Below are 144,179 nucleotides of genomic sequence, written 5' to 3' on the forward strand. Positions count from 1 at the left end.
CTCTACCCCTGCAGAATTCTGGACGTTTCCTCTGGATTGAGAGTTGACTGGCCCAGCTGAAGGCATGGATACTTTTACCAAAAATAGTTGGGGGCAGGGGATAGAGGACTATATACACACTGAATGATGAATGCGGAAACCCACAGCAAATTCCCAGAGACTCCCAGGCAGGAAACAGGAAAAGTACTCTCTGGGGAATCTGACCAGCTGAAGAGGACAAACCTAAAGATTCCAAAATTGGAAGTCCTCTATACACAGTATATACACAGTGAGATCACTCTTTGGTGAAGCTCAAATTTGACTTCATTCAGAGCTTCCATTCAGCTTTCAATTCTGATTGCTAATCATAAGCAGACATTCAAGGATTAACATATCTGAAGAAAGGATCTAAAGAGAGCTCAAAATAGAAAAAGTTCTTTGGAGGAAACAGAAACAAGAAAGAAAGAGAGGGCTCTAAGGAAAACAATTGGAATGGCTCCTGACGTGAATGGCCTTGTGGAAAAATGTACTGAGAAACTACAGGAAGACATGGGGAATATTAGAAATAGATTAAAAAAAAAAAACCACCAGATGAAAGATCGAGGTATGTTTTATCCCGGGGGAGCAGGGGGAGCAGGGGAGGAGGAAGAGCAGTCTAGTAAGGTTACTGAAAACAAGGAAAGTCTGAGAAACTGTCACAGCCAAGCGAAGCCTAAGATAACATGATTTATAAATATAATGTGGTTCTCTGGATGGGATCCTGGAACAGAAAAAGGACATTAGGTAAAAACTAAGGAAATCTGAGTGAAGTATGGGCTTCAGTTAATAATAATGTGTCAGTATCGGTTCATTAATTGTAACAAATGTACTATACTAATATAAGATTTAATATAGGGGAAATTGGGTGCAGGGTATATGAGAATTCTATAAGCACTACCTTTGCAATTTTTCTGTAAATCTAAAACTAGCATTTAGAAATTGGGAACAGGTGGGGCATAAATATGTTAGCCTTTTCAATGCTAGTTGAGTTTCTTCAACTATGTGTACATATTAGTTTGATGAAATAAACATTAATTAAAAAATCAGAAGATTGAGGTAAATTTTTATGTACTGACATGCAAAAAAGGAGCCCAGGAGATGCAGTGATTAAGCACTCATCTGCTAACCAAAAGCAGCAACTTCGAGGGAGAAACATGTGGCAGTTAGTTTCCATGAAGATTACAGTCTTACAAACCCTCTAAGGCAGTTCTGTCCTGTAAGGGTTGCTATAAGTCGCAATTGACTCTATGGCAATGGGTAGAAAATGCTAGGCAGTTGTTTGCCGTGTTGGTTATTCTTTAAAAAAAAAAAAAAAAGGGTGCCAAGATGACAAATTAGTGTCATCACCTCTGAGTCTTAGGTTGCCTACTCTGGCCACTTAATCCTTTCTCTCTTATGCCCTCATTGCCAGAAAATCTGTTATTACACCTCATCATCATGTCTGAATCTCCTGATTTGTGCTTGTTACTTTTCTCGTCTTTATTTCTCCCAATCCAAACTTACTCTTTGAATCTTTATTTCAACACCTCTTCCTCCTTGACCTTCTCTCACACCCATCAACAATCCCCAATCCTGAATGAATCCAACAATCTGTTTCAGGTCCTGCTTGAGAAAAAAAAAAAAAATTTTGTTTTCTCAAGGCTATAAACACTTCCTTTGGTTGACTTCATTATAAATTTATGGTTTCCAAACTCATTTGAAAATCGGTATTCATCAGTAGCCCTCTTACTCATCTCAATTTCTTTTTTCTAAACTTGTTAGCCTTTTTTGGCCTTCCTGCTGACATCACTCCCTGACGATAGCTTAATTTCCTACTTCACCAACAAAGTAAAAGCTTTCAGAATTGAACTCAATACAACTTTTCTTTTTCATCTCCAAATATACACAACCTCCCCTTTCCTTTTGTTCAAGGGAAGAAACATCACCATTTCTAAGGCTCTTGCCATCTACCTGACTTCTTTCCTCCATTAGGTGAGTCACTGATTTTACCCAGGATTTTGTCCTCAACATTCTGATCCTATTCCATTTGTTCTCTGAGAATGCCTTCATTAATAACCATAGTTTTAATCACCATTTTTAGGTTAATAATGCCCCAATTTCAATATCCACTCCTAAATTCACCTGTTTCATATATGCCTGTGTTGGATGCCCCCAAGAATTCTTCATTTTCCCTCAAGCCTACACCTCCTCTAGCATCCCAGTTAATTGTAGCAGCAGTGTTCTAAGCCATCAAAGTCAGAAATCTGAACATCGCCCTAGACAACTTTCTTGTCCTTTCCTGATACCCAGTTGCTTCAGTGCCTGACACATAGTCAAGGCTGAACAAATACTTATTGAATGAATAAATGAAAGACTGAAATGTACCCATTTTTATCTCCATTTCTCTAAGCTGTCTCCTCTCTTACTTTCATGGCAGTGGTTCAGGTCCTCGCTATCTCTTGGCTGGATTATTGCCATCATGGTCAATTGTTCTCATGATGTTTTTATTCTCCAACTTTTCTCTTCACCTCTAGTTCCCCTTACTCTGCAACACGCGTGGGTCACTTACTTGTGTTGGTGCATGAAAAGAATACTCTTTTCATAAGAAACTGCCACATTTCTATCTCACCCTTCATTCCTTCATCCCCAGGCTTCAAAGTCTCCAGCTTATTTCCTGACTACACCCATCTAACTTCAGTAAATTTGTCTACCTTGGTACTGGGGTTAGTTCTAACTTTCCACTTCTGATTCCCAGCTCCAACTCCAGCCCCGGGGCTCCAAGAACAAGGTCTCAGGGGCAGACTCTGTTCTGGGAGGAACACTTCAAGTAAGCGCATTTAGATCTTAGTTAAGTAAACACCTATTGTTTTGAAGATCCAAAAACTGGTAAAATAATCAAAATGTAGGTGCTTTGTTCAGGCTGAGATGTTAAATATTCAGTAAAAATTTATTTGGTGTATAACTAAAACAAAGTACAAAAACAAAAAACTAAACCTGTTGCCATTAAGTGGGTTATGACTCATGGCGACCCCATGTGTTCCAGAGTAGAACTGCTCCATAGGGTTTTCTTGGGTGTAATCTTTACGGAAGCAGATCACCAGGCCTTTCTCCTGATGGGTGGGTTCAAATAACTAACCCTTAGGTTAGCAGCTGAGCACAAACTGGTAGCTAGTATTTATTAAACACTTGCTATTGCTAGGGAATTCACATCTGTTATCTTCATCCTCTTAAAGAACACATGAACAGGTGCTATTATCACTTTCCATTTTACAGATATGGAAATAAGCTTTAGAGAAGTTGCTCAAGTTAAATAAGTTGTAGGTTCTTGAGCCAGGATTCAGGCTGCATAACTCTGTTCTTAATTGTTCCATTACGCTCCTTCTTGGTTGAACCATCCTAGGTTCTAAAAGAAATACAAGGGCAAAATAATTCCTCAAGAAGCATACAGACTAGTTAAGGCAGTAAGCCCAGGCAACTATAATGCAAGATTGACATCCCAAAGTACAATGTGAAAGATGCAAACTACAAGGGTAAATCAAAAAGTATTGCCACGAAATCATATAAACCTTTATTAAACAAAAATATCGAAATGGGAAGCTGTTGTTTCTCAACATATGCTCCATCCAGATCTACATTTCTGAAGGTAGTGTTTCCATCCTTTCAAACCTTCCCCAGGAAATCCTGGTGGTGTAGTCGTTAAGAGCTACAGCTTCTAACCAAAAGCTTGGCAGTTCAATTCCTCCAGGCACTCCTTGGAAACCGTATGGGACGGTTCCACTCTGGCTTATAGGTTGCTGTGAGTCAATCAACTTGATAGCAACGAGTTAAGCCTTCCCTGAAGAATTCTGCACTCTTCTATTTACATCACGTCAAAGAGTTTTGGCATCCTCCAGGGACTCAAATGGTCTTTTTTGAGCTTTGGGAACAAAAAGAAGTCTGAAGGGACTAGACCAAAGCTGTAAGGTGGATGGGGTAAGGTTTTCCAACGAAATTCTTGTAGACAGTCCTGCTATCCTGAAAGAACGAGCAGGTGCATTGTCATGATGGGAAAAAATTCCTCGGCACAACTTACCTCGACTTTTTCTAATGAGGTTTCAATTTTCTTAAAACTTCTTCATGATAAGGCCCTGTGATCATCCTGTATCCTTTGAGAAAACCTATCAAGATTACCCCTTTGAAATCCCCAAAACAATCGCCATAACCTTCTGAGCGGTCTTCTCTCTCTTGGCTCATCTTTGAGGTCTTCCCAACTTGCTTAAAATGCTTGATTCATCTAAAAACTGTTTTATGTGGGGCAGCATTTCCATAAACTTGTTGCAAAGCTTCAACGATTTGGGAAGATGTTCTTTTGAACTTTGTTAAAAATTTGGTTATTAACCCTGACCTCAAAATCGTTTTATTCCATGGCACAAGGAGTATCCTTTCTTTTGAAAGCATCCTAATAAGATTAAGTGTATTACTGAGTTTGTATACAGCCATCCACTGATCGCAGAGACATGTTTTACACATTTTGTTTGAAATAAACCTGTCCATGTATGAACTGGAACCCTAGCAGCAATACTTTCTGATTTAACGTCATATTAATAAGGCCCTATTGAGAGATCGAGAGATTTCTTCCTTTCTCCTGGCTAGGGTAACTAAAGTGATATGTTGACTTTAAATTTGACATGAGTTTAGAGGATGGGTAGAATTTGAAAATTTGCTGTTAAAGGGAAATATAGCTCAAAGGGCATCACCAATAAAAACACTGAGTCAGGAAGGCACAGAGCATGTTCAGGGAAGGGTCTCATCTGATTTAAGCAAAAGGTTGGTGAAGGTGAGGGGTAAGAATTAAGATAGGAAAAGTAGTTCGAGACCAGATTCTGGAGCATCTTGACCTTATTTGTACTCTGTAGGGAACCTATTAAGATTTCTGCACAGGGTTAGACTATGATAAGAGTTCTTTAGGAAGATTAATTTAGCAGTAGGTTGTAGGGCTAACAGAGTAAGAAGAAACTGTATATTTCATAGCAGACAAATGGTTCTGTTAGTCACAAGGGAAATGAGAAAAAAGATTTCAAACTTTCAGTAGAATCAGTTACCAAGATATTAGCAATGTTAGCTGTGAAACATAAGCATTTGGCTTTATGTCTCAGTTACACAAGGCTGGGAAACACTTCAAAATGAAATTTAGAAACTTGAGTTTGGTTAAAAAACCTACTGTCATGCATGCACACACACAAGTACACACCCATACATACATATATAGTGAGAACATTAGAAATAAGGATACAGAAAATAAGGTACAGGTTAAAATCAAGGTAACTCGAGACGAGTACAGAGCAATCAGCAATTTATTATTTACTGAAATTTTGTCTGATTTTAGTTTCTATTAGTTACATAGAAATTTAAAACAGAACCCTTCCCCCTGCCCCAGGTATTCCCTTAAAACTGCTTACTCCATTACCTGGCCTTGTTAAAAAAGATAATTTTTTGTATATTAACAAGTGGGCAGCTTCACCTTGATTAGCTTTTATTACAAAGTTTCAATTTGACCCAATTAAGAAAAATTATTAATCTTTAGAGAATTAAAGACAAGAAAAAAGAAAATGATCATTTTTAATTTCTTCATATGCATCAAAAAATTAGACTGGAAGCCACAACTTCCCTTTTTCCACAATCTTCTAATCTTAGTAGCTCCTGAAGCAAGTTTCAACAAATACATTCTCTTTATCACAAAGTACTTCCTATATGTTGATTAGAACAAGAATCTTGAAAAGCTTCTTATACCAATCATGCATTTTCAGTGAAGAATATTCACACACAGTAACACAGATTTGAGGAAAAATCTGTCATGATGATTTAAGTTCTGGATCTGCTTATTTATCTGTAAAATGTGGAGGTGTTGCTACAGTCTCTAAGTTTCCTTCTGACAATACAGTGCTATAATTCTATCTGTAGTGTTGAGCACCTACTACTTGCAAAGTGCTATGCTACAAAGTCTTGCACCTAAACTGTAACTGTCCTTCAGGGCAACATCTAGAAGTTTCTTACTCAGCTTCTAACTTTTCATTGGGCTCTGCGCAGCAAATAACGAACGAGCTGTTTGACTTACTCTGCATTCCCATTTCCACGGTCCAATTTTTATCTGCTAGCAACATGTGAAGACTGAGTATATGAAATATGACCAGCCTGAACTGTGATGAGAGTGTAAAATACACACTGGATTTTGAAGACTCCGTATGAAAAACAATATAAAATATCTCAGTATTTTGGATCGACTGGATTAATTTCATATTTTTACTTTTGAAATTTTGGCTATAAAAGATTTAAAATTGTATATGTGGTTCATGTTATATTTCCATTGGTCTAAATTCTAAGTACCTCATCCACAGATTAACCATGACCTCTCCTATTGGTGACCACAAAGGCAAAATAACCAGCAATTGTTCACATCACTCTTCTTTTATTCCTTTTCTTGCTATTTCAGTGTCTAGCCAACCGTCTGTCTTCATTATTACTTCACTAGGAGGATTAGGAATGATACTTATTTTATTCTACATTTTAGATAAGGATGATGATGATTCCACTCGTCTTTTTTCAGAACTTTGAGACAGAGACCATGTTACCCACAGAGATATCATAACACCCATTTCCTGACTAGTGAATACAGAAATGCCTCCGAAGTTCCAAGTCAGTGCTTGACCCTCCTTTTCTCAGATGTTGCCTTCCCTCTTCACTACCAGTGATGCCCCTTCCTTTAAAATACAGCAACTTTTGATCATTTTATCTATAGTTACTGTGATTGAATTTCTGCTGTCTCCCTGACTCAGGTTAATCACATGACTGACCACAAGGGGAGCTACACAAGTGATGCAGCCATTAGCTTTACTAACTAGTCACATGCTTTATTTAAGACAGAAAAATGGAAGCCTTTGTAATTTCCTTAGACAGCAAGAAGCATTTTTTGAAGGAATATAACCTCCCTTCCCTAGGTACTCATCCAACTTCTTCCCTTAAATAAACCTGATTTTGACTTGTGAAAAGGTTTATGTTTAAAAACCATTTATGCAACTATATAGGATTTGGAAACCTTTACTAAATCTGAATAATAATAAAAGTTTAAGGAATAGCAACAGTGAAACAAATATTTTGAGACTAGTATAAACATATATGTATAAAACAAGCTGAATATTTGAAAATAGTTAAGCAAAAAAAAAAAAAATACAACCAAGAAAACTTACTCTTGTATGTGTAAGAAATCGTATTTTTACATACCTTTTGCTCTAGCCTTATTTTACTTTAATAGGCCTTTGATTAGAATTCTAATTCCCCATTACCCCACTGCCATCGAGTCGATTCTGACTCATAGTGATCCTATACAGTACAGTATTAATAAGATATTTATATTGAAGTTTGACATTTTAAATAAAATATTTTAAAGTAGAAAGGCACTTTAGGAGTATTATGCCCTTGTTTTATGAAGACATTAAAGTGGTATGCCCAAACTCACACAGCTACTAAGTGATAGAACCAAGACTTGAACACATGAATACTGGCCAAGTTTAGCTTATTCCACTATATTATGCTCTTTTATTCCTTTAACTTTCACCTGGTTAAATAAAAGAACTATTTATATCCTGACCTATAGAACTGAAAGATTATGTTAGCAGCACTATTAATGAGTTTGTTGTTCTATTTATTTGGAATGAAAGCATTTTAGTAATATAAACAAAAAAAAAATCCGCTGCCATCGAGTCGACTCCAACTCATAGCGACCCTATAGGACAGAGCAGAACTGCCCCATAGGGTTTCCAAGGAGTGCCTGGTGGATTCAAACTGCCAACCTTTTGGTTACCAGCTGTAGCTCTTAACTGGCACGACACCAGCGTTTCCAAATATGAACAGGAGACGTAAGACTGATGGGTGAATTTATTCATCTCTAGGGGAGAATGCTGAAATAATTAAATCTTGTTAATGTTCACAGGTAACATATTTCATATAATTTACTTGAAATTTCTCTCTTTAATAGAGGTGGGTAAGAGGAATGGGGTCTGGTCAGTTACTTTTGTTAAGCTTGATCGAAACAGGAAATATTTATTATTCTATCTGGAGATACTGAATGTGTCAAATGAATATACCACAGCTGAATGGAAGATTTGGGTTTGAATATTAACTTATTAACTATACCTTTGGAAGTAATATAACTATGGGTATACTATGGATATAATACTAGGGCATCATTCTAACTGAATTTTATCCCTGGTAAGTCTATTTTTTGCTCAGTATTAATGGGGCAATAAGGTAGCATCTGATATATATTGGTATGAACTACTCATTTCTGAAAAGTGTTTAAGTTATTCAAGTAGAAGCAACAATAGAACACTGTGCTATTTTTGCTTCAGTTTCTTCTTTGCAAAAGAGCAAACATTGTTCTGCATCTTCCTGGGTTGTTTTCCTTTTCAATTCATCAAGTCTTTATTATTAATCTATTATGTGTCAGAGACTCTGCTAGGTGCTAGGAGTATAAATACAAGTAACATCTATAGTAGACTTAAAATTTCAATTGAAATCAGTGGAAGTAACCACATGGTTAAGATACTCTTAAGATATTAACTGTAGCCAATAAATTGCTAGAGAAGACTCAGTTACACATATTATCTTATTCCTCTGGAAGGGACATATGGTTGTCATGCTTGAGAAGAGTGGTACCTTTAAGAATAAGTTTTATAAAATGAAAATAACTCTGATGCCAGGCACAGCTTAAATTTTCATCAGCATTAAGGTTTAGATAACAGCCATCTAAACAAGACAGATAATGGGTGAGAATGTTGCCAAAAACAAATTTCATTTTACTTCCAATTTGTTTTGGGTTATCCTTGGTTATTTATCAAATCACGGTGCATTTTAGCATGGTACCATTCTTTGTCAATTATGGCCACAGAGAGTCTACTTTTACTTTCAAACAAAAGACAAAGTAAGAAAAGACAAAGAATGAACTGAGTAACTGAGTATATGTGAAGTCTTGGAGTCTGAAGATAACAACAGAAGATGAGCAAAATCCATGAGACTTGTAAAAAAAAAGCACAAAAATAATTTTTTTCCTTCTGAATTCTTAAATTGGGCACTTCTAATGACAGATAAAAATCAAGCAAAGATAATGACTCTCTTCTTTACCCAGGACAAGAGCATTCACAAGAGTTGAAACAAGAGATAAATGTTCTTTGGTTTATGATGGTTTCATAAGAAAATGTAAGCTTCATTTAGTCATTTAATCATTTAAAAGGTCAGCTCTTTCTGTCAATTAAAATAATCAGGGAATCACAGCATTACCTATATATATCTAGGAAAAATTCCTTATTATTAAAAATGCTTTAAAAAGGTTCCTAATGATTACATACCCAAATAATCTGTTACTAAAGCTTCATAAGGAATATCATTTTATTACTATAATCACAAAATCATAATTTCTGTACAGGAATGTATAAGTGAACATTAGTCAATGCACTGATAATTCACTTCATAAGGATCAGATAAACATACTACAGGAACATACTATGAAGGAAAAAAAATATTGTAAAAGTTTCTGGCCTTGCAGTGCACTTTTTAGTGCAAGTATTTAAGACACAATAGTGTTCAATTCAGCAAACTATTGCAGAATGTCATGCCACAGTCCACTTAATTCAAAGAGGGTCAGGACATGCAGCTTGTAATAAAATGTCAGAGTATATATATATATAAAAAACCACATTTAATTCATAAAATATATAGTGGTTTATTTAGATGGTTTTAAATGATTTCATTGTGGAATTCAGCATAATTAGAACAAACATCCAAGGTCATCTTAACAGGAATCATCTTCTTGCTAAGCAATGGCTTTGGCTTCAGGTAGAAATGCCTCCCAGTATTTTATCAGCTGTGGATGACAATAAAAATATATCGTCATTACCTTTTTGTCACTCACATGTATCCTGTATATTTTTAAAAATCTATACAAATAGCTAAAAATGATTAACATTTACTAATGTCTAGTTTTTAAGGGGATCACTTCAAGTTCTTTATCTGAAGTCAGTCAGTAAAATTTACTTAAGAATTATGACTCCTGGCTGGTATCAGTTTTTGATGTAAATTATAAGCACAAAAGAAATAAACTTTAGTTTTTTTTTTTTAAATGCATACTTGTATATCTAGAGTCTGTCACCAAATAAGATTACCTGAAATAATACAACTGTGATCACCTACTCCAATATAAAGTGATATCATCTTCTAAGTCAGAAAATATTCACATTTTATGTTATTGCTGGCCTTGAATGGGGGAAAGTAGAAAATACTGGGCAAGAAAGGGAAAAGGAACTGGCAAGAATTAACTGCTAGTCTCCCCGGACAGTCCAGAGAATAGATTAAAGCATAAACCAAGGTTATGTGTAAAACAAAACAACAGGCTCATATGACTTATTTTCATATTTAAAAAATCTAACTTTATGAACTGTTTAAACAAAAACTAAATATCATCTGAAGACATAAATGTCATCACCTAATTAAAAAATATAATCTATTATATTTTACATGAACGAGTTTTTTGATGCACTTATTTTAAAACTGGAAGACACTGAATGACTATTTAGGACATTAATCTGATAAATTATTCAAATTTATGTTAAAAAATACAGGTGAAAAAAATCCCAACTATTATATTGCTGCAGACTTTTATTTAATGTAACATTAGAACTCATGGTCTTCTCTAGTTAAGGAGACAAATGCCTCCTGTGGCTTGGCGAAAGCCCAAACACAACCACTACAAAAAAAAAAAAAATACAATTTTTTTTTTATACTTAAAAAACAAAACAAAACAAAATTTCATTTTAAGTTCTATCTATATGGAACAAAAGAACTTGCTATAAGAATTTACTCAAACAGGTCTGATCAACAAGGAAATAAAACTAGAAAAGTAGAGAAAGGTTAAAGTTGTCCAGGTTTCTCACAGCTTGAACTTCGGAAAAATTTATCTGTCTAGTGTTTAGAAGTGGTAGAGGCAAAAAGGACCTGGGATAGTTTTCACTATGTTGACTATGTTTTCTTCTTTGCTGTCATTGGCTTTCTCTATTCCATTTCTTTTCCTTCTTAGAGTTTAAAAGCCCGTTTCATTAATCATCTTCTTGAAAACAAAAAAGTATACCAAAAATGAATTCTAGAGGAAGTCTGTAAGTTACACAAAATTAGCTTACCTGTTGTTGTGTTTGTACTAATGATTCTAAGTACTTGATAATAACAGTTTTAAAATCTTTCACTCGTTCTTTCTGTTAAATAAAGTACAATATATGAAAACATGTCCATTAGTAGAAAACTAGACTCAATTTTATCCCCAAATTGCCACAAAATATGACCATGTTGTTAGGAAAAATGCAAAAACTATTATACATGCCTCAAATCTTCCCACTTCTTTTCGAATCGTTTTAGAGATCTGTTCAAAATCTCTTTCTCCTTGTTGCACTTTGGCCTCCCACTAATAAAAACAAACAAAAACGCACAAATATTTCATTCTTGTCTGAGAAAAAATTCTAGTACTAGCTGTCATGACCACTTATTTCTAGTAAAGTTTAACATAATGTCTGAAAACCCTGAGAAAGCCCAATGTCGGCAAAGTCCAACTTAGCATCACCCAAACTTGGACCTAACTTTCTGGTGGTAGAAATGGGTGTCAACTTGATAATTCATTCTTATTAATATTTCACTGCCATATTTACTCAAGATCAGAATATTTCATAACTTGATGAACCACAATGTCCACAGCTTAATTAAATGTAAATAAGATAGAGGAAAATATATTCGATATGAAACTCATTATCAAGTAATTTGGTAGAGTTACAGTGCGCAATTTCCTCATTTCTTTTTTCATCATTAATTATTTAAGACTATGTCAGCAATATCCTGTTAATTTCAAGAATACATGTTCATCACAATTTATATGCTCATGGAAATACTTTAAATTAGGAAAATTATATGACAAATATTTTAAAAACATTTTTGTAATGGTAAAATGATCAGATTTACTAAAAAAAAAAAAAACGTGGAATTATGGTCTACTAAAGACCCATTGGTAAACATTGAATTCAGTACAGAAACAACAAAATATTGTGATTAGTGATCAATGGAAACAACTAAAATAAAATAACTGAAGATTTAAGCAATGAAAATGGTATTTTCCCACTATGTAACCAAAACACTGGTACATACTCTGCAAAGAGCAGGTACATTTATTTTTAGTAACATAAAGGTTAGCCTACCTCTTCAATTTCCTTATTGAAGCATGGCAAAAAAAGTGTATAAATTATAATAAACTTATACAAATTTAAAATACCATATATAAGACATATATATGGGGGATAATGTTGCCTGGATGGCTAAATGTGGGATAAGGCTATCTCTAAAACTATTTTTAGACACAAAATAAGTAATTACTTGAAATCAAATTAACTATCTCAAAAGAAATGTGTACTTATTAAGACAAAGGTTTATTTTAGATCTTTTCCTTGTCTGCTTCTTTACGCATTACATAATCACGTGGAGGTCACAAAGGACTCTGGAAACTTCAATGATGATAAAAATGTTAAAGTAATTCTAACACAGTCATAAAAATATGGAAAAATAGCTAAGTGTTGAATGGTGCAGAAAAAAATCTATGAAAAATTATGCATATATGAATGACTCATGAAAAACTTAAGTGATCAAGTATTTAACATTAATCACCTCTCTTATTTCATTCTTAGCTTGCTGTATTTTATCTGGTTTGTTAGCAACCATCATTTTTGCCTCAGTTTCACGTTTTTTGAGCAAAGTAATTTGAGCATCTTCCCATTTCTGCCAGCACTTCATTCGATGATCAAACACACCCTGTAAGTGAATAATATAATGCTATTAAGTAACATGTGAAATGCTTTCATAAGGCTAGGAGTGCTGTAATATTGAAAACATAAAACCAACATTTAAATGCTATTCTAATATACATACCAACATACTGAATATAAACATGTCAATATAAAAAACAATTCCATATTCATTGCATAAAAACAAAAAACCTTGTATCTGGATGAAAATGAGAGTTCAGAGTCAAGAAAAAAAACTATTAACAAAATCCATTTCACTTGCCTTTAGAGTTTTAAATCTGGCTTATAATAAGATTTCTAAGATATTTTTATACTTTGAAAAAAAGATTAACAGAAAAATGCTGGTAGCATATCTATGTTTGAAGATTTCCTATGAAACAACAGCAAAAGTAGATTTGAGTGTTAAAAATATGTTGGAGATGAGAAAAGAAAATGAGAAGACTCATAAGATAACAGAAGTAAAGTTAAGTAAAAAGTGTAATGGAAGAGAAGAAATTACCAATAGCAAATAAAGGAAAGGAGAAGGAATTAAAAAATAGAGGTATAACAAAATGAAAAATGAGACAGTCCTACGAGGAAAAGGGCAAGAACAATATGTAGATACGCACTATGCAGAACTAATGAAGAAACGGACAAACGACTGTAACAGAACAATTCACCAAGTCTACCATTTCTCTCAAGTGGTCTGGCGGAGCAAGTGAAAGGAGGCAGAAAATGAAATATAGGCATGAGAATAATTAGAAGTCTCAGGAAAGAACTGACAGATAAGATGGGAGAATCCAATGATAATTCCTGTCCTACCTTGACTTTGGGGATACATTAATACTATTTTAGTATTTACTAATCAAATAAATGAAACATGTTAATAAATCAGGTAGAACAGAAAACATTAAACCATAAAACGATTTTAATTTCTTCCAAATAAAACACTTTGAGGATCAAGAAGCAGTAAATACATGTTTCTATAAGGACCTTCTAAAGACAAATATGTACGTAGTATATTGTAAGAAACAATGCAGGATTTGGAATAAATCAACTTTGGATTCTAATACTAGTTTTATCACTGTATGATATTGGGTAAACTTATTTCATTTCTCTAAGCCATAATTCCCCCATATGTAAACAGGGAGAAATGACACTTTGTAGATGAGAAATAACATGAAATGTATATAGCACAAATAATTTAATTTAGTGGATGCTGGATGACACAAATCTTTTGCAGCTGGCTGCTAACCTAAAGGCTGGAGGGTCGAACCCACCTAGTGGCTCAGTGGAAGAAAAGCCCTGGTGATTTGCTTCCTAAAGATTACAGCCAAGAAAACCCTATGGAGTAGTTCTACTCTGTAACACATGGGGTTGCCATGAGTCAAGGGGCCGACTCAGTGGCAGCTAATAACAAAAAACATTATGGATTATTTCTAAGTACCACATATATATAAATTTAGTTGATTAATTCTAGATTTCTATTAAAATGTAAATAATAATTTTGTTATATAAAAAAATAACAATTGAACCACACGTATACAATACACCATATTTCCAAAACATATGCAACAGCATTAAAAAACCCAATCAACCAGAAACCAAAGTATTTTTTTCCCAAAGAGATTGTATACATCTTAAATTAAAAAATGCTCTCTTGATGAGTTCTATGAAATTTGAAAGAATATATAATTTATGACCTCTTCCATTTTTATACTGGTAATACTTTATATTGCTCTCTAAATCCTTTAAAACTCAATCTCTAGAGAAACAGGGCCATATCAGCTCTTAATTTGTAAACTCCTGTTCAGTAACAATTTGTTTACTTAAAACATATACCAATAAAGGGCAAAAGTTACCCAAAAGCCCTTTAATTTCAGTATTTAAGTTCTTCTTAATATGTATCAGCTGATTTTTCATTAATATGCTGAATCTAAACTAATTTGGTCCCTGCACAATTTATTATCTCACAATATTCCAGAACCATCTCATATTTATTGTATACAGATGTAGGAGGTATGGTAAGGGCCAGACTAAGTCAGGTTATTTAACAAAAAAAAAATCAACTCTATACGAATCAACTTTTTACTACCCTTGCAACACAAAAATAGAAAAAAAAAAAAAGGAATCAGAACAGTATTTAAACTCCTAACAAGACTATTAAATCAAGTAAATCCAAAGTTCATGCTTCCCCTTATGTGAAGATGCTAATCCATACCAGTGAGAGGTTTACACTGCTCATCCACTTAGGTCCTTCATCCACTGCCTAAAATTTATGGTACACATTTGTATACAAGTTGTTCTAAGATGAAATTGCAGTTACGGAACAGTTTTCTGAGCCTGGCAGGAAATTTAACCCTGTATCTTTGATTTCATTAATACCATATTCTAATTCAATGAATCTGGAACTATGCTGCCCAGCTTCCTAGGATTTTGAAGGGAATGCTACAATAGTTAGAGCTAAACAATGAAACCGGTAAACTCCTTGAGGAAACCATTTGTTGATTTTTTAAAAAATTGTTTGATATATTTTATAAATTGGGATTCCTGGTGAGAATTCTTGTATGAAAAGTTCTAGTGCTACTAACGGGAGCCCTGGCTGTGCAAAGATTAAACACTCAGCTGCTAACTGAAAGGCTGGTGGTTTGAACACACTCAGTGGCTCTGCAGGCGAAAGACCTGGTGATCTACCTCCAGGAAGATTACAGCCTAGGAAGCCCTATGGGATAGTTCCTCTCTGTCCCACAGGGTCGCTATGAGTCAGAATAGAGGCACACGAAACAAGCGTTCAGAACACTGAATACCATTGTAGTCAATGACTGACACTACTCCAGTGGTTCACAGAAGGCCATTACATAAGAAGGCATATAAAGGGTTGACCACCCAACAGATGTTAGCTTACAGCATTAGCCAAAACGTGGAGTCCTAGATAGATGTCAGATGACACGTACTGTAAAAAAGAGAAAACATGAGTTTTCTGGATATAAGCCCAGGTTTAGGCACTACTTTGAAATGGGTTAAATGTACCTCTTTCTTTCAGGCCCTAATTCCTGATGTTCTTAGGTCCCTACTTTGGCTCTATACTCTAACCCCCAAAGTACTACAAGTTCCAAAATTACCATCAGAAAAGTATTCTCAATATGAATAAAACAAAGGCTCATTAGTATTAAACAGCTATTAGAAATAGGTAAGATAAAAACACAGAAGAAAGCTGGGCAAAGGAGATAAAACAGTTCATTCATAGAAAGAGATGCAAATGGCTTATCATTTTAAAAGATGCCTGCTCCTTAAATCCACATTAAGGATATTAAAACTTATACACAACAATATCTTCATCATTGGTTGGGAGAAGAAGGAACTCATATGTCAGTGGAGTATAAAGAAATATGATCTCTTTACACAGTAATTTACCAATGTTCACTGAAATTTAAAATACATATACCCTTTGGCTAGCAATTCTACTTCTAGGACTTCTATACTCAAAGACTTATCAAGATACTGGATATTCTTTAAGATTAGACTGGTTAAATAATTCAAGGTATAAATACACATACATACACTATATGATGGAAGAAAAAGAAAGAAAATTAGTTTCATATACATGGATAATTCTGTAAAGAGCCACAAAGAAGCTAACTTGACTGACGAGAGAGAGACTAGAGGCCTTAAGCAGAAGGAAAATTTACTTTTTTGGGCTTTGGGCTATTAAATTATTATGTACATGTATTACTTTTTCAAAAAACAAATAAATTAGCTTAAGACAAGGAGCCTGGGTAGCACAATGAATAAGTATTCAGACGCTAACTGAAAGGTTGGCAGTTCGAACTCACCCAGCGGCTCTTCGGGAGAAAGACCTGATGACCTGCTTCTGTAAAGATTACAGCCTGGCAAACCCTATGAGGCAGTTCTACTCTGTCACATGGGGTCACTGTAAGTTGAAAATTGACTTGATGTACCTAACAACAGTTTAAAACAAAAAACCTAACAAAAACCTCACAAAAATTACTTATCAGCCACTTCCATAATTTCTCATTATGACTTGACCATAGCTCTTTAATCCTCTTTTAGTCACTGAATCACTAATTCAGCATTTCCCAAAGTGTGTCCCACAAATGTTAACAGACATTAGTGGAAAAGGATTCTGTTCATATGAATTTGGGAGCCTCTGAATTAAACAGTCAAATGACTTAATTTTTTTTTAAACCCTAGACAGTTCCGAGCATTCTCAATCTCTAAGACAGAGATATTATATATATTATTTCATAAACTTAGCTGCCTGTGGTACATCTTGGTGCCAGTATTCTATAGAGAAAAAAACACATGTCAGGAAATAGGGATATAACTGTAGTAGTAGGCAACGTAAAAATACAGTGAAAAGATTTTGACAATACGAGGGAAGCTGTTTTTGAGGGACCCACACCCATTACACAGGCAGGCCATCCCTGCCAGGCAGTGTTCTCCCAGGTTAGCACTTCTTAGCAGAGACTCCTTCCCATAAACACTTCCCAGCTTCCCTTTTTAAACTTAACAGATTTTTAAAAAGTGTCATATATTTTTGGGGGTCATATTTTTAAGACATCTTTTACACTTGCAGGAGCTCTGGAATGAAGTAAGAGTAGGTGGGGTAGAAACAGGAATCACCACCCATGAGCTGGATTTCCAAATATCACAAGTTGCCTTACATAATGAACTATATTCTCGTACCTACTATCTTTACTACCATCTTTAAATTACTGAAAAGAAAAATTAGCCACCACAGAATATAAAAATTTAAAACGAATATAACAGTATATAAGAGTTGGTAAACTGGTAAATTTACCAAACCTAAGGAAGCACCATTCTTTGGTAATAACTGCCACAGTTAGCATGAGGACAGAATCTTCAATAAATATGCACTGTATTGATGTTCTAATTGTAGGTGAATACTAATTTGATCAAGACTTTAGCTGAAAATTTTGTATAAGAAGTCAAGGAACAAGCTCTCTAACTTTATGTTTGAATTCAAGGTAAAAGGTTAAATACTCAGTTCTCCTCCTACCCCATAATAATGAATATTCAAAAAATTATTTGAAAACACCGTAATATTTTAAAGAATATTCTGAAACGTGATAGATTAAATATACTCGGTTCAGTTTAACTGCCTGGCTATTGGTGATATCTGTAAAATACAAATTTTCATTAGTTAACAGAATTACTTTCTCAATTATTCAGAAACTGAAGACTACCTGGGGTTAAGTATTAGCATTGCTGTTGTTGTTAGGTGCCGTCCAGTCGGTTCTGACTCATAGCAACCCTATACGAAACAGAACGAAACACTGCCCAGTCCTGCGCCATCCTTACAATCGTTATGCTTGAGCTCATTGCTGCAGCCACTGCGTCAATCAACCTCGTTAAGGGTCTTCCTCTTTTCTGCTGACCCTGTACTTTGCCAAGCATGATGTCTTTCTCCAGGGACTGATCCCTCCTGACAACATGTCCAAAGTATGTAAGACACAGTCTCGCCATCCTTGCCTAAGGAGCATTCTGGCCACACTTCTTCCAAGACAGATTTGTTCATTCTTTTATTCTATATCCTTCACCAACACCACAATTCAAGGCGTCAATCCTTCTTCGGTCTTCCTTATTCACTGTCGAGCTTTCACATGCATATGATGTGACTGAAAATACCATGGCTTGGGACAGGCGCACCTTAGTCTTCAGGGTGACATCTTAGCTCTTCAACACTTTAAAGAGGTCCTTTGCAGCAGATTTGCCCAATGCAATGTGTCTTTTGATTTCTTGACTGCTGCTTCCATGGCTTTGATTGTGGATCCAAGTAAAATAAAATCCTTGACAACTTCAATCTTTTCTCCGTTTATCATGATGTTGCTCATGGGTCCAGTTGTGAGGATTTTTGTTTTCTTTATGTGGAGGTGTAATCCATACTGAAGGCTCTGGTCTTTGATCTTCATTAGTAAGTGCTTCAAGTCCTCTTCACTTTCAGCAAGCAAGGTTGTGTCATCTGCATAACAGGTTGTTAATGAGTCTTCCTCCAACCTTGGTGCCCCATTCTTCTTCATATAGTCCAGCTTCTCGTATTGTATGTTCAGTATACAGATTAAATAGGTATGGTGAAAGAATACAACCCGGACGCACACCTTTCCTGACTTTAACCAATCAGTATCCCCTTGTTCTGTCCGAACAACCGCCTCTTGATCTATGTAAATGCTCCTCATGAGCACAAGTGTTCTGGAATTCCCACTCTTCCCAGTGTTATCCACAATTTGTTATGATCCACACAGTCGAATGCCTTTGCTTAGTCAATAAAACACAGGTAAACATCCTTCTGGTATTCTCTGCTTTCAGCCAGGGTCCATCTGACATTAGCAATGATATCCCTGGTTCCACGTCCTCTTCTGAAACCAGCCTGAATTTCTGGCAGTTCCCTGTCAGTATACTGCTGCAGCCGTTTTTGAATGATCTTCAGCAAAATTTTGCTTGTGTGTAATATTAATGATATTGTTCTATAATTTCCACATTCGGTTGGATCACCTGTCTTGGCAATAGACATAAATATGGATCTCTTCCAGTCAGCTGGCCAGGAAGCTGTCCTCCATATTTCTTGGCATAGACGAGTGAGCACCTCCAGCGCTGCATCTGTTTGTTGAAACACTTCAATTGATATTCCATCAGTTCCTGGAGCCTCGTTTTTCACCAATGCCTTCAGAGTAGTTTGGACTTCTTCCTTCAGTACCATCGGTTCTTGATCATATGCTACCTCTTGAAATGGTTGAATATCGACTAATTCTTTTTGGTATAATGACTCTGTGTATTCCTTCCATCTTCTTTTGATGCTTCCTGCGTCGTTTAATATTTTCGCCATGGAATCCTTCACTATTACAACTCGAGGCCTGAAATTTTTCTTCAGTTCTTTCAGCTTAAGAAACGCCGAGCATGCTCTTCCCTTTTGGTTTTCCATCTCCAGCTCTTTGCACATGTCATTATAATACTTTATTTTGTCTTCTCGAGAGCCCTGAAATCTTTACGTCATCAATTCTTCCTTTTGCTTTAGCTGCTCGACGCTCAAGAGCAAGTTTCAGAGTCTTCTCTGACATCCATCTTGGTCTTTTCTTTCTTTCCTGTCTTTTCAGTGATCTCTTGCTTTCTTCATGGATGATGTCCTTGATGTCATTCCACAACTCGTCTGGTCTTCGGTCACTAGTGTTCAATGCGTCAAATCTGTTCTTGAGATGGCCTCTAAATTCAGGTGGGGTATACTCAAGGTCATATTTTGGCTCTTGTGGACTTGCTCTGATTTTCTTCAGTTTCAGGTTGAACTTGCATATGAGCAATTGATGGTCTGTTCCACAGTCGGCCCCTGGCCTTGTTCTGACTGATGATATGGAGCTTTTCCAACGTCTCTTTCCACAGATGTAGTCAATTTGATTTCTGTGTGTTCCATCTGGCGAGGTCCATGTGTAGAGTCGCCATTTATGTTGGTGAAAGAAGGTATCTGTCAGTTTGTCATACTGTGGAGGCTTCTGTGCTGCTGTGATGCTGGAAGCTATGCCACTGGTATTCAGATACCAGCAGGGTCACCCACGGAGGAAAGGTTTCAGCTGAGCTTCCAGACTAAGACAGACTAGGAAGAAGGACCCCGCAGTCTACTTCTGAAAAACATTAGCCAGTGAACACCTTATGAATAGCCGCGGAACACTGTCAGATATAGTGCTGGAAGATGAGCCCCCCAGGTTGGAAGGCACTCAAAAGATGACTGGGGAAGAGCTGCCTCCTCAAAGTAGAGTCGACCTTAATGATGTGGATGGAGTAAGGCTTTCGGGACCTTCATTTGCTCATGCGGCATGACTCAAAATGAGAAGAAACAGCTGCAAACATCCATTAATAATCGGAACCTGGGATGTACGAAGTATGAATCTAGGAAAATTGGAAATCGACAAAAATGAAATGGAACGCATGAACATCGATATCCTAGGCATCAGTGAGCTGAAACAGACTGGTATTGGCCATTTTGAATCGGACAATCACATAGTCTACTATGCTGGGAATGACAACTCGAAGAGGAATGGTGTTGCATTCATCATCAAAAAGAACGTTTCAAGATCTATCCTGAAGTACAACGCTGTCAGTGATAGGATAATATCCATACGCCTATAAGGAAGACCAGTTAATAAGACTATTATTCAAATTTACGCACCAACCACTAGGGCCAAAGATGAAGAAATAGAAGGTTTTTATCAGCTGCTGCAGTCTGAAATTGACTGAACATGCAATCAAGATGCATTGATAACGACTGGCGATTGGAATGGGAAAGTTGGAAACAAAGAAGAAGGTCAGTAGTTGGAAAACGTGGCCTTGGTGATAGAAACAATACCGGAGTATTAGCATTAGATACCCCAATTTATAATTTAATCTAGTCCCATCTTATCAATAAATACATTGTATGTACACATTAGAATATTTGATTATAGTCCAAATTCACGCTAAAGTCACCACTAAACATAGTCACTACAATAATTAGCTCTGGTTTTGTCCTGCTTCTTGTTACAGTCAGCATTATTAATGACAACATAGTCCAGTGGGTACTTTCAGTTGGTGCTACAATGAGTGAACAAATGCTGTTTGTTGCAAACTTTTATATGCAAGATTAAAAGTAAATGTTTAATATTTTTCATCTTATTTGGCATTCCTTAGACATCTTAATTTTGTCTATTGTATTGTCCAAGTCATAGGGGAAGAAATACTAAACTATTAATACTCATCTTGAAGCACAATATGGAATGTACACACTTAAATATGCGCCTAACAGTAAACCAAATTCTTCCTAATGCAAACCATTGTAGTGAAAAAGAAAGACTGCAAAATAGGGCTTACTTTCACTGCAGCAATAAGACGAATGTAGTCACTAAGTAGTTCTGAAAACATATAGAAGTCAGCAAAAGCTTGTTCTTGATGTAACTGGTCTATCTTCTCCTCAACCTCAGCAAGTTGTGACAAAGCTCTAGATAAAGCAGTATGATCCTCAGAATTACCTAACATGGCAGCACTTTTAGCAAAAGCAGCTGTGTTGGCTGAAAGTTCTGAAATAAAAAGTATTCATTTTTAGTGTTCATTAGTAAAGTAAAAAAAAAAAAAAGCATTGATTTTCTACTTTCTAAATTTTATCTATTCACAAATAATATTTTAAAATAATTAATAACCATAAATGTAAGCACTCAAAAAATTACCCAAAATTATGAAGAACCACTGCCCATATTTCCAGAGGCAGAATTATGCTTAAATAATTTAGAATAATAATCTGCCTCCCCTTTCTCTCCAAAAGTGCTCGCTCTTTTCTCTGTCCATTCGTAAAAAAGATAAGAAATGTATTTTTAATTATAGAGAGCACTGGGGACACTCAACAATTAATTTATACCACATACTTTGGTCTTTAAACATTTGTCAGTGAAGACAATGTCCACAGTTTTTAAGGACAAAACTAACAGGAGAAAGGAAAGGTAAAATTGTATAAACAATTCCAATAAATCTTATTCTTTTTTCTTTGTTGTACAACAATGCTCAGTGGAGTATTAAAATTTCAAAAACCATTTTTGGACATAACCATTACAGATATTCTAAACAGAGAAAAACATATTTACAGACTAGCAATGGTCAATGACTAACAACCACATTGCCTGGGAGTTGCTCTGCATTATATAAAGTTCTTGAAAAGAACAATAAAGTCCATTCCCTAAGAGATATAACTCATATGCCAAAGCTGTTAAAAAATACAACAGTAAATGCACTAGTAGGTTTCTGTGATTATTTTAAGAAAATGCATTTCTTACAATGGCACATATCAAATTTATTTATTAAATATTTTAGAAAGCTGACATTAAAAGCCTAACTTGTATTCTTTGAAGAAAAAGAAAGGACGAAACCACTATGGTTTAATAAAATTACAACTCAAAATTTCTATGAACTTAGACAAACCCAGATTTTCAAATATCCCCATGTTGAAAAATTAATACTTCAAAGGATTTTCCATGAAATACAGGTAGATCAAATAGATATTTTCAACAAAATCTTCAAATACCAGTTTTAAAATCTCAAATTTTTAATTATAATCAAAGTTACTAATAAGGTATCTTTATTCATTGAATTGTAAATACATTTAACAAAGAGTTAATCAAGTGAACAACAGTTTTAATTCAGAGTTCAAGACACGCTTTTATAAGCTCAGGATTTTTCTACTTCTAAACTGGAAGCTAGGTTAAAACAGAACAAAAAAATTTAAATAACAGTTCAAACAGAAAAACATTCCCTTTAGTTATTGTTTTCTGTCTTCCATAATAACCTCAGAATATTCTTTTTAATACAACTTAAATGAAATATTTTAATTAGCTTTATGGTAAAAAAAAAAAAACAAACACATAAATAACAAGGCAAACAAACCTTTTCGATGACAGACCAAGGCTTCAACGCTGGCATGAAGTTTCTTAAGTTGCTGATCCAGATTCTCAAATTGCTGCTGCTTTTCTTCAAACCACTAAGAAAAAAATGAAAAATGGAGCTAATTTAGCAAAAACAAACCACTGTAAATTAGGTTACCAATAGCAAGCTACATTCCTTGTTTTAAAACAACAAATTAACCGTGTATAACCATGGTAGTCAACTGATGTGGTTGAGAAAACTAAATTCAATAAGCAAATTAATATCCTATTTTCTACTTGTACAGCTTTAAAATGCAATTGTTGGGCTCATTAATTCATCTCATTATTCAAGTCGAAAAATCAGTTCTTACTGCATCCGATTCATTCATCTTGATTGTCATTTTGTTGACAGCGTCGGCGGCCTTGTTCACCATCCTCAATATTCCTGCTCCACTCAGGGCTTGTGTATTAACTGCTCTAGGCAGCTGGAATTGAATGACAAATAAGGGCAAACAAACCGGTTAAAAGCCTGGAGGTTTAACTAGGCACAAAAGGGACCCTCTTCCTCAGGTTAAAAAAAAAAAAAAGGGAAGAAAAGGAGGTTTTATTTTCTTCACTCTCATACATTTCAATAGTAGGACCTAATTTCTCAAATATACTACTTGTACATTCTCAAAGGAAAACTTAAAAAATAGACTTTCCATTTGCTTCTCTTCTGCACGTTTACATTTAGATGGAACAAACACCCTGTTTGTCAAAGTATATTAAGAAATCGTCAAGCACCTTAACACTGGCCACCTGTTTCCTAGCACAAATAAACTGTTCATAAGGAAAGAAAAAGGAATCTTGAGAAAAATCTCTTTATGCTGTTAGGATTATATGGTTGAGTACTTTTAAAATTCTAAGACTCAAATAAAAAATAAAATAAAATAAATAAATGCAAACAGTAGCAATTAGAAATCTATATGTGCCAAACATCCCAAATACAAAGAGTAGCACTATTATAAGTTAATTTAGGCTCTTTCAAGTAAAAAAACCTTAATAAGGATATTAGAAAATATATACAAAAATACATCCAACTACCTCTAAAATGAGATCTGAATAGCTTATTTCAACACAATGCCTAAGCAACAACTTAGGGTATTGAAAGTCTGACTACACATAAACCACTCTCTTAAATCTTCTTTTAAATTTTCAAGAAAGGGGCTGATCATTCTGCAAATATCAGTGCAAAGATATTTTGCTAGTAATTTAGTTAAGTCACTATAAGCCCTAAGTTAAAAAAAAAAGTTCATTAATTATTTGCTGAATATCTAAACTTATACAATTATACTGATGAAAAGAATGAGAATATTTACATATAAACATTTAAAGTAGAAATAATACCTCAGAACTTTCCAAGAACTGCCTTAAATCAGGATCCTGTAGTAAAGTTGGATGCCTTACTGTTCGTTGAAGATACCTAGATTTAAGAATAAAATTGCTTCTTTATTTATCAGTAGCATTCTGTTAAATCTTATTGCAAAAGATTAAGAAGCTAGGTAAAAAAGGTATCTTAGTTTACCTCCTATCAGTCTGTCTTTGCTGTATTTAGAATTTTAGAGCAATTAAATATTAAAAAGCTTTGTGTCCATCTTTTGAAAATTGATGTTATCCCTCACTGCTTGTGTGTTTTTGGTTTCACAATTATATAAAAAAAGAGATGGTGGGGATGAAGGGATGGGAGTGGCTAAATAAATTTATCACTGCAAAGTGTTAGAGTTGTAAAAAGGTGTATGAGCTTGTCCAGTAATTTTATCTTTGAGTAATATCAAAATGTTTCCAGTTATTACTTCAGAGTCCTATGATGTGTATCACTATACATTCCAGTTAACTTTTTTCAATCTTACTGTTAACAAAAATGGGGGGAAACCTACCAATTTTTTTTCCATGTCGGCAGATTTAAATTATCACCATCGGCTTTGGTCTTTATTAGACAAGGACTAAATTTTCTTCAATATTTTTGTTTTAAATAAATGTATTCCTTACTGAAATAATGCATCACATAAAATACAAATGAAAAAGTAAAGGAAAACGCCACTATTAAATCACTATTTGCCCAACTTCAGTCATTTTCCTTTACTAGAAAAGCTCACATTTCTGTTGTCCATAATAAATTATCAGTCACCCTTCCATAAAAGGGAAAAAAAGGCCAACTATTAGATGATTCTTGATTACTTATCTAATCCCAGTTTAAAAATGCTGTCTTTTCCTAGATTAATGATTACATACAGTAACATTTCAAATATGTTAGTTTACCTCACAGTTAATATTATCTTTATTCTCTTTCTCTAGAATAAATGTAGTAATTTCTTCTATCTTTTTACAAGGTAGGCTTTAAATATGCCTGAAATTTAAGCATATCAGATATGCCTAACATTAATAAAGTTTCTGAAAAACAGTGATAATCTTCTCTAAAGTCAAATTCTATGCACTGATCAAAATGACTATTTTATCGATGTTTAAATGTTAACTTCCGTTCTTCAGTATTTAAATAAAACACATACCATATTAAGCTTCATTTTAAATCAGTAGCCCATGTAAGACGCCATTGTAATAAAAATAGATCGTTTAATAGGTACGGGCATACAGTCCACATTGTGGTTTAAAAAACATTTGCTATGGGCGGTGGTTATACACATGATTAATATAATTGATATCACTAAAGTGTATACCTGAAAAAATGCTGAATTGGCAAATGTGTTACACACGGTTTTAAAACGAAAAAATTAAAAAATAAATTACTGCCTATATTATCAAAGCAATAAAAGAGATGCAGCAGGAACACTACTCCTGCAAGTTTAAGAAATGCTTGTATTTTCCGAGTGGAATTTTACTTACAATTTTAACACTGAAATTCTCCCAATACTATTAGGTAAGTTACTGAGCTGCTTAGACTGCTACTGCTTGAAGACATTTTGCGGAACTTGTTCATCTCAGTGTTCACAATAGCTAGTAAATAGCAGGCACTCAGACATTTGTAAAATAAACAAGCAGGAAGGAATATGTAAATCCAACCTTTAAGAAATAGTCTAGTATTTCGAACTGAAATATCAGTTATAAAACAACTTTCCAAAGTGGGCTCTGCAGAATACTAGTCCTTACATTCAAAAAAGTTTGAAATACACTACATACACATCCTTTTCTTCAAGATTTATAATGCACAGCAGCATACCACATATTAATATCCTGAGGAATCAATTTTGGGAAATGACTGTTGAGAAAAACAAAGTAAAACTTTCCTTTCTCCTAAGAGTTACAGGGAAGTAAAAAGCAACCAACTATCTAAAAAAAAAAAAAAAAAAAGGTATTAAGCTTATATAATGTTAAAGTTAAGAACAGAAACATTAAATGGATCTTAGAATAATGAATATCTAATTTTTTTTTTTAATAAATATATACCGATTCAGAATTAGGGTCAGAGAAGTTTGTAGAAATATATAGAAAAGATACAGAACAAAAACAGGAAAAGAATATAGGAAGAAGAAAAGAGGTATGGGGAGAAACAGAAATACAGAAGGAAGACAGAAAGATACAATGAGATTGATGCAAAGTATTCTACCCAACAGGAGGTGGTCAACGGTTGTTCTTCAGCTTCACTCTAGAGAAAGGTTACTGATAGATTTAGTCATGTGGGGCTTTTAAGTTCCTATCTAAGTACCTAAAATACAACAAAATAAAGCAGGTTATATAAAATGATTAAGAGAACAAAGTTAAAAATAATTATCTTGCTTGGAACTCTGACACACATGATAACAATGACAGAATAAAAAAGCAGAAGGCCTGGGTCTTTGATATTAATTTGTTCATTTAACAAATATTTATTGAGCACTTACTAGGTTTCAGGTACTGTTCTGTGTACTTTGGAATGTATCAGTGGACAAAAATGACGAAGATCCCTTCTCTTGTGGGGAGCTTATATTTTAGTAACAGAAGGCAGACAATAGACTATAAAAATAATAAACATATAAATTATATAGTATGTGACAAGCTGAGAAGTGCTGTGGAAAAGAAGGAAGGATAGAACAGTAGGATAAATGGGATCAAGTGTGTGAGATGTGCTTGGTGGTAATTCAAACAGATGGGTCAGAATAAAAACTCATTGCTGTCAAGTCGATTCCAACTCATAGTGACCCAATAGGACAGAGTAGAACTGCCCCACAGGTGTTTCCAAGGAGTGGCTGGTAGATTCAAACTACTGACCTTTTGGTTAGCAGCCAAGCTCTTAACCACTACGCCACCAAGTCAGAATAGGCACCACTGAAAAGGTGATATTTGAACATTTGAACTTGAAAGAGGTAAGGGAGTTAGCCAGGTAGGCATCAGGGAACAAAGAATTCTAGGCAGAGAGAAGAGACAATAAAAAGAATGTAAGGTAGGAAGGAACATGCCTGGGATATTTGAGGAGCAGGAAAAAGGTCAGTGTGGCTAGAGTAGAGTGATCGAGGATTAAAAAAAAAAAAACTTTTTTTTTATGATCGAGGATTATATGAGATCAAATAGGTATCAGAGGTGGGTGGTGCAAGGTCATGTAAGGTCTTGTAGGTCGTTATAAAGACTTCAGGCTTTTATTCTGAGTGAAATGGGGAGTGATGATCTGACTTAGGTTTTAAAAGGATCACTCTAGTTACTGTGTTAAAAACAGAGCAAAGGTGCATGGATGGAAGAAGGGCCACTTAGGAGGCTACTAGAGTTAAGGCATTTGGACCAGGAAAAAAAAAAAAGCCAGACCTGTTGCCATCAAATCAATTCTGACTCATAGTGACCCTATAGGACAGAGCAGACTGCCCCATAGTTTCCAAGAAGTGCCTGGTTGATTCGAACTGCTGACCTTTTGGTTAGCAGCCATAGCAATTAACCACTACACCACCAGGTTTTCCATTTGGACTAGAGCAGTCAGCAAACCGAAAAAACCAAACCCACTGCTGTTGAGTCAATTCCGACTCATACCGACCCCATAAGACAAGGTAAAGTTGCCCAGTAGAGTTTCCAAGGAGTGCCTGGTAGATTTGAACTGCTGACCTTTGGGCTAGCTGCCATAGCTCTTAACCTCTATGCTACCAGGGTAGTCAATAGATGGTGATAGGATTTCTTGATAATTAGATAATCCCAAAAGGCTGTTATCTACCTCCAAACTTCTTGAAAGAGTTGGTTAATTTATCTACATTATCTATTTAGGCCTTGTCAGGTGGGCTTTTAGGTGCTTTAAATAAACATAATCTTAACAGATATACTTCAATTTTAGAGAGAAGGAAGAATGCACTGAAGTTAAGTAACTTGGTGATGGTCACACAGATAGTGTGTAGTAAGAGTGAGGCTTGAACTGACAACTGATTCTAAATCTTGTATTCCTGTACACTGTTATTATCAGGCTATACTGAATTTCTCAGCTTATATTTACAGAAGAGTGTCCTCACACGTAAAATAAAGTCAACAGGACCTTAAGGTAAGACGTGAAACGCTCTCAAGAAAATCAAACGTGCCATCTTAGGGATACTCAATAGGTAGTCTCTGCTTACTTTACTAAGTGTGGCACAGGAGAGCTCTTGAGTACGTTACCACTCCCTTTCTCTTTCTAGGTTTTAATACCAGGCGTTTATCCTTTCCCTTTAAGATGGTCATCTGGATTCTCTAAGTTGAACAAATCAATAAATATGTAAATGATTACCATAGTATTGATAAAGTAATACAAACAGAAACACTTTCCTGACCAGGCTAGGTACCCCAAAAGAACTGTATGTCTGCACTAATGTTTAAATTTTTAGAAATGTCATAGGAAAACCACTTTAGAAAAGTCTGTTATAGGAAAGGTTAAGGAAAATGCGATTTTAAAATCTTATACAGATTCAAAAATAAATGTGCAAAAGTGGCTGGGACAGGGGAATTAGGAGAATTAGGATTACAGTCAAATCATTCCAGTTCCTTTGCTTGTATGCTTTCACATATATACTTTCCTTTGTCATTTTTTCTAATGCAAAAATGAACATTTCCTCACACTGTTCTTTTTTTCACTACTGCAAATTTCACTGAGGTAGCATTTAACAAGTAACATTTTTCTGTAAAGAAATTATCTTCACACACTAGTCAAGTTTCAGCATTTCTGTAAAACTTTCTTCTATGTTTCATACTGCATAAAGGTATGGTTAAATAAACCCGTTGCCGTCCAGTCGATTTCAACCCATAGCGACCCTACAGGACAGAGTAGAACTGCCCCATAGGGCTTCCAAGAGCAGCTGGCGTTTTTGAACTGCCAACTTTTTGGTTAGCAGCCTAGCTCTTAACCACTGTGTCACCAGGGCTCCTTAGTACTATAAAATGCAGTTAAGTTAGATGAAAGGTGAATGAAGAATCAAATTATGTGCCCTTGGTACAATAAATCTTCATTAAGTTACTTATCAAGCGTGCCATCCGAAATAGTTCAAATTTACTCATAGAAAAATAGGACCTGAAAGGTCTCTCAAAGGGTCATGTTTATACTTTGAGAAAGGACTAAGTAAAATCAAGGCACAGCATTATCTACCTTTACTCTTAAAAATATTATCTATGGCCTCTCTCACAACAGAATCAATTCTAATGCCTAACCTAAACTTCTTTTGATGTAATTTAAATTCTTCTCTAGAGTAATTGCTGATTCTCACATCCATAATCCCATCTCTTATGTCTTCTATAATTTTAGATTTTAAAATACATGCTCTTTTGCCTTTTATCTGCAAATTGTTCAAAACTAACTTTACTGTGGCATTTTCTTAAAAATTACACAATTTACTATTATAAACCAGAAATTAAGTTGTCTTAAAAATTGTTCTTAAAAATAATTTACACCCCAGAGATACATATACCATTCTCTAAAACCTGTCGTACCCATCTCAACCACCAATTTTAAGCCAAAAATCAAAACAAAACAAAATCTATGAAACTAGAAAGTATTTCAAGCCTAGGTAACTCCCACTCTATGAACAGACTATGTTCTAAAAGTTGGGCTTTAAAATAGTTTCAAATTCTGTTTTCTCACATTTTTAGCTTAGCAAGGAAGAAGTAAACATTAAGATTCTTGGAATGGAATTCCTCCTACTTCCCTTCTAGTCTGCTGCAATGAAAGCAAGTCTTCAAAGGTATAGGAGATGTGTAAAGTCAAGTATTGTAAGATAAGTACAGCATACACATTAGCCTTTAAGTATACAGTTAGTCAACTGAAGCAAGGGCTAATAATTTTGTATACTTTGGTTAAAATCAATTATACAAAAATAGGGGAGGGGACAAACCCACATTCTTCATGGTATTTAACGATGTTCTTACCAAGTGATAACTCAAAAGGAAAAATTTAGATGAACTATAATTTTTTTTATATATAATTAGTCAAATTATCCAACAGGATACACAGATATGGTATAACTTCCTAAGAACCTAATAATAACAAAGAGGTATTTTTATACCTAGTCCCTGGGTGGTACAAATGGTTAAGTGTTCACCTGCTAACCAAAAGGCTAACTGAAAGATTGGTGGTTCAAGTCTACCCAGAGGTGCTCTGAAACAAAGGGCTGCAATCTACTTCCAAAAAATCTGCCATTAAAAACCCTATGGACGGTGGAGCCAAGATGGCGGACTAGGCAGACACTACCTCGGATCCCTCTTACAACAAAGACACGGAAAAACAAGTGAATTGATCACATACATAACAATCTACGAACCCTGAACAACAAACACAGATTTAGAGACGGAGAACGAACTAATACGGGGAAGCAGCGATTGTTTCCAGAGCCTGGAGCCAGCGTACCAGTCAGGTACGGCACAAGCACAGAGAGCGGCTGCACCCTCCTGAACTAACCCCGGGAGGGGGACAAGCCAGTTCCACGGGTGGCGTGGGACGCAGCCGGTGGGAGAAGTCCCCAGGAGGCAGTGACTGGTCTTGGAGCAGAAAGAGCAGCGTCCGAGCCGGGGAACCGTCCCGCAGGGATTTGGACTGGACGCAGGTAAGGCATAAACACGGACAGTTGCTCCACCCCCTTGAACTAACCCCGGGAAGGGGACCAGCCGGGTCGCGCGGGTGGCGTGGGACGCAGCCGGTAGGAGAAGTCCCTGGGAGGCAGCGACTGGTATTGGAGAGGGGAGAACAGCGTCCCAGCCGGGACACTCGGTCACGGCACAAGCACGGGGACCTGCTCCGCCCATCTGAACTAACCCCGGGAGGAGGCCCAACTGGTTCTCGGGAGCGGCACGGCCACGCGGCTGGAGGGACGAGGATTCCCCGGGAGGCAGCGACTGATTTTGGAGTCAAGAGTGCACCGTCCCAGTAGGGGAGCCTTGACGCTGGGCGTGGGGCTGGAAGAGGAGGATCTGACCGTGACTCCAGCGGGCCAGACCCCCCGGGGGCAATCTCCACACAGCCAGCACACATAGGCGACGCGCCCCCCGGGGAGTCTCAGATATGATAGTCATTCCAAGCAAGACAAGCAACTCTGGCTATATTCTGAGGTGCTACTCTCCTATCTCTCTGTTCCCTCCCCCACCCTCCCCAGGCGGCTTCATTAACATCTGAATAGCCTGAGCCAGAGGGAGAACTCTGATAGGGATCTGACTGCATTTTTTTTTTAGCGGATTTTCTGGAAAAACTAGTTTCCCAGTGATGGCTCGGAGACAACAATCCATATCAAACCACTTAAAGAAGCAGACCATGACAGCTTCTCCAACCTCCCAAACAAAAGAATCAAAATCTTTCCCAAATGAAGATACAATCTTGGAATTATCAGATACAGAATATAAAAAACTAATTTACAGAATGCTTAATGATATCACAAATGAAATTAGGGTAACTGCAGAAAAGGCCAAGGAACACACTGATAAAACTGTTGAAGAACTCAAAAAGATTATTCAAGAACATACTGGAAAAATTAATAAGTTGCAAGAATCCATAGAGAGACAACATGTAGAAATCCAAAAGATTAACAATAAAATAACAGAATTAGACAACACACTAGGAAGTCAGAGGAGCAGACTCAAGCAATTAGAATGCAGACTGGGACATCTGGAGGACCAGGGAATCGACACCAACATAGCTGAAAAAAAATCAGAGAAAAGAATTAAAAAAAATGAAGAAACCCTAAGAATTATGTGGGACTCTATCAAGAAGGATAACCTGTGGGTGATTGGAGTCCCAGAACAGGGAGGGGGGACAGAAAACACGGAGAAAATAGTTGAAGAACTCCTGACACAAAACCTCCCTGACATCATGAAAGACGAAAGGATATCTATCCAAGATGCTCATGGAACCCCATTTAAGATTGATCCAAAAAGAAAAACACCAAGACATATTATCATCACACTCACCAAAACCAAAGATAAACACAAAATTTTAAAAGCAGCCAGGGAGAAAAGAAAGGTTTCCTTCAAGGGAGAATCAATAAGAATATGTTCTGACTACTCAGCAGAAACCATGCAGGCAAGAAGGGAATGGGACAACATATACAGACCACTGAAGGAGAAAAACTGCCAGCCAAGGATCATATATCCAGCAAAACTCTCTCTGAAATATGAAGGCGAAATTAAGATATTTACAGACAAACGCAAGTTTAGAGAATTTGCAAAAACCAAACCAAAGCTACAAGAAATACTAAAGGATATTGTTTGGTCAGAGAACCAATAATATCAGATATCAGCACAACACAAGGTCACAAAACAGAACGTCCTGATATCAACTCAAATAGGGAAATCACAAAAACAAACAAATTAAGATTAATTAAAAAAAAAAATACACATAACAGGGAATCATGGAAGGCAATAGGTAAAAGATCACAATAATCAAAAAGAGGGACTAAATACAGGAGGCATTGAACTGCCAGATGGAGAGTGATACAAGGCGATATAGAATGATACAAGTTAGGTTTTTACTTAGAAAAATAGGGGTAAATAATAAGGTAACCACAAAAAGGTATAACAACTCTGTAACTCAAGATAAAAACCAAGAAAAACGTAACGACTCAACTAACATAAAGTCAAGCACTATGAAAATGAGGATCTCACAATTTACTAAGAAAAACGCCTCAGCACAAAAAAGTATGTGGAAAAATGAAATTGTCAACAACACACATAAAAAGGCATCAAAATGACAGCACTAAAAACTTATTTATCTATAATTACCCCGAATGTAAATGGACTAAATGCACCAATAAAGAGACAGAGAGTCACGGACTGGATAAAGAAACACGATCCATCTATATGCTGCCTACAAGAGACACACCTTAGACTTAGAGACACAAACAAACTAAAACTCAAAGGATGGAAAAAAATATATCAAGCAAACAATAAGCAAAAAAGGAGTAGCAATATTAATTTCTGACAAAATAGACTTTAGACTTAAATCCACCACAAAGGATAAAGAAGGACACTATATAATGATAAAAGGGACAATTGATCAGGAAGACATAACCATATTAAATATTTACGCACCCAATGACAGGGCTACAAGATACATAAATCAAATTTTAACAGAATTGAAAAGCGAGATAGATACCTCCACAATTATAGTAGGAGACTTCAGCACACCACTTTCGGAGAAGGACAGGACATCCAGTAAGAAGCTCAACAGAGACACGGAAGATCTAATTACAACAATCAACCAACTTGACCTCATTGACTTATACAGAACTCTCCACCCAACTGCTGCAAAATATACTTTTTTTTCTAGTGCACATGGAACATTCTCTAGAATAGATCACATATTAGGCCATAAAACAAACCTTTGCAGAGTCCAAAACATCGAAATATTACAAAGCATCTTCTCAGACCACAAGGCAATAAAACTAGAGATCAATAACAGAAAAACTAGGGAAAAGAAATCAAATACTTGGAAAATGAACAATACCCTCCTGAAAAAAGACTGGGTTATAGAAGACATCAAGGAGGAAATAAGGAAATTCATAGAATGCAACGAGAATGAAAATACTTCCTATCAAAACCTCTGGGACACAGCAAAAGCAGTGCTCAGAGGGCAATTTATATCAATAAATGCACACATACAAAAAGAAGAAAGAGACAAAATCAGAGAACTGTTCCGACAACTTGAACAAATAGAAACTGAGCAACAAAAGAATCCATCAGGCACCAGAAGAAAACAAATAATAAAAATTAGGGCTGAACTAAATGAATTAGAGAACAGAAAAACAATTGAAAGAATTAACAAAGCCAAAAGCTGGTTCTTTGAAAAAATTAACAAAATTGATAAACCATTGGCTAGACTGACTAAAGAAATACAGGAAAGGAAACAAATAACCCGAATAAGAAATGAGAAGGACCACATCACAACAGAACCAAATGAAATTAAAAGAATCATTTCAGATTATTATGAAAAATTGTACTCTAACAAATTTGAAAACCTAGAAGAAATGGATGAATTCCTGGAAAAACACTACCTACCTAAACTAACACATTCAGAAGTAGAACAACTAAATAGACCCATAACAAAAAAAGAGATTGAAACGGTAATCAAAAAACTCCCAACAAAAAAAAGCCCTGGCCCGGATGGCTTCACTGCAGAGTTCTACTAAACTTTCAGAGAAGAGTTAACACCACTACTACTAAAGGTATTCCAAAGCATAGAAAATGACGGAATACTACCCAACTCATTCTATGAAGCCACCATCTCCCTGATACCAAAACCAGGTAAAGACATTACAAAAAAAGAAAATTATAGACCTATATCCCTCATGAACATAGATGCAAAAATCCTCAACAAAATTCTAGCCAACAGAATCCAACAACACATCAAAAAAATGATTCACCCTGATCAAGTGGGATTTATATCAGGTATGCAAGGCTGGTTTAATATCAGAAAAACCATTAATGTAATCCATCACATAAATAAAACAAAAGACAAAAACCACATGATCTTATCAATTGATGCAGAAAAGGCATTTGACAAAGTCCAACACCCATTCATGATAAAAACTCTTACCAAAATAGGAATTGAAGGAAAATTCCTCAACATAATAAAGGGCATCTATGCAAAGCCAACAGCCAATATCACTCTAAATGGAGAGAACCTGAAAGCATTTCCCTTGAGAACGGGAACCAGACAAGGATGCCCTTTATCACCGCTCTTATTCAACATCGTACTTGAAGTCCTAGCCAGGGCAATTAGGCTAGACAAAGAAATAAAAGGTATCCGGATTGGCAAGGAAGAAGTAAAGTTATCACTATTTGCAGATGACATGATTATATACACAGAAAACCCTAAGGAATCCTCCAGAAAACTACTGAAACTAATAGAAGAGTTTGGCAGAGTCTCAGGTTATAAAATAAACATACAAAAATCACTTGGATTCCTCTACATCAACAAAAAGAACACTGAAGAGGAAATAACCAAATCAATACCATTCACAGTAGCCCCCAAGAAGATAAGATACTTAGGAATAAATCTTACCAAGGATGTAAAAGACCTATACAAAGAAAACTACAAAGCTCTACTACAAGAAATTCAAAAGGACATACTTAAGTGGAAAAACATACCCTGCTCATGGATAGGAAGACTTAACATAGTAAAAATGTCTATTCTACCAAAAGCCATCTATACATTTAACGCACTTCCGATCCAAATTCCAATGTCATATTTTAAGGGGATAGAGAAACAAATCACCAATTTCATATGGAAGGGAAAGAAGCCCCAGATAAGCAAAGCACTACTGAAAAAGAAGAAGAAAGTGGGAGGCCTCACCTTACCTGACTTCAGAACCTATTATACAGCCACAGTAGTCAAAACAGCCTGGTATTGGTACAACAGACACATAGACCAATGGAACAGAATTGAGAACCCAGACATAGATCCATCCACGTATAAGCAGCTGATATTTGACAAAGGACCAGTGTCAATTAACTGGGGAAAAGATAGCCTTTTTAACAAATGGTGCTGGCATAACTGGATATCCCTTTGCAAAAAAATGAAACAGGACCCATACCTCACACCATGCACAAAAACTAACTCCAAGTGCATCAAAGACCTAAACAGAAAGACTAAAACGATAAAGATCATGGAAGAAAAAATCGGAACAACCCTAGGAGCCCTAATACAAGGTATAAACAGAATACAAAACATTACCAAAAATGATGAAGAGAAACCCGATAACTGGGAGCTCCTAAAAATCAAACACCTATGCTCATCTAAAGACTTCTCCAAAAGAGTAAAAAGACCACCTACAGACTGGGAAAGAATTTTCAGCTATGACATCTCCAACCAGCGCCTGATCTCTAAAATCTACATGATTCTGTCAAAACTCAACCACAAAAAGACAAACACCCAATCAAGAAGTGGGCAAAGGATATGAACACACATTTCACTAAAGAAGATATTCAGGCAGCTAACAGATACATGAGAAAATGCTCTCGATCATTAGCCATTAGAGAAATGCAAATTAAAACTACAATGAGATTCCATCTCACACCAGCAAGGCTGGCATTAATCCAAAAAACACAAAATAATAAATGTTGGAGAGGCTGCGGAGAGATTGGAACTCTCATACACTGCTGGTGGGAATGTCAAATGGTACAACCACTTTGGAAATCTATCTGGCGTTATCTTAAACAGTTAGAAATAAAACTACCATACAACCCAGAAATCCCACTCCTAGGAATATACCCTAGAGATACAAGAGCCTTCACACAAACAGATATATGCACACCCATGTTTATTGCAGCTCTGTTTACAATAGCAAAAAGTTGGAAGCAACCAAGGTGTCCATCAACGGATGAATGGGTAAATAAATTGTGGTATATTCTCACAATGGAATACTACGCATTGATAAAGAACAGTGACGAATCTCTGAAACATTTCATAACATGGAGGAACCTGGAAGGCATTATGCTGAGTGAAATTAGTCAGAGGCAAAAGGACAAATATTGTATAAGACCACTATTATAAGATCTTGAGAAATAGTAAACCTGAGAAGAACACATACTTTTGTGGTTACGAGGCGGGGAGGGAGGGAGGGTGGGAGAGGGTTTTTTATTGATTAATCAGTAGATAAGAACTGCTTTAGGTGAAGGGAAAGACAACACTCAATACATGGAAGGTCAGCTCAATTGGACTGGACGAAAAGCAAAGAAGTTTCCGGGATAAACCGAATACTTCAAAGGTCAGCGGAGCAAGTGCGGGGGTCTGGGGAACATGGTTTGCGGGGACTTCTAAGTCAATTGGCAAAATATTATGAAATCATTCTGCATCCCACTTTGAAATGTGGCGTCTGGGGTCTTAAATGCTAACAAGCGGCCATCTAAGATGCAGCAATTGGTCTCAACCCACCTGGACCAAAGGAAAATGAAGAACACCAAGGCCACACAACAACTAAGAGCCCAAGAGACAGAAAGGGCCACATGAACCAGAGACCTACATCATCCTGAGACCAGAAGAACTAGTTGGTGCCCGGCCACAATCGATGACTGCCCTGACAGGGAGCACAGCAGAGGACCCCTGAGGGAGCAGGAGATCAGTGGGATACAGACCCCAAATTCTCATAAAAAGACCAAACCTAATGGTCTGACTGAGACTGGAGGAATCCCGGCGGCCATGCTCCCCTGACCTTCAGTTGACACAGGACAGGAACCATCCCCGAAGACAACTCATCAGAAATGAAAGGGACTGATCAGCGGGTGGGAGAGAGACGCTGATGAAGAGTGAGCTAATTATATCAGGTGGACACTTGAGATTGTGTTGGCAACTCTTGTCTGGAGGGGGGATGGGAGGGTAGAGAGAGAGGGAAGCCGGCAAAATTGTCAAGAAAGGAGAGACTGAAAGGGCTGACTCAAGAGGGGGAGAGCAAGTGGGAGTGGGGAGTGAGATGTATGTAAACTTATATGTGACAGACTGATTGGATTTGTAAACGTTCACTTGAAGCTTAATAAAAATTATTAAAAAAAAAAAAAGAAAAAAATCCTATGGAGCAGAGTTTGACTCTGACTCATGTAGGGTCACCATGAGTTGGAACTGACTCAACAGCAACTGGTTATTATTGGTTATTTTTATCAAAATATTTTTATCAACCCTTTCCCCCTTTACAACATTTATGTTTTCCTTTTGCACATCTGGCAGTTTCTTACTTCTCTTGCTAACTACAGCTCTGATATAGCAACTCTATTTCCAAATAGTTCACAACCATATATTCTTATTTGTACTACACGATACAAAACAGGTGTTATTTTGTTAGAGACATGACTAATGAGAATTAATAACAACAGAACAAGTACACAGCAGGGTGTTGCTGAAAGAAGCAAATTTCTTTATAAGTTTAAGGCATTCTCAGTAAGAGCTAACAAGTGATACTTTGAAAAAAAATTAATCACTGAAATTTAACTGTCATATAATTAGATTTATATTACTGAAGTAAAAACTAAGAGTAATAAAGTATATTGTCTAGAATTACCTTTCAAGAGCTGCTCTTCGTTTTTCTACGAATTCAGTAGACGATGAATCTTCTTTACCCACTTTGACCTTGGTCATGCCTTTGAAAAAATTCAATGATATTCATTATTCTATATTATTGTGAACCAGTCTTTTATAATTCTTTCTGCATAACTTAAAATAACTTTAAATTTAAACCTGACAAAAACAAAAGCTCCTAAATTGTAACTAGTATCTTAAGGGATTAAAACTTACATGATATACTAACATCTCTACTTGGTAAATGCTTAGGAAAGAACAGATAAAGCTGTGTTTATAGTTTTCTGACCCACAACGGTTCCTTTACGTAAAAGCATAAACCAAAACCAAATCTGTTGCTGCTGAATCAATTCCGACTCATTGTGACCCTGTAGGACAGAGTAGAACTGGCCCACAGGGTTTCCCAGGCTGAATTCTTTATGGAATCAGACTGCCCCATTTTTCTCTCTCAAGCTGGTGGTAGATTCAAACTGACAACTTTTTGGTTACCTAGTGCTTAACCAATTCTCATCTATTGTAGATTTAACTCCTGGTAAATTAAAATGTGTTTGTATCGCAATATGCATACTATAATTTCAAATCAACATTTTTAAGCTCAATTAACATTTTTATTTCTTATGAGTAACAATTAAGGTTTTCTTTTACTACAGGGTCTAGATGAAATATAACCAGAATGCTCCCTAGAAGCAAGGATGGCAAGACTGCATCTTACATATTCTGGACATGTTGTCAGGAGGGATCAGTCCCTGGAGAAGGACATCATGCTTGGCAAAGTACAGGGTCAGTGGAAAAGAGGAAGACCTTCAACGAGGAGAAATGACACAGTGGCTGCAACAATGGGCTCAAGCATAACAACGATTTTAAGGATGGCACAGGACCAGGAAGTGTTTCGTTCTGTTGTACATGGGGTCGCTATGAGTCAGAACCAATTTGACAGCACCTAACAACAATGGGGTCTGGAAAAACAGAAATAAGTATAACTCATGGATTTGCTTAATGTTTTCCCTGCTGCAGATTTTAAGAACATGTTCTTTTTAACTTATCCTTACTGGTTTTATTATAGTTAAAATAACCAGCTCTTTTGCAGGCATTTAGAACATAATTTTAGAATTAAAAATATAAAAATCATGCTGATCATTTCTGTATTGGCAATTCCAATTTTAATACTAACATATGAATGAGATTGCAGATTGTTCTGTTCTTTTTTCTAGTTCTTCCTTTCAAAAATAAATTCTGAAGAAAGAAGTACTGATACATGCTACATCATGGAAGAACCCTGAAAACATTATGCTGAGTAAAAGAAGCCTGTCAGAAAGGATCACACATGATCCATGATATATGATTCTATTTACATGAAATGTCTAGAAAGTAAGAAAATGGCTGCCTAGGACTAGGAGGTATGGAGAGATTGTGGGGGAGGAGTGATGGCTAAGGGATTGTTATGGACTGAATTATGTCCCCCCCAAAAATGTGTATCAACTTGGCTAGGCCATGATTCCCAGTATTCTGTGGTTGTTCACCATTTTATGATCTGATTATCCTATGCGTTGTAAATCCTAACCTAACCCATGTTAACGAGGCAAGGTTAGGTTATGTTAAAGAGGATTAAAGCTGGACACCCTGACTCAGGTCACAGCCCTTATCCTAAGCAAAGTGAGTTTCCCAGGGGTGTGGCCTGCATCACCTTTTATCTTACAACAGATAAAAGGAGACAGAAACAAGCAGAGAGACACCTCATACCACCAAGAAAGAAAAGCCAGGACAGGAGCATGTCCTTTGGACCCCAGGTCCCTGTACTGAGAAGCTCCTAGACCAGGGGAAGATTGATGACAAAGAACTTCCCCCTAGAACTGACAGAGAGAAAGCATTCCCTAGAGCTGGCCCCCGAATTTGGACTTCTAGACTGTGAGAGAATAAATTTGTTTGTTAAAGCCATCCACTTGTGGTATTTCTACTATAACAACAACAAAAAACTCAAACCTGTTGCTGACTCATAGCCATCCTATAGGACAGATTAGAACTGCCCCATAGGGTTTCCAAGGAGCGGCTGATGGATTTGAACTGCCAACCTTTTGGTTAACAGTTGAGCTTTTAACCACTGTGCCACCTGGGCTCAGGACTAGATAACTGAGACGGGGTACTGGGTTTCTCTTGGGGGCAATGAAAGTGCTCTAAAATTGATTGTGGTGATGGATACACAACTCTGTGAATACATTAAAAGCCGTTATACAATTTAAATGGAAAATTTTACAGCATATGAATTATATTTCAATAAAGCTGTTTTAAAAATGGGTATGTAAAGCAAATGTAAAACCATGCAATTATTCTTCAGGTTGGTATATTTAGTGAGTAATTAACATATATCACCAATTAATGTTTTCGTCAACATAATTCCTTTGAAAATACAATGGTTTGAAAAGGAAAACCCAGACTCCTAAAATTACCTCCTCTGATTAGACTACTAGAATTGGAAATGTTATTCTATATATTCTGCTTCCCTGAAATCATCTTAATCACCATATAGCTCTTTCCTTATTCTGTCTTCACTGAAGTCAAGGGTCTTCTGGAAGTATTCATTATGGGCCGCTGTGGGGAAAAAAAATAACTAACCCTAACCAATTAACTCTTATAAGTTTTCAACTCTGTTGTTGCTCTTTTCTAACAGTTTACAGCCATACCTCATTTAATTGCACTACACTTTACTGTGCTTTACAGACATGACACTTTTTTTACAAATCAAAAGTCTGTGGCAACCTTGAGTCGAGCTAATCTATCAGCACCATTTTTCCAACAGCATGTGCTCACTTCCTGTCTCTATGTCACGTTTTGGTAATTCTTACAATATTTCAAACCTTTTCATTATTATTATATTTGTTATAGTGACCTGTGATCAGTGATCTTTGATGTTACCATTATAAATGTTTTAGGTGCCACGAACCACGTCCATATAAGATGGTGAAATTAATCAGTAAATGTTGCATGTGTTTTGACTGCTCCATCAACTGGCCATTTCTCCATCTCCTCAGGCCTCCCTATTTCCTGAGACGGGACAATATTGAAATTAGGACAAGTGTTCAAGTGAAAGGAAGTCACTAGTCTTTCCAAAACTAAAAATGATTAAGCTTAGCAAGGAAGGCATGTCAAAAGCCGAGATAGGCCAAAAGCTAGGCCTCCTGCACCAGTTTGCCAAGTTGTGAACGCAAAGGAAAAGTTCTTGAATGAAATTAAAAGTGTTACTCCAGTGAACACAGGAATGATAAGAAAGAGAAATGACCTTATTGCTGATATGGAGAAAAGTTTTAGTTGTCTGGAGAGATCAAACCAGCCAGAACATTCCCTTAAGCCAAAGCCTAATCTAGAGCAAGGCCCTAACTCTCTTCAATTCTGTGAGGCTGAGAGAAGTGAGGAAGCTGCAGAAGCAAAGTGTGAACTTAGCAGAGGTTGGTTCATGAGGTTTAAGGAAAGCAGCCGTCTCCATAACATAAAGTGCAAGGTGAAGCAGTAAGTGCTGATGCAGAAGCTGCAGCAAGTCATCCAGAAGATCTGGCTGAGATAACTGATGAGCGGGCTACACTAAGCAACAGATTTTCAATGCAGACAAACAGCCTTCCATTGGAAAAGCTGCCGCCTAGGACTTTTATAGCTAGAGAGGAGATATTAACGCCTGGCTTCAAAACAGCTTCAAAGGACAGGCTGACTCTCTTGTCAGGGGCTAGTGCAGTTGAAGCCAATGCACATTTACCATCCTGAAAACCCTAGGGTCCTTAAGAATTATGGTAAATCTACTCTGCCTGTGCTCTATAAATGGAACAACAAAGCCTGGATGACAGCACATCTGTTTACGACATGGTTTACTAAATATTTTAAGCCCATTATTGAGACCTACTGCTCAGAAAAAAAAGATTCCTATTAAAATATTACTGCTCATTGACAAGGCACCTGGTCACCCAAGAGTTCTGATGGAGAGGTACAAGGAGGTTAATATTGTTTTCATGCTGCTAACACAACATCCACTCTGCAGCCCATGGATTAAGGAGTAATTTTGACTTTCAAGTCTTATTCTTTAAGAGATACATTTCATAAAGCTATAGCTGCCAGAGATAGTGATTCTTTTGATGGTTATGGGCAAAGTAAATTGAAAATCTTCTGGAAAGGATTCGCCATTCTAGATGCCATTAAGGACATTCATAATTTATGGGAGGAGGTCAAAGTATCAACATTAACAGGAGTTTGGAAGAAGGTGATTCCAACCCTCATGGATGACTTTGAGGGGTTTAAGACTTCAGTGGAGGAAGTAACTGCAGAGGTAGTGGAAACAACAAGAAAACCAGAATTAAAAGTGGAGCCTGAAGATGTGAATGAATTGCTGCTATCTCATGGTAAAATTTTAACAGACGAAGGGTTACTTCTTACCACTTTCTTGAGATGGAATCTACTCTGAGTGAAAATGCTGTGGGCGTTGCTGAAATGACACAAAGGACTTGGAATGTTATATAAACAGTCAATAAAGCAAGGCCAGGGTTTGAGAGGACTGACTCTAATTTTGAAAGAAGTTCTACTGTAGGTCAAATGCTATCAAACAGCATTGCATGCCACAAACAAATCTTTCAGGAACAGAAGAATCCATCAATGGGGCAAAGTTCACTGTTATCTTATTTTAGGAAATTGCCACAGCCACCCCAATCTTCAGCAACCACCACCCTGATCAGTCAACAGCCATCAACATCCAGCCAAGGCCCTCCACCACTAAAAAGATTACAACTGGCTGATGGGTCACATGATGATTAGTATGTTTTGGCAACAAAGTATTTTTTATTAAGGTATGTATGTTGTTTTTATAGACATAATGCTATTACATACTTAATAGACTACCAAAGCAAACCTGTTTCTGTCAAGTTGATTCTAACTCATAGCAACTACAGTATAGCATAAACCATAAATTTTATGTGGACTGGGAAACCAAAATATTTGTGAAAGTCACTTTATTGTGGTGGTCTGGAATCAAACCCCAAATATATCTGAGGTATGTCTGTACATGAAATAGTGTCTCTAAGTCAACCAAAGCCCTATAAAAGTGGCAACATTTATGTGCTTCTGAAAAGAGTCCTCTTCCTTTAGTGGGAAGTTACAGCTTCCCAGCAAAGGGAAAAAGTTACTACTCTTATTCCACCACCCTGCTGTAAGTGTTCATTACTTGAAAAGCACTATGTCATTAAAACGGACTCTCACTTTTTAAATTTTTTGTAGAAATGTATCCATTTTTATTTAAAAATTTTTTTATGAACATAACTAAACAGCAAGTTAGGTCAAAAAGTGAAGAATGTCATCCTTAAACACTGTGCTCTTTAAAAAAATTATCTATATAAGACCAATGGACAACAGTTACTCTAAAGCACGGATGAGAAGGTGGGGTGGGGAGTAGGCAGTCAGACTAAGTTAATGGGAGTGAAACAACTAGAATAGAAATGAGAATGTTGACACAATGTGAAGAATGTAACCAATGACACAAACATTATGTGTATAGACTGCTGCATGGGAACCTGTTTTGCTGTATTTTCACCAAAAATATTTCTTAAAAAATGTATAAATAATGTGTAATTTTTAAGTGATTGCTGTTGTCACTGGTTGGATACCAGGGGGTTCAGAAATCAATTTGTTACCCACTTTTAATAACTGTTCAAGATTTTATAGCGCATTAGAGAAATGCAAATCAAAACTACAATGAGATACCATCTCACCCCAACAAGGCCAGCATTAATTCAAAAAACACAAAATAATAATTGCTGGAGAGGTTGTGGAGAGACTGGAATACTTATATACTGCTGGTGGGAATGTAACATGGTACAACCATTTTGGAAATCGATTTGGCACTTCCTTAAAAAGCAAGAAATAGAATTACCATACGATCCAGCAATCCCACTCCTTGCAATATATCCTAGAGAAATAAGAGCTGTCGCACAAATAGATATATATGCACACTCATGTTCATTGCAGCACTGTTCACGATAGCAAAAAGATGGAAACAACCTAGATGCCCATCAATGGATGAATGCATAAACAAATTATGGTATATTCACACAATGGAATACTACGCAATGATAAAGAACAATGATGAATCTGTGAAACATCTCATAACATGGATGAACCTGGAAGGCACCATGCTGAGTGAAATTAGTTGTAAAAGGACAAATATTGTATAAGACCACTATTATAAGGACTCAAGAAAAGGTTTAAACACAGAAGAAAACATTCTTTGATGGTTAGGAGGGTGGGGAGGGAGGTAAAGGGGTATTCACCAACTAGATAATAGATAAGAATTATCCTAGGTGAAGGAAAGGACAACACACAATACAGGGGAAGTCAGCACAATTGGACTAAACCAAAAGCTAGTAAGTTTCCTGAACACAACCAAACACTCTGAGGGACAGAGTAGCAGGGGCAGGGGTCTGGGAATCATGGTTTCAGGGAATATCTAGGTCAACTGGCATAACAAAGTTTATTAAGAAAATATTTTGCATCCCACTTTGGTAAGTGCATCTGGGGTCTTAAAAGTTAGCGAGCAGTCATCTAATATACATCAACTGGTCCCCACAGGGAGCAAAGGAGAATGAAGAACACCAAAGACACAAGGAAAATACTGGCCCAAGAGACAGAAAGGGCCACATAAACCAGAGACTCCAACAGCGTGAGACCAGAAGAACTAGATGATGCCTGGCTACCACTAATGACCACCCTGACAAGGAACACAACAGAGTTCCTAATGGAGCAGGAGAAAAGTGGGGTACAGAACCCAAATTCTAGTAAAAAAGACCAGACTTAATGGTCTGACTGAAACTGGAAGAACCCTGGAAGACATGGCCCCTGGACTTTCTGTTAGCCCAGAACTGAAACCATTCCCGAAGCCAACTCTTAGACAAAGATCAGACTGGACTATAGGACATAAAATGATATTTGTGAAGAGAGTGCTTCTTAGCTCAAGTAGATACACTAGACTAAATGGGCAGCTCCTGTCCAGAGGCGAAATGAGAAGGCAGAAAGGGGACAGGTGCTTGTTGAGTGGACACAGGAAACTCGGGGTGGAAAGGAGGAGTATGCTGTCACATTACAGGGAGAGCACCTAGGATTACGTAACAATGTGTGTATAAAGTTTTGTATAAGAAACTAACATGAACTGTAAACTTTCACTTAAAGCACAAAAAAAAAGGTTTTATGGCACATATTTTGAGGAACTTTGAGTTACTTCAAACTTCATCTTACTATTCTGATCACACTGTTTATATATATATGTACTTCTATATTATGTACATTTTTCCAATTGCCTCAATCGTTTTTGGAATGAAGTGGCATACAAATAATTTTAAAACAATTTAAATGTATATTGACAGATAATTCCACAAACATATACCATTATTTTTAAAGACTGAAATGTTTTCTATTTTATGTGAAAAATAAAAACAAACCATAATCATACTAAAAGAAGGCAGAATAGAATAATGGTAATAAGAGTGAGATAGCCTGCATTCAAAACTCAGCTCTGCCACTTAATAGCTGTAATACTTGGGGCATGTTATGTAACTTCGGTGAACCTTAGTTTCCTTCCCTATTAAGTAAGAACAACGATAAATTAATATCATAAAGTTGTTAGGAGGACTGAATGAGAGAATCCAGGTAAAGTACTCAGCACAGTAAGCACTCAATGAATGTTAGTTATGCCTATAATTTAACTGATAGTCTTATAATTGGCTACCCAGTCATGTATCTGGATAACAGGACTGTGCCACTGTCTCTTTTTAACCTGTGAAGGCTATAAGAATCAGTAAGAGGGAAGAATGCACTTAGGATTTAGTTTCTTATTTCTATTTTAAAATTACATGTGCTGTTTGCTATATGGAGACTCTGGTGGTATAGTGCTTAAGAGTTCTGCTGCTAACCAAAAGGCTGGCAGTGCAAACCTATCAGGTGCTCCTTGGAAACCCTACGGGGCAGTTCTACTCTGTCATATTGGGTCGCTATGAGTCGGAATCCACTTGATGGCAATGGGTTTGGATTTTTTTGGTTTTTATTTACTACGTTGCAATAATCTGTCAAAGGTTTAAGACTCAGACAAAAAATTAGATGGAAACACAATGAACTTGACCGTGAGAATTTAGTTCTTATTAAATATTTTTTGGTTAATGTGTCAGGACTAGGCTAGCATGCGTCTAGCCACCAAAATGAGAATAATAATTGATTGCTTTTCCTCTTTCAGTATATAAAAACAGAGGTACGATATAAAGTCACAGAAAGAGGTAAACAGAAGGGTAAGGTCCCTATATAGACAGTAGAATGCCAAAAGATACCCACATAATTGTTTAGAAAAGAGAGAAATAAGATTACTAGCTAGACTGGCAGTTTTCCAAGTGTGGTCTGGGATACAGTGAGGAATACCCATTGCTGTTGAGTCAATTCTGACACACAGCAACCCTACAGGACCAGGTAGAACTGCCAACCTTTTGGTTAGCATCCATGCTCTTAACTACTACACCACCAGGGCTCCTTCATAACAATACTAAATATTATGTCTTTTTTTTTGTGTGTGTGCTTTAAGTGAAAGTTTACAAATCAAGTCAGTCTCTCATACAAAAACTTTATATACACCTTGCTACATCCTCCCAATTGCTCTCCCCCAATGAGACAGCCTGCTCCCTCCCTTCACTCTCTCTCTCTTTACGTGTCCATTTCGCCAGCTGTCTTTTTTTTTTTTTTTACTGTCATTCTCTCATGAGTGTTAAGTGGAATTTTAGAAAGGTTATATGATGTGTTGTATCACAACAGACTGAGTGCTGAAGCAGATAAGAGAGCACAGGTTATCTCCTATTAAGCCAGAAATTAAGAGATTTACAAAATTGTAAAGAAAAAAAAAAGCCACTTATCAAATTTTTTCACAAAAATTGTTTCCTTTTACAAAAAATATTATTTAAAGCATGTAAGGAATCCTTAGAACAAAAAGTTTGAGAACTACTCAACTAAATTTTGAATTAAGAATATAACAAATTTACCAATAAAATTGCTTTTTAAACCAAATGTTTAAAAAGTAAAAATTCATTTTAAACATATTTCCAGAATAATACTTTTAAGTAAAACGAAAAATAAAGGTTAAAAACCCATGGCTGAAAAAAAAAATTCTACAAAATTGTTAAGAGATGATATGTCTTTTAATGATTTTTTTCCTGTTTTGTAATTTCCTGCATTTTCTCAACTAAACTGTTATTACTTGTATGAGTAGAAAATTTTTTTTAATTTAAATTGAGTTAAGAAATAAACTGAGTTTAAAACAGTTCTTATATTAGTGAGGTTAGACCAAATCTTCTTTTTGGATGATGTGTAACCAAGGGCCAAACATCTCCATCCATCAGAAAAATGTGTTATATTAAGTATCCTCTAAGTAAGACTCAGGAGCCCGAGGGGTGCAATGGTTAAGCAACTGGCTGCTAGCAGAAAAGTTGATTTGAACCCACCTGGTGGGTCCAAGGGAGAAAAGACCTGGGGATCTGCTCCCATAAAGATTACATCCTAGGAAACCTTATGGGGCAGTTCTACCCTGTCCCTAGGTTTGCTATGAGTCAGAATCGATTCAACAACACAAAACAAGAAGTATGTCTCAGTAAAATGGCACTCTAATGACCTTAAGTGGTGAAAGTTTCTGGTTGTTTTCAATTTGGCAAATTTTGATCCAATAGTTAACATCATTATATTATATACATCAAAATCCTCAGGTGTTAGAAATAAAACTACCAGCTATATGCTCTTCAACCAGTGAATGATTATCACAAATAGAATATTTCAATTCAGTATCTCCCTCAGACTTTATCAGATGCAATGATTGTGAATGATTATGGAATCCACAAACCTATACAGTTAAAACTGAACTAACAGCAGTAACAAAAACTATTTTTTTTAAGATTCATACTTACCTACTATACTCTTTTCTGGAGCTGGCGGCACAATATAACCAATATGTAAATACTTGCTTGCCAATTTGCTATGCAAGCCAAGAAAGTCACTGAATCTTCTTTTAACTGAAAATTCACTCTTACTGAACATGGAAAGGGAAGTCTATGAATGAAGAAGACGTATTTCAAATTTTGATTATTAAGTAATTATTTAGAAGTTAATATCACACCTAACTGTGAACACACTGGTCTACTTTGCAAAAGAATGCAGAGCAGCTAATATATATAGATTTCTAACAATTAAAAAAACAGAACTTAAGAGTTGTTTTTTTTTTAACAGAAACTTAAGAGGATATAAATACTTGGTTTATTCTATCCTTGACTCATCTCATCCACTCATATTTATGGTAATGATTCTTAAATCTTTATCTCTTGCCCAGTTCATCTTCCGGTCTTTAGTCCTATATATCCAAATGCCTCCACTTAAATCTCACTGGCATCTCAAACTCACCATATTTTCTCCTACTCTAATACAACACTCATAAGAAAAGCACTCGTCTATTATGTTCTACTATATCCCTGTGCTGGGAACAGGGACTGACCCCGTGGGAGGTGTTCAATAAATATCTGTTAGAGGAATTAACAAAATACCATCCCCATCTGTATTGTGTTTTCTCCTGTATTGCCTTTCTTCACAGTACTCCCACAGTCAGGCAGTTCCTCTAGTTAGTAACCTAGGTGTGCCCCTCCTTTCCTACCCCTTACATCCAAGTCCCATTGATTCTACCTCCTAAATAACTCAAGAAACCATATATTTCACTCAGCCCCAGAACCATTTCCTTAGTTTAAACTATTACTTCTCACAGCCGTGACTTGCTACAACAGACTCTCACTTTTAAAGTTTAAAGGACTACAAGCCTTTAATAACTGCAATGGTCTAAGTAGAAACCCTGACCTCTACTTTGCCTCTCCTAATTCATACCGAGGCTAGAAAAATCATTCGAAAACAAAAATCTAATTGTGCCACAACACACTCTCGTTTGAAACTCTTTAATGGCTCTCCATCATGCTCAGGAAGAAGCTCAAACTCCTTAATGTGGCTGTTCATGACTGACAACAATTCCAACACACACCACTTGCAGATCCTGGAAAGCACGATGGTGTCTTGACTTTTGGCTTTCACGTCAGCAAAGAAGGCTCACCTTTGTTGTTACTCTATACGCCATGTAAGCATTCATGCCGTCACCTATAAGCAAAGTCAAACATTATTAAAAATCACGAGTTTAAAAATAAAAAGTGCCATTTTAATACTGTAATGATGCATTTAGCAAACAAAAACAAGAAAATCAATTATCTAAAAAGAAAATAAAAAATAAGTACTGACTCACCAACTTTCTCTGGATCTGATACACCAATTTCTATGTCAAAAATATCTCCATTTGCTGCTTCTTCAATCTAGAAGAGGTAATTTTTTTTTTTTTTTAGTATTAAAATACTTCAATTTATGTTACAGTCGTAACACTAATAACTGCTATCATCTATCTTCTATGAGGGTCATATCACATCAAATAATTTGAAAAAGCCACTCAGCACTCATTTCTGAAAAACAGTAAGAGCTTTCCCATTTTCTAACTGTGTTAAAAAAAAAAGCACAAAGACAGTGGAAAAAGGATTATTTATTTATAGAAGTGACAGACAATTGTTCTTATAACCCCTCAGACACAAGAAAATGTTTTAGTTTTCTTTTTGAACACTGTGGATTTTTTATATTTTATATACTCAATCTCCAGATTCAGATTTTTGAAATAATTCTTATTTTAAATATTTGCTTTTCAAAGTTGTATCACTTCTCTTTAATAACCAGGAGGTAGCCATTACTTTTCCCACTACAATCCCAGACACCTACAGAAATTACATATTATATTTAAAGCAACTTTATCACTATTTCTCCAACCTACCTAATAAACACATTTTCTCTTTCAAATCAATTGTAGTATTATAAAGCTCACTGAAAAAAACAGTAAATGGGAAAAAAGATAATCCTGAGACTACACAGAAGTTACCTTTTAATGATTATAAATAAGTAATCCAAATGGCAGCTCTGCAAGAAACCTTTGTTATTCTCAAGAAGAAAACTCAAAGATTGTCTTGCAAGTTTTTCAAAGGAAAATTAATAGCCTAAAACTATCTAAAGAAAAGTGAATTTTTCTAACCATATATTTTTTAATGGGTTTCCTCTTGCACACATTTTTAAAGAGAAAATCTTAGAATTGCTACATGCATACAGAAAAGTATATAAGTGAGCTCAATAAACTTTCAATGTAAGTTGAAATAAACATAACATAAGGTGAACATATGTTAAACCAGAACCTGTATCAAGAAACAAACACCATCATTACCTCAGAAGGCCCTCTCATGCTTCCCCTCCAGCCACAGCTCATCCTCCAACCCAACAAAGTAACCACTATGCTGACTTTGTTGTTATTGTGTGTCATGGAGTTGATTCCAATACACAGTGACCCTGTAGGACAAAATACATGCCCCATAGGATCATCTAGGCTGTAATCTTTCTGGGAGCAGATCACGAGGTTTTTTCTCCTGAAGAGTAGCTGGAAGGTTTGAACCACCGACCTTTGGTTAGCAGCCGAGTGCTTAACCACTGTACCACCATGACTTCTAATACTGTACATTAGTGTTATCTGTTTTTAAAGTTCATGAAATGGAATTATCCAGGAAATGCTCTTTTACGTCTGGTTTCTTTCCCTTGAAGGAAGTATCCTCTGATCATCCCTTGTGTTTTAGTTTTAGTTTTTTTAACCATGGTTATTTTAATGATTTATTTCTATATAAGTGGCTTTTAAACATATAGTTTTCCCATTTACTCTAATTTCCATACCATGAATTCACCCTATTAAAAACTGATATTTGTGTATCAATGTTCACTGCAGCCTATTCACATAGTCAAGAGGTGGAAACAACCTAAATGTCCACTGACAGATGAATGGATAAGCAAAATGTGGTATATACACATAATGGAATATTATTCAACCATAAAGAGAAATATTAAGTTCTGATACATGCTACAATATGGATTAACCTTGAAAACATTAAGCTGAGTGAAGTAAGCCAGACATCAAAGGACAAATATTGTATGACCCCACTTATATGAACTATGTAAAACACCCATTCCCATCAAGTCGATTCTGACTCATGTCCCACAGGACACAGTAGAATTGCCCCATATGGTTTCCAACGAGCACCTGGTGGATGTGAACTGCTGACCTTTTGGTTAGTAGCCGTTGCTCTTAACCACTATGCCACCAGGGTTTCCATAAACTATGTAGAACAGGTAAATGCACAGAGACAGAAAGTAAATTAGTGGTTACTAGGGGCTGGGCAAGGGGGGAATGTGGAGTTGTTACTTAATGGGTGCAGTTTCTTTTTGGGATAATGAAAAAGTTTTTGAAATAAGTAGTGGTGATGACTGCACAACACTGCAAATATAATTAACGTCACTGAGTTGTACACTTAAAAATGGTTAAAATGACAAACTTTATATCCCATATATTTTAGCATAATAAGAAAAAACAGTAAACAACCTTTATGTACTTTATCAAATGAAATCACTCAAATACCACTTTATTGTGATTAACAGTTTTCAAAGTGCTTTCACACATCGTCTTATTTGACCATCATAAGAACTCAGAGAGCCACAAGTTATCATGTTAAGGTAACAAATGACAAACTTCTTGACTTAAAAAGAAGTGATATACCCAAGGTCACTGGGTTAAAGAGTCGTGGAGATAAAATTAGAAGCCAACTCCTTTAGTTCCACATTCTTTTCCTAAAATATCTGAAAGGCCTTAATTAGGAATAACGTTAATTAGGAAGGGATGTTGGGAAGGAAACAAAAGACTTGTTATTTATACATTAATTTAGAGTAAAAACATTATCACATACCTCCTCTCTGGATCTATCAAAGATCACAGGAGCAGATATACTCTTTGATTCAATTCTGGGTGCAATGAGTGTGGTAGGAGTGACAGGGGTGACTGCAGGAGAAGGTTCTGAAGAGAGGATGGGTTCCCTTTCTGGACTGTCCAAAGAAACTTCTTCTGTGGCTTCTAGACATAAATTAAACAAGTTAGTTAAGGACAGTGGCAACAAACCCACAAAATTCTATATAGCAGTTAATGAATTATGAAAAATATTTTGTATACTACCCACAAATACACAAAGTAACCGTTACAAAGTAATTTTATGAATCCTTCCTTAGTTATTTATCATAACTTTGAAACCAACAATGACTTTGTTGGTTTTAAGAAGAATTCCATTAAGTTGGCTTAATTATCTATACTACTGATAGGGATAAGGCTAGGAAAAAAGCCAATGATGTGGATAATTCCGCATTCATTTGTGTTTGTATGTTACATATCTTATACTTGTGGTAACTTACCTTCCAAATCTTTTATTCGGGCTTACATTATTATTATTTTACACAGATGAACACAAATTTTAGGGCAGATGGCTATCCAAAATTATCCCAACTGGGATTAATAATCTGTAATAATCTGTTATGGATAATCCACAAAGTTAGTAATCTAAAGCGATTAACTGCCAAAGATTACTGAGTATTATATTGAATATTAGTTGAATTGACTAATATGACATAAACAAAATATATGTTTAGGTTTTAATTTAAAATGCTCTCATTCACTTGAAAAATCAAAATTAAACACATTTAAAATCAAACCATACCAATAAATTGAGTGTCTACGAGCTATGTAACATTGTGCTAAGTGCAATGGAGAAACACAAAGAAATGTAAACTATCATACCTGCCCTTGAGGAGCTTATAATCTAGTTGGGAAAACAAGACATAAGCATGTGGAATGTTAAATAATAATAAAAGACATAAATAATAGCCAAGAGAATAAAAAATGAATGTTACAAGACATTTAACTGCTATATGAACTACAGAATAAACTATAAGTTCAGATAGGAGATAATACTTTAGACTGGGGAAAATCAGGAATAGTTTACAAAACTGATCTGAGGAGATTTGGATGGGGTGAGGGATTCCGTGAAAATGGAACAACAAGCAAAAAGCAGAGCCAGGAAGGTGAAAACTACAATCAGTGACAATAATGTAAACCACAGTTCTGGTTTGTAGAACTGATTCCAGGTAAAGAATGGCAGGAATGCGAGGGAAGCACAGAATCAGGCCAGTGGTTTCTAACCTGAGGTTCTTAGGTTCCTAGAGGTTTGGGGAGGTAGCAGTGGTAGTAGTGAGCCATTTTCATACTTCAAAAAATATAGTAATAACAGCATATATACCTCCAATAAAGTTGTACAGGTCAACATTTTATCAAGTTATTCTTACTGGTTACCTCGTGTTGATGAGAATCCTCACTTAGCACAGATCTCTTATAGTTATGTATTTTAAAATAAAATTAACCAAAATCTTTCAAACTATAGTAATCAGAGGAAATGCAACAGGTTACAGATGTTGAAAATAGACTACAGACGACCCTATATAATAAACTAAAAGCTTATGTGCAACTTCTGGCTCTTAAGATTGCTGGTATTTATTTTATTTTTTAAAGATATAAAGTCAACATGAGAAAGTAAAAAGAAACAATATCTCAAAGCTAGGAGGTATGAGGTCTTTAATCTACAAACAATAAGCAGAATAACTAGCATAAAAACAAGCAGCAAACAAACAAAAAAAAACAAAGAGAATCTAAAAGGGGACTGGTACTAGCAACAGAGCCATAGACAACTTCGAAATAGATAATGAATTTATGGCGGTATCAGTACAGATAAAGTTGTTTTAACTTTTCAATCTCACTTTACTTCAATGACACCATGTTTTATGTTCTTTGTACTGACTCTTGACAGGCTGCTTCATAAACAGTAGGAGACCTCAAAACCAGAAAAGCTAACTATGATCTAAGTAGCTAACATGGAAGGGAAAACAGGAAATAAATGGACAGTTAGGTTCCAACTCATAGTGCCCCTGGTGGCGCAATAGTTAAGGGCTCAGCTGCTAACCAAAACATAGGTGGTTTGAACCCACCAGTGGCTCTGCAGGAGAAAAGACTTGGTGATCTGCTGCCATAAAGGTTACAGCTTAGGAAACCCTATGGGGCAGTTCTACTTTGTCCTATAGGGTTGCTATGAGGTTCAACATACTGCTATATAATTTTGCCTTAAACTTTTTTCTCAAGGTTTCTTTTAGCATAGGTGAACTAGCATACTAAAATTAATAAGCTTTAATTTAAATCAGACCTAACGGTTAAGGAAGATGCCCTATAAGTACCACGATTAACTTTTCCTTAGAAACCACAGCTTGAGGACAAGCAGCCATTAATTATGTCAATGTTAACTAAATAATATTTCATTTACAGGACAGATGCCATGGGATTTTTAAAACAAGAGAATATTTATTAAATTTGCAATTGGTATTTGCTTAACAGCATATGTGAAATAAGCTAGTTACTCTGGCAGAAACAAGTTCTCCTCAAAGTCTAGGATAATTTTATTTCTGGCAATTTGTTCACTGTCACTTAGTATGTACAGTACTTTTGGAAACTATGTAACAAATGGTGGATGAGAGGGGCTCCGTAGTTAATCGCATCTGGTGAATACTCTAAATTGTAAATCGTCTGTCATACTTGAACTTATTCTGGCATCACTTCTGACATACAGTACTTGGAATCCTATCCAAAACACATTAACATATGTACCAATATAGTCGTGCTCTCTAAGGCTTTAGAATCAAAATGGCTAGGTCACTGAAGCAGTATCTATATTCTATGCTCTGACAGAGGACAAATCACTAAGTACATGTTCTCATCACTGGACAACAGCTTTTACCATCCATACTCCTCCACAGAAGCAGAAATGGTATACCTGCTAAAATGTGTTATAAGGAAGATACAAACGAAAAAAATCAAACCCGTTGCTGTAGAGTCGATTCCAACGCATAGCAACCCTATGGAACTGCTCCATAGGATTTCCAAGAAGTGGCTGGTGGATTTGAACGGCTAACCTCTTGGTTAGCAGCCATAGCTCTTATCTACTGTGCCTCCAGGGCTCCAAAAGATACAAGTGTAGTGTTAATTCACTTACACAAAAATAATTAGAGTACGTTTTAGGTCGCCTAATGATGTTATTATGAAATGCAGCTGACATTAACGTAAAAGATAAATTGTAGGTTAACAAAGGAAAGAGATGGCTGTTTATTATTCTCTAGTCACTGTTTATTTTTTTAAAAAACAAACACTGACATGGACCACATTTTAATCACAATATTTAGCACAGAATTCTAGGTAAACTAAAAGACTAATTATTTCCTAAGCTAAGTGGGCAAAAATCACTGCATACTCCACTTGACTAACTGTATGACCAGCTGTGCACACAGTAAAACAACCCTCTTTCTTTACACACACACACACACACTCTCTCTCTCTCTTCAGGTGTTAATAGAATTCTGGCTGCCAGGTGAAAAAGTCTTTAATAAAATGGATAATCCAAAACTTCTATATATGCTTCTATACTATTAGAGGAATACATAACAATTTTAGATGGTACCTGCTTAGTAGAGAAAGGATTTATGTCATCTCAGATTAAAACACAAATGCCAGAAAACAATTTTTTAAGGGCTGCCTGGAAAGAAAAGTCCACAGAAGGGAACAAGGAGCATTACAACTCTGGTTAACTGAGATTTGTCTCTAGGTTGTTAGGTAGCTTAAAAAAGAAAAGAAAAAAAGGAAACATTTTAGGTATTTGGTATATTTTCAATTTTCTGACATGATAAAATAAATAAATTTATTTGTGGCGGCAATGTTTCATAGAACTAATCAAACAGAAAGGTATCATGGAGCTTTGTGATGGGGAATTTTATCGTCAAGCGTATTTGTACAAAAAATGCAGAAATACTATTCAGAAATACAGTTTGAATACTGAACCACTATAAAAACCAGTTCAGGTAAGATGTCAAATACACAAAGATTTATTGTTTTATTTTTTCTGTCATTAATTCTAAGAGGTATTTACTTCTTAATATCAAAACAATAAGTTGTCTCTAAATTTTAACCTTAAAAGTAGACAACTGTTTTTGGAGAGTCCAATATACACATATATTTTAAAGTTCACCCAACCCATTTTAAAGTTAGGATGTACTATACCACATTTTTCTCCCTTATCAAAAACAAACTTTTCAAGCATCAATTTACTCACCTAAAAGTCAATCAAAATAGAATAAGTGGTAAACACTACAGCATTTTCGTTAAAAAACAGATTTTGAACATATACAGAATATTAATGAAAGTGATTTTTAAATCTACAGTTTAATTTTGCTTTGTAATTTGTTATGTAATATAAAGAATACAATCTCTGATATTTCTCAAAGAATGATTGTCACACCGTTGTTTTTGAGTCCAAGTTGTAAAAACAAAATAATCAAATTATAATATGTAATTTATTTCCAAATACCTAAAAGCCTAAAACCAGAAAGGGATTCCATTTCTTGTTCTTCTCAACAGTCAACATTTTTCGTAAGTGATTTAGTTGTTAACAAGAAGAGCTACCATTAATACCTTACATAAGATTTCAAATTTGCTTTAGAGGATATTTTTTATCTAACGTGATACATACTACAACTGGCTATTATTAAAAACCAAAGATATTCACAATTACCTGCAAAAAGATCTTCTCTGTCATCATCTAGCACTTCTGTGGGTTTTGGACCATTGGAATTTGTACTAATATCTTCTGCAGGAAGACTAGCTGGTTCTGGAGATGATGGACTTGACTGTTAAATAACAACAACAGTTGGTAAAGAATTGGCATGTTTATCATTGTAACTATATCCTTACATACTACAGAAAAAGAACATTCTCTTGACAAGAACAAAGAACATGAACAGCTACTTATATTTCCTACTCTGAGGACCCACTACCCATCTGTTAGTTTGTCATACTGTGATGGCTTGTATACTGCTATGATTCTGGAGGCTAGGCCATCGGTTTCGCAAAAATACCAGCAAGGTCACCCATGGTAGACAGGTTTTAGCAGAGCTTCCAGACTAAGAAAAGCCTGGCAATCTACTCATGAAATTTAGCCAATGAAAACCTTATGGTTCACAACAGAACACTGTTCACTTGCTTGCTTTCAACACAAGATCGGGAGGGATCAGTTACTAAAGGAGTACCTCATGTGTGGTGAAGCAGAGAGCCAAGCTGGGAGTGCGAGACCCTCAGTGAGATAAAATGGTACAATAGCCACATCAATGGATTCAAACATGCTGGCAACCATGAGGACGACACAGGAACGGGCAAGGATTCGTTCTGTTGTACGTAAGGTTGCCATGAGTCAGAACAGACCTGATAGCAACTAATAACAGTACCTTCTACAGCGTGAGCACATTTCTTTAGAGCTTTCAAAAACAGTTTCAAATTCTGAAAATTTAAAGAAGAGCCTTTCTTTTCTCTCTGGAACTCATTTTTACAGACCCAACCTCTCACGAAGGTGGGCCTCCAATAAACTTACCAATTTCACTTCAAAGAATTTAAGAACGATTAAGCTTATACATTACTTCTTCTGGAAGATATTTCTGATAACCTCAAGCTCGCTTCTAGCTAAGTCTGCATCGGTGCCTGGCCTAGACGGTCCCACAAAATATCCACTTCTCTCATAATTTCTCTTACCCTATATTATAATTATCTGCTTACAGGCTATTAAGGCCTACAAGGAAAGAGGAGTACCTTGTATACTACTTTTTACTCAATGCCTTGCATCAAGTACTCAATGAGTGTCTGTTAATTGAATTCTAAGAAAATAACTATGGATATGCCAAAGATTGAGCCACAAGTTTGTTAATCAGATAATATGAAAAGCTGGAAACAGCCCGTTCATCCACATAAAAATTTAGCAGAGTGGCATTTATTGACCCAGAAAGATGCTTAGAAGCCATTATATGAAAAAGTAGGTACCTAGCACACACGATCCAATTTTTTTATAAAAAGGCTTACCAATATTCATTAAAAATAAATGTTTTGTTCTCCTCACCCTCCTAGAAACTAAGACATACTTGTGTAGACTAAGATACAGCCACTAAGATCCCACATATAACCTATACATTCAGCTTCATTTTAAACAAAGGTTCCTATCTCTGAACTCCCAAACGTTTCCAGGGAATCGGAAGCTCTGCATTCTAGTTCTGGCCTCACACTAACCAACTTCTCTGCTGGTTACATAATGCATCTTCTTGGGTACCAATTTTTACCAGTTTTTATAAAATAACGGGTGCATCAGCTAATTGTTAATACTCTTTTTACCTATCCAATTTATTATTTTGTAATTTCTAAGTCTAGAGAGCTAACCTGATTTCCTTTTGAATTTCCAAAACTTACCTGACACTAACTCTGAAACAAAAACTAATTTTGAAAGAAACAGAATCACAAGTAGCAAAAAATTTTAAATGTAATTTTAAAAACAGTAAACAATTTGTTGCCGTTAATTTAATCCATACATGAATGAGTTTCTTTTGGGTGTTTTGTTAGAGTACCTACGCCATTGCACCAAAGGGACATTCAGTGAAAACAATTCCACAGGGACCAAAATACAGTCTAGATTAACACTATGATTTGATTTAAGTCAAGAGTTGTACTACCTAAAATTAGTCTCTAGCTACATGTGGCTTCTGAATGCTTTAAATGTGCCTAGCCTATATTGAAATCTGCTATAAAAGTAAAATACAGGCTAAATTTTGAAGACTTAGTAAAAAAAAAAAGTAAATATATTAACAATTTTATATTGATTACATATTGAAAGAACATTTTAGATATACTGAATTATATTACTAAAATCAATTTTACCTGTATCGTTAAAACCAAAAATCCTCTACCGTCGAGTCGATTCCGACTCATAGCGGCCCTATAGGACAGAGCAGAACTGCTCCGTAGAGTTTCCAAGGAGTGCCTGGCGGATTAGAACTGCAAACCTCTTGGTTAACAGCCATAGCACTTAACCACTACGCCGCCAGGATTTCCCCTCTATCTTTATATTCTTTTAAATGTGACTACAGAAAGTTGAAAATTAAATTTAAATTATACTAGATAGAACTTGTCTAGAAGTAAATTTTATTGTATTTTAGGAATAAAGGAAATTCTCTTACTTCTTTCAACAGATTTTTAATAGCTACTGGGTGGCAGCAAATTCAAAGGCCTACTCTCTAAAAAGCACCTAAATTTCACCATTTGATATGTGATCTGTTAAATATGGATCTAAAGGAGTCCCAGTGGCACAATGGTTAAAAGCCTGGCCACTCCATGGGAGAAAGACATGGCAGTCTGCTTCCGCATTACCGCCTAGGAAACTCTATGGACAGTTCTACTCTGCCCTATAGGGTTGCTATGAGTCGGAATCTACCCAACGGCACAAATCCACAACAATATACATTTACAAACAACTGTGTATAACAGGCTATAGTGGAAGAACCAGAAATATTTCAATCTGATCACAAGAAAATATACAAATCCAAATTGAGGGACATTCTACGAAATAACTGGCTAGCACCTTTCAAAAGCATCCAAGTCATGAGATACAGACAAAAAACCCATTACAGGGAAAGGAAAAAAAAAATACAATGAAATGCAATATGGGGTTCTGGATTGGATCCTGGACAAGAAAAACCACGTTAGTGGGAAAACTGGTGAAATTTGAATACGGTCTACAGACAGATTTGTTAATAGTAATATCCTGATTTTGACAAATGCTTTATTGTTGTATAACATGTTAACTAGGTAAAGGTATGCAAGAACTCGATATAATATTTTTGTAACTTTTTTGTAAGTCTAAAATCATTTCAAAATAAAAAGTTCAAAAAAAAATTTAAGTGAACATACAGTTGTTTTAAGTTAAATGTTTAAGGTACATATATATGTATAAGCTGCTGTCCAGTGGATTCTGACTCATAGCAACCCTATACGACAACAGAGTAGAACTGCCCCATAGGTTTTCCAAGGAGTGGCTAGTGGATTCGAATGACCATGCCACCAGGGCGAAGTCCTTTCAGCACACTGACGACCACCGCTAAGGCATGAAGCTCGTTCGAGGTGCTTAAAGCAAAAGCAGGACCAGAGACTAATCGAGAGTAGTGCTAGCTCTGGGTGGTTCAAGTGCTTCAAACATTTTTTGATGCATCATGTGAAAGTGAGTGGTGAGTCTGGGAGTGCTGATGTGAAGGCAGAAGAAAAATCTGTTGAAACCTTAAACTAATTGCAGATGGAGGTTATCTGCCCAGCAAATTTTTAACATGGATGAAACATCCTTATTCTGGAAGTGAATTCCTGAAAGGGTCTTCATCCATAAATTGTCAAGTCAATGCCAGGCTTTAAAGCTTCTAAAGACAGAGTGACAGTGTTGTTAAGAGGCAATCTTGTACATAATATGGCGTTTGCACAACGTCTGTTATGGATTGAACTGTGTCCCCCCAAAATGCGTGTCAACTCAGCTAGGCCATGATTCCCAGTACTGTGTAGTTGTCTATGATTTTGTGATACGATTTTCCTATGTGTTGTAAATCCTACCTCTATGATCTTAATGAGGCAGGATTAGAGTCAGTTATGTTAATAAGGCAGGACTCAATTTACAGGATTAAGTTGTATTTTGAGTCAATCTCTTTTGAAATATAAAAGAGAAGCAAGCAGAGATGAGAGGGACATCCTACCACCAAGAAAGCAGAACTGGGAGCAGAGTGTGTCCTTTGGACCTGAGGTCCCTGTGCTGAGAAGCTCCTAGACCAGGAGAAGACTGATGACAAGGACCTTCCCCCAGAGCCAACTGAGACAAAGCATTCCCCTGGAGCAGACACCCTGAATTTGGACTTCTAGCCTCCTAGACTGGGAGAGGATAAATTTTTCTTTGATAAAGCCATCCACTTGAGGTATTTCTGTTATAGCAGAGCACTAGATAGCTAAGACAATGTCCAAATTACAGTGTCCTATTTCACAGAATGTATTCTGGATGTTAAGAAACACATGACGGTGTATGTTTTGTCACTGAACTCTTAAACTTCTTCAGAGTAGAGACATGGCTTTTCATCTTTGTACCTACAGGCTAAAAAAAAAAAAAAAAACCAAACCCGTTGCCGTTGAGTCAATTCAGACTCATAGCAACCCTATATATACTAGATGGTATATACTGCCTGGTGAAGTAAGGTATCATTGTTTATATTTCAAGGTAAGCTCAAAGAAATCTTATTGTCAAAAAAAGTTATTTGGTTTATTAGTTAATCTTGACTGATGACAAATGAATATGAAGTACCTCCTTTAGCTGTGCTGTTTATGGATTAATTGGTGAAAGATGGTATGAATAACAACCAAAGTAGATTTCTGGATTATTTAGGGTAGGTTTGTTTTTCTATTGACTATTGTTCCTGTGTTAGTATTTGTGATCTGACTATGATTAATTGCATGTTTTTTTTTTTAATTGTTCTTTAGGTGAAAGTTTACAGCTTAAGTTAGTTTCTCACAAATTTATACATTTATTACTATGTGACCCTAGTTGCTATTCTTATCATGTGACAGCACACTCCCCCTTTCCACACCAAATTTCCTGTGTCCATTCAACCAGCTCTTATCCCTTTCTGCTTGTTCATCTTGCCTCCAGATAGGAGCTGCCCATTTAGTCTTGTGTATCTATTTGAACTAAGAAGCACACTCTTCTTAAGTATTACTTTATGTTTCATACTCCAGTCTAATCTTTGTCTGAAGAGTTGATTTCGGGAACAGTTTTAGTTTTGGGTTAACAGAGCGCCTGGGGCCATGTTTTCTGGGGTTCCTCTGGTCTCAGTCAGACCATTAAGTCTGGTTTTTTTACGTGAATTTGAGTTCTGCACCCCACTTTTCTCCTGCTCTGTCAGGGACTCTCTGCTGTGCTCCCTGTCAGGGTGGTCATTGGTGGCAGCCAGGCATCATCGAGTTCTTCTGGTCTCAGGCTGATGGAGTCTCTCGTTTCTGTAGCCCTTTTTGTCTCTTGGGCTAATATTTTCCTCGTGTCTTTGGTGTTCTTCACTCTCCTTTGCTCCAGGTGGGTTGGGACCAATTGATGCATCTTAGATGGCCGCTCGCTACCTTTTAAGACCCCAGACACCACTCACCAAAGTGGGAAGCAGAACATTTTCTTAATAAACTTTATTATGCCAATTGACCTAGATGTCCCCTGAAACCATGGCCCCCAGAACCCTGCTCCTGCTACTCTGTCCCTCAAAGTGTTTGGTTGTGTTCAGGAAACTTATTAGCTTTTGGTTTAGTCCACTTGTCCTGACTTCCCCATGTTGTAGGTTGTCCTTCTATTCACCTAATTCTTATCTACTATCTAGTTAGTGAATTCCCCTCTTACTCCGTCCCTACCCTCCTAACCGTCAAAGAATGTTTTCTTCTGTGTGTAGCCCTTTTATTGAGTTCTGATAATAATAGTCTCATACAATATTTATCCTTTTGTGATTGACTAGTTTCACTCAGCATAATGCCTTCCAGATTCATCCATGCTGTAAGATGTTTTGTGGATTCATCGTTGTTCTTTATCATTGCATAGTATTCCATTGTGTGAACATATCGCAATTTGTTTATCCATTCCTCCACTGATGGGCACCTAGGTTTCCTTTTTTTTTTTTTTTATATTAACTTTTATTGAGCTTCAAGTGAACGTTTACAAATCAAGTCAGACTGTCACATATAAGTTTACATACACCTTACTCCGTACTCCCACTTGCTCTCCCCCTAATGAGTCAGCCCTTCCAGTCTCTCCTTTCGTGACAATTTTGCCAGCTTCCAACTCTCTCTATCCTCCCATCCCCCCTCCAGACAGGAGATGCCAACACAGTCTCAAGTGACCACTTGATATAATTAGCTCACTCTTCATCAGCATCTCTCTCCCAACCGCTGACCAGTCCCTTTCATGTCTGATGAGTTGTCTTCGGGGATGGTTCCTGTCCTGTGCCAACAGAAGGTCGGGGGAGCATGGCCGCCGGGATTCCTCTAGTCTCAGTCAGACCATTAAGTATGGTCTTTTTATGAGAATTTGGGGTCTGCATCCCACTGATCTCCTGCTCCCTCAGGGGTTCTCTGTTGTGCTCCCTGTCAGGGCAGTCGTCGATTGCAGACGGGCACCAACTAGTTCTTCTGGTCTCAGGATGATGTAGGTCTCTGGTTCATGTGGCCCTTTCTGTCTCTTGGGCTCTTAGTTGTCCTGTGACCTTGGTGTTCTTCATTTTCCTTTGGTCCAGGTGGGTTGAGACCAATTGATGCATCTTAGATGGCCACTTGTTACATTTAAGACCCCAGACGCCCCATTTCAAAGTGGGATGCAGAATGTTTTCATAATAGAATTATTTTGCCAATTGACTTAAAAGTCCCCTCAAACCATGGTCCCCAAACCCCCGCCCTTGCTCCGCTGACCTTTGAAGCATTCAGTTTATCCCAGAAACTTCTTTGCTTTTGGTGCAGTCCAGTTGAGCTGACGTTCCATGTATTGAGTATTGTCCTTCCCTTCACCTAAAGTAGTTCTTATCTACTAATTAATCAGTAAAAAACCCTCTCCCACCCTCCCTCCCTCCCCCCCTCGTAACCACAAAAGTATGTGTTCTTCTCAGTTTATACTATTTCTCAAGATCTTATAATAGTGGTCTTATACAATATTTGTCCTTTTGCCTCTGACTAATTTCACTCAGCATAATGCCTTCCAGGTTCCTCCATGTTATGAAATGTTTCACAGATTCGTCACTGTTCTTTATCGATGCGTAGTATTCCATTGTGTGAATATACCACAATTTATTTACCCATTCATCCGTTGATGGACACCTTGGTTGCTTCCAACTTTTTGCTATTGTAAACAGAGCTGCAATAAACATGGGTGTGCATATATCTGTTTGTGTGAAGGCTCTTGTATCTCTAGGGTATATTCCGAGGAGTGGGATTTCTGGGTTGTATGGTAGTTCTATTTCTAACTGTTTAAGATAACGCCAGATAGATTTCCAAAGTGGTTGTACCATTTGACATTCCCACCAGCAGTGTATGAGAGTTCCAATCTCTCTGCAGCTTCTCCAACATTTATTATTTTGTGTTTTTTGGATTAATGCCAGTCTTGTTGGAGTGAGATGGAACCTCATCATGGTTTTAATTTGCATTTCTCTAATGGCTAATGATCGAGAGCATTTTCTCATGTATCTGTTAGCTGCCTGAATATCTTCTTTAGTGAAGTGTGTGTTCATATCCTTTGCCCACTTCTTGATTGGGTTGTTTGTCTTTTTGTGGTTGAGTTTTGACAGAATCATGTAGATTTTAGAGATCAGGCGCTGGTCGGAGATGTCATAGCTGAAAATTCTTTCCCAGTCTGTAGGTGGTCTTTTTACTCTTTTGGTGAAGTCTTTAGATGAGCATAGGTGTTTGATTTTTAGGAGCTCCCAGTTAACTGGTTTCTCTTTGCCATTTTTGGTAATGTTTTGTATTCTGTTTATGCCTTATATTAGGGCTCCTAAGGTTGTCCCTATTTTTTCTTCCATGATCTTTATCGTTTTAGTCTTTCTGTTTAGGTCTTTGATCCACTTGGAGTTAGTTTTTGTGCATGGTGTGAGGTATGGGTCCTGTTTCATTTTTTTGCAAATGGATATCCAGTTATGCCAGCACCATTTGTTAAAAAGACTATCTTTTCCCCAATTAACTGACTCTGAGCCTTTGTCAAATATCAGCTGCTCATATGTGGATGGATTTATATCTGGGTTCTCAACTCTGTTCCACTGGTCTATGTGCCTGTTGTTGTACCAATACCAGGCTGTTTTGACTACTGTGGCTGTATAATAGGTTCTGAAATCAGGTAGAGTGAGGCCTCCCACTTTCTTCTTCTTTTTCAGTAATGCTTTGCTTATCCAAGGCTTCTTTCCATTCCATATGAAGTTGGTGATTTGTTTCTCTATCACCTTAAAAAATGGCATTGGAATTTGGATCGGAAGTGCATTGTATGTATAGATGGCTTTTGGTAAAATAGACATTTTTACTATGTTAAGTCTTTCTATCCATGAGCATGGTATGTTTTTCCACTTAAGTACGTCCTTTTTAATTTCTTATAGTAGAGCTTTGTAGTTTTCTTTGTATAGGTCTTTTACATCCTTGGTAAGATTTATTCCTAAGTATTTTATCTTCTTGGGGGCTACTGTGAATGGTATTGATTTGGTTATTTCCTCTTCGATATTCTTTTTGTTGATGTAGAGGAATCCAAGTGATTTTTGCATGTTTATCTTATAACCTGAGACTCTGCCAAACTCTTCTATTAGTTTCAGTAGTTTTCTGGTGGATTCGTTGTAGGTTTCCTTCTTTTTGCTACCGTGAACAGTGCTGCAATGAACATGGATGTGCATGTATCTATTTGTGTGAGGGCTCTTATTTCTCTAGGATATATTCCAAGGAGTGGGATTGCTGGATCCTTTTTAAGGAAGTGCCAAATCGATTTTCAAAGTGGCTGTAAAAACCATTTTACACTCCCACCAACAGTGTTTAAGTGTCCCAGTCTCTCTACAACCTCTCCAACATTTATGATATTGTGTTTTTTGGATTAATGCTAGCCTTGTTGGGGTGAGGTGGTATTTCATGGTATTTTTGATTTGCATTTCTCTAATGGCTAATGATGTTGAGCATTTCCTCACGTATTGTTAGCTGCCTTGAATATGTTTTCTTAACATTCATAAACGAATACTGAAATTTAGATAGTTATAGGCAGAATACTGAACTTTAGTAAACTGTGCCTATGTTGGGGGCAGGGAGAAGTAAGGAGTGGAGTAAAGCATTGTCAGATTGGTCTCACTTGCTTAGAAAAGGTTTTCGGTAAGACTGAACTGTTTAGGTGTTTGGTAAAGTAATGGACAGAGAGGAGAGAGAAGAATAGCTCACGTGGGATGAACATGAACAAAGCCACTCAGGCAGGAATGGCAGTTGTTTAATGGGTGACATATTATATTGGTAAGGGTTTTGGTTGTAAACAACATAAACTGACTTGCTCATTTAAGAACAAAAAGAGTATGTTACAAGAACGTCAGGGAGCTCACAGAATTGGTGAGAAACTTGGAGAATAAGGCACAAAAATCAAGTGAGGTGGTCAAGATCCTGCCATATGAATAATCTGCTCATGTATGCCACTGCTGGTATTGCTATCTCTGGACCCTTGCTTCTGTACTTCTGTCATTCCTGGACACTTGCCTCTCCTATGAATAGTCTCTTGCTAATCCTGCTCTGCTGTCTACTATCTATCTTGAAAGCCCCCAAAATAAGAAAGGTGTTTGGATGCTGGTGATCAAAATGGCAAATAACCACTACACATTTCTTAACTGAGCTAAGGTGGGGTGAGGTATGGCAGTAATGAGACAAAATATTGGTCAAGTGATTGTTGATTAGAACAATGAGCCAAAGGAATGATCAGTAAAGGACCAACTGAGTTCTTTCTTGAATAATACAGATTACCATGGCAGCTGTTTTCCCTCTCTCTCTCTATCGTAGTAAATACATACGTAACAAAACATTTGACATTTCAACAATCTTCACATACACAGCTCAGTGTATGGCAGTTGTTTTTTGAGATGGAATGGCGTGTGGATAAAGGTTTCACAGAGGTCTCTTCTACGTATTTCAGACATGGTGGTGGGGTGGTGGTGTTGTATGCCATCAAGTTGGCTTCAACTCATAGTGACCCTACGTACAACAGAATGAAACACTGCCCAGTTCTGTGCCATCCTCACAACTGCTGTTATGCTTGAGCCCATCACTGCAGCCACTGTGTCAATCTATCTCGTTGAGGGCATTCCTCTTTTTCGCTGACCCTCTATCTTACCAAGCACTTCCTTCTCTAGGGACTGATCCTTCCTGATGACACGCCCAAAGTATGTGAGATGAAGTCTCACCATCCTTGCCTCTGAGGAGACATGGTGTGGGAAGGAGACATGGTGCAGTAAGGCTCAAACAGTGGCCACAGAAACAGAAAGAAAGTAGTGATAACATGAGGCAAGAAGTTTTTTTGTATTTATGACACCATTTAAAACAACGTGAAAAACTCACTGCATGTAAAAGAGAAATTCATTTTAACGATCACAAAAACGTGTAAAACTTAGAAACACACAGAATTCAAGATACAACCAAATCAGCGTGTGATAGCCAGTCTCCAAAATGGCTCCCAATGATCCCTGCTTCCAAGTATTCATACCCTTGCATAGGACCCTCCCACACTGTATCAGACAGAGGCTGGTCTGTGTGACCAAGAGCACAGAGCAGAAATGATGGTAAGTCACTTTTGAGATCAGGTTATAAAAGACTGTGGCTTCCATCTTGGGTAGTCTCTTGCTTGCCCCCTCTCTCTTTCTCTGATCACTCACTCTGGGAGAAACCAGGTGCCAAATCCTGAGCAGTCCTATGGAAAGGCCCATGTAGCAAGGAACTGAAGGTTCCTCTCAGTAGCCAAATGAGTGAGCTTAGAAGTGGATCCTCTTCAGCCTTCAGATCACCACAGCCCTGGCTGACATCTTGATTGCAACCATATCAGAGACCTTGAGTCAGAATGCCCAGCAAAACTGCTTCTAGATTTCCAACACTCGGTCACTGTATGAGATTATTTTAAGTTGCTAAATTTTGGAGTAATTTGTTACAAAGCAATAGATAACTAAAATATGTAGTAAGCCCACTATAGTCTTTCTCACCTGGTGATTACAAAGGAAACCAATAGACAAAATAAAGAAAGCCCAGAAAACATAGCTAATTCTAAAGGGAAAAGACAATCAACAGTTAACGATCACGGGCTAAGCCAAATGTTAGAAGCATTAGCCAAACAACTTTTAAAAGCTCTCCTAACTACGCTCTATGAGGTAAAAGTAAATAAACTGGAACTGAATGAAAAGACACAGTACCCAGCAAAGAAACAAAAGCTATAAAAAACAAATGAAAATTTTAGAACTGAAAAAAAAAAAATTAACTGAACTTAAAACTTTATTCGGTGGGCTCAGTAACAGAATGGAGATGAAAAAGTGCAAGTTGAAAATAAATCAACAGAAAGTATTCAATCTCAATAAAAGAAAAAAAAAGTTGGGGTGGGGCGGGGGGAGAACAAAGCACCAAGAGACCTGCGGGACTACAGCAAAAAGTCTAACATTTATGTTATTGGAATCCCAGGAGAGATGGAAGACTGCTGAAGAAATATTTAAAGAAACAAAGGCTGAAACTTCTCAAATTTGATGGAAGACATGTATTTATAGATATGCACTTGAGGAGAAATCAGTATCTTTAATAAATGTATATTTTCCCCCCACATCATTACCTAGTAGTGTACAGATTATTTTTTATTACAAATTCCAACTCAATCACCAAAAAGGATAAACTCAAAGAAGAGTATACTAAAAATCAAAGACAGAGAAAAAGCAAACATGACAGCATCTAGAAAAAAACAAACTATTTATAGGGGAACACTAACTTGAAAGACTGAATATTTCTCATTAGAAACCACAAAGCCTTCACAACAGCAAAAAGATGGAAAAAACCCAAGTGCCCATCGATGGATTAATGAATAAACAACTTGTGCTACATACATACAATGGAATACTGCACAACTATAAAGGAAACCCTGGTGGCGTAGTGGTTAAGAGCTACGGCTACTAACCAAAGGGTCAGCAGTTCGAATCCACCAGGCACTCCTTGGAAACTCTATGGGGCAGTTCTATTCTGGCCTATAGGGTCGCTATGAGTCGGAATCGACTCAACGGCACTGGTTTTTTTTTGGTATAAAGAATAATGTGTCCACAAAACTTGGATGAATCTGGAGGGCATTAAGCTGAGCGAAATAAGTTAATCACAAAAAGACAAATATTGTATGGTCCCACTAATACAAAAAAGTCAAGAATAGGTATATACACAGAGTAAAGTTCTTTGATGGTTACCAGGGATGGGAGGAGGAATTTCTTTCTAGACATTAGACACTTGCTACTTTTGGTGATGGGAAAAGTAAGACCAAATATGGGTGTAGTCAGCACAACCTGACCAAGGTAAATAAGGACACTAAGAAGTATGTGAGAAGAAGAGAATTTCGGTAAATGTGGCAACATATATGATTTTGCAATCACAGTAAAAACCACCAAAAAAAAAATGTGTGTGGTTACGTAGGTAAATATGGATGCATATATGCGTATGGAAAGGCACACGCAAGTAAACATACATGCATGTACAGGGTTATCCGTAGGCATACATCCATAAATGTTAGTGTGTGCTACATCTTTATCCACATACATAACAAACCACATGGAGGCACAGTTATGGGTTTCCTAGATATAGCCAAACAACTCATGGAATTGGTTTACTGGGTTAAAAGGCTTTGCACCATAGTCTCAGGGGACAACTCTGTCAACTGGCATAACATAGTTTCACAAAGATAATGTTCTACACCCAAGTTTGGTGAGTACTGTCTGGGGTCTTAAAAGCTTACAAGCAGCCATCTAAGATACAACTATTCGTCTGTAATTCTATGGAGCAAAAGAGAATGAAGGAAATCAAAGGCTCAAAAAAGAAACTAGTCCATGGGACTAACAGCCCACACGAACCACAGCCTCTTCTAACCTGAGACCAGAAGAGCTAGATGTTGCCCAGCTATCACTGTCTACCAACTATTAACCGTCCTGACCAGCGACATAATAGTAGGTGCCAAACAGAATGGGAGAAAAACTTAAATTCCTAAAAAAGGCCAGACCTACCAGATCAACAGAGACTAGGGGAACCCCCGAGACTGTCGACCTTAAGATAGCCTTTGAACTTGGAATTGAACCTATTTCTGCAGGTCACTTTTCAGTCAAATAACAGATTGGCTTATAAGCCGTATCAACCATGAGTAATGTGCTCCCTTAAACAATTAACTTTGTGAGACCCAACGGTCAACATTTACCCATAAGCAAAGATGAGAAGGCAAGGACGAGAAGGGAAGCTACATTGATGGAAACAGAACAAACAATGAGAATAATAATGAGAATGCTGACACACTAAAAATTGTTAAAGAGGGACCCAACCTTCTGTGTAAACTTTCACCTAAGACACTGTAAAATACTACCAAAAAAAAAAAAAAAACCCAAAACAAAGAAAGAAGCCACAAAGGTTAGAAAACAGTAGAAGAACACACTGAAAGTGCTGAAAGAAAAGAGCTATTGACTCAAAAATCTACAAACAGCAAAAGTATCCCTCAAGGAGTTGGGGACTATGGTCTCAGGGAACATCTAGCTCAACTCACATAACATAGTTTATAAAGTAAATGTTCTACATCCTACTTTGGTGAGTGAGTAGCATCTGGGGTCTTAAAAGCTTGTGGGTGGCTATCTAAGATGCTCCAGTGGTCTCACCCCGTCGGGAGCCAGAGAGAATGAAAAAAAATAAAAAACACAAGTGAAAGATTAGTCCAATGGAGCACAATTACCAAAAACTCGACCAGATCGAGTCCAGCACAACTAGATGGTGCCCGGCTACCACCAACCACCTCTCTGACAGGGATCACAAAAGAGCTGGAGAAAAATGTAAGAATTCTAATTCACACACACATACAAAAAGACCAGACTTACTGGTCTGATAGAGACTGGAGAAATCCTGAGAGTATGCCCCCCAGACACCCTTTTAACTCAGTACTGAAGTCACTCCTGAGGTTCACCCTTCAGTCAAAGATTAGACAGGCCTATAAAACAAAATCAGACTAAACAGAAAAGAGAACCCAAGGTCAAGAAAGGGAGAGTGTTGATATGTCCTGGGATTGGCAACCAATGTCATATAACAATATATGTATTGTTTAATGAGAAACTAATTTGCTGTGCAAATTTTCATCAAAAGTACAATTAAAAAAAAGAAAAGTATCCCTTAGGAATGAGGTAAAATAAAGAGGTTCAGATGACATACAAGTAAGAAAATTTATCACCAACACATCTGCTCAAAGAAAACTACCAATAGAAGTTCTTTACGCTAAAAAGAAATGATACAGGAGGGAAACTTGGATGAAAAAAGAACAAGAGAAGTGGTAAGCATCTGAGTAATTAAAAGTAACCACTGTCTCTCTCATGTTCTTTAAAACAAATATTCAAAGCAAAAGTTGTAATACAGTATGTAGCTGTAATATATGTGAACTATATACTGTCTATAACTTAGCTTTATCATAACTGAATGTTCATATTATGCTAATATCGCCAATACTTATAGTTCTCTGACACCAAAAGCAGAGCAAGAAAATCTAGCATGTTTATATAACAAAAACTAGTCTTTCGTCTTACAGTTCAGATCAGAGGAGTGCAGTATGGGATGGGAAAGGTGTGATCAGTGGACAATTCTAGTAACAGCTGTGGAGGAAACTCACTAAAGTCTGTCAGGACCCAATTATCTGCCCTTGCCTTTTCATTCCTCTTCTCTTCCAGGATCCCAGGAAGTAGAAGATCTTTTTCAGAGCATGGAAAGGAAACACTGGGTAGTGGCCATGGTGGAAGGGGAGCACTGATGGCTTCTCTGCCCGGGGCACAGGTTCTAGTGGGCTAGAGCAACAGTTCAAGATATGCATTTGAGGTGGCGGGGCCAAGATGGCAGAGTAGTCAGATGCTTCTGGTGATCCCTCTTACAACAAAGACCCGAAAAGACAAGTGAAACGATTATATATACGACAAGCTAGGAGCCCTGAATATCACAGGAAAAGTTTGGAAATCAGACTGAGCAGAAGGAGGAGGGAGAGACAGTTCAGAAGCAGTGAGGAGTTGCAGAGGAGTTGCTGGACCTGACTCAGCAGGAATCCACACCCCTCCGGCACATTCCCCTGTAGCAACCATAGCACCACAGAGGTGGGGCAGCATTCAGGATACCATTTCCTCAGGGAGAAACAGGAGGCCACACAGTCTACTCACACCTCCGAAACCAAAGAACAGCACTCTAATTACCCGCCTCAGCCCTTCCCCCTCAGTCCCCAAGCTGGACTCACTGGCTGTCAATTTCCCTGGGCCTGAGATAGGGTCTGCTGTATGCCCTGAGCCATTTTCCCAGCCCTGGAGAAAGAACAAATTAACAATTGGGGGAAATGATAATCTGCCAGCTCCACTAAGCTAGGGAGCTCAGGACTGAAGCAGCTCCCGTCCAGGCACAAACGGTCCAAAGACTTTGAATACCTTTCACCCCTGCATGGACCTGTGCAGGCCCATTTCAGTAGATTAGGCCCTTGATGGCAGAATACAACGGTGCATATGCTTGGGATCTGACTGCAACTGTTTCAGCTGCAGGGTGGACAGGTGGGTTTTTGATGTTTGACACCACTTTCCCTATTAAATAGGGTCCTCACCTACCCACATCAGGGGCCTGAGGACTGGTGGCTCCACCCAAGTCACCTAGCCATCGCGACAAGGGTCTAAGGATAAGTGGTGCCTCCTAGTCATTACAATCAAAAGCGCTGGGTGCCCATGGTCCAATTGCAGAACCCACCCATCTATACGCTCTAGGGAACAGTGATGTGCTTTCCTCAGAGGCACTCAGGGGACAGTTGTCAGCTCCCCGCCTTGTTTCAAACGTGACCGACCCCCTGCTGCAACCAGATACCTGTGCCCACAAAACAACCCCTGTCCCTCTAAGACTGTAGGGCAGAGCCTCTGCCACACACTTGATGACCAATTACCTGGACACCTGAGCTAAATCCTCAAAAGAAAAGTGAATGGACTCCTAGGCTTTTACCTGGTGACAGCTCTAGCCATCTGGTGACAGGACGTTAGAGCTTCAAAGGTGAAAATAATCAAGCTAGCTCACTCAAGCACCCTATCTGGGCATATCAAAACAAAACAATGTAAGAAGCTTCGATACAGTAAGCAAACATAAGATCAATTAATACAATGATTTACAGATGGCAAGGAGACAACAGTCAGTATCAAATCACATAAGGAAGCAGGCCATGATCACTTCAACAAGCTCTCAAAACAAGGAATCAAAGAATTTTCCAGATGAAGATGTCTTCCTGGAATTACCAGATGCAGAATACAAAAGATTAATATACAGAACACTCCAAGAGATCAAGAAGGAGATAAGACAAAATGAAGAACAAGCCAAGTAACACAAAGATAGAGCAACTGAAGAAATTAAAAAGATTTTTCAGAACATAATGAAAAATTTAATAGGCTGCAAGAATGCACAGAGAGACAGCAATCAGAAATTCAGAGATTAACAATAAAACTACAGAATTAGACGACTCAATAGAAAGTCAGAGGAGAATTGAGGGAATGGAAGGCAGAATTAATAAGACTGAAGATAAAACACTTGGCACCAATATATTTGAAGAAAAATCAGATAAAAGAATTAAAAAAAAAAAAATGAAGAAACCCTAAGAATCATGTGGGACTCTATCAAGAGAAATAACCTACAACTGATTGGAGTACCAGAATAGGGAGGGATAACAGAAAATACAGAGAGAATTGCTGAAGATTTTTTGGCAGAAAACTTCCCTGATATTGTGAAAGATGAGAAGATATCTATCCAAGACGCTCATCAAACCCCACACAAGGTAGATCTCAAAAGAAAGTCACAACGACATATCATAGTCAAAACTGCCAAAGCCAAAGCCAAAGAGAATTTTAAGAGCAGCCAGGGATAATTGAAAAGTCACCTACAAAGGAGAGTCGGTAAGAATAAGCTCAGGCTACCTGGCAGAAAACATGCAAGCAAGAAGGCAATGGGATGACTTACATAAAGCACTGAAGGAAAAAAACTGCCAGCTGAAAATCATATATCCAACAGAACTGTCTCTCAAATATGAAGGCAAATTAGGACATTCCCGATAAACAGAAATTTAGGGAATTTGTAAAAAAACCAAACTAAAACTATAATATTAAAGGGAGTTCTCTCTTTAGACAAAACAGTAATATCAGGTATCAACCCAGGACTAGAACACTGGACAGAGCAACCAGATGTCAACCCAGATAGGGAAATCACAAAAATAAATCAAGTTAAAAAAAAAAAACCAATTAAAACAGGGAAATAGCAATGCCATTACGTAAAAGAAGACAACATTAACACAGTAAAGAGGGACTAAGAAATGCAGTCATATATATTTCCTATGGAGAGGAAGTCAAGGCAATATAAATAACAGGTTTAAACTGAGAAAAATAGGAGTAAATATTAAGGTAACCACAAAGGAGACTAACAATCCTACTCATCAAAATAAAACACAAGAAAAAAATATTCAGCAAAAACAGAATCAACAACAATGAATAAGAGGAAAAGACAATATATAAAGATAAACTACTCTGCACAAAAAATTAAATGAGAAAAAGAAACTGCCAAGAACACACACACACAGAAAAAACACATCAAAACGACAGCACTAAACTCATACCTATCCATAACTACACAGAATGTAAATGCATTAAATGCACCAATAAAGAGACAGAAAGTGGCAGAATGGATTAAAAAAATATGATCTGTCTATATGCTGCCTACAAGAGACACACCTTAGACTTAAAGACACAAACTAAAACTCAAAGGATAGGAAAAAATATATATTAAGCAAATAACAATCAAAAACAGCAGGAGTGGCAATATTAATTTGACAAAATAGATTTTAAAGTTAAACCCACCATAAAGGATAAGGAAGGACTATATAATGATTAAAGAGACAATATGCCAGCAGGATATAACCATATTAAATATTTACACACCCAATGACAGGGCTTCAAGATACGTAAAACAAATTCTACAAGCACTGAAAAGTGACACAGCTCCACCCACAATAATAGGAGGAGGCTTCAACACACCACTTCCGGTGAAGGACAGAACATCCAGAAACAAGCTCAATAAAGACACAGAAGATTTAAATGCCACAATCAAACTTGACCTCACAGACATATACAGAACACTCCACCCAACAGCAGACAAGTATACTTTCTTATCCAACGCACAAGAACATTCTCTAGAATAGACCATGTTTTAGGTCATAAAGCAAGCCTTAAAAGAATCCAAAACATCAAAATATTACAAAGCATCTTCTCTGATCATAAAGCCACAAAAGTAGAAATCAATAACAGAAAAAGCAGGGAAAAGAAATCAAATCCTTGGAAACTGAGCAATACCCTGATCAAAAACGACTGGGTTATAGAAGACATTAATGAGGGAATAAGGAAATCCATAGAGTCCAATGAGAATGAAAACACTTCCTATCAGAACCTTTGGGACACGTGAAAGTAGTTCAGAGATCAATTTACAGCAATAAATGCACACATCCAAAAAAGGGCTAAAATAAAAGAATTATCCCTACAAACTGAACAAATAGGAAGAGAGTAACAAAGGAAACCCTCAGGCACCAGAAGAAAGCAAATAATAAAAATTAGGGCAGAATTAAATGAAATGGAGAGCAGAAAAACAACTGAAAGAATTAACAAGACCAAAAGCTGGTTCTCTGAAAAAATTAACAAAATTGATAAACCATTTGCCAAACTGACAAAAATAAAAAAAACAAAAACAGGAGAGGAAGCAAATAACCCAAATAAGAAATGAGATGAGCGATACCACAACAGACCCAAATGAACTTAAAAGAATCATATCAGATTAGTATGAAAAATTACTCTAACAAATTTGAAAGCCTAGAAGAAATGGATGAATTTCTACAAACACAGTGCCTACCTAAACTAACACAAACAGAGGCAGAACAACTAAATAAACCCATAACAAAAGAAGAGATTGAAAAAGTAATTTAAAAACTCCCAACAAAAAAAAAAGCCCTGGCCTGAAGACTTCAATGGAGAGTTCTACCCAACTTTCAGAGAAGAGTTAACACCACTACTACTAAAGGTATTTCAGTGCATAGAAAAGGATGGAATACTCCCAAACTCATTCTATGAAGCCAGCATATCCCTGAAACCAAAACCAGGTAAGGACCACGCACAGACAGACAAAAGTTACAGACCTATATCCCTTATTAACTTAGATGCAAAAATGCTCAACAAAATTCTAGCCATTAGAATTCAACAACACATCAAAAAAATAATTCACCATGACCAAGTAGGATTCATACTAGGCATGCAGGGATGGTTCAACATTAGAAAAACAATCAATGTAATCCATCATATAAATAAAAGAAAAGAAGCACATGATCTTATCCATGGATGCAGAAAAGGCATTTGACAAAGTTTAACACCCATTCATGAGAGAAACTCTCAGCAAAATTAAGAGTAGAATAAAATTCCTCAACATAATAAAGGGCATTTACACAAAGCCAACAGCAAACATCACCCTAAATGGAGAGAGTACGAAAGCATTACCCTTGAGACGGGGAACCAGACAAGGATGCCCTTTATCACCATTCTTATTCAACATTGTGCTGGAGGTCCTAGCCAAAGCAATTAGACTAGGTAAAGAAATAAAGCGCATCCAGATAGGTAAGGAAGAAGTAAAAGTATCTCTTTGCAGATGACATAATCTTATACTCAGAAAACCCTAAGGAATTCTCAACTACTGAAACTAATAGAAGAGTTGAGCAGAGTTATCAGGATACAAGATAAACACAAAAATCAGTCTGATTCCTCTACACCAACAAACAGAATGTTGAAGAGGAAATCACCAAATCAATACTATTTACAGTAGCCCCCAAGAAGATAAAATACTTCGGAGTAAATCTAACTAGTGATGTAAAAGACCTATACAGAGGAAACTGTAAGACACTACTGCAAGAAACCAAAAGAGACCTACATAAGTGGAAAAACATACCCTGCTCACGGACAGGAAGACTTAAAAATGTCTAGTCTACCAAAAGCGATCTATGGATATGATGCAATTATACAAATTCCAACGACATTTTTTAATGAGATGAAGAAACACAACACCAACAACATACGGAAGGGAAAGAGACTCCATACAAGTAAAGCATTACTGAAAAAGAAGAACAAAGTGGGAGGCCTCACACTACCTGATTTTAGAACCTATTATACTGCCACTGTACTCAAAACAGCCCCATACTGGTATAACAACAGACATCCAGACCAATGGAACAGAATTGGGAATCCAGAGATGAACTCGTCCACACAGGACAGGCTGGTATCTGACAAAGGCCCAAAGTGAGTTAAATGGGGAAAAGACAATCTCTTTAGCCAGAATTAATGGTCTGACTGAGACTAGAGGGATCCTGGTGCTCATCGTCCTCAGACCTTCTGTCAGCCCAAGACAGGAACCATTCTCAAAGCGAACTCTTCAGACAGGGATTGGAATGGACTACAAGACAAAAAATGATACTGGTGAGGACTGGGCTTCTTGGGTGAAGTAGACACATGAGACTATCTGGGCAGCTCCTGTCTGGAGGGGAGATGTGAAGGCCGAGGGGGACAGAAGCTGGCTGAATGGACATGGCAACACAGGGTGGAGGGAAGGAATGTGCTGTCTCATTAGGGGGAGAGTAACTAGGAGTATATAGCAAGGTGTATATAAGGTTTTGTATGAGACACTGATTTGATTTGTAAACTTTCACTTCAAGCACAATAAAAATTAAAAAAAAAAAAAGACAGTCTTTAATAAATGGTGCTGGCACAATTGGATGTCCATCTGCAAAAAAATGAAACAAGACACATACCTCAAACCATGCACAAAAACTAACTCAAAATGGATCAAAGACCTAAATAGAAAAACCTAAAAGAATAAAGATCATGGAAGAAAAAATAGGAACAATGCTAGGAGCCCTAATACATGGCATAAACAGTATATAAAACATTATTAACACTGCACAAACACCAGAAGAGAAACTATACAACTAGGAGTTCCTAAAAATCAAATACCTACACTCATCCAAAGGCTTCACCAAAAGAGGAAAAAGTTACCTACAGACTGGGAAAAAGTTTTTAGCTATGACATTTACAATCCACATCTGATCTCTAAAATCTACATGCTACTGCAAAAACTGAACAACAAAAAGATAAATAACCCAATTAAAAAATGGGCAAAGGAATCCCACTTTGAGTGGCAGGTGTCTGGGGTTTCAAACGCTAGCAAGCAGTCATCTAAGATGCATCAATTGGTCTCAAACCACCTGGAGCAAAGGAGAATGAAGAACACCAAAGATACAAGGAAATTATGAGCCCAAGAGACAGAAACGGCCAAATAAAACAGAAACTGTATCAGCCTAAGACCAGAAGAACTAGATGGTGCTCAGCTACAACTGATGACTGTCCTGACAGTGAACACAACAGAGAATCCCTAACGGAGCAGGAGAACAGTGGGATGCAGACCTCAAGTTCTTGTAAAAAGACCAGACTTAATGGTCTGACTGAGACTTGAGGGACCCTGGAGACCATGGTCCCCATACCTTCTATTGGCTCAAGACTGGAATCATTCCCAAAGCCAACTACTCAGACAGCGGTTGGACTGGACTACGGGATAGAAAATGATACTGGTGAGGAGTAAGCTTCTTGGCTCGAGTAGACACATGAGACTATGTAGGCAGCTCCTCGTCTGGAGGGAAGATGAGAAGACAAAGGGGGACAGAAGCCAGCTAAATGGACACAGAGAATACAGGATGGAGAAAAAGGGTGTACTGTCTGATTAGGAGGAGAGTAACTAGGAGTACATAGCAAGGTGTATATACAGTTTTATATGAGAGGCTGACCTCATTTGTAAACTTGCATGTAAAGCACATTCATAAAAAAAAATACGCATTTGAGGAGATATTAGTATCCTTAATGAAAGTATATTCTTTTTTCCCTCTACATCATCACCTAGGAGTGTGCTGATTATTTTTTATAACAAATTTCAAGGTTGTTGCTAGTATTTCTTCAATTAAAAAGTGGCGCTTTGGATTCCAACAAAGATCAAAGAAGCACAGTACAGCCCCTCTCTCCCACTGATTAACATTAAAAACTATGGATATACCATGAAACATTTCATAACATGAAGAATCTGGAAGACATTATGCTGAGCAAAATTAGTTGCAAAAGGACAAATATTGTATAAAACCAGTATTTTAAGAGCTGCAGAAATAGTTTAAAGAGAGAAGAAAATATTCTTTGATGGTTATTGGAGGGGGGAGGGAGGGAGGGAGGGAGAGGAGTTTTCACTGATTAGATAGTAGATAAGTTTCATTTTAGGTGAAGGGGAAGACAACACACAACACAGGAGAGGGCAACACAACTGGACTAAACCAAAAGCAAAGAAGTTTCCTGAACAAACTGAACACTTCGAAGGCCAGTGTAGCAGGGGCAGGGGTTTGGGGACCATGGTTTCAGTGGACATCTAAGTCAATTGGCATAATAAAATCTATTAAGAAAACATTCTGCATTCCACTTTGGAGAGTGGCGTCTGGGGTCTTAAGCGCTAGCAAGCGGCCATCTAAGATGTATCAATTGGTCTCAACTCACCTAGAGCAAGGAAGAATGAAGAACACCAAAGGCACAAGGTAATTATGAGGCTAAGAGACAGAAAGGACCTCATAAACCAGAGACTACATCATCCTGAAACCAGAAGAACTAGATGGTGCCCAGCCACACTGATGAGTGCCCTGACAGGGAACACAACAGAGAATCCCTGAGGGAGCAGGAGAGCAGTGGGATGCAGACTCTAAATTCTCATAAAAAGACCAGACTTAAAAGTCTGACCGGGACTAAAAGGACCCCGGGGGTCATGGTTCCCAGACCTTCAGTTAGCCTAAGACAGGAACCATTTGCAAAGCCAACTCTTCAGACAGGGATCAGACTGGAATATGGGACGGCAAATGATACTGGTGAAGCAGGGGCTTCTTGGACCAAGTAGACACATAAGGCTCTGTTGGCATCTCCTGTCCAGAGGGGAGATGAGAAGGTAGAGGGGGCCAGAAGCTGCCCAAATGGACGAGAGAAAGTGCAGGGAAGGAGTGTCCTGTCTCATTGGGGGAGAGCAATTAGGAGTGTATAGCAAGGTATGTACAAATTTTTGTATGACAGACTGACTTGATTTGTAAACTTTCACTTAAAGTACAATAAAAATTAGTTACAAAAAATACTATAGATACACTATAAAAGGCAATAACCTAAAAGTAAATAATAGGCAGATCGGGGAGATAGCCAAAACCTGAACAATGACCCTTACAAGTGGATTCCGACCCATGGCCACCCATGTGCTGTAGAACAGGACTATGCTCCATAGAGTTTTTAAGGCTATGATCTTTCAGAATGAGGCCGCCAGGCCTTTCTTCCGAGGTGCTGCTAGGTTGGTTTGAACTACCAACCTTTGGGTTAATAGTGGAGCACTTAGCTGTTTGTACCACCTAAGAACTCCCATTCCAATTAAAATCTCAGTAGAATTTTTCACAGAACTCAACAAGTTGATTCTAAAATTATATAGAAAGGCAAACTAGAATAGTCAAAATACTTTTGAAAAGTACAAGGTTAGAGGACTCACCCTACCTGATTTCAAGACTTAGCTACAGTTAATGAAGACAGTATAGAACTGGCAGAAGAACAGACAATAGATCAATGAAACAGAATAGAGGCCAGAAATAGACCCACACACATATGGTCAACTGTTTTTTGACAAAGTTGCAAAGGCAATCAGTCATGGATTGAACTGTGTCCCCCAAAAATATGTCAACATGGCTGGGCCATGAGTCCTAGTATTGTGTGATTATCCACCATTTTCTGTGATTTCCCTGTGTGTTGTAAATCCTATCACTACGATGAAATGAGATGGATTAGTGACAATTATATTGATGAGATATAAAAAATTAGATAGTGTCTTAAGCCAATCTCTTTGGGATATAAAAGACAGCAACAAGCAGAGAGACAGGGGAACCTCAAAACACCAAGAAAGCAGCGTCAGGAGCAGAGGGCATTCTTTGCACCTGATGTTCTTGCACTGAGATGCTCCCAGGCCAAGAGAGGACTGAGGGTAAGTATCTTCCTCCAGAGCCAACAGAGAGGGAAAGCCTTCCCCTGGAGCTGGCACCCTGAATTTGGACTTTTAGCCTACAGGACTGTGAGAGAATAAACTTCTCTTTGTTAAAGCCATCCACTTGTGGTATTACCGTTACAGCAGTACTAGATGACTAAGACATAATCCAATGGTAGAAGGGCTAGTCTTTCAACAAATGGTGCGGGAATAACTGAACATCTATGTGCAAAAAAATCAATCTTAACCAATACTCATATATTATACAAAAACGAACTCAAAATGAATCATAGGCCTAAATGTAAACCTAAAACTATAAAGCTTCTAGAAGAAAATATGAGCAAAAGCTTTGTGACTCTGGGTTAGCCCAGTGGTTAAGAGCTCAGCTGTTAACGAAAATGCTAGCAGTTTGAACCCACTAGCTACTCCTTGGAAACCCTATGGGGTAGTTCTACTCTGTCTTACAGGGTCACTATGAGTCAGAATCAACATGACAACAATGGCTAAGTGAACTTTATTACATGTAACTTTAACCTCAATTTTAAAAATATCAAAGTGGAAAAATTTCATAGGGAAGTGAGCATCTGCAAAATTGACATTAAAGTCAAATTTCATTTTCTTTAAGAAAAAACTGTGCACACAAAAAAAGTTGAGCATCTCTCCCTCAAGCAACTTTACAGAATATTTTTTTTACAGTCATTAAAAGTAATTCTAAAATTCTTAAATTTAATGGTTTCAAAGGTAAGTTAATTAGAGTTGTACCTCTTCATAAATCTCTTTCTAGCAATTTTCCATGCTTGTTGCTTTTAAATACCTGGTTATAAAATGTTTTTTCTCTGAAACACATAATTAAATTTCCAAAAAATTAATAGATTTAGCTAGTGGCATACCTGAACATTATAATATAAAATTAAGGGAACAAGTTATACACTGTTACTATCTGTTGCACTGGGGCAATAGATAAACTTGTTTTCAGTTCTTTACCAAAAGGGGCTCTTGTCTTACTCCACTTACTCTCCCTTGATGTTGTCACCCACTGCCAACGTTTCAAAGATCATCTCTACGCCATACAATCATGCCTGTCTTCTATGCTACTTCTGACCACGTGCACGTTTTAATTACACATATATCTCTGGGCACTGTAGGTATCTGTTTACATGACTGTATTTATCACATTGTCTTCTGTTAGTCATACACTCCATGAGGGTAAGGGCTAGGTTTTTACACAGAGCTTAGTTCAACATTATTATTCAATAAATTTATGATGACACTTACTCCCAAATGTATATCCCTAGCAGCATTTCTAGTTGATGTTATCTTCATTGGTGTAACTTATCCTCAGACAAAATAACCTTTCATTCCTTCCCCTAAGAAAGGACTAACTTTTAATGTTATCACATCAATTTCCTTTTCTTAATTATTTGCGCTGCCCTTCTTGAGGACTTTAATTTTGGACTGTTAAAATTTAGTCTGCATTTCCTCAAACCTGCCAACAGTACCTCCCACTCAAATTCACCTCTCAGACTGCTATACATTAATCTTCCTAGGTGACCATGTGACTGTCATGCAAATCTTCCTGACTAAATAATAAATTTCAAAGTCCTTCATAATCTCATTACATAGTAAACCTGTTACACATCCTATATTCAGCCATGCAGAACTACTTATCGTTTCCTAAACATGAAAGCTGAATGATGAATAAGGAAGACTGAAGACTTGATGCTTTCGAATTATGTTGACAAAGAATACTGAATATATCATGGGCTGCCAGAAAAACGAATAAATTTGTCTTGGAAGAAGTACAGCCAGAATGTTCTTTAGAAGCGAGGATGGCGAGGCTTTGTCTCACATATTTTGGGCGTGTTATCAGGAGGAACCAGCCCCTGGAGATGAACATCATGCTTGGTAAAATAGAGGGTTAGCAAAAAAGAGGAAGACTGTCAATGAGATGGAGTGACACAGTGGCTGCAACAATGGGCTCAAACATAGCAATGATTGTGAGGATGGCACAGGACTGGGCAGTGTTTCATCCTGTTGTGCACAGGGTCACTATGAGTCGGACCCTACTAGACAGCACCTAACACCACCACCCTAGAATACGGACAGAACCTTATAGGCTCCCTTGCCATTCTCTCCTTTGAAATGTCATCCTACCCTTCAAGGTCTCTCTATAGCTCCAAGAGGACCCTCCATGGGCTTTTAACAGTCAAACAGAATCATTTACTGCTCATCTATGCGTCAGGAACCTTGACAGGAACTAGAATCTCCTTCTTTTGTTCCACTGGTACTTTATGTGTTTTCAGATCATATAATCACAGTTTGTGTGTATTAAAAGAGTCCTCTTTCTTCTCCACTGGAGAGTTTCTGTCCTCCAAGAATTGCAGTATTTTGCTGATCTTTGCATTCCTGTTATCACCTAAACAGTACAGCAGAGAATAAACAGTCAAGCATTCACTGAAGTCAACCAAGCACTGTTATCTGAGGACTTACAGAAAGAGGTTGTATGACGGGAAAGGAACTAAGACCTGTTCATCTCCCATCTGGAAACTCCATTTTAAATGCGCTACAAACACAATCTTATGACAGTGCTGGTGAAACTATGGTCCTCATCTTAACTTTGGCTGGCCCTTAAATATGTGGTTAGTAAAAGAACCAGTTATAAACCCATACATCCAAGGTTAGCTGATTTTTGACATGGGTGCCAAAACCATTCAATGGGAAAATAGCCTTTAGAACAAATGGTGTTGAAACAACGGAATATCTACGTACAAAAAAATGAATCTTAACCCATACCTCATATCTTATATAAATATGAACTCAAAATGAATCATACCCCTGGGATATGGGATAACTGGACATCCATATACAAAAGAATAAAGTTGACCTTTATCTCACACCATATAACAAATTAATTCAAAATGGATCAAAGATAACAACAGAAGAAAAAATAAACTGGACTTTCATCATAACTTAAAACCTTTTTGCTTCAAAAAAAAAGTGAAAAGAACTCACAGAATGGGAGAAAATGTCTGTGAATCATATATCTGATAAAGGACCTATATCTAGATTATATAAAGCGCTCTTATAACTCAATTAGTAAAAAGACAAATAACCCAATTAAAAAATGGGCAAAGGATCTGAATAGACATTGCTCCAAGGAAGAAATCTAAATGGCCAATACATCATTAGTTGTCAGGGAAATGTAAATCATAACCAAAATGAGATACCACTTCACTCCCACTATGGTAACTACAATCAAAAAGTTAGATAATAACAAGTGTTGTCAAGGGTATGGAGAAATCAGGACACTTACACGCTGCTGGCAGGAATGTAAAATGGTGTAGCCACTTTACAAAACTGTCTGGCTGTTCCTCAAACCATTAAACTAGAGTTACAATATGATCCAGCAATTCCATATATATATATATATATACATACACACACACACATATATATACGTATACACATACATATATATATCCAAGAGAAATAAAAACATATCCACAGAAAAACTTCTTGTACACAATGTTTAAATCTGCATTATTCATAACTGCCAAAGATGGAAACAACTCAAATGTTCATCAAGGACCAAATGGATAAACAAAATGTGATATAGCCACACAATGGATTATTATTTGGCCACAAAAAGGCATGAACTACTCATATATATACTACATGAGTGAACATGAATCAATCTTGAATACATGCTAAGTGAAAGAAACCAGTCACAACAGACTACATCTAATTCCATTCACCGATAGGAGCCTTGGTGGCACAGTAGATAAGAGTTCAGCTGCTAACCAAACAGTAGGCAGTTCAAATCTACCAACTGCTCCTTGGAAACCCTATGCGACAGTTCTACTCTGTCCTATAGGGTCACTATAAGTTGGAATTGACTTGACGGCAATGACTTTTATTCATATATAAGTCCACACCCACTGCTGTCAAGTCAATTCTGACATACGTCCAGAATAGGGAAATTTATAGAGAAAGATTCATGATTCCTTAGGGATGGGGGGGGGTTGAAGGGCAGCATGAGAAATATAGGGTGATAGATAAAGGGTACAGGGTTTCTTTCTGAGGTGATGAAAATGTTCTAAAATTGACTGTAGTGATGACTGCACATATCTGTGAATATACTAAAAGCCACTGAATTACACACTTGAAACAAGTGAATTGTATGGTATGTGAATTATATCTCAATAAAGCATAAAAAAAAAGTGTATAAAAGGAAATTTCCTGATTTTTTTTCAGTGTGCTGTCTACTATTCCAGGCTGTTTCTGGGCAAGCACCTTTATGATTAATGGTTGTTTCATTTAAAGAAAAAGTAGTATTCATAAATAATTTACAGTCTTACCTCTGAGGATACCAAAAAAACAAACTTTCGCCAGATTCCTACCCCCTCATTCCCTTCCCTATACTAGTAGTCCACTCTAGTTTCTTATTTAATAATCACAACAGTAGGGTTCTGAAATATGTTTCATTTACTGAATACCTCTTGATATGCCTGTTCTTAATTTTAAAAAGAAAGGAGTTTAATATTGGGTTAAAAAACATACACATTAATTAAACATACATGTAAACTATGTTGTGTAGGCCCTGCAAGCTTAACAATGAAGCCATTCAACTGTCTATAATTTGAGTTTCACTTACGTAGACTTCAATCGCTTTTTTCCCCAAATCAAATACCCTCAGACAAAAATACGTACATGATTGATATAACTTAAAAACTCTGCTTTTCTTTAATTAAAAGAAAAATTATATTTCTTAATTTCAATTAGGTAATAACTATTTAAAGCAGATAACCTGAATCAGAATTATCTAGGGTCTTGCAACTCCAAGTGTTCTCTGTGGACCAAAAGCGTTGCCACGGAGTCTGATTCCGACCCATTGTATGCACAGGAGAATCGCTGTGACCTTTCAGAAGCAGATCACTAGGTCTGTTTTCAGAGGCACCTCCGGTTGGGTTCAAACTGCTAACCTTCAGGCTAGCAGTTGAATGTGCTTAACCATCTGTACCACCCAGGGACTCCCACCCAGGGACTCCCACTACATCAGGAGAGTTTGTTAAAAATACACAATCTTGGGCTCCACCCTAACCCTACAGAATCAGAATTTGGACCTCAACAAGATCCCTAGGTCATTTACGTGCACATTCAAGTTTGAAAACCACTGATCTAGAGAGCTTATTAGAAGCGCAGATTCCAGCAAAGCACAAGCACCTGCATTTTCAACAAGCATTCTATGGATTCTGCAGCACACCAAAGTTTGAAAAGCCGCGTTTAAAAAGAAGTGGAGAAATGGAGCCGTTTTTGGTATACCGAGAGACACTGCTGTATGTCCTTTCCCAAACAGAAAAAAAAGTTCTGAATTTGCAAATCTCAGTTACACTCGCTTCTTAAAATTAATAACCTGAATGAGGCCATGAAAATAGGAGGTGTAGATGAACAATCAAAAACAACTTTATTTACCACTTTCACCGTGCGTTGACCAAGTCAAATTTAAAGTATTTATAATCAAACTTCTGCAGACTTTTACTGAAAAAAATCAAATACCATACTTTTCAAAAAAGCCCCATCCTCACTGAAAAAACAAACTACGGTTATGCAGGTTAACACGTGTTCCTCTTATTCAACTCTAAAAGACCTCAAACAGAAAGCTTAGTGTTCACAGTATTCTAGTGTACCAAAACCAAACCCGTTGTCATCAGGTTGATTCCAACTCACAGTGACCCTACAGGACAGAGCAGAATCGCCCCACAGGGTTTCCAAGGAATGGCTGGTGGATTCGAACTATCAACTTTTGATTAGCAGCCAAGCTCTTAACCGCTGGACCACCTACTAGTTCAATCAAATTTGCTCCAATCCTTGCTGATGAAACCGTTTGCATCTCCCAAAGGGAATACAGATTTTTAGAACCCTAGAGACACTAACTTTCAATACAGGTAGCTATACAGTATATATAAAGAACTAAATGGATACTAACCACAAGAAATACATTCTGCTAGATAATTTTTACTAATTCTTAGATGTTGGTTTTGACAATGCAGCAAACATTAACTAAATCCAAATGTTCAAGATTCTGTGAGAAACACAAAGGTGATCAAGGCACTACCCCTGGCCCCAAGAAGCCTATCTGAGGGGTGGTGGGATTTGGAAGGAAACCTGTACATAGGACTACCAGAATGTGCTCAGTGCCGAAAACGGTTCCGGGAAGTTCCCAGCTACCGGTTAACTGAATTTCAGCCAACAGATATTTTACAGTAATTTCCAACGGATTTGGTCCAGAGTTTAGCAAACCAAGAAAGCTTACTAATAAAGCACTTTATAAGGAGGTACAGTCCAAGGTAAACAACCCTCTGGGAAATTTGCTTACATTTTAATACACATACAGTAAGTAACAATTACTGTGAGGACAGTGCGCTCTCATCGAATGCAGTTCAAAAGTGAAATAAATATACAAAAAAAAAAAAAACTGAATTAATCCGTTCCCGTCGAGTCGATTCCAACTCATTACAGCAACACTATAGGGCAGGGTAGAACTGCCCCATAGGGTTTCCAAGAAGCGGTTGGTGGATTCGAACTGAGGCTTTTTTCGGTTAGCAGCCATAGCTCCTAAGGTCTAACACAGTGAGGTTCATAGAGGGTGCTTCCTTTGACAAAAACAGGAACACTCATTTTGAGAGATCGCTGACCATGCGAGAAGAGAGGAAAAGGGGGTGGGGATCTGTTTTTATTTCTCCCTGGTAACATACAAAAAAAAAAAAAACCCAAGTTTCCAGGAATACGCTCTCCTTCGACTTTATATTTTAAAAACACCATGGCCCCTATAAAGTCTAGGATCTAAAGAAGATGCAAATGGGCAAATACATTTACCTACTTAATAGTCCACAACAGAGGCACCTCCCTTAAGGGGAACTAGCAGTCCTATAGGGTTGCTATGAGTCGACTCGACGGCACTGGGTACTGGGTTAGCAGTCCATGAAGGGCCAAGACTGGGAAAAGTGCATCTATACGCTCTCTACAGATCCTTGGCCATTCAGCGCTCACTTTATTCCTCTCTCCTTTCGGGGGCACCCCCTCCCATGGGAAGGGAAAAGCAAGCACGTCTCCAAAGTGCTGCAGAGGCCCCCGAGGTGCAAGGTGAGGTTTGCTGGGACCCGGGGCAAGATCTCTGCCTGGAAGGAGGTGCAGTGCAAGTGACACAAGAAAGGCCCCTGAGCGGGGAAAGGGCGCTGCGATACAGTCTGGTCCCGGCAGCTCAGAGGATTAGGTCGGGCCCCCCCCCAACCCCCACCCACAGGCTGTTCTCCTGAGGAGGAGTCCTCGCCGTCCCATTCAGCTCCAGCCCACTGACAAGTACCCAACGTGAGGCCCGCGTCACAGGTGTCGCCCGACCAGGTCCGTGCAAACCCGGGGGGTGGGGAGAGACGTCAGGGGAGGGGAAAGGCAACTAAGGGGGGATACACGCGGCAACGGCGGAGCTCAGCACCCACGGTGACGCGCAGTCTCACCTCCAGGGTGGAGACAGTGCTAGTGAACAGGTCCTCTCCGTCGTCCAGCTCTTCAAAGTCCGTGGGCTTCCCGTCCCCCAGCGGAGGAGGCTCCCTCTCCGCCGCCATCTTCGCTAGTCCAGAAGACTGCGCGAGCTGGGCCTCGCGGGCCTGTCACGTGAGCACGCAAGGCTGGCTCGCGCGCGGCCGGCCGGCTCCGCACCTCCCGGGCCCGCCTCTCACGGCCCCTCCCAGCCGCGCTGAGCCCCGCCCCGTCCTCGTGACGGTGCCCGCCCCGACCGCGCCACGCTCGGCCCCGCCCCTTCGCTTTACCTCCACGGTCGACCTCGGTGTCTGGTTCAAGGTCTGTTAAAGTAGGCGGCCCGGGTGGAGCTTCTTTCCTACCGCCAACTTGCCGTACGGACTTTTGTGGGAGAATCTTGCACTTTTATCACCACATCACCTTAGCAGGACTAAGCCAAGCGATTTCTCTTGGCACCAGCAGTTTTAAGATCTCTTTTAGGCAGTGGAGGAGCTTGAGGACCAACAGTTTTGGGGCTTGGGTTATACGTAGCTTGAGGTCAGGATTGAGTATTTGTGGAAGAAAGTTACATACTCTCTTTCAAGTCTCTCCAGCTCTTCAAATAGAACTTTATGTATTGATAGAAATGTTCTATATCTGCGGTGTCCAGTGCAGTAGTCACTGGCCATGTGTGGCCGCTGAGCAGTCGAAATGTGGCTGGTGTGACTGAGGCACTAAGTTTTTAATTTTAATTAAGTTTAAAAAGCTACATGTGGTGAATGGCTACGTATTGGACAGTGCAGTTTAAAAGAACCCTGAATAATTTGTTGTCTGAGGTTTGCTCTGGTTTCATACTGAAACACGTGTTTTTCCTCAATAAGGGTCAGAGAGCCTAGGTAAGCAACAATTAGGAAAACCAGCTGATGACTGGTAAGAGCACTGTGGGAAGGTCCCTTGAAGACGTTGAGCTCCAATAATCACTGCACAGCATTATTGTCAACATGAAATAAAATATGTTAAAGTACTACAAAAGCTAGAAATTGCTATTTATGTTCTTGAAAAAATAAAAGTGGGCATGCAAATAGCAACCTGGGGTTATAATTGTGCTGAAGGTAAAAAAGAAAAAGCCTCACAGGACTTTTTACAAACTGAGTACGAACTGTCAGCCTTCTTTCTCTGGCCTGGGAGCTTTACTGTCTAGTGCAGAACTGCCTCAGCCTCTTTGGAATTAATTAAAAAAAAAAAAAAAGGATTGGAGCAGAAAGTTTCTCTCTTTGCTAGGATTTCTTGAATCCTTAAATTTTTAAGTTTCTATGATTATTATAATCAAGAAGCATCATTGCAAGTAATGTAAAACCAAAAACCAAACCCATTGTCGTTGATTTGATTGTGACTCAGAACACTATAGGATAGAATAGAACTGCCCTATAGGGTTTCCAAGGCTGTAACCTTTACCGGAAGGAGCCCTGGTAGCTGATTTAGAAAATAATAATTGGAATCATTATTCCCTGTTCTTGAGCACAGAGAATATGAGTCAGCTGGAGCTGGTTTCACAGGAGCTCACAAGGACTCACAAGGACACATCAACTGGGCCCTGAGGTGTAAAGACAATAGCTAGGTTAATCTTGGAAAATATCTTTTAGGAAACCTTTCACATAAGCCAATCAACCAGAATACAAAAGACGTTCCACTCTTATTTTTTTCTATTAGCATTTAGTGAGTAGAAAATTTTTGGACCAATGAAGACCTTCCTGACTATCATTACTGAAACCTGTACCAATGATTGTTAAGAAAGACTATTCAAAATGTAGGATCACAGTTTCTAGCCAATCTGTGAAAAGGTGAAGCTTTCAATGGTTTTGCTCATTTGTAACGTTAATATATACTGATGGTTCTATAATGTTTATTGTACTTGGACAGACATGGCTGTGGCAGCATGTTTGTCCGTTTTCCCACTTTTGTCTATTCTGTAACATTTCCTTGGATTTGGGCAGACATTAGCTCTGGCAGTATGCTGTCCACTTCCCACTTTTGACTTTTTGAATATATGCCAAATAAAACTTTCTTTTTGCTTTACTCTGTGACTTTTTTTTCCCTACAGCATAGTCCAGTGGTTAAGCCCTCAGCTGCTAATTGAAGGGTCTGTGGCTTGAACCCCCTAGCAGCTCTGTGGGAGAAAGCTGTGGCAGTCTGTTTCTAAAGATTTATAGCCTCGGAAACCCTGTGGGACAGTTCTACTTTGTCCTATAGGGTCTCTGTGAGTCCAACTCGATGGCAATTTTTTGAAAAAATATTTACAGAAGCAGACTGCCACATCTTTCTCCCTTGGAGCAGCTGGTGGGTTTGAACTGCTGACCTTTTAGTAGCAGTTGAGCATTTAACCATTGCAGCCACCAGGGCTCCTTGCAAGTATGTATACCATGGCTAAAATGTTTGAGTGAGTTTGATGCATGTTCCCATCACTGTTGTTTTCTAGAACCGCTGCTGTCTGCCTGCCTGGAAGAGCTGGCTGTAGAGGCACCTTCCCTGGCCTACTTGCCGTCACCTATGGACAATCTGGAGTCTGTCACTGGTTGGCAATTTTGACCTATTATGAAAGCTCACAACTTGGCTTGAGGTGTCTCTTTTCAATATCATTAATTTTTACCTGTACCTCTGTTTACCACTTACTACTTTCTGTCTTACGCTATGGTTATTTATATTCCCAGCTTATCTTTTTTAGTGAACATCTAAATCAGTTGGAATATAGGTCTTGCTGCTAATAATGGAGACTCACATGAACAGTGGCTTGACAAATGTGGAATTTTAATTATCCCTCATGTAGGACCAGGGCTGATACGAAGTTTCCATGAAATCATCCAGGGTGTTGCTCTGCCCTCCATAGGATGTAGTCTCTTCCTCGTGGTCAAAGTTGGCTCAAAGAAAGGGATATAAAAGGAAATGGAGCAATATCCCCTTCCCTTTAAGGACACAGTTCCAGAAATTGTACATACTCCTTCTGTTCACATCCCATTGACCAAGTCATTAGTCCTTTGGCCATACCTAGCTACAAGAGAGACCAGGATATCTACTTGTTATCCTCCCACCCACCCTACTCCAAAAATTCCCTGGAAGAAGGGAGACAACGGCAGGAGTGGGAGGGAACCAGCGGCCTGTACTATAACATCCATTTACTCTTTGCATACCTGGATTTACTTCCAGGTGACCACTCCTCTCCCACCCTCAGTTGTAAATCTGCTTCAACTCAGAAATGGAGTATGTGACCTAAGCCAAACCAAACACAGCATTGACTCCTTTAGCTCTAGTGATTGTTGGATCAGGAATGCTTGCATTTCACCCTATTAGCAATTTCGGTTGTCTCTTCTTTTCTTACTCAGCCTAAATTTTATGAGCCAGCATCGCAAGAATTGTCTTGTTTTTCTCAGCTTTTCTTCTTTCTTGGCTCATAGCTTCTGTTCCATTTTCTCTGAAATCTCAAACATAATCACAAACTTCTCTAATCCTTTACCCAGATTGATGAGAGCATTTAAAAAATAAGCCCCAACGTCAGATTGAACACACTATAAATCCATGATCTCTAACTCCACGTATATTCTCCACACTGCCTAGAAAGCATTATTTCTTTTCTAACTTTTCAAGTATTCTTTCCAGAAAGGGAGTCTAAAAATTCATTTTCTCCCCAAGTCTCTGTCCTACCATCTCTTGTTCCTCATTTTCATCAAATGACTCAGCCTCCTTGTTCAGCGACAAAATACAATCTGCTGAATGAATCCTTCCAAGTATGACTGAAATTTCTTCTCTCTGTGCTGCCATGATTTGCTGTGCATCCTTCTCGAACACATTTTGTACTGTGATCATGGCTACTTTTATATCACCCCAATGGACTAGAAGATTGTTAAGCTCAGGGACCATTTCTTATTTGACTTTGAATCCTAAGTAGCCCTGTTACTCGTTATCTATTGCTGTGAAACAAATTATCTCTAAGCTTAGTGACTTAAAACCACAAATATTTATTATCAGGAATCCAGGTGCAATTCCGCTGGGTGCCCCTGACTCAGAGTCTCTGACAATGCTGCCATTGAATTATCAATCAAGGCTGCAGTTATCTCAAGACTCAACTGTGGGAGAACCTGCTTGCATTGTCACTCATGTGGCTGCTGGCTAGCCTGAAGTCCTTGATGGTTCTTGGCTGGGGGCATCAGTTCTTACCATATGGGTTTTTCTATAAGGCACTTTTACTCACAACATAGTAGCTTGCTTCCTCCAGAGTGAGGGCTCTGAGAAAACAGTGAGAGAGAACCAAGAATGAATGATAGAGAGTGAACAAGATGGAAGTCAGAGTCTTTTAAAACCTAATCTCAGAAGTGACATCTCATCATTTTTGCTGTATTCTATTCATTAGATGCCTATATTCAAGGGAAGGAATTATAAAAGGGTGTGAATAACAAGAGGGATCATTGGGGGCCATTTTAGAGGCTGCCTACCGAAAGCCCCCATGGTGTTTAACACTCAACAAAGTAGACACCCTATTAATACTCTTAATGAATAAATGAAGCTCAGGAAAGAAGGCTTAATGGAAGACATAGATTTGGTATTTGAAGCCACTGGCACATGACAGCACCGAAGTAAAGTCTGGAAAGCATAACCCCAAGGAACATTTAAGAAACAGGCAACAGAAGGGTACCATAAGGGAAGCTGAAAAAAGGCAGTCAAAAGTAATTTAGGAGAGCTACAAAGAAACTAAAAGGACAAAGAAGAGAATTTTTGTCATTAACAAAATGGGTAGATTAATAAAATAACCAAAAATGGTGAATAGTTAATCAATACAAAAAACGGATATGGCAAGTACAGATTATTCTTTCAAGGAATAGAAATGGAAGGAGTCACAAAACAGATTAGTAACTTGCTAAAGACAAAGGATTATGGGTTTTTTTTGTTTTTTTTTTTAAGGTTGTCGTTGTTGTTAGTTGCCATTGAGCCATTGTGACTCATGGTAACCCCATGTGTACACAGTAGAACTGCTCCATAGGGTTATCAGAGCTGTGACCTTTCGGAAGCAGGTTGCCAGGCCTGTCTTCTGAGGCCACTCTTGATGCATTTGAACGCCAGCCTTTAGGCTGGTAGTCAAGTGCTTAACTATTCGTGCCCCGCAGGGACTCCTATTTAAGGTTAGAAATGTTTGGTTTATAACTTTAATATATTCTTTCACTGCCTAATATTTTGATGGGGAATATGAACTTTTATTTTTAATCCCCAATCTGTAGATGCATGCCAATTTGCATATGGATTTTTTTATTGTGGTAAATATATAGGTTACAAAACATTTTCCATTTCAGCAATCTTTACATGTGCCACCGTGTATTTTAAATTTTTTTTACATGTGTAGTTTAGTTATATAAATATCATTGTGCTGTTCAGCCATCACCATTCCTGAAATTTTCCATCACCCTAAAGAGAAGGTCAGTGTCCCCTAAGTATTTATTTTAATGGGAGAGATTTGAAGGAGGAGCCCTGGTGGCACAATGATTAGAGCACTTGGTTGCCAACCGAAAGATTGGTGGTTTGAACCCATGAGTGGCTCTGTGGGAAAGAGACCTGGTGATCTGCTCCTATAAAGACTACAGTCTAGGAAACCCTATGGGGCAGCTCTACTCTGTCAAAAGAAAGTAAGAGGTTGAAAATACTGTATTAATAAGAAAAACCAAGCCCATTGCTGTTGAGTCAATTCTGACTCATGGTGACTGTACAGGACAGAGTAGAACTGCCCATAGGGTTTCCAAGGCTTTAAATCTTTAAGAAGCAAACTGCCAAATCTTTCTCCCATAGAGTTGCTAGTGGGTTCCATCTACCAACCTTTTGGTTAGTAGCTGAGCACTTACCCACTGCACAATCAAAGAGATGAGATCTGGAAGTATATGGGCAAGAATGGAATAAAAAAAAAAGTGGAGAGATTTGCCCTAAAAAAGAGAAGGGATACTTCTTCCTCTAAGCATAGAAAGATGGGAAGGAGAATTTGTCCTAGCTATTTCTGTATAACAAACCATTCCAAGACTTTGTGGTTAAAAACAACAGTCATTGTTATTTCTCGTGATTCTACAGTTAGGCAGTTCTACTGATCTGGACCAGGTTTGACTAATCTTGTTTTAGAGCTTGCTCATGCATCTGTGGTCAGCTGACATATTGGCTGGGGCTGGCTGGACTTGGATGATTTTGGCTAGGACAGCTCAGCTCCGCTCCATGGGCTCTTATCCTCTAGGAGGCTAGCCTGGGCTTCTTTTCCAGGCCATGGCAGGATTCCAAAAATGAAGGTGGAAACAGGCAAGTACGTTTTCAAGCTTTAGCAGAAGGAAGTCACATGGCCAAGAATGGGAATGGACTACAAAACTCCAGAGTACAGGGCTTGGAAAAAGGGAGGCCATTAATTGAGGAATTAATGCAATCAGTTTAGCACAGGGTGGATGCAATTATAGACTTGTTTGTAAATATATGGACAGGAAATGGAAAATGTCCATACCCAACAGCAGTGTTCTCCCCCCACCTCCTTCCCCCCCTCCCCGCCAGCAGGGGGGAAAGAAAGATTAAGAGAAAAGAGGTCAGTAACAGGGTAGGTGGCATGAGGAGATTAGAGTGTTTTCGGTAGATCTTGTGATGAATTGGAGACAGCATTCGCCAGGGACATAACATCGATTGACAAGTGGCACTGGAGGCTTAAATAAAGTAGAAACCATACATTTTTGGTGACAATAATCCCTGCAATTCTGTGATTTTTCTTCAGCAGCTCAGCAGATTAGGCACAGGAATGGAGGTAGATGATTGGTTTGATATCTTGGTAAAGGGACAAGGGTGTAAGGATATTGAGGTCCCTCAACAGAGAGAAGTGACTAGAAATCTGTGACATTCTAATCATAAGGAGGCATGGCAGGTAGGATGTATCTCAAAGAAGTAGGGTTTTTCTTTTTTTTTTTTTTTAAGGGTATTAAAAAGTGATGCCATAAAAGTGGCATTTGGAATCCAAGATGAATTATATTTTTGGTGAAAAGCAAAGTATTGGTCAAGGCAAGGATGCCAAGGGAACCTTCTGGGAAGAGAGTGATTATCTTAGTTATCTAAAACAAACAAACAAAAAAGCCAAACCCATTGCCTGTGGATTCCTACTCATAGCAGCCCTATAGGACTGAGTAGAACTGCCATATAGGGTTTCTAGGGAGCACCTGGTAGATTTGAACTGCCAACTTTTGGGCTAGCAGCTGAATGCTTAACCAGGGTTTCCTTAGTTACCTGGTGGTGCTATAACAGAAATACTACAAGTGGGTGGCTTTAACAAACAGAAATTGATTTTCTCATAGTTTAGGAGGCTAGAAGTCTGAATTCAGAGTGCCGGCTCTAGGGGAAGTCTTTCTCTCTCTGTCAGCTCTGGAGAAAGATCCTTGCCTCTTCTAAGCTTCTGCTTCTGGGCAGTCTTCAGGTGGCTTGCCATCTCTCTTCCCCCATGTCTTCTCGCCTAATCTGCTCTTTTTTTATCTCTTGTAAGAGACTGACTCAAGTTACGCCCTGCCCTAATCCTGCTTCATTAACATAACAGAAAACTCATTCCCAAATGGTGTTGTAACCACAGGCATAGATGTTAGGATTTACAACACATATTTTTGGGGGATACAATTCAATCCATAAGAGTGATGATGTGAGGACAAGTGTTTGCTTGGTGAAAGGGTAAAGATGGATGGAAAGGTGTGGAAGAGAGGGAAGGGCACATGCCAGGGAGAGCCTCGGGAGCTCTCATCCTTGAACACAGCTTCTGTGAGTGAAGTGGCATAAAGGGTATGATCTTCTTGGGAATTATATTGAGAAAAGCAATTAGTTGGCTGCTTAAATGAGTATGATCTGCTATCATAAAATGAAAATACTTAGGCTTTTTATTAAAAGATGAATGAAGGACTTTATATTCTTTAAGAAAGGAAAGAAGAAGAACAAAGAGAGAGAAATAAAAAAGATTCAGTCATAGTGTTCTCTTCATCACAAGCAATAAATAAAAACAAATGAGCTCTGTTTACAATAGCAAAAAGTTGGAAGCAACCAAGGTGTCCATCAACGGATGAATGGGTAAATAAATTGTGGTATATTCACACAATGGACTACTATGCGTCGATAAAGAACAGTGACGAATCTGTGAAACATTTCATAACATGGAGGAACCTGGAAGGCATTATGCTGAGCGAAATTAGTCAGAGGCAAAAGGACAAATATTGTATAAGACCGCTATTATAAGATCTTGAGAAATAGTAAACCTGAGAAGAACACATACTTTTGTGGTTACGAGGGGGGGAGGGAGGGAGGGTGGGAGAGGGTTTTTTATTGATTAATCAGTAGATAAGAACTGCTTTAGGTGAAGGGAAAGACAACACTCAATACATGGAAGGTCAGCTCAATTGGACTGGACCAAAAGCAAAGAAGTTTCCGGGATAAAATGAATGCTTCAAAGGTCAGCGGAGCAAGCGCGGGGGTCTGGGGAACATGGTTTGCGGGGACTTCTAAGTCAATTGGCAAAATAATTCTATTATGAAATCATTCTGCATCCCACTTTGAAATGTGGCATCTGGGGTCTTAAATGCTAACAAGTGGCCATCTAAGATGCATCAATTGGTCTCAACCCACCTGGAGCAAAGGAAAATGAAGAACACCAAGGCCACACGACAACTAAGAGCCCAAGAGACAGAAAGGGCCACATGAACCAGAGACCTACATCATCCTGAGACCAGAAGAACTAGTTGGTGCCCGTCTGCAATCGACGACTGCCCTGACAGGCAGCACAACAGAGAACCCCTGAGGGAGCAGGAGATCAGTGGGATACAGACCCCAAATTCTCATAAAAAGACCATACTTAATGGTCTGACTGAGACTAGAGGAATCCCGGCGGCCATGGTCCCCAGACCTTCTGCTGGCACAGGACAGGAACCATCCCCGAAGACAACTCATCAGACATGAAAGGGACTGGTCAGCGGGTGGGAGAGAGACGCTGATGAAGAGTGAGCTAATTATATCAGGTGGACACTTGAGATTGTGTTGGCAACTCTTGTCTGGAGGGGGGATGGGAGGATAGAGAGAGAGGGAAGCCGGCAAAATTGTCACGAAAGGAGAGACTGAAAGGGCTGACTCAAGAGGGGGAGAGCAAGTGGGAGTAGGGAGTGAGATGTATGTAAACTTATATGTGACAGACTGATTGGATTTGTAAACATTCACTTGAAGCTTAATAAAAGTTAATAATAAAAAAAAAATGAGTTTAATGACTATTTAAGTGTTAGCCGTCCCCTAAGCAGGGACACTACTAATAGCTGTGAAATGGCTATAGAGTTGTGACCCTCTATACCTGCGTGGAAGCAATAACCCACAGACTACAAAGGCCTTTCAAAATGACTGTCTCTTCATTTTTCTTGAACATCAGAAAGGGGGACATGAATAGCACAGCAACTTAAACTAAAAATCCTTATTGTTCCCCCCAATCTTTTTTTCCCCTCATATTGAAAACTGCTCCTGTGCCTCTCCCACTCCTAAATGCTCCTTGAGAAAACAAAACAAGACACAAACACTTCACCCCATGTTTGGAGCTGTGACATTCTGAGTCATGTTTTCCTGCTGCCTATCTGCTCCTCACCTCCCCTGCCAGAAGTGTCCGTAAGCCCATTACTAAAGCTATGGTGGATTCATGAGTTTATGCCCTGTGCAGTCACACAGAGCCCTATACTTAGAAAGGCTCCATGCTTGGTTTAATGCTCTGCTGCAGTCATCTTGATATTCACAATTTTTGAACAAGGCCCCCCACGTTTTCATTTTATACTGGGCCCCACAAATTTTGTAGCTGGTCTCAACACCAGTCTGCCAGTTGTTATGGCACTAGAGGCTCCAGTGACTCATGCCCCTTGGGCATGGAAGAGTAGTTTGTGTTCCACTCTCACTACTTTCCCAAGAGAAATGACCCACAGCTCTCACCTCTCTGGGGGAAGCCATGGTGAATGTTGTAGACACATATTAATTTTTGTCCCATCACACATCCTTTTGAGGACATTAGCAAGTTCAGACAGACATTATGACGTGTGTATGTATATAATTAACTTTACAAGAATTGGCACAAGTAAAGAAAGGCTTAAAGCAATTTTTCAGGCAAAGAATTAAGAAAGAATATTTAATATTTTAAAGAGATGCATTTTATGAATACAGAATTCTGACGGTGATTTACTTGAGAAATGGAATGGCAACCATCACACATTGAGGAATGACCCAAGGAAATAAAATACAATGTTGGGGATCAGCTAAAGAAACAGAACTGAAAACAAAGTAAGATACAGGCAGTCCCAGACTTATGACCTGTTGGAGTTAGGATGAATGGCTCTTACGAACATCCTTTTTTTTTGTACATCTTGTTGATAGTTATATGTACTACATACAGTGTGGCAGCATGTAATTTGCTGATGTTATCATTCTCATGCCAACCCCCAAAGACAAATAAAGATCAGATTTATAAAAATACTGATAATAAAAGGCAATAATAATGAAAAAAAAAAAAGTTCTACTTAGAACAGACTTAGAACAGAGTTGTCAGAGCGGAATCCTGTAGTAAATCAGGGATTACCTGTACAGCAAAACTAAATATAGTTACTGCAACCTCTTTTTTTTTTTTCAATTCTGGTCATGAACCTTGTCTCTTACATCAAAGACTTCATTGTTCCACTGAAACATTATATCTTTCTGTCCTTCATCGCCTTTGACATGGTGCCTTGCACATTGTAGTCTTCAAATGATGTGTGTTGTCTGAAAATAATAAATCTAAAAAAGAAACAAAGCCAATTCTTCTAGATCAAAGACAACAAATGTCCAGCCTGTGGGCATGCAGATGGGTCTGATTTGTTCCACACCATTAAATTTGTTTTTTATAATTAGCTGGTGTCTTAGTTGTCTAGTGCTGCTGAAACAGAAATACCGCAAGTGGATGGCTTTAACAAAGAGAAGTTTATTCTCTCACAGTCTAGTAGGCCAGAAGTCCAAATTCAGGATGTCAGCTCCAGGAGAAGGCTCTGTCGGCTCTGGAGAAAGGTCCTTGTCATCAATCTTTCCCCGGACTAGGAGTTTCTCAGCACAGGGACCCTGGGTCCAAAGAACACCTTCTTCTCCTGGCACAACTTTCTTGGTGGTATGAGGGTCCCCTGTCTCTCTGCTTGCTTTTCTCTTTTTTATCGCAAAAGGGATTGATTTAAAATACAATCTAATCTTGTAGATTGAATGCTGCCTCATTAACATAACTGCCTCTAATCCTGCCTCATTAACGTCATAGAAGCAGGATATACAACACAAAGGAAAATCACATCAGATGACAAAATGGTAGACAATCACACAACACTGGGAATCATGGTCCAGCCAAGTTGACACACATTTGGTGGGGGGACACAACTCAATCCATGACAGTTGGCAATATTGAAAAAAAAAATCAGGAAATTTCACATAAAAGTCCAGATTTCTGGCTTCTTTCTAAATATGAAAGATCTGGCAACATATAGCCTAGGTCTCTGTATGGTAACATCTGTCTGCCTCTGTGGGTCTCTGTTCTCCAGTCCTCTCTGGTCCCCAAATCACCTTCTTGGTCCCCCCGACATGAATGCAATTTTCCCCTCCTGTGGCAGAGACTGCCAGTTAATCCCCTAAATCCATCTTCACTCCCATTCTTCCTTAATAATAAGCACTCAAATTTAAGTGAGATCATGGCTACCCTGAATAAAGAGAACTTTTCCTGGCCTCCCCGATAGCCAGATGTGATCATGTCACTAAGTTCTTGACACTCATTTAATGTGTAAACAGAAGTAGTATATTGCAACTTCTGGGAAATTGTCTTAAAAGGAGGAGTCATGCCCTTTCCCCAGCTGAAGCAGGCTGAAATTCACATGTAATTGTTGGAGCTCCGGCAGCCATGTAGGACCATAAGGTGAACTTGGGACTGGTGTAGCAATAAAGGAGAGGGAGCCTGAGTCCCTGTCTCTGAGAATCTGACACATTGGCCCTAGTCTAGGCTTTTACATGAGACAGGAGCAAATTTCTATCTTGTTTAAGCCACCATTGTTCGGTGATTTCTGTCACATGCAGTCAAACCTAATCCTAAATAATACAACCACAAATCACTTTGGAGAATCAGGATTCATATTCTTTATCATAAAACCCACAAAAAAAAAAAAAAGCAAACCTGTTGCCATTGAGTCAATTCCTACTCAGAGTAGAACTGCCCCATAGGGTTTCCAAGGTTGTAATCTTTATGGAAGCAGATTACCATATCTTTCTTCGGAGGAGCGGCTGGTGGGTTCACACCTCGACCTTTCTGTTAGTAGCCGAGCAAGTGCTTAACCACTGTAGCACCAGGGCTCCTTTTCTTTATCGTAACCGATAATATTGAAAAGTAAATACTATGACCAATCCTAGTCAGGTTTTATTCATTGGAAAGAAGGATATATGCAGTAGATCCCATAGTTTGGGGGAAGTAGCTGCATAATTCATGAGTGCAAATTGGTTAGGGCTCCTCTCTCTCTGTTAATATTGTGTGGTGGTGATGGATGCAGGCTTTGTGGTTTCTTAATATATTTGTGCCTCAATCTCCTACCCATAAAAAAAGAGGAAGATAGTAACTTCCTTAATGGCTTCTTGGGTAGATTAGATGAGATAATGAACATAGCCAAATAAAAGAATTTCAGTCCTTAAATTTTGGCCAGATGAGACAGAATGGTGGCCTGCAGGTAGTAAGACATTATGGGCTAAAGAGGCACACTTGGTTTCTCACTCTGTTCTTCCTGCTTCACTAAAAAAAAGGGGAAGTAATTGTAAACGGGTTTTCGGCTGACTGTGAAAGAGCTCAGTATGTTGTATTTCAAGCCAAGATATGTATGATCTATATAAAGTTCAGACTAGTAAAGGATCTCAGATTTTACTATTTTTATGTTGTTGTTGTTGTTAGGTGCTGTCCAGTTGGTTCCGACTCATAGCCACCCTGTGTACAACAGAACAAAACACTGCCTGGTCCTGCACCATCCTCACAATCATCATTATGTTTGAGCCCATTGTTGTAGCCACTGTGTCATTTCATCTCGTTGAAGGTCTTCCTCTTTTTGGCTGACACTTAAATCATCTCTAAAAGCTGTGAATCTGATGACATTGGAATGGGAATTATATTTCCTTTCAAAGCACCATTATTATACAAATTCATTCGCAAAAAAGCTCTGATATTACCTAGAAACTTAATTCCTGATATTTGTGTTAGCTCCTAGTTGGAACAGGGCTCAAGAAATAAGAACAACGCACATACAGAACATAGACATTTCTCTTTCTATAAATAGAACAATTTCCATACATTTGCATAACATAATTTTTTGGAAACCAATGTGCCAGCAAACTAGAATCAGACAACTCCATTTAGTAGAGTTTATACAAAATTAAAATTTTTTCCCCCTACGTCTATATCTAACCCTTTTCTAAATCAATCTCTGAAAAAACCTAAAACTTTAAAAATATCTTTAGTTGAAAGTAAATATAGGGCTTAGAAAAAATAAAGACGATTATGTCATTTTAAGAAAGTATTTTTAAAATGGTTTTATCTTGACAAATAGAGTATAAATGGATAATATTTGCATAAATGGAAAAAGAATCTTATACATAGAGCCAATATATTATTTCCATAGAGATACAGTGTGATATTTTTGTTCTTTATGCATAGAGTCCATAGTGAGGATGTCTTATTCTTCAACGCATTTTTATATTAAAGTCATTTTACCAATGAAGAAGCTGTCTTAATATATCATTCTGTTGTTGCCCTCCACATTTAAAGGAATATGCTGATTAAATAACCTTAAACTTTCTTCTTTATATTTAATTATGATACAATGCTTAATGAATAAATTCTACAAAATAGCCCTAAAATAATCTGAGAAACCATATTGTAATTGGTAGGGATTATACTAATAATTTTTTCCCAAAACATTAAAAAAAAAAAAAAAACAACTATCAAGATGCAGCTGTGAGGATATCCTTTTTTTAAAGTTGTCAGTTTGTTTCTGTAGGATAATTGTTTTTCTAGAATAACCCCTGTGGATGAGGCCAGGATCCTCCAGGTGAATAACAATTATGATGAGGCTATCTTTGAATCTATCTTTCTCTCCCTTAAAGTATTTGAAGCCATAGCCTTTAAATGTAGAACAGGCTGATGGAACTTGATTAAATATAGCAGCTTAAGTTTAAAATGTTAGAGTGTGATTGACTTTTGAATCCATGTTTTAAAAAAGACTTGGTGAGTTGGAGTTGCTTTTACCTGACAGCTCCTCCCTGAATGCCTGACTTCCCTTCATGTGACTGGGCAGCCCTACTCCTATTTCCTGCCCTTGTCAATAAAAGACTATATGCTGATAGCCCAGTGGAAGGGAGGGCCCTATGGCCATCTCGCTGGGACAGCATAATGCAATAGAGATCACCCAGTTCATGCTGCCAGTGTCACAGCCACCTGCTAATACCTGCTGACCTGTCTGTTGGAACAAGGGCAAACTCAATTACCCTGAAGACTTGTTTTTGTAGGAATGTCTCCACTTACCTATCTCCTCCTTTTGTCTGGAGTGGTGAGAGAAACTAACTCCTAATCTCCCTCTAGGCTAAAGATTCTCCTCTTTCTCCCCCTTTGAGTCGTAAGAGTAGGAGGAGATGGCAATCAAGTCAGGTAATGCTTTTTTTCCCACACTCATTGGAACAGTGTCAACTTATCTAGAACAAGGATTCTCAATCTTTAGTGTACATCAGAATCCCCTGGAGGACTTGATAAAATGCAGACTTCTGACCTCCACCTCCCAGCATTTCTGATCCAAAAGGATTAGGTAGGGCCAAGAGAATTTGCTTTTTTAAAATGCTATTTATAATGGTGATGATACTGGTGAAGGTGAGGATCCTGTTACCATCAAGTAGGTTCCCACTCATAGTGACCCTATAGACAGAGTAGAACTGCCCCATAGTGTTCCCAGGGAGCGGCTGGTGGATTCAAACTGCTGACTCTTTGGTTAGCAGCTGAATTGGTTAAACCCCTGTGCCACCAGGGGACTGGAGGTGGGAGCAGAGGGAAGTAGAGAAATCCCTCTTTGAGAACTACAGATTTAGGGATACACACACAAAAAAAGAGCCCAGTTTTTAGCTCTGCTTCTAGAACTAGAGAGTTCTTTAACACAGTGTTATTTCTTTGGTTATTTAAAACTCTTTCATGGACCATGGGATACATATGCCCGGATTACATTTTTCTGCCCTTGGAGGTGTATTGGCACGCATTTGAGCCGTTTCAGTACATTCTGGTGTCATGGCAGACACTGGTTCAACTGCCTAAAAAAACAAGGAAGTTGGTCTGAGCCACATTTGAATGTCGAGAGCCATTCGTATGAGGGGATGCTTCCCGGAGGAGTCATTGTGTGAAACTGTTGTGTTTTGGCTTCTATACAGCAAGATAAGGCTTGCAAGTTATGTTTACTATCTTCTTTGTGTTATTGGGAACGTATGGTTCTCGGCGTCCAAAAATACTCAAGTAAATGAATTATTTTGGGGGTAAAAGCAGCTTGCAATGCACTTTCTGGGCCACGGAACTGATATGTCCAATGATTGTGATGTGCTTCATGGAATATGGTACCGATATGGTCCACTCTAAATCAAACCAATAACGATTTTGTGCTGCAAGTGCAATGTTTATTTAGTATTTTGTGTTTATTTTTGCAAAGTTAAGTAACATATTTTATAGCTCAAGTATAACCAGGAAGTGTAATGCGCCAAAGAACTGATATGTCTTGCATGTGTGATGTGCTTCATGGAACATGGGACTGAAACGCCCTGCTTGCAATTTGTACCCCATTTTTTCAAGCAATAAAAAAACTCCCAACAAACAATGATTCAGCATCCATTCCATTAGTGAAAAAACATGCCATCACCAAAAATTAAAAAAAAAAAAAATTCACCCATGAAAATGTTAAGTACCTGTCTTAGTTATCTAGTGCTGCTATAGCAGAAATACTACAAGTGGATGGCTTTAACAAAGAGAAGTTTATTCTGTAAAGTTTGTTGTTGTTTTAGGTGCTGTCAAGACTCTTCCGACTCATAGTGACCCTATGTACAACAGAATGAAGCATAACAATGTCATTTTGTTTGTTGTCATAATATACACTGTATAGATTCTTACTGTGTTACTCAAATAGGTGTTTCTTATGGATTGAATGACCAGAGACCATGGAAAAGTTCAATATCATCAGTCCGCACAAGGCAAGGGGCCAACTGTGGAACAGGCCATTAATTGCCCATATGCAAGTTCAAGTCGAAACTGAAGAAAATTAGAACAAGCCAAATTACGACCTTGGGTATATCCCACCTGAATTTAGAGACCATCTCAAGAATAGATTTGACGCATTGAACACTAATGACCAAAGATCAGATGAGTTGTGGAATGATATCAAGGACATCCTATGTGAGGAAAGCAAGGGGTCATTAAAGAGACAGGAAAAAAAGAAAAGACCAAAATGTATGTCAGAAGGGACTTTGAAAGTCGCTCTCAATCATCGAGTAGGTAAAGCCAAAGGAAGAAATGATGAAGTCAAAGAGCTGAACAGAAGATTTCAAAGGGTGGCTTGAGAAGACAAAATAAAGTATTTTAACGATGTGCAAAGAGCTAGAGATAGAAAACCAATATTGAAGGATTCTATGGGGAAAATATTAAATGACACAGGAAGCATCAAAAGAAGATGGAAGTAATACACAGAGTCACCATACCAAAAAGAATTGGTCGACATTGAACCATTTCAGGAGGTAGCATATGATCAGGGACAGAAGGTACTGAAGGAAGAGGTCCAAGCTGCACTGAAGGCATCAGCAAAAAACAAGGCTCCGGGAATTGATGGAATACCAATTGAGATGTTCTAACAAAGGAATGCAGTGCTGGAAATGCTCACTCGTCTATGTGAAGAAGTTTGGAAGACAGCAGCTACCTGGCCAACCGATTGGAAGAGATCCATATTTATGCCTATTCCCAAAAGAGGTGACTCAACTGAATGCAGAAATTATTGAACAGCATCATTAATACCACACACAAGTAAAATTTTGCTGGAGATCGTTCAAAAACGGCTGCAGCAGTATATTGACAGGGAACTGCCAGAAATTCAAGGCGGATTCAGAAGAGGACGTGGAATGAGGGATATCATTGATGATGTCAGACGGCTCCTGGCTGAAAGCAGAGAATACCAGAAGGATGTTTACCTGTGTTTTATTGACTCTGCAAAGACATTTGACTGTGTGGATCATAACAAATTACGGATAACATCATGGAGAATGGGCATTTCAGAACACTTAATTGTGCTCATGAGGAACCTGTACATAGACAAAGAGGCAGTTGTTCTAACAGAACAAGGGAATACTGCATGGTTTAAAGTCAGGAAAGGTGTGCATCTGGGTTGTAGTCCTCATACGTACACAATCTGTATGCTGAGCAAATAATATGAGAAGCCAAACTATATGAAGAAGAACAGGGCATCAGGATTGGAGGAAGACTCATTAACAACCCGCGTTATGCAGATGACACCACCTTGCTTGCTGAAAGTGAAGAGGACTTGAAGCACTTACTGATGAAGATCAAAGACCACAGCCTTCAGTATGGACTACACCTCAACCTAAAGAAAACAAAAATCCTTACAACTGGACCAATAAGCAACATCATGATAAATGGAGAAAAGATTGAAGTCGTCAAGGATTTCATTTTACTTGGATGCACATTCAACACCCATGGAAGGAGCAGTCAAGAAATCAAAAGACACATTGCATTCGGTAAATCTGCTGCAAAAGACCTCCTTAAAGTGTTGAAGAGCAAAGATGTCACCTTGAAGACTAAGGTGCGCCTGACCCAAGCCAAGCCATGGTGTTTTCAATAGCCTCATATGCATTTGAAAACTGGACAATGAATAAGGAAGAATGAAGAAAACTGATGCCTTTGAATTGTGGTGTTGTCAAAGAATGTTGAATATACCATGGACTGCCAAAAGAATGAACACATCTGTCTTGCAAGAAGTACATCCAGAATACTCCTTAGAAGCAAGGATGGCGAGACTATATCTCACAAACTTTGACATGTTATCAGGAGGGATCAGTCCCTGGAGAAAGACATCATGCTTGATAGAGGGTCAGCAAAAAAGAAGAAGACCCCCAATGAGATGGATTGACATAGAGACTGCAACAATGGGCTTAAGCATAACAATGATTGTTAGGATGGTGCATAACCCGGCAGTGTTTTGTTCCATTGTGCATAGGGTCACTATGAGTTGGAACTGACTCAAGGGCTCCTAAAAACAACATGGGCTGAATTGTGTCCCCCCAAAATATGTGTCAACTTGGCTAGGTCATGATTCCCAGTATTCTGTGGTTGTCTGCCATTTTGTGATGTTGTTGTTGTTGCTAGGTGCCATCAAGTTGGTTCTGACTCATAGTGACCCTATGTACCACAGAACAAAACACTTCCCGGTCTTGCACCATGTTCACAATCATTATGCTTGAGCCCATTGTTGCAGTCACTGTGTCAATCCATTTCTTTGAGGGTCTTCCTCTTTTTCTCTGATCCTCTGCTTTACCAAGCATGATGTCCTTCTCCAGGGACTGATCGCTCCTGACAACATGCCCAAAGTATGTAAGATGCAGTCTTGCCATCCTTGGTTCTAAGGAACATTCTGGAGACTGTGTGAGACAGATAGGGTTAACTGTGCTGGCAGGTGAACAAAAGAGGTGTTAAGAGATTACCAGCTAGAAGTTGGGAAACAGGAACCTATCCCTGTCAACATGAGATAAGATTGAAACAACCCATGAATTACTCCTTCTTAGTGTTTTTCTAGTCCCCTCCTCCTTTACAGGCACAGAAGAACAAAGTGTGACTGCTGTTTAATCTTCCTTAGGCCTCCGAAGATGATGATGTAATGCCGAAGATCAAGTGCGCTTGCGCTATATCCCATAATAAGTATGCCAAGGGCTGCCGAGAGGACTCCACCTTGAATATCAGCAGGTTCCATCTTAGATTCCAGAAGCATACGCAACCTAATTAGCATACACCACCATTCTGAGAGGTATCCTCCCCTTGAAAGAAGCCCACTAAATATTCATCACTCTGTTGTTTCCACCGAACCCATATAAGCCCTAGCCTTACTTCTCTTTTCCAGTCAGTCTTTTGGAGAAGCTTAGATCCCCACTGACTCCTTTTGCTTGACTCAAGCAAAATAAAGCTTGCTGAAGATAAAGTTTGTCTTTCGCATGTATTCTTACTCGGGAAAAGACAACGACTCTTTGTGTCAGACTGGCGATTGGTAACAAGTGGAGGGCCAAATTATTAGCATTCAGGCCAGAAGTAAGCTGACACCAGTTGATCTCAGTAAAGGGGGAAGGCAGAGTTTGGTCAATCATGTTAAGATTAGCCAATGGCTGATCTTATATATTTCTCCCTCCTCTTCTCTTTGTGGAGCCCTGGTGTTGTAGTGGTTAAGATCTCCTCTGTTAACCAAAAAGTTGGCAGTTCAAATTCACCATCCACTCCTTGGAAACTCTATGGGGCAGTTCTACCCTGTCCTATCGGTTGCTATGAGTCAGAATCGACTTTAGGTGGAGGAGAAACATTTCTCTCACTGTAACAGAAAGAAAGGAGGTATGCAGATACAAGTAGATTGTAAAGGGTTTCCTGGTGACTTGAAAGCATAGTCAGATTTCCCTTGCCCGAGGCAACTTCAAAGAAAAAAATGGCGGCAGTGGCTTGGATGGAATTTTATGGATAAACCTAATCAAGAGCCTGGGAGTTATAAATAAACTACAAAAAAAAAAAAAGTGTGTCCTACTCAAACCTGGAGATTAAGCTGGATTTTAAAGTAAGCATTTATTTAGGAATTTAGGATGAGTGAAGCATCTAATGGTATCTAGGGGTTCACATATTTACATATTGCTATGTATTCATGTATAACATTTAAAAATAATTCTATTTTAAAATAATGCTTCATAATTTTAATGAATTTGTGTTAAAATCCCAATTAAATAGAAAAGCATGCTATGTATTTTTACTCAGTTAAGCAGTAGTGTGAGAAATGCCAGTTCCCTGTTCTAGTTCTAACTCCACCCTGTTTGTTCTAAGTAAATGTCATTTGTAAATTGCTTTGTCCCTTCTCAGAAAACAAGGCATTACGCCTCTCCTTACTAACAAGCAACTCAAAAAATTGCTCCAGTCCCTTCTCAGCGGGAATTGAAGCCCCAAGCACTTTGGTTGTGTTGTTGGCTGTCAGTCTTGTTATAAGGCCCCATAAGTACTTCCAGGGAGAAGGCAGGGGGATTGCTTGGCCTATATTTGCCTAGGACTCTACAGCCCTTGTGTTCCTTCTTCACTTTTCCATAAAGAGGAAACTCACCTTGAACCCCCACTAGCCAGTGTTTTGTGTCATTTCCTGCCCACCATTTCCTGAACACTGGGCCCTGATTTACCTACTCCACAGTTTGTTTTTCAACTGACTTTACTCTATGAGAAGCCCTGGTGGCACAGTGGTTAAATCCCTTGGCAGCTAACCAAAAGGTTGGCAGTTGAAACCTACCAGCCACTCCACAGAAGAAAGACATAGCAGTCTGCTTCCATAAAGATTTACGTCCTTGAAACCCTATGAGGCAGGTCTACTGTGGCCTATAGGGTTGTTATTAGTAGGAATCAACTTGATTGCAGTGGGTTTTTGGGGTTTATTCTATGACCTTCCACCATTCCCACTGCAAACCCCTGAAGCTCTGCCTCTTTTCTGATTACTGAAGTTTTTTGGTCAGACCCTCCCCCCCTGCCCTTCCATTAGCTTCCCTCTTACCTTTCTGCCTTGTGATCCCTCCAACCACTCCCAAATACTAAAGGACATTTTGCTGAATGCATCATGAGGTTGTGCCTAAATTGCAGGCCCTTTAGGAAATAAGCCCTGGGACATAAACTTAGAAAGTCAAACCTGCAAAGGAGAGTAAAAACTTGATAAACATGAGACCAAGGAAGTGTCATACCAGAAACAGAAGCCACTGTGGATCAGTGTTGACCAGGGAATCTATTCAAATGTATTGAGAACAGTGCAGTGACACATGAGATAAACAATCTTGACTTGCATCAGAAATAAAGATTAGAATATTTACATTTATATAAAACTCATGATTTAAGTTAATGTTTAAGTGACAAGTGGAAATTTCCAGCTGACTGAGGAAAGTCTGCAACAATAAAATGTACTCACCTGCTTGTGTAACATCCTGTATGCTATGTGAATTCTTTCCGTAGATAACCCACAGAGTTTCCAAGGAGCGCCTGGTGGATAACATCTATATTACTTGTTTATTTGACTTTATAATGACTAGTTTTCAAGTGTAAAATGTGAGAGAACTCCTCACATGACTAAAAAGTCTGAACAGTATATTCTTTAATGCCATTAGATCTGTCACATGCAACAAAAAAAATTCAAAACCAACCAACAGGTATTAATACAAAAAGTAGAACTGGTTTCTTTTTATATATACACCAGCCCTTCAGTAAACAAACTTGTTTATTCTCGAACAAAATATTTATTTTTGACATGAAGAAAGATTGAAAATACCATGATAAATCATTATAATACATATAGTTAATTTTAAATGATATCACCCGTTGCTGTCGGTCGAGTCGCTTCTGACTCATAGCGACCCTACAGGACAGAGTAGAACTGACCCATAGAGTTTCCAAGCAACTCCTGGTGAATTTGAACCGCTGACCTTTTGGTTAGCAGCTGTAGCACTTAACCACTACGCCACCAGAGTTTCCTTAAATGATGTAGATGTAACCAAATATAAATGGCTATTATGAGTTCTATGGATTGACACGGTGGCTGCCAACAATGGGCTCAAACATATCAAAGACTCCGAGGATGGCCCAGGGCCAGACAATCTTTCCTTCTGTTATACATAAGGTTGCTATGAGTCAGTGCTTACTAGATACAGCAACGAACAACCGTGTAGTAGGTACTTGGGATAAGCCAAAAAATACAATACATAGTTCTTGCCCTTAAGGAATTTATAATATGTGAAGATTTAAATGGAAGTAGGAAAATGTTGGAAGTGCTGGGAAGTCAGCTTAATGAGATAAGGGCTTCTCTAGGAAGGTTTTGGGTGGAGGAAGTGGTAGTGGTGGAGTTGGGGGAGGGGCATAGTGGCCTTAGGAGTGACAGAGGGGAGAATGATGGACAGAAACTTGTATTAGCAGTAAAAAGTACTAGATAAGTAGGCAAAAGCAAGTTAATATGTATTTATCTGAGAGTCACAAGGATCCCTGGTGGCCTAGTGGTTAAAGCACTCAGCTGCCAACCCAGAGGTCAGCAGTTGGATCTCACCAGCCCGTCCATGGGAGAAAGATGTGGCAGTCTGCTTCCCTAAAGATTACAGCCTTGGAAACCCTATGGGGCAGTTCTACTCTGTCCTATAGGGTTGCTATGAGTTGGAATTGACTCCGGGCAGTAGGTGGGTAAGAGTCTCAAGGCCCAGAGGTTTATATCTAGGTAAGAACAGAAATTTTGAAAGATCCCAAAGGTCGAGTTATAAGGCCAAAGAAAAGGAACAGCCTTTCTGTGTCATTCTCCAGTATCCAGAGAATGTCACTACTTCATTAAATTCTGTAACCAATTAGATATTAGAGGTACAACTATGACTGATAAGGTTATTCAATCAGAATTGTATAATTGAGACAGATAGGGTTAACTGTGCTAGCGAAAGAAAAGAGCTGTTAAAAGATCACCATCTAGAAGTTGGGTAAGCAGGAACCACACCCTATCAAATGAGATAAGGTTGAAACAACCTGTGAATTACTATCTCCTTAGGGTTTTTCTAGTCCCTTCCTGCTTTACAGGCTCTGCATGCACAGAAGAACAAACTGTGACTGCTCTTTAACCTTCCTTAGCCGTCTGAAGATGGTGATATAGTGCCAAAGATCAGTGAGCTTGCACTATATCCTATAATAAGTGATGCCAAGGGCTGCTGAGAGGACTCCATCTTGAATATCACTGGGCTCCATCTTGGATTCCATCCTGGGAAGTACCCACCCCCCAAAAGAAGCCCACTAAATGTTCATTATTGTCTCCACTGAACCCATATAAGCCCTAGCCTTGCTTCCCTTTTTGAGTCAGCCTTTTGGAGAGGCTTAGTCCCCCGCTGACTCCTTTTGTTTGACTCAAGCAAAATAAAGCTTGCTGAAGATAAAGTTTGTCTTTCACGTGTATTCTTGCTCGGGGGGGGGGGGGGGAACAAGGACACTTTGTGTCAGATTGGCCATTGGTAACATGATTAGGTTGATGGTATTATTTTGGAGTAAAAAAGTTAAGTGCAAGTTTTAGTTAGCAGTCATTTTCCTACAGCATCTCTTGTGGGAAAAAGGAATGGCAAATGGAAACTTTAGCCATCAATATACATACTTCCAAGTAGACCTCTTGTGGAGCATGAAGAAAGGGTAGCAAAATCTTCCTAGATGTTCTCAGTCAAGGAGTAACTGCTGCCTTCTATTCATTGGTTATTGTGTTCCCCTTCACAGATGGAGCTTGGAGTTTGACTCTAACTCGTGTTTTTTCTGCTCCTCGCATACTCCTACTAAAGTTTGAGGAGAGAAGGTTGGAGTGATGCACCCTAATATCCTATTTGCAGTACAAGGCAACTTTCTCTCTTTTAAGGTCAGGGTCAGGGAAAAGTGTCCCATATATGAATATTCTGTAATTGTCCTCACATTCCAGGTTCTTGACCTTGTCAAATTAAATCTGACCTCTTAAGTTGGTGGTTAAGAGCTTGGCTGCTAACAAAAAGTTTGGTAGTTTGAATCCACCAGCCTCTCCTTGGAAACCCACGGGGCAATTTTGCTGTGTCCTGTGGGGTGGCTATGAGTCAGAACCGACTCGACAGCAATGGGTTTGGTTTGGCTTTTGGTTCTCAAGTTGGCAAGGTCAGTATGTGCTTCCAAGGTTGTTCTAGAAGGGGATGACAGTGTGGCGAAAGCACCCAGATATTTGCCAATATCGGTCTACCAATGACATACAGGTGGTCCCCAGATCATGAACAAGTTCTGTTCCTAAGTTTGTCTAAATTGAATTGTACGTAAACCAGAATAGTTAGGTATGGTTTATATCTAACGTCAGTCAAATGTTTGTCTTATTATATATCATATAGTGTACTTTACTATGTTTAAAACATTAAAGAAACACTTCCAGATACACTAAAACATCTTTAACATAATACACTAATAATAATGTTTTGAAGTGTGTTACAAAGTGGTGCTACTTGCGGTTTGTTATTACCAACTGTTGTTTGTAGTTCTCCACAGTTAAAGGGATACTCACAGGGCAAACATTACCCAAAATACTCAGGAGATTCTGTTCTGTAAAATCTTTGAGACCAACTAGATACTTCACTGAACTAAAAAATCTACTTTTTACTACTGGGGCTGCGTTTCTCCTGGGTTTTCAACTCTCCCCAGTAGAGGCAGGGAGGGTTGGGAGCACAGGTAGGACGGCGATGGTGCCAGATGGGTCATTCCCCCATCATCCCCTCACCAGACCTGTCAACCTCACACACCAACTATGAGGCCTCTGCCTCAGGGCGCAAGGGAGAAAGTGCCGCTCAGGATGTGCTAAGAGCGAGCCCAGGGTCCAAGGGTTGTGTAGGGCCCAATAAGAAGCTTAGGGAAACCCAACTTCAAAGTTCTCCGTGGACCCCCAGAAACCATGTGGACATACAAAGGCCAGGATCTAAGAATGCCTCCCTCTCGCCCCCTCCAGTCGCCAAACGGCCTAGAGCTACTGCAGTAGTGAAATCCCACATGAGTAAGATGGGGAAACAAGCCAAGAGAGGTGCTGTGATGGCCCAGCCTGCACAGCACAAAGGACCCGGCAGGACTAGGTGGTGCTGAACTGCGTAAGGGGGCGCCATGGGGGCCCCGCCACGTGCCCAGAATAGCGCACTGACCAGCTGTACTTGGAGGACAAGTAGAGCCCTGGGCCAGCGTCCAGTCCATTGGCCGCAACCACCTGCAGGCCAGCCATACGGAGTGGGACGGCACTGGTTAGAAGTTGCGGATGGTGCGGCTGGCCCTTTCCCAGCATTGAGAGAGGTGGGTGCATGTGGCTTCTCTGCTGGTTGCTGAGGCAGGGGCTGGATGCACCATGTTGCAGGGGCCAGCCGGCCCACAGCAGCCACCCGCCCACAGCAGCCACCCAAGGACCCGCTGCGGCGCTAGCGAAGGCACTAGAAGCACGGCTGGAGCCCGAACACCCAATGAGTTCATTCCTGATAGGCTTTACAGGGTTAGTTTGTAACTATGGGTTGTAGGTAAGTCAGACATTTGTAACCAGGGGACTGCCTGCACTTAATTTCCATCCAGCAGAACTAATCACACGACTCCACCTAGGCGCAGGGAGGCTGGGGAATGCGGTTTCTGGCTAGGCAACCCTTTTCCAAGAAGTCTACCTGATGGAAGAGAAACATAAGAGCTCTTTATGAGGGGCAACTCAGTCTCTGCCACATGCCTCACTTCTTCCTTTCTCTCAGAATCTAGAAAAAAACAAATGTTGCCATCAAGTCAATTCTGACTCATAGCGACCCTATAAGACAGAGTAGAACTGCCCCATGAGGTTTCCAAGGAGTGGCTGGTGGATTCAAACTGCCAACCTTTTGGTTAGCAGCTGAGCTCTTAACCACAGGGCAGGCTCTAGAAGCATTCTGCATACTCTTTCCTGGAAATATCATAAGGCTGTGTGCTAAATTGGGCCTCAGAACAAGATTTAAAATCTTCTTCAATTAATAGTCAATATTTAAAAGTTGGGAGATTCTACATTTAAGAAAATCTACATTTTGGGTTTCTCTCAAAAAAAAAAAAAAGACTATTTGGCAAATGCTAAGCCTACATTCCTTCATGGCAACAATTGGCTGGAGCTGAATGCTGTCTGCTTTTAAGTTGGCCATGAGTTTTCCAGTTTGCTTTAATCCCCTCTAATAATTCCTGTTAGTCCATCCAGCTAGATTATTCCCTTGGATTAGTTCCGTGGACACTGTTGGCGTTTGAGTTTGTGGTTTTGGAGCAGAAACCTAAATTATGGCCTGTCTTTCCTGGGGCTGTGGGTGGAGAAAGCTTCTTGTTTTGCAGTACTAACTCACTTGGTTTCACATCTGCTTCAGGATAACATAAAAAAAAAAAAAAAAAAAGGGGGGAAAATCAAAATGTTCTCAAGTAGACAGTTAATTATTTTGGCACTGTATTTTTAAAAAATGGGCATATTTTACATGAGAGTTGAGATGCAATGTCAAAATGAATCTCCCGTCTTTGCAAGAAACGTCGAGGTCTTGGTTTTCACTGTGCAGCTGAAATGGCTTATTCTGAGGCCCAGAAGAATCTCTCTGGTCCTTGGGGAAAGACTTTTTCATATCAGGTGGGGCAATGTAGAGGATGCTGTGTTCCTTGACAACAGGAAGAAGCAATCAAACTTGTTATTATAGGTCTGCTCAATCTTGTGTGACCTTTTCTTCTCTCTCAGGCAGAATATGTTACTTTTCATGTAATTGTTTATCCACATCCCTTATCTCCAAAGCAGTTGTGGAGCTATGCATATATTCTCTGGACTCATGTCATATCTGTCAGTAGCGGGAATCCCCCACCTAGCAAGCTATAAAATGTTGCCAAAGCTTAACTTGTGGTAAACTTAACTGATGGCTGAGGTTAAGTGTAGGAGTTCCTAACTGCCATTCACATTTTTCACCTCCTCTCGCCAAGCCTTCAGTGACTCCTCTGCAAAGAGCCAGGATCCTTCTGGGTGGGGGTGCTTGCCAAGGATGTGGCAGCCAGGACAGGCCATGATGGTTTGAGTGAACCAGGTCCTGGCAGCCAGGGCACAGTGGCATGAAAGCGCAGCACATCCTTCCTCTTTCACATCCTTTTACTAACAAAACACCTGGGTGAAAGGGAAAATAAAAGTTAATATCTCCATTTCTCCAAAATCTGTTTATATTCACTCAAAGTGCCAAACTAAAATGTCCTGATTTAGATACAAAGTGCTAACGAATCATTATTAAAAATGGGAAATAAGGCTCAATTTTTGAGTCTTCGTAAAGTTTTCCTTTTTTTCTGTTAGCCAATGGTTTCACTGACTTCATCAAGCTGATCAATTGTTTGGGGTCACATAAGGTTTTTTTTTTTTTGTCATTGAGTCGATTCTGACTTGTGACAACCCCCTGTGTATACGGTTTGAACTGTGCTCCTTAGGGTTTTTCAGTAGCTGATTTTTCAGAAGTAGATTGCCAGGCCATTCTTTCAGGGTCCCTCTGGGTGGACCTGAACCTCCAACCTTTCAGTTAGTAGCCCAGAGTGTTTTAGCCCAGGGACTCCGTAACCCTACATAAGACACTATTTTAAAATCTTTAAATAAGGTTAAATGAGAGGATAATGAAAGTAAATAACCTTGATGAAAAACTAGAAAAAACATTCTGCTTACTTAAAAAGATCAAAATTCAAAATGTTCAGAGCTATTGAGACAGTTCAAGAGAATTGGTGCTAGAGCGGTAAAAGAATTCGTTTCCCTCCTCAGTCCTAGATATGAGAGGCTGAAAGCTGCTTCTTTCATAAGCATTGGCTGAAAAAAAGGATCTAAAAATTCTTCTCTAGCTGCTGAGATGCTGAGTAGCTGAATGTCACTGTATAAAATTCTACAGCTCAGCACAAATAGGATACTATGTGACTTGGTCTTCCTAGGAACAATATGAGGAAATGACCCATCATTTCTTCTTCTGAGTAGAGTTTTTCTTAAAAAGCACTTAGCTACTTGGCCTCTGCTGCTTAGGGGCTCCCAAGTCCTCTACCCTTTTGGAGTCTCCCTTTCCTTTATCTGAATAACATGGCTGAAGCCCCGTTCCACTCACTGTAGTCCAGAGCCCCCCTCTAATAAGTTCAGAGTATCTGGGGAAGGGGAGTGCCTAGGCTGCCTCTGTGTCAGCTCATATTGAGGACTGCTTCTACAGAGTTTCCTGGCTCCTTATTTCACTCTCTGCTGTCCTAGTTGTCTTACTTCAGTGTCTCAAACATAAAAGTATCAGGCTTCTGCTGAATGATGGGAGACAACATAGGGGAATTACAGCATAGAATATTAGACATTCCTGTCCTAAAGTTCCTCAGTTACTTTTGCTATATAAAATTTCTCCTTGTACAACTTTCTCTCCAGGCTCTGTCTATTAGCATTTTGCTAAGCCCCTGCCCCCACTCACTTCTAGGGAACCCCTATCTCCCTCCTCCAGCTGCCAGTAAGCCACCAATAGCCAATTCCCTTGATATAGTTGTAGTTAGTTGTTATCGAGTGAGCTCTGATTCATGGCAACTTCATGTATAAAAGAACAAAACATTGCCTGTTTTTTTGCTATCCTCACGATTGTTGGTATTTTCAAGCCATTGTTATGGCCACTGTGTATTTTGAGTACCTTCCAACCTGGGAGGTTCATCTTCCAGTACTACATCAGTCAATATTCTGTTGTGAGCCATTAGATTTTCCTTGGCTAGTTTTCAGAACTAGATCGCTAGGCCTTTCTTCCTAGTCTGTTTTAGTCTGGAAGGTCTGCTGAAACGTTTACCATGGGTGACCCTACTGGAATTTGCAATACCAGTGGCATAGCTTTCAGCATCACAGCAATGTGCAAGCTATCACAGTAAAACAAACAACAGATGGGTGGTAGTATCTTGATACAATGTCTACAAAATAGGGTTTAGCTTGTCAACATTTCTTCTCCTGAGTAGAGTTTTTCTTAAAAAGCACCTAGTTACGTCCTACTTTAACTCTGCTGCCTGGGGGTTCCCAAGTACTCTACCCTTCTGGAGTTTCCATTTCCTTTATGTGAATAACAGGGCTGAAGCCCCATCCCACTCACTGCAGTTCAGAGCCCCCCTCTAATAAGTTCAGAGTATCTGGGGGAGGGGAGTGCCTAGGCTGCCTCTGTGTCAGCTCATACTGCGGTCTGCTTCTACAGAGTTTCCTGGCTCCTTATTTCACTCTGCTATCCTAGTTGTCTTACTTTGATGTCTCAGACATGAAAGTATCAGACTTGTGCTTGTGAGTATCAAATTTTAGCTTGTGAGAAAATTTGTTTTGGATGTCTCTGGTTCTAGATCGCAAACCGTGGCCAAAATCTCTTGTCGGTGCATATTCATCTAGCTGATAACATATTCCCACAAATTTCTAAAGAAAGCAACCTCAAATTATGTTTGCATAGCATCATTTTTCAGTAGTGCAGGTATATTTTTAGCTCTGAGATGATTTGGATAAATGTAGAAATGATGAAGTAAATCAAATCTATAGTATTAATGCATTTTTTGTTAAGGAATAATCTTATTTAGGTACTTTAATGTTTAAGATAATTTGGCCTATTAGAGGGGACCAATGATGCTAATTTAAAGTATTTGAATAATTGTTTTATACTTATGATTTTAAGTTAAAGTCTTACTACATCTATAAAAGAGTATTAAGGTAATTCATCTTACGTATAAATATAACTTGTTGGATTTGTGAGAATTACTGGTGGTGGTGAAAATTTTATAAAATTGGTTGTGATGGTTGCACAACTGTGTAAATATATTAGAAGCCGTTGACTTACGTATTTCAAAGGGTGAATTGTATGATATGTGAACTATATCTCAGTAAAACTATTTAAAAAAAAAGAATTACTTGAGTGTTTAGGAAACTGTGTGAATCAATTGAAATACTTGAAAATAAAAGAAAATACAATACATATAAATTCAGTTTAAAAATATTTAATGGCATTAGATTAACCAAATTGTAAAAGCACCCTTAAAAATGACTGTTAAATTTGGCTGAGTATAATGGAATAGTAGGATTTTTAAATTATAATTAAAAACTTAAGGCAAAAGTAGGTTTTTAAAATTTTCCTTTAACAAATTGAATAGCTATGAAAAGTAGAATACCTCATGTATGCTTACGATTTACTTATGGAGTGAAGAGGATGAGATTTACATTATGCTGTTTGTCACTACAATATAAATTAACAGTCTTGGGATCACTGTATACTGGATTAACAAAAATATCAGCAAAAGTGGGATCGAAAAATCTGGTAGTTCTGTATTTATAGACAAACCTTTAACTAGATCCTACAGCACTGACCAATTATAGGTTACAGGCTAGAAGGTGATAAAATACCAACCTAATGCTTTTTCTTTATTGTAAAATAGATAAAGAAAAGTACCTACCTGCCAGGCTTGTTGGAGGATTAGTAAAATAGTACATGTAAAGTACTGGTATAGAGTACTTAGGTACTGGTATAGAGAAGATGCTGAATAAATGTTAGCTATTATTTTTTTTATTATTATTTTTATTATTATTAGATGGTCATTAACATAACATCCTGGGTAAATGCATAGAAATTTGATGTTGTTGTTAATTTTGACCATTCAGCATGAGTCCCCTTCCCGAGTCTTCATTTCCTTTGTGAGGAGTTACCTACTCCTCAAAGTGTAGCAAGTACCCTTGGGGGAACTGTATGTATATCAAGGTTCCTGTCTTCCCGTAGCCAGAGGGCAGGCAAGTAATCCCTGGGGGGCAGAGTTCTCACAAGCCAGACTGACTAGATCCCCATCCCCACCCACTTCTGGGGCATTTGATTCTTTTTTTTCCCTTATAAAGCTGAGTCTTGTTTATTATTTATAGTAGGGACAAAATAATTTTCTCTGTTATGATATGGGCCAGAGTGGTAATGGAGATTCATAGAAAACAAATCTCCTCTCTGAAATCATACCTTGTAGTACAGCATATATAAACCCAAAAATCCGCTGCTGTCCAGTCGATTCAAGCTCATAGTGACCCTACAGGGCAGAGCTGAACTACCCCATAGGGTTTCCAACACTGTAAATCTTTATGGAAGCAGACTGCCATATCTTTCTCCCCTGGAGCAGCTGGTGGTTTCAAGCGCTTAACCATTGTACCACCAGGGCTCCTTAGAGCATACATTCAACTTCTTAATTTTGGATGGAATACTCGAAAATTGTGTGGGACGAAGGGCTATGTTTCTCTTTGCAGACTGCCCTGCTCATGGCAGGATATCTGCAACCCTGGTTCCTGCCTATAAATGCCAGTACCAAAAAAATGCCATTGTCGTCAAGTCGATTCAAGCTTACATTGACCCTATAGGACAGAGTAGAAATGCCCCGTAGCGTTTCCAAGGAATGCCTGGTGGATTCCAACTGTCGACTTTTGTTTATCAGCCAAACTCTTAAGCACTGCACCACCAGGGCTCCCGAATGCTCCTTTAATGATTGTGACAATCAAAAATACTTCTACAAATTTTCAAAACTCCATTCTGACTGGGGACATTCCCATTGAAAATCACTGTTCTGTTATTTCTTTTTAAAATTCGTCATCAAGTCCTATCAAACTCTACTGTCAAAAGGAATCCTGGGGCATTTGATTCTTTTGAGTGAAGTGATGTAAGAATGGAAAAGATTTTCTCATCCACACCATGGGCTGTGTGAGTCTCCAGTCAAGCATTTGGTGGTAAGCCTGGTGCCACAGTCAGTCAGCAGGGCCAATTGTCAGGCAGATAAGCAGGATGGAGCACAGGGGATAGTGAGGACAAGGTGGAACGTGCCGGGCATGTCTGGGTCTGTCTGTTACTGTATTTGACAGTTTTCTGACTATGTCTGACAGTCTCCCTGACAGCGGTCATTGCTGCTCTCTCTGCCTTCCAAATCTCAAACAAGTTCTTCTTTGCCCAACTCTAGCTTGGAACAATACAGGGAAGAGAATTTTGGGAAAGAGAATTCCCAAATGAATCAAGTTGACAACTGTACATTCCAGCACAGTTTTTTTGAAAATAAATGGAAATTATGTACATGAACATACCAGTCCATGACCTGGCCCAGAGCTGTGTTTAGTAAGAGCTCATTTATTCATCATATTGTTCATAAGTCAAAGTGAAATATGCTAATAGTCATTGGTTATAACCATTTTAAACATGTGAACCACTGACACACATTTTGTCAGAGTGAATAGTGTTGCTGGTCTGCTGTTTCTCTTTCTCTGAACACATTTGGAAGTTGCTGATGTGGCTTATGATAAGAACACTGTTAATTTGGTTAAATAGAAAAAAACAACACAGATAAATTGTACATTTCTTGTATTTAGATTTATTTTCACTAACCTTGAAATTGTACCTTTAGTTTAAAAAATAATAATGATCTTTTTTTCTCATTTTCATATCACACTTCTGATTTGTATGTATTAGCTCGAGACCTTTTTCCTATGAAACACTTTCTTAAATCTAATTTTTTTCATTTAGCTTTCCAGAAGAGATCTTATTATTTATTAATCTATGCCAATTTAATACCTGTGTTCTTCTTCCTTGTACTTTTCTTACAAAAGAGGTAGCTTATTAGCTTTTGTATAAAAATCTCAGTACCAAAAAAAAAAAAAAAAACCAAACCCAGTGCCGTCGAGTCGATTCCGACTTGTAGCGACCCTATAGGACAGAGTAGAACTGCCCCATAGAGTTTCCAAGGAGCACCTGGCGGATTCAAATTGCTGTCCCTTTGGTCAGCAGGCAATAGCACTTAACCACTACACCACCAGGGTTTCCAAAACCTCAGTAGTTGTAATTATTTCAGAAGGGTCCTAACAGAAAACGAGGAGTGCTGTTCTGAGTTTTTTAAGAGAATTTAATGAAGGGACTATTTACAGAGATGTAGGCAGGGCAAAGGGAGCCAACAAGGAAAGTTGAGGCACCCAGGGACTAACAACAATTGAAGGCTATTACTGGTCTTAGCCCTGAAGGGACCAGCAGAGGAAATGATATTGCCAGAAACTGGTGGGTGCTGAGCCAAGCAAGAGGGGTTGTCCAGTAGTAGCTATAGTTATAAAGGGCACAGCCACCGCCAGAACCGCACACTGAAGCAGTGCAAAAGTGAGGGAAAAACTACTCCACCTCCCTGTCACCCCCCATGATCTCCTGCCAGTGCCTCTCTTTGGCTGAACCCTATTTCCTTCCAGAGGACAAGGGGTTCTGGGTGACACAATCTGTAGGGGCAGCTCCCCTGGGGAGCAGAGGACCCACACATGTGTAATCTGACAGTGAAGGGAGTTAATGCCAGGGTGTTTACGTATGAGAGTTAAGCGGGTTCCTGTGGGCATGCCCTGGGGCAGCATCAGACAAACTCTAATAGAAGGAACAAGAGGAACTTGAAGGAGGCTGAGGCAAGCCATTGTAGCTGTGTGAAGCTGGTGGAAGCCTTTGTGGACTTGGCCACTGCAGCTCTGGCAGGAGTAAGAGGTAAGGCCAGAGACTAGGAAGTGGTGCACGGGAGGTGTGTGATAAGTTCTTCAGCGGCACTGACCATAAATTGTGGTCTGTCTTCCCAATTAGATTACTGTAGGTTGCATGAGTGAAGGGATCACTTATTTATTAGCATATACCCCGTTTGTCCTTTTCAGATATTTTGCACTGAGTGAAAACCACAAATAACCTCAAAAAATACTTTTCGCTATTAGAATACTTTTAGCCGACACCCCATAAAACCATTATTAGTAGATCAGTAGTCAATTAGCAGGGCATACAAATGTATTGTGCTTTATCTCCAGTTATTAAAGTGTTTATAAACCCCTGCAGCAGAAAGGAAAAACAAACAAAACAAAACGATGGATTGAATTTCTCCACAACTGATAATTGAAAGTTATCTTTATATGATTTTTATGTAAGCCAGTTTTGTTTCATGTATTCATTACTCCAGTAAATTTTATGGAACAGTTTTTAGTTTTGAGGTAATGTACTAGCTACGGTGCGGTATAAAGTGATCCCTCAGATGTGGTTCTTCATTGGAGAAATGTATAGCTTTGTGAGAGAGCTAGCTATCAGGGGCCCACCAATGACTAGTAAAAGGCAACAAATGAGAGGAACCTCCCTGGTGATTAATAATAGTGCCATTGGTGTTCAGAGGGGGAGGATAATCTTGGCAGAATTTTTCAGGAAATAAAAACACCTTCACTATTACTGGGCATTATAAGTAGTAATTTTTTTCTCTTATTTTCAAAAGACAATCTCACTGTTACGTGGTTCATCCCATACCCTTTCTTATTGTGCAGTGCACTCCTTGATTGACTTTGATGTGGCCTAAAGGAAACCCTGGTGGGTTAGTGGTTAAGTGCTACAGCTGCTAACCAAAAGGTCGGCAGTTCGAATCCACCAGGTGCTCCTTGGGAACTCTATGGGGCAGTTCTACTCTGTCCTATAGGGTCACTATGAGTCGGAATCGACTCGACAGCAACAGGTAATGAAGCCAGAGGTCTCATTTTAACGTGTCCCACATATGTTTCCCTTAAAAGGACTGTTTATTTGTGGGTGGTGGGATTACAAGAGACTTCCTATGATTTCCAAAATTTCTGCTGTTCTTTTTATACCCCCAAAATCCAGATCCATTGCCGTCCAATCCATTCAGATTCATAGTGACCCTAGGACAGAGTAGAGCTGCCCTATAGGGTTTCGAAGGAGTGCCTGGTGGATTCAAACTGCTGACCTTTTGGTTAGCAGCCGAACTCTTAACCACTTCGCCATCAGAGTTTCCATTCTATAGTCATGTGTTGTTTTCCCTACACATGAAGTCCACAGTCAGGAAAGTCTGAATTTCTGCCTTAGCAATTAATTCTCTTTTGAGATGGCTGGAAAGATCTTAAGGAAAAACCCAGACTAGTTTTGCTCTCAGGTTTTGTAAGCAACGTGTGACATGCTTCAAAAGCACCTCAATAAAATGTCAAGTAATTTGAGAGCTATTTCAAGTTGCTTGTTTCTTTTCTTCTGTGACCACAGTGACTTGCTCATAATAAGAACTTAATAAATGTTTCTTGAAACGATAAATTAGGGCATTTTATTATTATTGTTTTGTTTCGGCTGATTAAACTGTTCTTTTTAGTTTTATTTTCTAAGGAGGTGTCTTAGGCTGGGCTCTCTAGAGGAACAAAACCAGTGAAGTGTATATATAAATATACATAGAGAGATTTATTTCAAGGAAATGGCTCACACAATTGTGGAGGTTGCTGAGTCCCAAATCCGTGGGTTAGGCAGCAGGCTGGAGGCTTCTCCTGATTCACGTGTTTGCAGGGGCTGATGATCCCCAAATCTGCAGATCAGCTGGCAGGCTGCTGGCTCATTGGGTTGTGGTAGCTGGTGAATCCAAAATCTGTAGGTCAGGTGGCAGGCTGCTGGCTCCCACCCCAAGAATCAGAAGGTAGAGGATGACAAGACAAATGCAGGAATGAGAGAGAGTGTGCTGTGAGCTTTGCCAGAACATCCATATATATCGGATGTAGGCCACGCCCCCAAGGAACCTCCCCCTCGAACTGATTGGCTGCTCACAGCAGATCACAAAATGGAGGATGATTACATAATGTCTGCCAAACCACTGAGAATAATGGCCTAGCCGAAATGACATGTAACATTAACCATCACAGGAGGGATGCCACCTGGTATGGAGAAGGAGCACTAGGCTCCTGAGGGTGGGCTTTGGAAGAGGAATGGTAGACTCTGGCATTTTCCACAGGGCATGCTGGTAATCTATTCTCTCTCCGGGGGAGAATAACAAGACTGAGAGAATTTGATTCAGAGCAGAGATGACTGACAGCCTGGAGCTGCCGTTTTTTTAGTTCCATATGGTGTTCACCCCAAGGCCATATTTTCCCCAGGCCTACCCCAGCCCATGGGTTGCTGACTGGGCAAGGGTGCAAGATGTGGTCCATTCTTGCTCCTGGACTCCCCACCAGCCTGGCTGAGTCTCTCAGAGCTGCTCTGCAGTCTAAGGCTTTTCCTGTGCAATTCTCCTTCCTTCTTGCTCCCCTTCATAGGTGTCAGTCAGATCAGCATCCTGGTCTGAATGCTCCTCTTGTTTATACCTGTCCCCTCCCACTTTATCTTCCATGGAAATTTCCCCCCATAAATCTCTTGCACATCTAATCCTGTCTTGGTGGCTGTTTCTTGGAGGGCTCTAGCTGACCAATAACCCTGGTAGAGCAGCAGTGAATGGAGAAAATGGAGATGCATAGTTAAGCCTCTCACCTCCTGTAGATTTCTTTTGCATTGAGACTGAGCACCTGTACTGGTAGCTTTGGATAAATGGAACTATAAAGGGGAGGGTGAAGAAGTGGGGTTGACACCAATAGTGTGATGGTAAATATTTAACAGTCAGCTCAGTGGGTGCAGGAGAAGGAAGACCTGATTTGTAACATTTGCTCGGGTACGCATTCCCATAAAAGCCAAGTTCAAACTACCAGCATGGCGTCACTGAACACAGAGTTGCTGGAAGAAATGCACATGATCATCTCTAGCTATCTGGAGTGAGCTGGCTCCAGTGTACCAGGGGTGGCTTTTATCTTACAAATGCTTTTCAAGCACATTACCTAAAAGCCTTAACAATAGGACAATAGTTAAGTAAGTTCTAGCCCATTCCTTTCACAGAATGTTATGTAGTTATTTACATTATGACTTTTTTAAAATTTTAATAATACTTTATTGTGTTTTCAGTAGAAGCTTACACGGCAAATAAGTTCCCATTTCACAATTACTACACAGATTTTTCAGTGACATTGGTTATATTTCTCACAATGTATCAACATTTGCATTAATTCTGTTATAGATGTTCTGTTTCCAGTAATCTAGCTTCCCTGCTTCCTTGCCTTCTTGCCTTTGCTTTTGAGTAAATGTTGACCATTTGGTCTCATAGAGATGATTTTTAAAAGGGACACAGTACTCATGGATGATACTGTTTATTTTACAAGCAAATCTGTTATTTAGCTAGAAGATGACTTCATGAAATAGTTTTGGTTCAAGGTTGAAAGACTATCTCAGGGCTCTAGTTCAGGAAGTCCTCCAGTCTCAACTCGTCCAGTAAGTCTGGATTTTTTAAGAATTTGAGTTCTGTTCCACATTTTTCTCCCATTCTGTCAGGATCCATCTATTCTGGCCCTGCTCAGAATGGTTGTTAGTGGTAGCAGGGCATTCTCTGGTTCTTCTGGTCTTTGGTTTCATTCTTTCTCTTTTTCTCCAGATAAACGTAGAGTCGGGACTGATAGCAGTATCTTAGGTGGCCACTGGCAAGACCCCGGACACTACTCACCAAACTAGGTTGTAGAACATAACTTTTATGAACTATGTTATACCAATGGACCGAGTTGTCCCACGAGACTATGGTTCTTAGCCTTCAAATTCAGAAAACCAATCTTGTGAGGTGTTTGGCTATGTCTAAGAGGTATCTGTAACTGTACCCCCTCTGAGGTTTGTTATATGAATACACATTCTTGCACCCACGTACATGCTTATGTATATATATGGTTACATGTATATGTGCACACATATGTACACACACATATATACCCATACTCATATCGCATATATTCATACATATGTAACCACACACAAATTTTTTGGTTGTTGGTGGTTATGTCACATTATGTTTTGAAGACTTTTTAATGAAAAGGAAAATGCCCATATGTCAAATGAATGTCCTACACAAAAGCATAGATGGGAAAATATACTAAAATGTTCATCATGATTCATTCTGGGTTGTGAAATTATGGCGGATTTAAATTTTCTTCTTTTTACTTATTTGCATTTTCCCGGTTTTGTACAATGAGCTTGTGTTAATCTTAAGAGGAAGAAAAAAGTTTTTAAACCATATACACCAAAATAAAATAAGTTAATAAAATAAAACAAAATAAATTTGCTGCTTGGGGTTTTTGTTTGTGGTGGTTGTTTGCCAAACATTGAAGGGTACAAATATTCCTCTGACTATAGTTTTACTCCTGTTTCTTAACTGTGTATGTGCAATTATTTTCTGGTAGTAATTTTAATAAAAACATTATAATTAGAGTTTTGATAGTTCCGAAATATTTAAAGGAATTTTTTTTATTTCTAATGTTGAGTTTGCCATTTTAAAATTAAACTTTACTTTTGTTATGTTGGAGTAAATGAATATGACTCAAATGAATCATTTTTCTGAGTTTAGTTTGGTTTTATTTGTGGCCTAATATTTGATTGATACTTCAAAAGTTGCCATAATAATTCAAAACAAATGCATATTTTATATTCAAGCTACACAGCTTTAGACATATATAACATACATTAAAACATATTATTTATTATTTTGAAATTTACTATAGTAATAGATATTTAGACAGAGGTATATTTTAAAAGTTCCACTATGGTTGTATTTTTCCTTTTATATGTTTACCTCGTAATTATTATCAATGCATCTTATTGCATGTTTGATCAATTTCAGACTATAGAAGTTGGTAAAAATCTTCAATTTCTTCATCTCTGGCCTTAGTGGTTGGTGCATATATATTTGGTGCATTAACTGGTCTTCCTCGTGGGCATATGGATATTATCCTATCACTGACAGTGTCGTACTTCAGAATAAATGTTGAAATGTTCTTTTTGGCGATGAATGCAATGCCATTCTTCAAGTTGTCATTCCCAGCATAGTAGACCGTGTGATTTCCTGACTCAAAATGGCCAACACCTGCCCATTTCAACTCACTAATGCCTAAGGTATTGATGTTTATGCATTCCATTTCATTTTTGACGACTTCCAAGTTTCCTAGATGCACACTTTGTACATTCCATGTTCCAATTATTAATGGATATTTGCAGCTGTTTCTTCAAATTTTGAGTCATGCCACATCAGCAAATGAAGGTCTTGAAAGCTTGACTCCATCTACTCATTAAGGTCAACTCTACTTTGAGGAAGAAGTTCTTCCTCAGTGGTCTTTTGAGTGCCTTCCAACCTGAGGGGCTCATCTTCTTTCACTATATCAGACAATGTTCCACTGCTATTCATAAGGTTTTCCCTGGCCAGTTTTTTCGGAAGTAGACTGCTATGTCCTTCTCCCTAGTCTGCCTTAGTCTGGAAGCTCAGCTGACACCTGTCTACCCAGAGTGACCCTGCTGATATTTGAAATACTGGTGGAAAAGCTTCCAGTATCACAGCAACATCCAACATACCATAGTATGAAAAACTGACAGACACATGGTGATCAAACATGCAATCAAGCTGCATTGATAATTACTGGTGCTTGGAATACGAAAGTTGGAAACAGAAGAATTCATAGTAGGAAAATATGACCTTGGTGATAGAAATGATGCTGGAGGGCACATGATAGAATTTTGCAAGACCAACGACTTCTTCATTACAAATACCTTTTTTCAACAATATAAACGGCGTTTATACACGTGGACCTCACCAGGTGGAAGACACAGAAATCAACGACACCTGTGGAAAGAGACAATGGAAAAACTCAGTATCATCAGTCAGAACGAGGCCAGGGGCCGACTGTGAAACAGACTGTCAGTTGCTCTCATGCAAGTTCAAGTTAAAACTGAAGAAAATTAGAACAAGTCCACGAGAGTCAAAATACAACCTTGAGTATATACCACCTGAATTTAGAGACCATCTCAAGAATAGATTTGATGCATTGAACATTAATGACAGAAGACTAGATGAGCTGCGGAATGACATCAAGGACATCATACACAAAGAAAGCAAGAAGTCATTAAAAAGACAGGAAAAAGAGAAAAGGCTGTAATGGATGTCAGAAGAGATTATGAAAGTTGCTCTTTAAAGTAGAACAGCTAAAGTGAGGGCACCCTGGTGGCGCAGTGTTTAAGAGCTATGGCTGCAAACCAAAAGCTCAGCGGTTCAGATCCACCAGGTGCTCCTTGGAAACTCTGTGGGGCAGCTTCACTCTTTCCTATAGGGCCACTATGAGTCGAAATCCACTCGACAGCAGTGATTTTGGTTTTTTTTCAGCGAAAGTGAAAGGAAGTAAAAGAACTGAATGGAAGATTTCAAAGGGCAGTTTAAGAAGACAAAGTAAATTATTATGATGAAATGTGCAAAGACCTGGAGTTAGAAAACCAAAAGAGAGGAACATGCTCAGCATTTCTCAAGCTGAAAGAATTGAAAAAAGAAAAAAAATTCAAGCCTCAAGTTGCAATATTGAAGGATTCTATGGGGAAAATATATATATATATTTTTTAATGGGGAAAATATTAGATGACACAGGAAGCATCAAACGAAGATTGAAGGAATACGCAGAGTTACTGTACCAAAAGAACTGGTCGACATTCTGCCATTTCAGGAGGTAGCATATGATTAAGAATAGATGGTACTGAAGGAAGAAGTCAAAGCTGCGCTGAAGACAATGCTGAAAAACAAGGCTCCAGGAACTGATGGAATACCAGTCGAGATATTTCAACAAACAGATGCAGCACTGGAAGTGCTCATTTGTCTATGCCAAGAAATTTGAAAGACAGTTACCTGGGCAACTGACTGGAAGAGGTTCATGTTTTACCCATTCCAAAGCAAGGTGATTCAACTGAATGTGGAAATTATCGAACAATGTCATTAATATACAAAATAAAATTTTGCTGAAGATCATTAAAAAGCGGTCACAGCAGTACAATGACAGGGAACTGCCAGAAATTCAAGCCAGATTCAGAAAAGGACGTGAAACAAGGGATATCATTGCTGATGTGAGAAGCATCATGGCTGAAAACAGAATACTGGAAAGATGCTTAAAAATAAAAGATGCTTATCTATGTTTTATTGACAATGCAAAAGCATTTGACTGTGTGGATCATAATAAATTATGACTGTGTGGAGCATAATTAATTACAGTTTTCCCCAACTGTTTGGAGATTTGGGTTCACTGGTCATCTCTATACTTGATATGCTCTGTTTTATTTCCTCTGAATCCCTATTCCTTCAGTGTGCATGGGTGAGGGGTAGGGTATGCTGAGAAGCAGACGAGGCTATTTGTTTTCAGAGGTGGCCCCCAGTGAGTGCTGTCTCCTGGTATTCATGCCCTTGACTTCCCCTCCCACATATAATCTCGCCTGGCCCATGACCCTCTTAAATCAATAGAATTTGGTGGAAGTGACACTGGGCCAGTTCTGAGCCTAAGCTTAAGAAGGCCTACTGGTTTCTACTTTTGTGCTCTTGGAAACCACCGCCCGCAAAAAAACAAAACAAAACAAAAACCATTGCCTTTACTTATACATGAGCTTCAGGAGCACAGGGATTTTTATGTTTGTTCACGGCTCTGTGTCTACTGCCCAGAGAGTGCCTGGTGCATAGCAGGGCTTCTCTACGCATTTGAAAAGACAAACAAATTATGTAGCATTCTGGTGAGTGTTTTTAATAGACCTGTGATTATGATTTTTTTGTTTGTTTGTTTTTTGTCTGCCTGTTACCGGCAAGTTGATTCTGATTCATAGCGACCCTATAAGACAGAGTAGAAATGCCCCATCGGGTTTCCAAGGAGCAGCTGGTAGATTCAAACTGCCAGCCTTTTGGTTAGGAGCTGAGCTCTTAACCACTGTGCCACCAGGGCTTCTGGAAACCCCCAAGGCATCATATAAGAAGTCTAGCTGCCCTGATGGAGAGACTACATGGAGAGGCCATTTGGAGGAGAACTAAGAGAGGGAGAGAAATGCCCAATTGTCTTAGCATCCCTGCTGAGTTCAGCCCTCCAAATTTCACCAGATATGTGAGTGAGTCATCCTGGAAGTTCCAGCCCCAGCAATCTTCTGACTACAAATGGATGATTCTGCAATATCAACAAGAAAACTGCCTCTCTGAACCCAGTCCAACCAAGGAATCATGTTGTTTAAGCCCCTAAGTTTTAGAGTGGTGTGTTATAGAGCAGTGGATAACTGAAACATCAGGGTATATAGCAATCATCTTCTGGATGGGGGTCCTCCTGGGTATCCCCAGGTGCCCAGGAACCCTGCACTCAAAACCCATTGCTGTCGAGTCAATTCCAACTCATAGTGACCCTATAGTACAGAGTAGAACTGCCTTATACACTTTCTAAGGAGCCGCCAAGTGGATTCGAACTGCCGACCTTTTGGTTAGCAGCCATAGCACTTGACCTTGCACCCAAGCACCCACTATTCTGGCCTGGGAGCAAATACCTTAAAAGGGCAGGGGTATTTCTAACCCAGCAGAAGGAACCGTGATAGTCCAGTGGTTAAAGCAATCGACTGCTAACCAAAATGTCAGTAGTTTGAAACCACCAGTGGCTCTGAGGGAGAAAGGTGTGGCATTCTGCTTCCATAGAGATTTATAGCCTCGGAAACCCTCTCAGTCAGAATTGACTTCATGGCAGTGGGCTTGGATTTTTGGTTAGACATCATCTCCAGCCACTCACTCTGATGGTTACCGTAGAGGCTAATGTTTCCTCTGTAATTTGTGTTGTTTGCCTCTGAGGTTAGTGATTGAGAACCACATCCACCTTTCTGAGTAGTTTTCTGGCACGTATTTCAGGATGAATACACTTCTAATTTTATACAGTCTGGTCTCTTTCTTAAGGAGCCCCGGTGGCTCAGTGTTTAAGCGCTCGGTTGCTAACCAACAGGTCGGCAGTTCAAACCCACCAGCTGCTTTGAGGAAGAAAGGTGTGTCAGTCTGCTTCGGTAAAGGTGTACAGCCTTGGAAACTTTACGGAGCAGCTGTACTCTGGCCTATAGGGTCTCTATGAGTGAGAATCAACTCGATGGCAGTGCGTTTGGTTTTGGTTTGACTATCTCTCTTAAAGAGAATTGTAAATCCTTGATTTCACTAATACCAATTAATCTTGTTTTCCAGTGTTCTTACAGATTTATTATTTTCTGTATATGTAATTCACAGGAGCCCTGGTGATGCTGTGGTTAAGCACTTGTCTGTTAACCAAAAGGTCAGTGGTTCAAACCCACCAGCCCGTCCGTGGGAAAAAGATATAGCAGTCTGCTTCTGTGAAGATTTACGGCCTTGGAAACCCTATGGGGCAGCTCTACTCTGTCCTACAGTGTTGCTATGAGTCAAAGTCAAATTGACTTGAGGGCAGTGAGTATGTATGTGGGTACACATAATTCTGCTCTTTTTGAAAATATTAAACTTAATCTGCTTTCTTGATGCAGTTCCATTTAGCCATTTAAAATTTTCCCTGAGTTTTGTGATCTAATTCATTGATTTTCTGCCATATTCAATTTGCTGTTAACTGCCTGTATTTGTAGGCAAAATAACATTAGTGGTTAAAAGACCAGACTCTGGAGTCAGACTACTTTGGGTTGAATCTAGCATGTAGCACTTACAAGGGGTGCATCTTGACAAGATATTTAACTTCTCTCAAGCTCATTTTATAGCTTGAGGAGAAAATAGAGAATATAGCAACGACTTTATATAGGGTTGTTGAAAGGGTTAAGTGGGTAATATGTGTAACATGTTTAGGGCAGTAATTGGCATATGCGGCACACTTAATAAATGGCTGATGATATTACAGTGACACTTTGAATTCAGCAAAGGTGAGTTCAATTTCTCCCTTCTTTATCAAGTGAATATATGGTCAGATGAAAACAGAAGAGTGCGTGTGGGGGACCTTGCTCCAAATCATACCACACATGGAAAGTTATTGTTAACACTTTGATGTTATTCGTATTCATGCATAGCAAAAGGTTTTTATAGCTTTCTCACTGCTTTATAGCCTGCTTTTTCCTTCAGTGTTCTAACACGAATATTTTCACAAATAAGTATTCCACACAATTATGCTTAATGGTTACACAATATTCTAAACAATAATTAAGCAGCATGATTATTTTTAATTATTACCTATACAGATGCATAATGATTCTCTCGTCACCATGCCCCTGAGTTTGGACATTTAGGGCATGTCCAATCTTCCCCTTTTACATACTACTATGGTTTATGGTGAATACCCACTTTATGAACATGTTTGCGCATGTATTTGGCTATTTTTTTTCAGGATAAATTTCTAGAAACTAGGTTGTTCTGTCAAAACTATCTAAAACTAATTTTGGATATTTTCAAGTTGTTACCTGTTTTCAAAATACCTTTGCTATGAGGTGTAAGAAGCCCTGGTGGCACAGTGGTTATCTTATTAGTAAGAGCAATGTACTGTACCTGTACCGTACCTGTTGCCATTGAGTTGATTCCGTCTCATAGAGACCCTATAGGACAGAGTAGAACTGCCCCATAGAGTTTCCAAGGAGCATCTGGTGGGTTTGAACCGCAGATCTTTTGGTTAGCAGCCATAGCTCCTAACCACTACACCACCAGGGTTTTCAATAGCAACGTAAGCCCCATGAAAACCAAAAAAGAAAAAAAAAAAAAATGCCACCAGGGTTCCCCAAGCCCCATGAGGCAGGGATTTTTGTCAGTTTTGTTCACAATTGTATCCTAAATGCCTAGAGTAGTATCTGGCACATAGTAATCACTCACTACTTTTTTATTTTGTGAATGAAAAAAATGCTTTCAGTGAAGGAAATAAAAAAAAATGTTGTGAGTGCATATCAGTATGAACTAAGATCAGTGAAGTGATTTTGAAGACCTCTGCTAACAACACAGAATTTTATTGAAGAAAAAAAGCAACAATAATTTTGTTTTTTGCTTTAGGAGGACCGCAACTTTATTTCAGAAACGTCCTCTTAACAGGGTAATAAACAATGCTAAAAATTTAATTGTAACGAACATACTTATTATAATTCAAGATTCAGGAAATTTATGTTTTTGTGTAGCAAATGCTGTTGACTATATAACAGCCATTCCTCCTTCTTCCATCTTTATAAAATCCTCATTTTGTTTAGGTGTTCTTCCACTTGGCCATGTACTTTGGGGCCGTGCCTAGGACAGGTGTATGAGTGATATAAATCTGATCAGCCTGAGCCTTTCATTGTGTTCTCATCTCCATTGTCAGTGATTGGTTTAGGGATGGGCATGTGACACATTTTTGGCCAATGAGACTTGAGGAGAAGTCTGCTGTTTGTGTGCCTGTGAGGGATGGCTTCTGGGAAAGTTTTTCTTGAGCTTAAAAAGAGACTCAGAGAAGACAAAATCTTTTTATTTTTTCCCCCATCCCTGAAAAATATATTCATGCCTAGAATTGTCTGTGAGGAGAGTTAGTCTGAGAATGAAGTTGATGTGTTGAGGAGACAGAACACAAAGATGGAAAGAATTAGGGTCCTTGAAAATATCATTGAGCTGCTGAATTTACCAACGCTGAATCCACCCTACCTTATGACTTCTTACCATTTGAGATAGTCAGTTTTCCTTAGTGTTTCAGCTGATTAAGATAATGTTTTCTGTTCATACAGCTGGAAACATTCTGATCAATAAGTACCATAGGCATCATCCAAAACATTTTGGAGCCTTTGCAGTAGCCATGTATGTAGTACATTTACACTCATCTGATAATTCTTAGGGCGTGGGCTTAAATGAGAAAGAAGGTATATAGCTACTTATTTAGTATATATGGCATGTAGTTGGCTAAAACATTTATAAAAAACTTATGACATACTAAACATCAGCCTCAGCTTTGGGAACCCAAAGGTAGAACATAGCCCTTTTCATTAGGAGGAAAGCGTGATTTATTTCACAATAATTTTGATTTTTATCATATGTTTCCAGGAATAAGAAAAAAAAAAAAAAAAAGCTTTGTTTAATGTCTGTTTATGCTGTTTCTTTCCTTTTAAAATATCTTTAAAGAATCATAAGGAAATTATGCTCTTTTAAAAACCCTAGAAAGAGAACTAAAAACATATGCGAAAAGGCTCAGGGACAAATCCTTATTTATGAAAACTGCAATGCGCATATATGTATTTTATGCAGTTCTATGTTTGAAAGGACCAAAGAAGCATATTATTTTGTATTCACAGCTCATCCCACTAGAGAAGTACACTTGTAAATTAATGTTCTAATAAATTTTTAGCACATATTTTGTTAGAAGGGTGAAATATTATAATTTTTGGCATCTAATCAATAAGGTAGGCATTTAGTTTTACTACTTTCTGGGTTATTAGGCTGTTGAGTGAAAGCAATATAGCTAGTTAAAGGAGGTATCCATTTAATAAAAGGCATGAAGAATGCTAATTAGTCTTTAAGATATATGGCATGTTCCTAGTTGCCCTGTCTGAATTCCTCAGGTTGACATTTAAAAAATTAAGTCCGAAAGTTCTCAGACACCTTTCTCTCTCCTTTATTGATCTTCCTTTATATCTGTCACTGATCGACATTGAAACACAACACATAAATCACGCATATAAAGTTACAAGGCTAAAAAGAGTAACATAACAAGTAATAAGATAAACTAGGGAGACCCTGGTTAAAACCCTTTTTATATGAAGGAGTCGTTTTCCAGTGGACTTGGCTGTACTGTGAGGTCCGGCCCATTGAATTCATGCCCCATAACACTTTACCATGAGGCCTGCTTCCACTAGGACCTGAGTATTTTATTGCCCTGAGAATTCAATGCACCATTCCTGGACCTCTCACCTAGGGGACTGTCTTGGCACCTTCAGGTCAGCATACCAACTGACCAAAAAGATTTCAGAGGTCTTTGAGGGTCTTACTCTTTGATCTTGCTTCTGACAGGTCACACATGACTCTTAAAGAAGATTCTTGCCTTTCAGTCTGGTTCCTTTTCCTTCAGAGATAACCTCCTCATGAGTTATTGCAGTCACTATAGGAAAACTGTGATCTCTTCCACAGATGTGACTGAGATCTACCTCACATTCTCCTTTTGAAAGGTTAGTAGACCTTGCAGGTATATATTATGCGCATACTAGGTACAATCAAGTAATTGGTGAAAGGTGGTCTGGAGGATAAAAAGAGAAGTAGAAGACCCAGTTCCTTCTTCCAGTGGGTGTGCTGGATAGCTTCCATATGCCATTCCAGTGTCACTCCACATTCTTCTCCAATCTGCTGCCTGCTCCAGGAAGCTGACTGGTAGGGATTCCATCAAGGAGTTCTAGTGGTTTCTGGCTTCTGTTTGGGGTCAGCCAAGGGGGAATCCTGGCAGAAAATTAGGGGGAAGGAGGGGAGTGAGATAAAGGTATTTATGACTCTAGTGACCTTCCTGGAATGTTACCTTGGGCTGGCTGTTTACAGGAGGCCCAGTCTCTACAGTTCTTTCCTTCTGGATCTGGTAACCTCTCCTCCCTCTGTTATCTAGGGTGGCAACAGCCCTACATAGACCCAAATTCCTGGACTGTCTCTTTTGGTTCATCGACACCTGTGCAAACCTGTCTAACAAGTTCTTGTAAATTATCCCAATGTGTGTGTACTATTTGTTTTGTGTTAGGACCCTGACTATTACAGTGGACATGTAGGACATATATACAAAGATTCATAAGGAGATAAATTGTGTTACAGATAAGTCAGTATAATAGGATTCTATAAACAGGAGCAATTCATGCTATTGTTGGGTGATAGAGCAATTTTTTAGAGGGGGTGCTTGAACAACGTGCAGGAGAAAATGCAGCACTGAGCTCTATCATTGTCTTGTTTGAGCACAGGTCTCCACTTCCTGTGCACATATGTTGAAAAAAGAATGAAAGATAAGACAGTGTTAAAGAGAGTTATCAGTAACAGCCAAACATTTATCAAGTACCTAATTTAATGTGAGAAATCTGGTGATAAATGTTCCTTTTTACATCAGCCAACTCCTGTTTTCACTATTCTGTATACTACCTGAACGGGTACTGAAAGGTGCTACAAAACATCTTTTTACTCCTTTGCTATTTTCTATAAACTTGTTTCCTGTTCCTAATGAATGGGGATTGGGAATAAGTTATAGCCCATTAGTTCTTTAACTGACTCACTGTTTCAGAGGATATGAATTCATCACCTACACCTTTAACTCTCACTTGCTTCAGTTAGAAAATCTTTCTGTAATTGTCCTGTAAACAAAAAGGAGCCCTGATGATGCGGTGGGTAAGAGTTTGGCTGCTAACCAAAAGGTCAGCAGTTTGAATCTACCAGCCTGCTTGGAAACCCTATGGGGCAGTTCTACTCCGTCCTGTAGGGTCGCTCTGAGTTGGAATCGACTTGACAGTAATGGGCAGACAAAAAACAAAACAAAACAAAAAATCATAGTTATAGATCTATTAAAAATGCTCACCAAGACCAGAACAACTAGATGATGCCCAGCTACCACCAGTGACCACCCTGACAGGGAACACAACAGAGAATCTATGATGGAGCAGGAGAAAAGTGGGCTTCAGAACTCAAATTCTAGTAAAAAAGACCAGACTTAATGGTCTGACTGAGACTGGAGGGACCCCGGACGACACGGCCCCAAGACTGTCTGTTAGCCCAGAACTGAAATCATTCCTGAACCCAACTCTTCAGACAAAAATTAGACTGGACTATAAGACATAAAATGGTACTTGTGAAGAGTGAATACATGAGACTAAATGGGCAGCTTCTGTCCGGAGGTGAGATGAGAAGTCAGGAAGGGACAGGAGCTGGTTGAACAGACACGGGAAATCTGGGGTGAAAAGGAGGAGTATGCTGTCACATGATAGGGAGAACAACGAGGGTCACATAACAATGTGTGTATAAATTTTTGTATGAGAAACTAGTTTGAACTGTAAACTTTCACTTAAAGCATAAAAAAAAAAAAAAAAAGCTCACCAGAATGCTAACAGAATTTGTTTGTCCTTTCAAATACTTACAGAAGGCCTGCTACGCACCAGGCACTCTCTGGTCAGTAGACACAGCACCATGAACAAACATAAAAATTCCTGTGCTCCTGATGCTACATTTAAGTGGAGGTGGGGGGAGAGACTAAGAGTAAACAAAATAAATAAGTAAAATATAAAGAATGTTAGTGTCATGGAGACAAACAACACCAGGAGGAGGCTAGTGAGTGCTGGAACAGAGAGTGTAATGTTAGACTAAGTGATCTTGGAAAGTGTGGTGACTTTGTAATGTGTAACCTGACTAGGCTAAATTATGTTTCCTTTCCCTATATATTTTTTGTGTAGTGTTTGGAGGGAAGAAGTGAAGCAGCATTCATCTTGTTTTTTTACACTTGGCAGGTCAGGGCAGGGTAGATGTTATTGTAGCTCTGGCACATTGTAGCTTATCTGCTGACTCACTCATTAATGTGGGGCAATAGGATCTGCTGGCTCACTCATTAATGCAGGGCAGTGGGCAAGCCTGCAACTGCTCTACTGTCCCTTGGATTCTCCTTCAGGATCTTCAACTCCTACACAAGGTGTATGTATAGCTCCGAGAAAAAGGGTGTCGGCTTCTTGTAGAGGAAGCCCACGTCATCAAAGTTGGAGGCAGTGAGAACTGATAATAGGTTCCAGGATGTCCTGGAGTGTTCCAGCTTGTGCTTGCTCTCCTCAACTTTACATCCACCTTTCCTTCCTGCTCCCTGACCTGTGGACTTCAAGCTCTAGCATGAGATGCAAAGAAAACAAGCCAAATCCTTGTAACAAATCTGTCTGTCTGTGTGCCTACCAATCTATTTATTTATCCATCTAATTGCTAGTAATTCTGCTTCTGTGATTGAACTTTGTATGAAACAGAAAGCCTAACTAAAAAGGATTTCTGAGCAAAGATCTAAAGGAGGCGAGGGAGTCATCTATGCAGATAGACACCCATGGTAAGAGCATTTTAAGTAAAGGCCCTAAAGTGGGCATATGCCTGGTGTGGTTGAGGAACAGCAAGGAAGCCAGCGGGGTGAGGTCAGAATAAGGGTGGGGAAGAGGAGTGGGAGATGAGTTCACAGAGGTAAAGGCAGAAAAGAGGTGGGGGAAAATGCTAGACTGCGTGGGGACTTGTGGGGCCTTTGGGGCCTTGTGGGTGCTTTGGCTTTTACTGGGAAAAAGGTGGGTAGTATTGGAGGATTTTGGGGCAGAGAAGTAACATGATTTGACTAAAATTGAAGCAGGATGCCTCTGGCATCTGTGTGGAGAAAGAACCGTAAGGAGAAAGAATGAATGCAGGGCAACCAGTTAAGAGGCTGTTGCAGGATCAAGGCAAGAGTTGATGGTTTGGAGCAGTTGGAGCATTGGTGGTGATGGGAAGTGTTGGAGTTTGGATATTATTTGAAGATGAGGAAGATCTGGCTGAAGACACACACTTGGAAGACATTACAATGGAATATAAACTGTGGGGCAGACTGAAATTACCTAGGGAGCAGCTATAAACAGAGAACACAAACGAGATCTAAAGGCAGAGCCCAGGGCCACCCAACATTTTGAGCCCAAGAAAGGAGCTAGATGCAGGAGAGGAAGTACCTGTGAAAAGAGGAAGTACCTGTGAGGTAGGAGGAAAACAAGGTGAACGTATTGTCCCAGAACCTGGGGGTAGATCAGCTGTGTCAAATGTGCTGGGTTGTCAAGTAAGCTGTGGACAGAGGCTTGACCATTGGATTTCGTAACATGGAGATTACTGGTGACCCTGACAAGGGCTGTTTCAGTGGTGGTGTGGAGATCAAAGCCTACCTGGCCTATATTCAAGAGAAAATGGGAGGAGAGGAATTGAAGATAGCAAATCTAGACAATGCTCTTGAGGAGTTTTGCTGTCATCAATATCAATTTATAACTACAGTCAAAAGCATATTTGAAACAGTACCAATCAATTGTATTTTACAGATACTTCCATTAGAGAATCAATGATGACATTTTATTTAATTTTTGTTCATATGTGTACCTTTCCCACCAACCAACCAGCTCTCAGAGAGAAGAATCTGTGTTTTTCTCATCTTTCTATTCTCGCCAAGTGTAATGCAGGCAATAGATGTTTATTGAACAAAAACTATCTTTTATTGACTATTTTCTCTGAGTTAAATGCTTTGTCTGTTTCTATGAACTGCTTGGGAATATTTAAGAGTTCAACTGGGCATGGTTTTCATATAATCACAGCAGTTAAAGAACACATCTGCATACAGGGATTATACGTAAAGCCTGTCCATTCTTTTATAAATGTTGCTAGTTGCAAATGGGAAGTAGGTTAGTGGCTCTTTTTAAACAATTACATGCTTTTCTGGATCAGAATAAGGGAGTAGAAAAATAGTCAGAGATCAATTCAGAAAGCTAAAGTAGGGATGCTAGATTATGTAATCTTTTTGGAAAGTAGGCTTAGAATTTCTGTAATTATATATTTAACTTATTTTTATTTTGATGCAGCATAAGAAGGTGTTTGTATCACTTGCATTTCCAGCAGCTTATTTACTGAATCAAAGGTTTAAACTTTTAAGAAGCGTAAAAAGAGCTGTATTCTGTTGTTAGATCTCTGAAGAACCTAGAAGAAATGCAAATAATTGTTAGATGAGAGACTTAGATGGGACTTTATAAGTAAGATGGATAGAAAACACTGAGGAAACAAATATTGGAGCGAGGGGAATATCAAGGTATTATAGGGCCAAAGAAATAGAGTGGCTATAATCAATGTAGATATATTTAACACAAAGAAAATATTTGTTACAACTGTGAACATTGCAATGTCATGTATTAGGGATGTCTTAGTTATCTAGTGCTGCTGCAACAGAAATACCACAAGTGGATGACTTTAACAAACAAATTTATTCTCTCACAGTTGAGGACGTTACAAGATTGAATTCAAGGCACCAGCTCTAGGGGAAGACTTTTGGTTCTGGGGGAAGATCCTTGTCTCATTTCAACATCTGTGGGCCTGGCGTTCCTTGGAGATCTCCACTTGTTTTGGCATCAGTATTCCTCTGTGTCTAAGAGGTTCTCAGTGCAGAGACCCTGGGTCCAAAGGCTGTGCTCCACTCCTGGCTCTTCTTTCTTGGTGGTGGTGAGGTCCCTCTCCTCTCACCTTGCTTCTCTCTCATTTTATCTCTTGTGAGATAAAGGGTGTGACTTAAGTAAGGGTGTGACTTAAACAAGGGTAGTGACTTAAGTAAGAATGGTGACTTGAGTCACACCATCTTGTAAGGCTGTGACTCAAGATACACCCCACATGGATCCTGCCTCATTAACGTGTAGAGGTTAGGATTTACGGTACATCCTGGAAATCATAGCTTAGCCAAGGTGACATATATTTTGGGGGAACACAATTCAGTCCATGACAAGGGACAAGAGTTAAAAGTGGAATCATGCAGAACTAGTTTTTTTTTTTTTTGTAATTTATTTAAAAAAAATTGGTGAAAATATACTCAACAAAACACATGCCACTGCAATAATTTCTTCATGCATAATTCAGTAACATTGGTTACATTCTTCAAGATGTACCACCTTTCTCAATGTCCTTTTCTGAATTATTTCACCATCATTAACACAAACTCACTGCACCCTTATTTCTCATCTAACCTTTTGAGTTGCTGTTATCAATTTGATCACATAAACACAATACTTTAAAAGAACATAATGCTCAAGGCAGATATTCTTTTCTAATTAAGCTAAACTATTATTCGGTTTAAACATGACTTTAGGGGATTTTTTGGGTTTAAGTTTTAAAGATTTCTTCAGGACAGTAGTTTTGGGGGGTCAGCCAGCCTCAGTGACTGTAGAACATCTGGATTTCATGAGAATTTGAAATTCTTTCTGCATTTTTCCCAATTTTATCAGGATTCTTCTATAGAATCTTTGATCAAAATATTCCATAATGGTAGCCAGGCACCATCTAGTTTTTCTGGTCTCATGGAACAATACGAATTTTTAATGTGCCTTTGGGTGGTGCAAACAGTTATGACACTTGGCTGCTAACTGAAAGGTTAGAGGTTCGAGTCCATCCAGAGGGACCTCAGAAGAAAGGCCTGGTGATCTACTTCTGCAAATCAGTCCTTGAAAACTCTATGGAGCACAGTTCTACTCTGGCATACGTGAGTCTTCATAACTTGGAATCACTTGACGGCAACTAGTGGTAAGTGGTAGTTTGTTAATATGTAAAACAAAAGGTCAAACAAAAAAATCCTGTAAAACTAAAAAATAGAGCCCTTAGAATGGAATGTGTACGTTATGTCAGGTACATTTAACTTTATTTAATCCTCACAAGAATTCTTTGAGAGAGGTATTATGATTCTCATTTTAGTGAGGTTCGTAGAAGTTAAGTAGCTCAGTCAAGGTCACACAGCTAGTAAGTGAAGGAGTCAGGCTTCATGATTACTTCTATTTTATACCAAAGGCCAGGTTCTCAGCCATCCGTTTTATTCAAATTCTTCAAACAGTTAATTGGGTTTTTATCATGTGTCAGTTACTTAAATGTATGTAGACGTGATTCAGACCTGTTCCCTGCCCTCAAGGGGTTCATAACCTGAGATGCTGAGGTCTGGGCTGGGATATGATAACTTGAAAGCCTGGGCCAAGTGTCGGGGAGCACCTGCCTTAGGCTGGAGGACAAGGAGTCAAGGAGGAAACATCTCCAAGACAGAAATGGAAACCTCAAATAAGTAAGATTTTAAGTGAAAAATGAGAAATGGAATCTGAAGCAATTCTTGTGTATTCTAGAGGATTAGGGTGGGATTGTAACACCCTTACTAAGGTCACATCCCTGATCCAATGTAAAGGGAGCTTCCCCGGGATGTGGCCTGCACCACCTTTTATCTTACAAGAGGTAAAGGGAAAGGGAGGTGAGCAGAGAGGGGGGAACCTCATACCACCAAGAACGAAGCACTGGGAGCAACGTGTCCTTTGGGGGTTCCTGTGCGGAGCAGCTCCTAGTTCAGGACAAGGTCGATGACAAGGACCTTCCTCCAGAGCCAACAAAGAGAAAGCCTTTCCCTAGAGCTGACAGCCTGAATTTGGACTTCTAGCCTACTAGACTGTGAGAGAATAAATTGCTCTTTGTTAAAGCTACCCACTTGTGGTATTTCTGTTATAGCAGCACTGGTTGACTGAGACAAGTGCTATACAAATCACCTGGGGAGCCTGCTAAAATGCAGATTTTGATTCAGTAGGTCTGGTGTGGGGCCTGATATTCTGCATTTCTAATAAGCTTCCAGGTAGTACAGAATCTGCCAGTCCAGGGACCACTTTTGAAATGATGAGGGATTAGAGAGCAGTTGCAATGCTCATTTCATTGGGTGCCCCCACTCCTCAGCCTAAAGAGGACACAGATAAAAGCATTGATCTTGCATGGACGCACATAATATAGCTTGCTATGGGGTTAGGAAACAGGGCCTTTTTAGTAAGAAAAACATGTTGTTTGCTCAACTATTCCTTGTTGAACATCGTGGTTTAATTAAATCAGGTTTCATGGTTCTATATAACCCCAAGTGATCACTTGGACAGAATTTTAAATTTCACAACTAATTTGTTTTTTATTTTCATGGAGGCCCAGCTTTTACTTCCTTTATTTGAAATTATTGAGATATCCTTATGTAGAAGGTATAGAAAGAAATTAAAACAAATCCCCAAACAAAAGCATTTATACACAGTGAAGTGTTTTTGCATGTTCCTGAACATTCAGTCATATAATTAACTTTATTTCAGTTATGGAAATGGAATTTTGCTACCTTTCCTTTTTCCTACCCACCACTTCCAATAATAAATCCCACCGAGGCTGACCAACAAGATTGATTCTTTCCGAGCCATGAATAACTAGGAAACTTCATTCTATTTTGGGATAAAATACAAACAGTCAGTAGCAAGATTTTGATAAGACAATTTCTGTGATGATTTGATTCTGGGACTCTCCAGTCCCTTAGACAATGTTTTTTTCCTCTGCGTGATTAATTTAGAGGTGGTTGCTAATGTTTCCATCCAGGAAAAGCCTGAGAAGATACAAACATTTTAAACAATCTTCTGAAGTCAACTCTAACTGAGCTCTTTCATTCAAACCAAATACGAATATTAATTGAAAGGATTAAAAATAGTTATAAGATCCCGGCGGTCACGGTCCCCAAACCTTCTGTTGGCCCAGGACAGGAACCATTCCCGAAGACAACTCATCAGACATGGAAGGGACTGGACAATGGGTTGGAGAGAGATGCTGATGAAGAGTGAGCTACTTGTATCAGGTGGACACTTGAGACTGTGTTGGCATCTCCTGTCTGGAGGGGAGATAGGAGGGTAGAGAGGATTAGAAACTGGCAAATTGTCAGGAAAGGAGAGACTGGAAGGGCTGACTCATTAGGGGGAGATTAAGTGGGAGTATAAAAAAAAAAAAATTTTTTTTTTTTATATGGAGTAAGGTGTATATAAGCTTATATGTGACAGACTGGATTTGTAAAGGTTCACTTAAAGCTCAATAAAAATTATTA

The 144,179-nt window shown here is 38.6% G+C and overlaps 1 protein-coding gene across 1 annotated transcript; it reads right to left on the bottom strand.

Moving 5' to 3' along the window:
* Positions 1 to 9,726: 9,726 nt before the first annotated feature.
* Positions 9,727 to 89,249, bottom strand: SNX2 (sorting nexin 2). Its single transcript, XM_049873566.1, has 15 exons — positions 89,073 to 89,249; positions 57,347 to 57,461; positions 52,604 to 52,767; positions 50,032 to 50,098; positions 49,846 to 49,889; positions 48,665 to 48,806; positions 38,695 to 38,773; positions 24,638 to 24,713; positions 23,623 to 23,736; positions 23,274 to 23,367; positions 21,714 to 21,919; positions 12,724 to 12,867; positions 11,399 to 11,479; positions 11,202 to 11,273; positions 9,727 to 9,892 (listed from the first exon to the last, which is right to left on the bottom strand). Exons 1-15 carry the CDS (start codon positions 89,178 to 89,180, stop codon positions 9,842 to 9,844), a joined length of 1,557 nt encoding a protein of 518 aa, XP_049729523.1. The 5' UTR covers positions 89,181 to 89,249; the 3' UTR covers positions 9,727 to 9,841.
* Positions 89,250 to 144,179: the final 54,930 nt, after the last annotated feature.

Source organism: Elephas maximus, chromosome 2 (genome assembly GCF_024166365.1).
Source record: "Elephas maximus indicus isolate mEleMax1 chromosome 2, mEleMax1 primary haplotype, whole genome shotgun sequence".
Lineage (NCBI taxonomy): Eukaryota > Metazoa > Chordata > Mammalia > Proboscidea > Elephantidae > Elephas > Elephas maximus.

What these genes read in the sequence shown, in the direction of transcription:
- SNX2 (XM_049873566.1), bottom strand. Translation starts at nt 89,180, where the DNA reads ATGGCGGCGGAGAGGGAGCCTCCTCCGCTGGGGGACGGGAAGCCCACG. An exon ending in CAGAGAAGATCTTTTTGCAG is followed by an intron (nt 52,768 to 57,346) that starts GTAATTGTGAAT and finishes ATTTATGTCTAG; the next exon opens with AAGCCACAGAAGAAGTTTCT. An exon ending in CTTGGTCTGTCATCGAAAAG is followed by an intron (nt 21,920 to 23,273) that starts GTTTGTTTGCCT and finishes TTTTTATTTCAG; the next exon opens with AACTTTCAGCCAACACAGCT.